Source organism: Cetorhinus maximus, chromosome 20 (genome assembly GCF_964194155.1).
Source record: "Cetorhinus maximus chromosome 20, sCetMax3.hap1.1, whole genome shotgun sequence".
NCBI classification, from domain to species: Eukaryota; Metazoa; Chordata; class Chondrichthyes; order Lamniformes; family Cetorhinidae; genus Cetorhinus; species Cetorhinus maximus.
In genome coordinates this window covers 10912036-11056214 of record NC_135898.1, presented here as the reverse complement: position 1 = coordinate 11056214, position 144179 = coordinate 10912036, and the positions used below count along the sequence as shown (strand labels likewise).

At 45.1% G+C, this 144179-nt stretch overlaps 1 protein-coding gene across 2 annotated transcripts; it reads left to right on the top strand.

Annotated features, from left to right (window-relative positions):
• Positions 1 to 103663: 103663 nt before the first annotated feature.
• On the top strand, positions 103664 to 143760 carry LOC144694844 (receptor expression-enhancing protein 1-like). Of its 2 annotated transcripts, none has more exons than XM_078565481.1 (8): positions 103664 to 104363; positions 123102 to 123174; positions 130528 to 130604; positions 131322 to 131442; positions 136700 to 136813; positions 138093 to 138246; positions 139795 to 139985; positions 141328 to 143760. In XM_078565481.1, exons 1-8 carry the CDS (start codon positions 104332 to 104334, stop codon positions 141394 to 141396), a joined length of 831 nt encoding a protein of 276 aa, XP_078421607.1. In that variant the 5' UTR covers positions 103664 to 104331; the 3' UTR covers positions 141397 to 143760. The 2 variants fall into 2 exon arrangements, with proteins under 2 accessions (XP_078421607.1, XP_078421606.1); XM_078565480.1 differs by lacking the exon at positions 103664 to 104363 and adding an exon at positions 105669 to 105768.
• The last annotated feature ends 419 nt before the right edge of the window (positions 143761 to 144179 follow it).

Below are 144179 nucleotides of genomic sequence, written 5' to 3'. Positions count from 1 at the left end.
AGCGCCGAGCGGGATCGGACCTGGTCAGGAGTTTGGGAATTCTCCCCGGAGTCACCATACCTCCTGCTTGCCAGGATTCAGCGAAAGTTGGTCCACGTCGCGGTCGAACTCTGTCCTGACGTCGTCCAGGTAGCCATCGTCTCCAAACGCTCCCCACTCCATGTTAGTGCACATCCGTCCCTCATCGCCTTCCACCATCTCCACATTCTTCATCTCTTCCATGTAACAGGCATTGCTGCCAGTTCCCGCAGACAGGAAGCCACTCAAGGTGAAGCAGCTTCTTGAAACCACAAAAGGGGCAACAGCAGCAAATCGTTGCAAAGCGCCATTAACATGGTAACACATCCCAAGGCTCCTCACAGGCGTGTTATCAGTTATCAACAACATTTGACACTGGTATCACACGAGGAGATTCTAAGACAGCGGCACAAAGCCTCGGTGGAAGAGGTAGTTTACAGGAGTTAAAGTGGGGAAGTGGGGAGGTTTAGGGAAGGGCTTCTAAAGCTTAGGGACTCCGCCACAAATGGTGGGGAGTGATTAAAAATCAGAGATGCTCAAGAGGCCCCCGATTCCGGGCATTTCCCAAGATTGTGAGGCTGGAGTTAGACGGGAGCGGGACGAGGCCATGGAGGGATTTGAAAACAAGGGAGGGATTTTATTTTTTTTCTTTAAAAATCGTGCCGGAGAGTCACGGTGAGACGAGGCTGATGTTGGGAGGAGGGGAGTCAGTTTAAAACATGGACAGAGTGTTGTCCAGGTGGATCGGCAGCGAGGGCCAGTGAGCTTAGAAGGGTAGAGTATGGATGGACACACTTGCAGGAAGGGCTCCCATGGCAACGGAGACACAAGAGATGTGCAGGATTGATTACAGGACAGGAAAATGGCGGCACAGGAAGCAGAGGTGGTGGAGAAATGGGCTTCAGCCCGGGACAATTAATTCCTGATCAGCAGTCATCTGTCAGGCAGCCATTAGCTCAGTGGACAACAGCAGCAGTGGTGACGAACTGAAGGCTAGACAAAGTTACTTCAAACTGTAGGCAACGGAGTAGCAGGTCAGAGACACAGCAGCGTGTAAGTCAATGGAGGGGTGGGGGCTCGACAGGAGTTGGAAGCCAAATTCAAGCAAAGATCCAGCATTCGCTGATGAAGACAAACAACAGGAATAGCCAGGGTGCCCAGGTAACTCTAAACTCGGTGTCAACCCGTAGTTAGGTTAAAACGCACCCCCTATTAGAATCAGGAGAATTTAAATAGGAACCTGGGGTGGGAGGAGAAAGACCACAAGATGGCAGCTGATGGCCAAGGTTCAAGTTGCAGGGGAAAGAAACTCCTAAGGGAGCTGCCAGTGAAGTGAAAGGAATAGCGATCTTAATACTGGATCCAGAAGAAGCCAGGGGAACATTGATTATTGCAGAAAAAAAAGAGACATACTGTCCAAGCCCTTCATCCTGCACTCACCAGGACAGACTCAAGAATACCACACCTCACAGTGAATAACAACCTACACTGCACGAGAAAAGGGCGCTGATTGGTTGGCAACTGGGCGCTAATTGGTTGAGGTGTTACCATGGAAAAATGCACCAGAAAACAATTGCCCCCATCCCTTCACTCAATTGAAAAAGGCGCAATGCCTGGACATGCTCCCTCAGCCCGCAGAGGACAAGGCCTCGCCCATGAACACATGCAGCCCCCAGCAAGTGTAAGCGAGCCAATGTTTCAAGCCTGACTGATAATCTCAACTTGGGTTGTTTGTGTAATTCTTAGCGCATTCAGAACTGCTCATTAAGCGCTGCCCAATCGCGGAATCACACTTAACGCTAGACACTGTGTTCTGAGTTCGTGAGCGCTGGCTGGCTGAGCACTTGTCCTTGATGCCATAGGACTGCAAAATGGTTGAGGAGCTGGAATAGACCTGATTTGTCCTTGGTGACGTCTCACCAATGCACCTTTGCATGTAATGACTTCACGGGACCTTAATTCTGAACAAATCCTTGTCACCTCAGCTGGTTGCCATGTACCTTCTTTGGGATCCTGGAACTCTTTGTCCCAACTGTAAACCTGGCAATTCTGTACCTGCATTTTTATCGTGTAACATTAGTCATCTTCTCTTCCAGCTTGAAAGGCTGCTCTCTAGCTTCTGAGAGTAGATGGGGTAAGAGTAGGTAATTTGGTATGCACCGGTCTGTCAAACATGGGGCAAAATTTTTAGCTCAGCGGACGGGCATGCGCCCGGCCTGCTTGAGCGTAAAATGACGCGCGTTGACATCAGGCAAGCGTCCCGATGTCAACGCATAGTCGCGCGATAATTCGGTTGGTGGGAACGCGCTGGAGTTGGCAGCATGCCCGCCGACAATTAAAAGGCCTGTTAAGGCCATGAAAGAATCAATTAAGTTAAATTTTGCACTGCCCGTCCTACCTTACAGTCGACGGGCAGGCGTGAAGGCCAAGCGGCCTTTGCATTTTTCTGCAAACCTCATCCACGGGCGGGATGAAGTTTCCAAAAGCAAATAAAAATCAAGTAAAGGTTTTAAAATTTAATTGATAACATGTCCCTGCTCTTGGGACAGAGCCACATGAGGGGACATGTTCCATTACATTTTTCAATTGTTCATTTTGTTTTTTGAACTCATCATTTCCCCGAGGCCGCTCTGTGCCTCAGGGGGATTCTGAAACGCGCACATGCGCGAAGTTCGAGCTCTCCCCGCTCGCACTCCTCCTCCCGCCCACACAGGCAGAGCTGAGCCTAAATTGGGCCGTCAGCATGAGGTCACCTTCCGGCCTCAATCGTGGGTGGCGGTCTGCTTCCCGACCACCCTCACCCTCCCTCGCTCGACATGGGCTCAATTCTGCCCATGATCTCTGCCGGTGATGGATTAGTGCCTCATAAAGGCACCGCTCTCAGGTGTAACATTGCAAGGTGTAGCTCTTGCTTGGTCTGTCTACTCCTTGGCCTGGATGATGGCAGGAAAAGGGGACGTTGTAATATCCCTTTAAGAGATAGTAGCATGCCATTGTTCATAAAGGATTGTGTAAACACATTATGGGTTCATTTATCTAGACTAGGCACATGAGAATATTTATACCTGAATAGAAAGCTTGAAGACACCAGCAGCAGGGCAGCGTGTGCTGTGTTCTGCTCACAGGCCAAAGTGAAGATTGGATCCCATGACACACTTCCTTCCTATTATGGTATGCTGCTATCTCTTAAAGGCATATTGCAATACCCATCATCAGGAAGTGGGGGGTGGGGGGGGCCCTGCTGACAGCAACCCCACTGCCCTTCTTCCTACTTCCCTGCCCCCTCCCCAGCCAGCAGCCAGCTCCCCGCGATCCACATCCCGTCCTCGCTCACTAGTGGCCTTGGCCTCTCGCTGATCCTGGGTGCATTGCGGACAGCTACCGCCGCTCCCTCAAGGGGTGCTGACAGCAATGAGGAGCTGCCGGTCTCTGATTGGCCAGTAGCCCTTGGTGGATGGCAGGGGTGGGGTGGGGGAGGAGATTTCAGCCCCTGGGGTTCTTGATCCTGAGGAAGAGCCTGAGGCACTTGATATGCCAGGCCTCCCCAAAAGGAGGTAATGCAGGATTCTCACTGGCTCTCTTGCCCCTATCACTTGGATTAAATTCCACCCTTAGCATCAAGCCTGTCAGGCCCCTTCATGTTTCACTGAGTGACTAAATTGCTTCATTGGTTACAATGTGTTTTGGGATGACTTGAGATGATGCAAGGTTTTCTTCCTACTCATCACCCACAGTGTCACCTCTCCTGCACTGTCTCAGCCAATGGCCGATTCTCCACTCTTGCATTTTCTAGCATGGGTTACTGGATCACAGGAAGGAGCAGAGACCCCGGTCACCTGCTCTGTATAACTCGCATGATGTGCTCAGGCATCACAGAGAGGGATTCAAGTGTATTGTAAATATTACTTTTGTTCCAGCTCAGAATGGCTGCAACGGTCTTGGATGAGGGAGATACAAAGATGTATCCACATTGACAGCATAACAGGAATAGAGTGCGGTGTTAGGACAATCCGTGTCCTTTTAGTTCCTTGCAGCCTGGTGGACTCAAGAGACCAGGGAGTCAGTCATCTGATCAATAATTTTATGAAATCAATACAAATTCTACATTTGCAGTGCTTGTGAGATGGCACTTTGCTGCTCACAAGTAACAGAAGCATCGGGGATTTGATCACTAAACTCTCTGACCATTCTTGGGAGCCTCTTCAAGACATGTTAGAGACCCTGCAGGTTCCCTGTGTCTTCTAACTTTATGCAGTTCCGTATGTAAGATTAGTAAGATTACTGACATCGTATCCAAGGTTAATACATAAGGACAGCAACAGTCTCAAACACTTCCCCTCCTCTTGTGCACATATGCACTGTGATTCCATCTGTTCTTTGTTGTCAATGTGAGGTTGTTCAGGTCGGTCAGTGCTTTCTTATCTCTTAGGACACTCAAGCATTTGTTCATCCTTGAGGCTTTATCACCTCTTGTTGGCAAATTAGCACAGTGCCCTCACTTAACGTTCTATATTCAGCTTTCTCAGCTCACAGTGTTCCCAGTTTTATACCTTTTCACTCTGTGTTTGGATTTGAGCTTACGAACCCGCAATCACAATCTCCTTTTAATGTCACTTCTGTTCCTGCCTTACCCTCTTTGCTGTTCCTTGTACATTTTCAGTTCTTTCTACAACTCAGGCTTTTCAAAATGCCATTGAAAGCCAGCCAGATATAATTATCTCTGGGCAACAGTGCAAGGCTTCCTACCTGGCTGAGGAAAGGCAACATATTCTGGTGTATGATGACTAGATCCCAAACAAAGAAGCCATTCACCTTTTCCCCAATGATGAGACAAAGTCTTTAAAGTCTGAAATATAGGAGAACACAAGAACCCTGAACAGGAGTTGGGTCTATGGTCCAAGGATGCTATATCATTCAAGAAGATCACCGCAGATCTTGGACCTCAACTCCAAATTCCCGCCCCATCTCCAACTGAATCGCTTACAGTCCAAAAATCTATTGACCTTAGTTTTTTTAATTTATTATTTTATGGGATATGGACATCACTGGCAAGGCAAGCATTTGTTGACCATCCCCAATCGTCCTTGAACTGAGTGGCTGGGCCACACCATTTTCGAAGGCAGTTAAGAGTCAACCACATTACTGTGAATCTGGAGTTACGTGTAGACCAGACCAGGTAAAGACGGCAGAATTCCTTCCATAAAGGACACTAGTGAATCAGATGAGCTTTTACAACAATTGATGATGGTGTCATGGTCACCACTGGTGAAACTAGCTTTTCAATTCCAGATTATCAGTTGAATTTAAATTCTACAGCTGCCGTGGTGGGATATGAACCGGTGTTCCCAGAACATGAACCTGCTCCTCTGAATTACTAGTCCAGTGACATCCACTATGCCACCGTCTCTCTCTCTCTCTCGTCTTGCTGTGAATAGACTCAACAACTGAGCATTCATAGCTCTCTGGGGTGAAGAATTCCAAAGATTTGCAACTACCTGAGTGAATGAATTTCTCCTCAACCCAAACTTAAATGCCAACCCTTTTGTCCCGAGACTGTGACCCCCTAGTTCTAGGCCATCCAACCAGGGGAAACCTCATCTCAGTATCTACCCCTTCAAGCCCTTTCATAATCTTACATGTTTCAATGAGGTTCACTTTCATTCTTCTAACCTCTAGGGAGGATTGGCAAATTCTCCTCAATCTCCCTTCCGGGACAGCCGTCTCATCCGAGGGATCAATGGACCTTTGTTGGCTCCCCGCCTCCCAACCCCTCCCCTCAGAGCAGGTAGATCCTTCCTTTGGTGAAGAGACCAAAAACTGTGCACAGCATTCCAGATATGGTCTCACCAAAACCCAATTCAATTGCATCAACTACTCATCATCATTTTTAAGAGGGGAGGGTGTGCAGAATTCCACTAACCTTTGTGTGAGGAAGTGCTTCCTGACATCACCAATGAATGACCTAGCTCCACTTTTAGGAACTACTCAGCAGAACTGCTGGGGAAACTGACAGCTCTGTTGATCTATCAGAATAAAAGCAGGAAGTTGTTCATGTTGGAGTCATAGTTCTGACAATTGCTATTCCCTTGTCATTTAAGAAGCCTAAATTATTGGAAAAACTTTGGTTGGCAATTACTGTTGCTGATGGAAAGATTAATCGCTTGAGTAGAGTTGCCAGCAATGTTTTCATCTCAAAAAGCATTAGAGCATTGAACAATTTTTTCTGTATCATGATTAGATGCTTGCAATCTGGATGGTTTTTAATGCAGTTATAAACTTCCTGGAATTCACTTCAGTGCATAAGTTGAGATTTTCAGTTCACTGCATTGCAACCAATCAGAAATACCCTGGAAGGGGAGGCCCAGAGCAAGGGGACATATTCCAGAAATTGGAGCCAGGTCATTCATTGGTGATGTGAGGAAGCACATTCTCACACAAAGACCTAGTGAAATTCTGCACACCCTCCCCCCTTAAAAATGATGATGAGAGTCGAGGTGGGGAGAAGGTAGGGTGAAGGCAAATGAAAATTCACAACTGAGATTGATAGAGAAAAGGGAGGTGGAACCAAGACATATTGGTGAAGTTAAGGTGCAGCTAAACCATGACCTAACTGAATGGCATAACAGGCTCGAGGGGTTGAATGGCTGAACCTTGTTCCATGATGGCATAGCACTGCTTTCTATTAGGTAGCTGACAGTGTCTTTCAGGCATTCGGACAAGAGTATATCGGATTTTGAAACTGGTCCCTGGCTAGTCTTAACTTTTGCAGGTGATAACTTCGCACGCAAGTGAAATCACTGCTGGAGTGAATCATTTCAGAGCCTGGTCCTTTTCCTCAAATTATTTTGCCCAGTGCTCTTGGAAGATTGACAGTTTTCATAAGCAGACCAGGTCTCTTCTGAACTGAAAGGTGTGTTTTTGTTAAGGCTGTGTGTGTGCTGGCATGTCTCAGGACAATGTGTCACTGCGGAGTACAATACATTGGAGATCTAAGTGGGCTGTCCTTCCCATGTTCTCCTATCTTGACAGAAAAGCAGTCAATCCCATGCTGTAAATGTGTTAAACTCGGGTTAAAATTAATGGATGTATTTGTAGCTGAGTTGCTTAGACAGATATAGATACAGCGAATTATTGCGGGGGGGAGGGGGTGCAGGTTGTGGGTGGGGGGGGGGGTGTAGGTTGGGTGGTGGGGGGGATAAACCTCTCCTGCACTCATTCTAAGCCATTGACATCCTTCCTAAAGTGTGCTGCCCAAAACTGTCAACATTACTTCAGTTGAAACCGAACCCGTGACTTGTGAAGTTTTTTGTTTATCTATTTAATACTCCCATTTGAAAAGCCCGGGATCCCATACACTTTGCTAACTGCCTTATCAGCCTGCCCTGCTGCCTTCCAAGATTGGTGATTAGATAAAATTTAATTTAGCTTCACCAATCTGTAAACTACTCGCGCACAAACCTCCCAAGTATGGCAACAAGAGCTATGAATCTTTGGAATTCTTGACCCCAAAGTAGCCAATGGATGCTTATTCATTGAGTATATTCAAGACTGAGATCAATAGACTTCTGTATATCAAGGGATGTGGGATAGTGCACAATAAGTTGAGGTAGAAGATCAACCATGATCTTGTTGAATGGTCGAGAAGGCTTGAAGGGCTCAATGGCCCTCTCCTGCTCCAATTTATGTTCTTCTGTCCGAATTGACAATGAATTGGGAATATCCCAGTCAGTCGATGCTTTCCATTGCACAACAACGGGGAAGTCCTCATTTGGATGTTTAAAGGAGACCCTACCCCCTTGCTGAGCCTTCCATTGTTGGGTCTGGGGTAAGATTCTGCAGGCTGCAGCAATCCCAGGACTGAGGCCACGGGTTATTTTCCAGGGCTGCAAATCAAGATCTTCCCCACCCCACCCGCATCCGCCCCACTTAATTTTACGAGATTTTAATGTAATCCAGCAGCGGAGAGTTCCAAATGCACCTTTCACTCTGTGACCAGGGTCAGACAGCTGATTGCCAAACGGAGTGAATACTGCCTGCTGCAAAGGGCCCCTCCCTATAAGTCAAAAGCTCAGGCAGGAGGGTTTGCCTGCTGGTTGTTCACAAAAAGGGGCTAGCTGTCCAGCTGCACAGAACGAACGAGCGCATGGGCCCACGTGAACGCGAATGCCTCCTGACACATGCTCAAACTTGAAACACCTGCCAACAACCTTAAGGCAGCCAGTGAAAACCATCGGCTTTATTGCATTCGCAACCTGCCCAGGGCGCAGTTGGCCACCTCGCTGCTGCCAAGCCGGGAAGATGTACAGCCAAGATGTTTAAATTCAGCACGTTGCATCACCGCCGAACGCTCCAGCAAAGGAATGTAATTGCAGTCAGACATTTGTAGATCAAACAGAGCCTCCAGGGATGGCCTGACTCTCTTACAATTTAACCTCTGTCTACCTAGCATGTGTGGTACAATAACCTATTGATAACTAGTCAGTGATGCAGGAGATTACAAATTCATTCAACTGTGTCATCCTGCTGTTTCTTAGAAAATATTTTATTGATGGTTTGGAGGTATTTTAGTTTTCTTCTGTTGATTGAGCAGATATTGACTTTAGTGACAGGAAAGTGTTATCCTAAGCTCATCATGTTTTGTTTCCCTTGTGAATGAAATTTCCTGTCCCTGCTTTATCATAACGGGTGTTTTCCAGTGAGGATTAAGTGACAAGACATCTGTTCAACTTCAATGGAAATTTGTGGGAGGAGGCCCATCCGAGCACGTTCCACAGGGACCAGTTCTCCGTTCCTGCAGATCCCACCACACCAAACGAAGAATTACAGGAGTGCTTTACAGAGCGGAGGGTTAAAAACGGAATGCAAGCAGGATAGATGGAGTGGTTCATCGCAGGTTGTGAGGACTAAGACAGGGAGTGCTAGGAAGGAAGGCGGGAAGCGGTGAGGCAGAGGTGCTTAGAAAGGGAGTTTGTGTGTGGACTGAAACAGTCACCATTGGTGGTAGAATGGAGGGAAACGAGAGCCAATTTAGCAGGATAGAAACAAAGAGTTTACATCTCTATCTCTCCTTGAACCCTGTACTTTGGATATTGGCTTTCAGAAGAGAGAGAGAGAGAGGTAAACACAAGATAGTACTTAACATAGAATTTATCGCACAAAAACAGGTTATTCACCCAACTAACCTGTACTAGTGTCTATGCTCACCTGAACCTTCTCCCACTCCCTCTCCCACCACATCAACATAACCCTTCCATCCCATTCCTCCTCGTACTTCTCCAGCTTTCCCTCCAATGCTATTGGCCTCGACCACTCCCTGTGGGAGTAAGTTCAACATTCTAAAATCTCTCTGGATAAATAAGTTCCTCCTGAATTCCCTATGAGATTTATAAGCTGTTGTCTGAGATTTACGGCCCCGAGTTCTAGTGTCCCCTGAAAGTGGAAACATCTTCTCCATGTCTACCCTAGCAAATCCTTTCATGATCATAAACTTTAATTTCCCTCAATGTTCCAGGATGCCCTCATGAACCAAGGTGGCAACAGTTGTAGCCTTAAACTGCAGGTGAAGGAAGCCCACCTTCCATCCTAGACCTTGAAAGTGTAGATCTATGGACACTTGGGGTGGAGAGGGGGCTGAATTTTGTCCCAAGGTCTCCAGTTAGCTGCCATTCCTTCGGGACCCTTTCCCCCACTGAGAGATCCCCCGCCTCAGGACCGGCAGATTGCACTTGGGAGTTGGGGATGGGGGCGGGATGCTCTCCTCTCTTGGCAATGAGAATTGCATTGATGGAAGTGGGAGGGAGAGGCATGATAAATTAATCATGAATGATCTCCTGAGCCAGGGAAATAGACTGTGGTGGAGTTGGAAGATTGGGGCAGAGAATCCCTTCCTGCTGTGACACTGCCTCCCCCCACCACCAGTGGTAATCTGATGTGTAATGTACGGTGGTAAAGTGAGGTACCCTGTCCCTTTAAGAGAATGCAACTGTACTGATCATGTGACAGCACTGACGAATCACTGTACAGCACGGGCAACTGGGAACTATGTCTAGTTCTGGAGGTTTCTGAATGAGCACATATGATCTGATGCTCTCCCCTATGTCTCAATAAACCACCACCATTTATTCTTACATCAGTCTCTCCCCGTTATTGATTGCAAGCAGAGTTCGGTTGGCCAACGAACTAATTTACCCAAGACATTAAATACACCTTTAAAAATGTTATAATGGAAGATCTCATGATCTCAGTATCCAATAGCAGAGTAGCGCGGGCTACCTTTGTAGTTAGTATTCAGTAGTTAGTAGCAGAGGAGTGTAGAGATAGAGTTTGAAGTGTAAGCACATGTTTAGTTGCTGTTGAGTATCTATGGAAATAAACACAGAGTTTCTATCTATGAAGTGTTTGCTACTCAACTCTATCATTAGTATTAACTTGACCACCCCTCACAACAAGCACGTGAACAGGATCCAACAAACTGGTGACTAGGATCCAACACCACCCCCGCCCGAAAAGGAAACTGCGACCTGTGTGTGTGTGGACAGACTGACCTGCGGTGCACCACATGGTTGAATTGTGTGCCAACGCATTGTCTAACCTGGCACTTGAATAATGCAGAGATGTGCCTGACGGAGGTGACATCCTTGGGTTATCTTCCAGCTAGGAGTTAGCACCTCCACCAGAGAAAACTCAAGAGCAAGGGCAACTGATATTGTCCAAGATTCATGTTGCACCTTGTTGTCTGCATTCATAAAGACAAGCAGGGCTGAGGAAGGCCATTTTTACCAATCAATGTTCGCATCCACGCTACCCAGCTGTCACATCACAGCCTTTCACCAACAACAGGAACTTTATACAGCGCTTTAGCTTCTTGTCCATCGCTGATTTTAATCACTCCAACACTGGTGGCCAAAGCCCTGAGCTCTGGAATTCCTTCCCTAAACCTCTAGGCCCTTCTCCCTCACTTTCCTCCTTTAGGAGGCAGCTTAAAACCTACCTCTCCAATTAAGCAGCTGCCCTTATACCATTCCAGTGAATCACGACTCCTTCCAGAATTCCTGGCTCCACTCTTTACACAGAAAATGCCTGCAGGTATTAATCAGACTGCTTGCAATGGCTGCTTTCTGGCCTTAGCCCTGAACTTGGCCTTTTTCTGATTCCTACCTGTGCCTGCTTGTCCTACACTCATAGGTTAACTTAAAAAAAGGGTGCCCCGAATCACCTTTCCTCTTCCATTTTCGCATCTTCGGTGTATCGTGCCTTCACCTCACCGCTGGAAGTGTTAGCCCTGGGGAGCAGCCTGAGGGTCTTATCATGTTCTATCCCTTCATACTCAATCTGTCAAAAGACATTAAAGAAAAGTACACGAACAACCTTAAATTACCTTGTTGGATGAAGTGGCATCAAACAGTCTGCTGCGATGCCACATCAACAGCGTTTCTCAGTTCCCTACAGCAGTGTTTAACTAGTCATAATAATTAGCATCAATAATGCAAAGTAAAAATTCACATGAATAAGTAATGGTGTGCTGAACAGCGCATAATTACCCTGGACACCACCAGAGCACAAGGCAATTACATCTTAGAATATGACATGAGTTCAAACAATACACAATGCCTTAGCTTTCTAGGTGCGTGGAGGCTTATTGTGAATTGGAAGAATTGAATTCCTGGAACCTAGACTGAAATTCAGCCCAGGCTGTTGGTGTGGAAAGTGCTGGTTGTGAACTTCTCTCGAGCTCCAGCTGTTCCTGATCCTGCCTCTGACTGGGATCCCGATTGTCATCCTGATCCTGTTCCTCTTCCACCCCCCCGCCGGCTCCTCTTGTCCCTCCCTGTGTTCCTGCTCCTCCTGCTCCTGCTACCCAGGATCCGGATTCTGATTCAATCCCTTCTGCTCCTGCTCCCCTTGTCCCTGCATCTCCTGCTCCTGCTCTTCCTCCTGCTCCTGATCCCAGTGCCTGATCCTGATGCCAGCTCTGATTCAGATCTTCGTTCAAATTCTGTCCTTCCCGGTTCTGTCCGAATTTCCTCTGCGCCTGTTCGAATTTCTGCTCTGGTTCCTGATCCAGATCGTATATCTGATTCTGATTCAGATCCTCCTCCAGATCCTGTTCCACCTGCACCTGATCCAGCCCCAGATCCTGATCCTGCTCCTGATCCTTATCCGGGTCCCTCTCCTAATTCTGTCTGTCATGACCCAGCCTCTCCACCTGTTCCTGCTTCCTCTGCTCCTGCTCTTGCTAATGATCGAGATCCTGCAACTGATTCTGGTTCAGATCCTCGTCCTGATCCTGTTCCACCTGCTCCTGTTGTGCCTCCTGCTCCTGCTCCACTGTTTTATTCCTGAAACATAGTTGTCATTCCCCATGACCTGAATACCAACACAGGTTGTGCATGCAGCCCTCCTGCCATGGAATGTGCCATACTTGCACCAGTTTTGTGGCCGACCATATCAGATATTCTCATGGACCACCCTGCCCAATGCACCACCCTGCCCCATGCCCCATGCCCACCACCGCCCCCCCGACACCCGACAGAGTCCCTCACTCTTCGAGTACCCCATTTGAAATTCGCTCCCAAGGACTACGATCCAATAATGATGGAAACAAATTTCATTTAAATAGCACCTTTAACATTGTGACAAAGACTTCAAATATTAGGCCACAGCACTGGAGTTGCCAACCCTCCAGGATTGACCTGGAGTCTCCAAGAACTGAAGGTCAATCTCCAGGACCTTGCTGTGTGCAACCCTGGAGAAAAATCGTCGGGACATTCGAAAAGATTTTTTCATATGTTCTTTGAACATTTTTCTTTACCTGATATAAAAATATTGAAAATGGGGAGGGAGAAAAAGGCTGTTTGGCTGACAGTCAAGCATCAGCCAATTGGGTAATGAGTCTTTTTGCTTTACAATTGGGTAAGGAAGGCAGTGCGTCGAAAGGATGGATGTGTTGACCAATAATGGCTGGAGCGTGGGAGCAATTCATGGGATGAAACCTCCAGGGATACATTTAATTACAGTTGGCAACCCCGTCCACAACAGCAAGTACAATAGATTAAGATCATGGTAAACCTAGGTATTTTCTACTCGAGTAGGCTTAAGAGTGGGTAGGTTGGCTGCAGGTCTCAATATTCCCCTGGGTGCTTGCATAGATCCACATATTTCCTCATGTTCATCACTGTCTGTTATTGAATCAGTCTGATCTGGCTAGGCTCAGTAAATTCCTGTACAAGATGGGTCTTGTTCTCAAGGGTCATTTCCCTTTGAGGGGAGTGGAAGGGGTGGGTTATGTGTACTTATTGTGACGAGGGATATTAATGCCCTAAATTTCATTTTCAAGCACCCCCAGGACAGCTGCTGCAACCCTGAGATCGCAATGTACTGAGACTGCAATCTACCCACTTCTGCCCCGTAATCACAGATATGTACGGACTGTGCCATGATTTGACTGGCAATGGGGGGGAGTTCTAGCCCAACATTCACAACTGCAATGTATGCCCTCTCTTAAAAGTGTAGACTGTTACCACTCTGGATGCTGGGCAAAGCACACCTTGCTCCCAACTCCTCCGCCCTAGAAGGACTGAAATAAGGGACAGAAACATTCTGCAAAAAAGTGGGAGAGCAAAGAGGAAGAAAGGTAAGGATATGATATTGAGGAATGTACATTTCAATAGCGCCTTTCACAACTTCCTAAAGTGCTTTACAGCCATTGACTTACTTTTGAAGTGCAATCACTGTTGGAATGTAGGAAACACAGCCTCCAATTTGCGCACAGCAAGCTCCCACAAACAGCAATGTGATAATGGCCAGATAATCTCACCCTTTGCGATGATGGATGAGGGACAAATATTTGCCAGGACACCAGGGATAACTCCCACGCTCTTCTTCAAAAGTGTGCTGTGTGTGCGCTCTTTGATGTCCACCTGTGAGGGTAGATAAGCCTTGGCTTTAAGTCTCACCTGAAAGACAGTGCCGCTGACAGCGTAGCACTCACTCAGGTCTGCACTGGAGTGTCAGTAAAGATCTGTTAAAGCCATTTGGCCATTACCTTGAAACCAGGCAGCAGATCCAACTTGCTGCTCTTCACCATTCTCATGGTTCAAACACAAGGGGACTGTAAGCCTCAAACCATGGACTGTCTGCTCAGAACACTTTAAAGTGCACTTGCATAGCTCTGGACGTTCCATTGCATTTTCTGACAGGCTAAACCTTTAAACATGTTCTATAACTCTAAGCACAGCACAATTCATATCGATCTGTGGATCTCCCACAGCCACTCCAACCTTTTAACCCACCAGCGACTTGCTTTTAAAGTAAAACCTGGAAAAAAGTTCTTAAATAAAACCAAAGTACATTCTATCCTGTAGCGCCTTCATTACACTCCATTCCGATGTTTAACCGGTAACAGGGAGATTTAAGGTAACAGAGATTTATTGGAAAGGAGTTTCACCACTAGTGCAGATTTTGGGTATGTGCTGGATCATCCCTTAGGCTCACGATTACCCACCTCCTCTGTAAATGGATCACATGTCCCTTACCATTGGGAGTGTAACCTTTATTGTCCATTAGCGGGATACGGTAAGGTGACCTGTGGACCATAACGATGAAACGCCCTTTGTTGTGTGCTCGTCGTTACCCTCCCTGTTTTCTATAAAGTGGACAGATACACAATGTTGTCAAACAAGGCTATTAGGAAGCATTGGGTTGATTTATTTGCCATGTAATCTGGAAACAAACTGAAAGATGTTCACTGAATCGCTCCCTTGCACAGCTGCCACCTTGTACTCTGTCCGTGCTCTAAATCAGCTCGTCTGACTTAGAATTCTCTGAAAGTAGTCAGCATGAATTGAAGAACAGACTTCTCCCCCTCTGTGTCTGACCTGACTCCCATTCCAGATTCGTGAAGGTTTGAGTGTCAGTCTGGACTCCCGATGTCCAGGGATTGTCCACATGACAATCAAACTGGCAACTGCTGTCCTTGGTGTGGATCATCCCAGTAACTGTCTCCTTCCCCACCCCAACCCAACACCCACCACCACCCCCCCACCCCCTCCCATCCCAACAACCCATCCAAACTCCCTGACCCCCACCACCTCTCCTACTGTCTGGTATTAATGAATTCCATTCAGCTTCCTGGAATGTGTGAATATCCCTCTTTGTCTCAAATTGATGTGGAGTGCAATTTTCAGAGAAGCATTACCTGATTTTTTAAAAATTCATTCATGGGGTGTGAGTGTCACTGGCAAGGCCTAATTTATTACCCACCTCTAATTGCCCTTGAGTAGGTGATGATGAGCTGCCTTTTTAAGAACATAAGAACAAAAGAACTAGGAGCAGGAGTAGGCAATTCAGCCCCTCGAGCCTTCCCCGCCATTCAATGCGATCATGGCTGATCTCATTTCGGCCTCAACTCCAATTTCCCGCCCTCTCCCCATAACCTTTCAACTCATTACTAATTTAAAATCTGTCTATCTCCTCCTTAACTTTATTCAGTGTCCCGGCATCCACTACACTCTGAGGTAGTGAATTCCACAGATTCACAACCCTTTGAGAAAAGTAATTCCTCCTCATCTCTGATTTAAATCTACCACCCCTTAGCCTAAAACTATGGCCTCTCGTTCTAGAATGCCCCACAAGGGGAAACATCTACTTCACGTCTACCTTGTCTATCCCCTTTAGCATCTTATATACCTCAATTAAATCTCCTCTCATCTAAACTCTAGTGAGTATTGGCCTAAACTGCTCAATCTCTCCTCATAAGACAAGCCCCGCATCTCTGGAATCAATCTAGTGAACCTCCTCTGAACCGCCTCCAGTGCAACTACATCCTTCCTCAAGTAAGGGGACCAAAACTGTGCACAGTACTCCGGGTGCGGTCTCACCAATGCCTTGTACAGTTGCAACAACACTTCCCTATTTTTATTCTCTATTCCTTTAGCAATAAATGCTAAAATTATATTTGCCTTCCTTATTACCTGCTGTTCCTACATACTAGCTTTCAGCGATTCATGCACTAGGACACCCAGATCCCTCTGCACTGAAGCATTCTGAAGCTTCTCTCCATTTAAATAATAAGCCGCCTTTTTATTCTTCCGACCAAAATAGTTAACCTCACACTTATCCACATTAAACTCCATCTGCCAAGTTTTGGCCCATTCAACTAACCTGTCCATATCCATTTGTAAATTTCTTATTTTGAACCACTGCAGTCCATCTGGTGCTGTTGGGAAGGGAGTTCCAGGATTTTGACCCAGTGACACAGGAATGGATGGTGATATAGTTCCAAGTCAGGATGGTGTGTGACTTGGAGAGGAACTTGCAGGTAGTGGCGTTCCCATGAGCCTGCTGTCCTTGCCCTTCAATGCTGTAAAGGTTGCAGGTTTGGAAGGTGATGTTGAAGCAGACTTGATGAGTTGCTCCAGTGCATCTTGTTGGTGGTACACACGGCTGCCACTGTGCATCAGTGCTGGAGGGAGTTAATGTTTAAGATGGTGGATGGGGTGCCAATCAAGCAGACTGCTTTGTCCTGGATGGCGTTGCGCTTTATGAGTGTTGTTGGAGCCGCACTCATCCAGGCAAGTGGAAAGTATTCCATCACACCCCCAAGTGGGTTAAAATTTCTGCCAAAATGGAGCACAAAATATCAAAAAGCACATGTAGATTTCACAAATTCTAAGCCTATATTTCTCTCTCCCCCACTTTGGCCTTCTATGATGCTAACTCACCAAAGAAACAGAGCAAAAGTAAAACCAAGATTTGAGCTCTTGAAGCCAGACAAAGGTGGTCAGAAAAATGTCCCCTCAACATCTGCCGAGCTCATTAGCCCTGGGGTGCTTCACCAGTGAACCAGCCATTCTTCCAGCACATCAGTGGTGACCCTGTTATATCTCCATCCTGCCTGAATCTATACATTTGATGCAATGATTCAGCAAACATTGGGATGTGTGCGTTTATGTTCCACTGGAGAATTCCATGAGAAATGAAAGTTCAGTTCTGCTTTGGCCTAATGCTTCATTTTTTTCCTGCTTGAGGATATTAGTGTTGAGGAGTAGATCACTTTTAATTTCAGTCATCCACTGTGAGTGTCAAATACTCTCAGATCAAGTACCGCATGGGTTACATACAGAGTAAAGCTCCCTTTACACCATTCCATGAACCATTGCAGGACAAGTGCAGCACAGAGTTAGATACAGAGTGAAGCACCCTCTACACTGTCCCCATCAAACACTCCCAGGCCAGATACAGCACGGGGTTAGATACGGAGTAAAGTTCCCTCTACACTGTCCCCATCAAACACTCCCAGGCCAGATACAGCACGGGGCTAGATACAGAGTAAAGCTCCCTCTACACTGTACCCATCAAACACTCCCAGGACAGGTACAGCACGGGGTTAGATACAGAGTAAAGCTCCCTCTACACTGTCCCCATCAAACACTCCGAGGGCAGGTACAGCACGTGGCTAGATACAGAGTAAAGCTCCCTCTACACTGTCCCCATCAAACACTCCCAGGGCAGGTACAGCATGGGGTTAGATACAGAGTAAAGCTCCCTCTCCACTGTCCTCATGAAACACTCCCAGAACAGGTACAGCACGGGGTTAGATATAGAGTAAAGCTCCCTCTACATTGTCCCCATCAAACACTCCCAGGGCAGGTACAGCATGGGGTTAGATACAGAGTGAAGCTCCCTCTACACTGTCCCCATCAAACACTCCCAGGACAGGTACAGCACGGGGTTAGATACAGAGTAAAGCTCCCTCTACACTGTACCCATCAAACACTCCCAGGACAGGTACAGCACGGGGTTAGATACAGAGTAAAGCTCCCTCTACACTGTACCCATCAAACACTCCCAGGATAGGTACAGCACGGGGTTAGATACAGAGTAAAGCTCCCTCTACACTGTCCCCATCAAACACTCCCAGGACAGGTACAGCACGGGGTTAGATACAGAGTAAAGCTCCCTCTACACTGTCCCCATCAAACACTCCCAGGACAGGTACAGCACGGGGTTAGATACAGAGTAAAGCTCCCTCTACACCGTCCCCATCAAACACTCGCAGGACAGGTACATTATGAATTCGAAGTTGGGAGCTGCTATCACTGCACTGTCCCAACAACGTGCTTCAGCCTGACTTCAAACTTACGCAAGTAACCCCCTCCAGACAGGGCTGACATTTCTGACTGTACATTTTGTGGTCTCTGACGAAGGCAAGATTAGCCCTGATTGCCACTGCAGCGGCAGTTCCCACCCACAAGAACTGGTAACGGGATGGCTGCCAAACCCTTTTCACAGGAGAGGCAGCTTTCGTCTCTCGTTTTGGCAGCCTGGGCTGGATTGGAACACATGAAGATGTGAAAGTTCAGTGGTCAAAACAGCAAGATAAATGTGTTTAATTAAAAAGTCCTTCCTGCTATAGGGCAGCTCCTGCTCACCAGGGCTCCAGGTAGGCTATAAGAAACTGAATTCAACAGAAATGACACTTTTCATGTGCCTGAGTGAGAACAAACAATATATTCACTGCCCTGATGAAGTGATAATTCACCCAACCCTGATTATCCACTGCATTGAATTATCACCTGAGTGTTGTCAGATCTGAACTTCCTGGGATTTATTGGAATGCTGAGTTAAGATTCCTGGGAACATTCACTCCCATAGAATAAACAGAATACCTTGCCAGCGACAGTGAGTTACAGAGCACCTCTCACAAGGCTTAAAGGCTGTCATAAGTCACTTGTGGCTGAATTACGGTACTTCCACTCCCATGAAAGGATGCCAATTGCTCAAAGTCAGCATCGAGACAGGCAATATACATCTTTCTTTTTCCTTCAAAAGATTGCAGTCATAACTTTCTGGAAATGTGCTTCACAGCAAAAGTGCCAAATCCTGTCAAGTTTTTCTCCATACCTCCAAGACCCAGGGTGCTCCTGCCCCTGCACGGCGCTTTTCACCTCTTCCGGGTATTCCAAGGCGCTTCACAGGCAGTGAAGTACATTTTGAGGCGTAGCCCCTGTTGTGATCCTGGAAACGCACGAGTCGATTTGCCCGTGGAAAAAGCTCCCGCAAGCAGCCATGTGATAAAGCAAAACCCTGTGGATGCTGGAAGTCTGAAATGAAAACAGAAAATGCTGGGAAAGCTCAGCGGGTCTGTGGAAGAGACACGGAGCTAACGTCTCGAGTGCAATCTGGCTCGTCTTCGGAACGTGATCAGGAGGGTGATGCTGAGCAGGTCATCTTTTATCAGGGGTGTTGGCTGAGGGGCACCAACAGAGAATTCCCCTGCTCTTATTCCGAATAGTGGCCGCGTGAACTTTTACGTCCGCCTGAGAGTGCAGAAGGGGCCTCGGTTAATGACTCAACCAGCAGAAGGCACCTCCTGACTGTGCTGCACTCCGTTAGTACTGCAAGGGGAGGATTGCACAGCATCGAATTGAAAGGGGGGGTACCCACTCAACCCCTTACCCGCTGTTCTGAGTGCTTCAGTTTGCAATGGCAGTGGGGAGCCAAACAGACCAGATGATTCCAGGCTTGATGCCCTTGTCTATATTAAGAGAACCCTTATCGACCAGGGTGGCATTTAGAGGTGCTATTATTGTCCTCAGTAGTTTGGGCAAAAGGGGTGTGGATTCTTGAGCTAATCGTATGTGAATTCACATTGCTGCTTTCAAATAAATTCATGTCAATGTGCTGAACCAGGTCTCAATTCAACCGTGAGAAGACAGCAATAGTGCAGGCTATGAATGGGCAGAGACTACTGATCCAACTAGATGTGAGGAATTGGAGGTGGAAATGACACGTTGGAGAGCTCTCTGCTGTGATGAAGTAGGCCAATTAACAGGCACTAACGTGCTTTGTTAGTGCAGGAGAGGATTAATTGGTGTGTAAAAGGCACTGTTGACAAGGAGCGAAAATGAGCAAATGTCAACGATTGCACAAGTTCTGATGACTGCAAATGAACATAGAGGGAGGAGGATGTTGCATAAAACATGGGAGCGCAAACCAATGTTCTTTTGGTTGATAATTTGGCAGCTTGTGAGGTCAGGTCCTGTGTGTTAGTGTGCAAATACAGCATCGCTTGTAACTGAGCCCATTCTAGAATCGCTGATGATTCGACACAGAAAGAATCCATTCAGCCCATTGTACTGTGCCAGCACTTTGGAACAGCTATCCTATTAATCCCACCCCGGCCTGCTCCTACCCAATGGCCCTATAAAAAGAGGTACAGAAAAGAGGTATACAAGATAATGAAGGGTCTGGACAGAGTAGATCAGGAACAATCTGTTGCTATTGGAGCGCAGATCGAAAACAGGAAGGCACAGGTTTAAGGCAAATGATGAAAGAAGCAGTAGAAGCATGAGGGAAAGCTTTTTCACACAGCAAGTAGTTAAGATCTGGAATGCGCTGCCTGAGCGTATGTGGTTGTTATGGCAGGCGGATGAGTCGTGGAGTCATACAGGTCTACAGCACAGAAAAAGGCCCTTCGGCCCATCATGTCTGTGCTGATCAAACAAGTACCTAACTATTCTAATCCCATTTTCCAGCACTAGGCCCATAGCCTTGTGTGCCATGGCATCGCAAGTGCACATCCATATACTACTTAAATGTTATGAGGGTTTCTGCCTCTATCACCCTTTCAGGCAGTGAGTTCCAGATTCCCACCACCCTCTGAAAAAATTCTTCCTCACATCCCCTCTAAACCTCCTGCCCCTTACCTTAAACCTATGCCCCCTGGTTATTGATCCCTCCACCAAGGGGAAGAGTTCCTTCCTGTCTATCCTATCTATGCCCCATATAATGAGTTTTTCAACGCAAACTGGAGGAATAGCACCTCATCTTCCGACTAGGCACTTTACAGCCTTCCGGACTGAATATTGAATTCAACAACTTTAGATCTTGAACTCCCTCCTCCATCCCCACCCCCTTCCCATTTCTTCCCCCTCCCTTTTGTTTTTTCCAATAATTTATATAGATTTTTCTTTTCCCAACTATTTCCATTATTTTTAAATTTATACCTTTTATGCCCTGTTAGTCTTATTTCACCCCACCCCCACTAGAGCTGTACCTTGAGTGTCCTGCCATCCATTCTTAATTAGCACATTCTCTTAGATAATATCACCACCTTCAACACCTCTTTGTTCTTTTGTCTGTGACATCTTTTGATTATCTGCTCCTATCACTGCTTGCTTGTCCCTACAACCACCCCCACCCCCAACTTCTCTCCCCCCCACCCCCCACCCCCCCCACCTTAAACCAGCTTATATTTCACCCATCACCTAATTTTACTCAGTTCTGTTGAAGGGTCATGAGGACTCGAAACTTCAACTTTATTCTTCTCCGCCGATGCTGCCAGGCCTGTTGAGTTTTTCCAGGTAATTCTGTTTTTGTCCAACATGACCTTCCTACTTTTGTAATCTCTGCCTCGATTGATAATTGATATTGAGTCAATGCACAGTGAGGCTCAGCTGCTGGCACCCAGCAGTTCCAGAGAAAGGATTGAATTTATATAGCACTCTTCATGAGTCAGGACATCCTTAAGTGCTTCACAACTAAATACTTTTGAAACGTAGTCACTGCTACAACGTAGCAAACACGGCAGCCAATTTGCACACAGCAAACTCCCAGCGGCAACAGTGTGATAATGACCAGGTAACCTGCTTCAGTGATTGTGGTAATCTGAGGTGCAATGCACCTTGAAGAGAATGTGAGCAGATTGACCACGTAACAGTATGACGTGTCACGCGGATGTTAGTCTAGACTAGGGTCTGGTTGGAGAAGCACACATCATGCTCATGCTCTCTTTTCTGTGTAAATAAAAAGCATGTGCTTCACCCCATACTGGTCTCTGCGTCTGCAGTGTATAGTAATCGACTCATCCACCGACAGATAAAGCTTGCAACCAGTTCGTAAGCAAAGCGACCCCACAGTAGAATATAACAGTGATGTTCGTTGTGGGCTAAGTATTGGCCAGGACAGTGTCTTCGAAATAGTACCATCAAGTTTTGGCAAGGATTCTACACACTTCTCCCTCCGTCAGATCCCAATGACAAACTGCAAGTGGGGACTGGGAACAGTCGTATAACTGCAGCACACAGGTTTATTTAAAGAGCAATGAGATGCCTGTATTATCTGAACCTAGCTTAGTCTGAGCCAGTCTGTGGCAATTGGAGCGAGACCTTAACCTAGTTTCAATTGCAATGGGGTGGGGGAGCGGCAGTGAGCGGGGTGGGGTGGGAGGGGGTGCGGGGGGCACGCAGGAGGGGACTGCCAGGGGACAGAGGGAGAGGTGGTGGGCAAGGGAGCAGAGGTAGGAGCAGAGGGGGGAAGCGGGGGGAGGGGGCGGAGGGGGGGGTTAGTGGGGGGGTGGACAGGGCTGAGCGAGTGGAGGGGAGGGTGCAGAACTTCCCTGTCCATCCATCAGGAAGGCACTGTTACCTGCTCTTTATCAAGGTGCTGGTGACCATGTTGTGACAGCCCCCTTGGTATCTCGCCATTGTTGAAACCTGCGAGCGCTGAATGTCGGGCAAGGACGCAAGTTCCATAAGGCCAGAGATTTCACTGAAGCACAAGGGTGGAAGTTTGCCTTGGGGGTGGGTTGTGGGGTGGGGGGGAGGTGGGGGTGGAGGGCAGCACACAATGGGGGTGGTCTTACATTGGTTACATACCCTGCCCAAGATTTATTTCCAGCAAAGGAATATATCGTCCAGGTATGTAACAGGTTGACAGGTTGCCAATGTAGTATTGTCCCTTTCTTCATTGCTGTCCAGCATATATTTCTACCCCATACGACCCATGTTCAGGGTCCCTGGGCTGTCACAGAGAACCATGGGCCGGTTGCACTGAAGGAGGCCATTCGGGTCGTCCTGTCCCTGCCGGCTCTCAGGAAGGGCAGCACAGCTCATCCCAAGGCCCACTCGGTGAGTCTGCGGTGTGATGGCCTGAGAATAAGAATCAAAGTCAATTACAAGGTAACTTGCACCAACAGAACTACCCCCAATGGAATTGGTCAGAACTGGGAGGTTTTCTTTACACAGCCAAAGATTGAAACAAAAAAATGGATAAAAATATAAACTTAGTCTTGTGAACCGTTGACTCGCATTCATTTTTCTTTTAGTAATTGTTTTATCCTCCTTTCTTATATCTTCTCCATCCTTCCCTTCCTCCTTCCCTCCTTTCTTCCTCCCCTCCCCTTCCTTCCATCCTTCCCTCCACCTCCATCCTTCCTTCCCTCCCACCCCTCCCTCCTTCTCCCCCTCCCTCCTTCCCTCCTTCTCTCCCTCCCTCCTTCCCTCCCTTCCTCCCTCCTTCTCTTCCACCCTTCTACTTTCCCTCCTTCTTTTCCTCCTTCTTTCCCTCCTTCTCTCCATCCCTCTCTCCCTCCTCCTCTCCCTCCTCTCCATCGTTCTCTCTCCCCCTCCATCCCTCCCTCCTTCTCTCCTTCCTCCCTCCTTCTCTCCCTCACCCCCTCCTTCTCTCCTCCCCTCCCTCTGTCCCTCCTTCTCTCCCTCCGGCTTCCTCTCCTTCCGTCCTTCTATCCCTCCTTTCCTCCTTCTCTCCCTCCCTCCTTCTCTCCCTCCGTCATTCTCTCCCTCCCTCCCTCCATCCACCCCTCCTCTCCCTCTGTCCTTCTCTCCCACCCTTCCTCCCCTCCTTCCTTCCCTCCCTCCTTCTCTCCCTCCCTCCCTCCTTCTCTTCCACCCTCCCTCCTCTCTCTCCCTCCCACCCTCCTTCCCTCCCTCCTTCTCTCCTTCTCTCCCTCCCTCCTTCTCTCTCTCCCTCCCTCCCTCCTTCCTTCTCTTCCACCCTCCCTCTTTCTATCCCCCCTCCCTCCTTCTCTCCCTCCCTCCTTCCTTCCCTCCCTCCCACCCTCCTAGTTCCCTCCTTCTCTCCCTCCCTCCCTCCTTCTCTCTCACCCTCCCTTCCTCCTTCTCTCCCTCCCTCCTTCCCTCCTTCTCTCCCCCCTCCTTTCCTACTTCTCCCCTTCCATCTCTCCCTCCCTCCCTCGCTCCCTCCCACCCTCCTTCCTTCCCTCCCTCCCACCCTCCTAGTTCCCTCCTTCTCTCCCTCCCTCCTTCGCTCCCTCCCTCCCTCCTTTTCTCTCACCCTCCCTCCTTCTCTCTCACCCTCTCTCCCTCCTTCTCTCTCACACTCCCTCCCTCCCTCCCCCTCCCTCCCACCTCCTCCCCCTCCCTCCCTCCCTCTCCCCCTCCCTCCCTCCCTCCTTCTTTCCCTCCCTCCTTCTCTCCCTCCCTCCTCCTCCCCCCCTTCCTCCCTCCTTCTCTCCCCCTCCCTCCCTCCTTCTCCCTCCCTCCTTCTCTCCCTCCCTCCTTCTCCCTCCCTCCTTCTCCCTCCCTCCTTCTCCCTCCCTCCTTCTCTCCCTTCCTTCCTCCTGCAAGAGTAACAGATTTATTTGAGTTGTGTTTTTGTCTTTGGATCTGATTGAACATTCTTAAGTTGTCCAAAACAAACGAACTCAATTAAAAGGATTCAGACACAGCTTGGGTACCAGCAGGAGATGAGCATAGCACTGATTAAACACAATTAACTCATGACACACCAAGACACAAATTGATGTATGACCAGTAACTGCTTAATTACATTATCTCAGCACTAGATGCGGAAAAGACTGGTACAAGGGATGAGGGGCTCAATGATGTGGAGAAACTGAAAAAGTTGGGATTGTTCACCTCAGAGCAAAGAAGCTTAGGAGGAGATTTGATAGAGTTCTTCAAAATCAGAACACAAGCACACGAGAAATAGGAGCATGAGTAGACCACATGGCCCCTCGAGCCTGCTCCGCCATTCAATATGTTCTGGCTGATCTTGGGCTTCAACTCACTTTTGCAGCCCTCTCCCCATATCCATCCATTTCCTAGAGAGACCAAAGATCTATCTATCCCAGCCTTAAATGCACTCCACGATGGAGCATCCACAACCTTCTGGGGTAGAGAATTCCAAAGATTCGCAATCCTTTTATTGAAGTAATTTCTCCTCATCTCAGTCCTAAATGATTGGCCCCATATCCTGAGACTGGGCCTCCGTGTTTTAGATTCCCCGACCGGCGGGAACAATCTCTCAGCATCTACCCTGTCAAACCCGTTCAGAGTCTTGTAGGTTTCAGTGAGGAAGGGTTTTGATAGAGTCAATGAAGAGAAACTGTTGCCAGTGGAATAAGAGTCAGTAACCAGAGGACACAGATTTAAGGCTATTGGCAAAAGGAGCAGAGGAGACTTATATTGACAAGGTGAGTTTTTGTGATCTACAGTGCATTGCGTGAAAGGATGGCAGAAGGAAATTTAAAAATTACACTCAAAGGAGATTTGGATAAATATTTGAACAGGGCAATGAGAATAGAGCAAGGGATTGGAACCAATTGGATCACTCAATCAACAACACAGGTCCAATGGACCAAATAGCCTCTTTCTGCGCTATATCATTCAATGATAGTTCGGTGGGTGATATGATCATCAGTGTGTCACCCACATTAACCAAGACAACCTTCGTTGCATTCAGAACAATAGGAGGCATTTGATCCATCCAAGTTACTGCTATTGTTTTCCAACCCTCCCAGCTCTTCATGTCTTTACAATCCTGCATGATGGACTGTTCCAAATGTTTATCATTCTGAGTTAGCAAGTTTCTTTCATTAGCCGGCCAAATTTACTGTTCCAAAAAAAAATGCCGGAAATACTCAGCAGCCCAGGCAGCACCTGTGGAGACTGGAGAGGAAGAAACATAGTTATCGTTTCAGGTCCGTGATATTTTGGCAGGAAAGGTCCATTTCTCTTGTGCCATTTTAGTGACAGGCCATTAACCTGAAATGTTCACCCTGTTGTCATAAGGTCCCACTGGTACCAACCATGTTGTGGTCAGCGTTCTTGCTGCTGCAGTAGGAGGGTGGCTCACTGATGAGATCCTGCTGGATTGTATGTCTTCTTTTTCACACAGTGAGTGACTTGAGTCTAGAATGCACTGCCTGGAAGGGTGGGAGAGGCAGGTTCAATTGAGGCATTCAGGAGAGCATTGGATGATTATTTGAACAGAAACAATGTGCAAGGGTACTGGAAAAAGGCAAGAGAATGGCACTAAGTCATAATGCTCAGTCGGAGAGCCGGTGTGGACACAATGGGCCGAATGGCCTCCTCCTGGCGTCGTAACATTCTGTGATAACATCGACTCTTTATTGATGGTCTTTAGCTATTTACAGTTCCCAGGTTAGTATCTTGCATGGAGCTGTTACTGCCTTGCAGGTCGGCTGCTTGCAGAGTGTTGTTCTAGAGAGTTCTGTGAGAGTGTGACTCTATACATCATACCCTGGGCGGGCTATTCTCCAGTCCCACGTTACCCCTTGCTCTGCTGAGCACCTTCACATGACAGTGCATGCAGGCACACATCACAACAAACCCTGCCTGTCACTCTCTCTCTCTCTCTCTCTCTCCGCAGATTCCTCCAGACATTCTGAATATTTCTAGCACTTTCTCTTCTTATTCTGAGTTTCCAGCAGGCGCTTCTAACGCATTTCAATTTATGTCCTCTGGCCTGGCTTAACTTTAAAGTATTATTCTGGATTTAATTGATCAGAACCATTTAATATTTTACATACTTCAGTGAAATGCGTGCCCCCGGAAACCAATTCTATCAGCTCTCAAACCTAACTTTTTTTTTTTTGCAAAAATATACTTTATTCATAAAATATCTTCAACCACATTCCAAACCATTTCAAAATCACCATTACAAAGGTACAATCCGGTTCAACTTTTACAAAATGTATCACCAGGTGCTCTCCATCCACAACGACGAGGAGTTCAACCGGCTGCTGGGAGCGGTCCCCATAGCCCAGGGTGGGATCCTACCCAACATCCAGGCTGTGCTGCTGCCCAGTAAAACTGGCCACTCCAGCACGGCTTATGCCTGAAGGGGCAAGATCAGAAAAAGATCAATACCCTTCAGGGAAGGAAACTTGCTGTCCTTACCCGGTCTGGGCCTATAGGTGACTCCAGTCCCGCACCAACATGATTGCCCACCTGAAGCAGCCTAACAAAGCCACTCCGTCGTTTTGAGCAGAAGACCCAGTACAAACTTCTCAGGCTAGGCAGAGTGCAGGGGGGCAGTACTTTAGCTCGCTGTCTTGTGAAACAATGGTTTGCCCCATGGTCGTCAACTCTGTGTTAAACATCGCCAGGTGTGGCTCAGGAGTCCCACTCTGACATGGTGCTTTCTGCCACATTTGCTGCAGGGGCCAAGAAGGTGCACAATTTGCTGGACTCTGTTCTTTCTGGGCCCACTTGCTGGCCAGCTCAGCTTTCTGTTTCTCCTCGCCTCTTCCACCGCTCCTCCGAAAAGTTAGTCTCCAGACTGTCAATGACTGTCTCCCAATTTGCCTGCATCGGTATCCGCCAACTTCATAGCTTGTTCACAAGTAGCAAGTGGCGGAGGTTGTGCACTTACATACGAACATACGAACAAGGAGCAGGAATAGGCCATTCAGCCCCTCACGCCTGCTCCGCCATTTAATAAAGATCATGGCTGATCTGATAGTAACCTCAAATCTGCATCCCGCCTACCACGCGTTAACCTACCACGCCAGCTAAACTAATGAATTGACAGTGCCAAGTAAATTTGGTTCATAAATTGGAAACTGAACAAAACAATTGATAAAATGAATTGAGAGAAGAGGGTATCATTATCCTAAACCAATTTTGCTAAAAGCAGCCTTGTTGAAATAAAAAAATAATAAAAGCTCAAACTGCTGAGGAACAAGCAAGAGTAAATAGAAGATTGACAAGGTAATATTTCAATTCATTTTTAGATTCGCAATTCATTAATAATTAAGCTTGATTCTCTGTAATGAATCATGAGAAGCCTGCACTGCTAACCAAATACAATATTGAAGAAATCTCAGCAGGTATGCTTCATATACCCTTCACAGACCATGTACTGTTTTGCCTCAGAGATTACAATGTGATGTTGTTCAATTCCTTTGCATTTAGTCTCGAGATTAGCTTTAATGGAGCTGTCCAGTGCTCTCTTTTCGTATTTCCTTTGAGCCCTGGTTTTATAATATTGCAGAGTTCTAGTTCATGTAGAGTCAGCATCCTGGATATTTTGAGAGCTCTTACTGTCCCACTTTTCACTCTATCTCTTCTGAAGACGCTAATCTGTGGTTACCGCGCTGTAGACACTATTTATTACGCCAAGTACTTGTTGTTCATGTATCAGCAGTTTGTTGAGCATTAAGGTTCGACACAGCTGAACTTGTTTCCGTCTTCGCTGGATTTCTGCGCCACAGGCATACTTCATTGGGAGTCGCTGAGTATTGAGCAGGAGCGGTGTGTATCTCTGCAGGGAGAGATTGGGAATTCTGAAGATTGATCAAACTCATTACAGGTGCAACATCTAAAAGGCCTCAAAGAGAGGAGGCTGGCCATGCTCTGTACCACGGGAAGCCCACCAGGTCCATAGAGGGACATAGGAGCAGGAGTAGGCCATTCAGCCCATTGAGCTTGCTCTGCCATTCAATATGATCATGGCTGATCATCCACTTCAATGCCTTTTTCACACACTGTCCCCATATCCCTTTACGTCATCGGTGTTTCGACATCTGTCAATCTCTGATGTAAGCATACTCAATGACTGAGCTTCCACAGCCCTCTGGGGTAGAGAATTCCTAAAATTCACAACCCCCTGAGTCAAAAAATTTCTAATCTTGGTCCTAATTTTGAAATTGGTCCCCTGGTTCTACTCTCCCCAACCAGGGGAAACATATTGCCTGCCTCTTTCCTGTCTATCCCCTTAAGTATTTTGTAGGTTTCAATGAGATCACCTCTCATTCTTCAAATCACTAGAGAATACAGGCCCTATTTCCCCAAGCTCTCTTCATAGGACAGTCCTTCCATCCTGGAAACAAGTCTGGTGAACCTTTGTTGCACTCCCTCTGTGGCAATATCATATTTCCTAATGTCAGGGGACCAAAACTGCACACAGGACTCCAGGTGCAATGCAACCAAGGTCCCACACAATTGAAGCAAATCCTCTTGCAATTAAGTCTAACATACTATTAGTCTTCCTAATTGTTTGCTGCACCTGCATGTTACCTTTCAGTGACTTACTGATGATGACACCCAGGTCCCTTTGTACATCTGAGGTGTCAGCTGTGGCTCAGTTCATAGCACCCTCGCCTTTGAATCAGAAGGTTGTGGGTTCATGTCCCGCTCCCGGAAAACCAAGAACTGTGAATGTACTCGAAAGAGTTACAATCTGTGACTGTTGATAACTCGAAAGAGTTACACTTTCTAATCTCTTGCCATTTAAGAAATACTCTGCACATTTGTTCCTCCTACCAAAGTGGATCACCTCACATTTTTCCACATTATATTCCACCTTCCATGTTTCTTGCCCACTCACTACGTCTGACCAAATCACCTTGAAACTGTTTTACATCTTCCTCACGACACACATTCCCACATAGCTTTGTGACATCCACAAATTTGGAAATATTTTATTTTGTTCCCACATCCAAATCATTTATATATCCTGCGAACAGCTAGTGCCCAAGTACTGATCCCTACGGTACCCCACTGGTCACAGCCTGCCAACGTGACAATGACCTGTTTATTCCTCCTACTCTCAGTTTTCTGTCTGTTAGCCAATCCTTAATCCATGCCAATATATTACCTCTTATCCCATGTGCTTTAATTTTGCTAACCAACCTCCTGAAAATCCAAGTACAATACGTCCACCAACTCCCCTTTATCAATTCTGTTGGTAACATTTTCAAAAAAAATTCAAACAGGTTTGTCAAACATGATTCGCCACTCATAAATCCAAATTGACTATGCCCAGTCCGGTCATTATTATCCACGTGTCCACCTATCACATCCGTTATAATAGATTCCAGCATTTTCCTTTTTACTGATGTAAAGCTAACAGATCTGTCATTCCCCATTTTCTCTATCCCTCCCTTTTGAAATAGTGACCTTCCAATCTGCAGGAACTGCCTGAGAATCCACGGTATTTTGGAAGATGATCACCGATGCATCCAATATCTCCACAGCTACGTCTTCCAACACTCTGAGATGCAGAATATCAGGTCCCTAGGACCTATCAACCTTCAGTCATGTTAATTTCTCCAATGCATCGTCTTACTAATACTAATTTCCTTCAATTCTTCATTCTTTTTTTAAATTCATTCACAGGATCTGGGCTTCGCTGGCTGGGCCAGCATTTATTGCCCATCCCTAGTTGCCCTTGAGAAGATGGTGGTGAGCTGCCTTCTCGAACCCCTGCGGTCCATGTGGTCTAGGTACACCCACAGGGCATATTAGGAAGGAGTTCCAGGATTTTGACCCAGCGACAGTGAAGGAACGGCGATATAGTTCCAAGTCAGGATGGCGAGTGACTTGGAGGGGAACTTCTAGGCGGTGGTGTTCCCATCTATCTTCTGCCCTTGTCCTTCTAGATGGTAGTGGTCATGGGTTTGGAAGGTTCCGAGTCCCTCTACCGAGTCCCTTGGATCTCTAATTCTGGAAGATTTCTTGAATCCTCCTGAGTGAAGACAGACACAGAGTGATCATTTATCTTCTCTGCCATTTCAATATTCCCCATTATTAATTCTCCTGAATCTGCCTGTAATGACCCACATTTGTCTTAGCCAAACGTTTTCTTTTCACAGACCTACAGAAGCTTTTGCATTCCGTTTTTATGTTTTTGCTGGTTTACATTCATCTTCTGTTATTATATGCGCTTGCTCTATTTCCAGCTGAATTCATTTCCAAGCCCCATCCTTCCTTCCTCCCCGACCCTCGCAACTATCTTGCCTAAACCCCCAGAGAGAGGATGACCAATAAGGAGAGCAGTAATAGCCAATTCAGGACACTGCTGTGAAAAACTGCCCTCCAAAAGTGACCAGGCAAGCTGCAAGAGTCCCTGAGCTCACTAATTATTACCCAAACCTTACCCTCTTTTCACCCCTGTCCAAAAACACATCCAAGGCCTTTTTAAAGATCTGTGCAAAGCCAGTCGTCACTATTTCACTTACTGTGAAAAATCAAACCCCTCCCATTCTCTCCCATCATCCTGAGCTCCCATCACTTCTGGCTTTTATGCTATATATGCCCTGGATAACTTGCAAGACCTGAAACCCATCTGTCTGATAAAATCATTTCGTTACATCAGCCCAAACTGAATTTGAACACAGGAACCAAAGGTGCCACTCTTCACCTCTGATCTTCTCCAATATAGTTTATTTTGACTAAGCAAATTAAACCAGTTGCTAATTTTCCTGAAGTCTAATTTTCAAGGTCTTTAGAGAGCATGGTAATGAATGGTGGAAGGGAAGAACTGCCACAGTGGGCTCTTGATGAGAACTAATTAATTCCTACATGACCTGAGATTATAAAATCTATTCAATCTCTGCCATGAACACCTATTGCCACTTACAGTACTACTTGCAGAGTTTTCTAAATGTCATCCTTTCTCTAAATGGGACATTGTGTTCTGCGAAATTAGGGAGCCTTGAATTTCCTGCGTCTTTGTGCATGTCTCCGAGTGCAATTGAGATGCAAGTCTAAAAGTGCAATGAAATTTGGGCTTAAGTATGAGATGGGCGAGAAAATCTCTACCTCCAAAAGCAGTGAAGGCGAGGTTATTGAGTATATTCAAGGCTGAGTTAGACAGATTTTTGATCGACAATGGAGTCAAGAGGTACAGGCAGGGAAGTGGAGTTAAAGCCACAACCAGATCAGCCATGACCTTATTGAATGGTGGAGAGAGTCCAAAAGGCCGAATGGCCTACTCCTGCTTCTATTTCTTACTTTCCCATGTTCTTAAATGCGCAAAAACAGCACTCCTATTTCTTCTCCATCTTTGACGAGCACCTATCAATCCCTCTGCTCAATGCACCTCCACCCTTCATAATGGCCTCGTTTCCAATTTACATGTGAGATTCCTGCATACAGATTTGCCCCAAAGCTCTCTCTGAAAGTACAACCAGTTTTTATCCATTACAGAATGGAATGAAGGTTTTTTTTCTGGTGTGTATTGCATTCTTGGTTTGAATATTTGTTGAAAAATATTAATCCTCATTGAGACCTGCTCTTTATTTGCTGTTCCCTTGAGAATATTTTTTTGGTGCCAGAATAAAGTCAGATTAAAAATTGAGAGACCCCCCGCCAATTGCAGGTTTTGCAACACGCTATGCCTGATCTGAATTAATGATGGCCAAATGAGGAGAAACTACAATTTTCAAGATGGAATATACAGTGCGAGTGTAACATTGGCCTTGGGTCCCAATTGTTGATGCTGACTTCTACCCATTTTACATATTCTAATGAGACACGCAGGAAACCTTAGCCTAATTTGACAGAATCAGCAAGATACTAGGCGCATTTTTGAGTCAAGCCTCCAGGTTTGCCCCAACAGCACACAAGTTCCAGGTCATTGTCTTGAACATAACGAAGGGAGATTTCTGAGCATTGATGGAAGAGAAAGCATTTATATCATGGCTTATCACACAGAATCTAATAGCGACACCGCACAGAAGGGAGCATTTGTCCCATTGTGCATGACTCTTGGTAAAGCTAACCAAGTAATCTCATTCCCTCATCCATCCATTCCTCTGTTACGTCTAGACTTGACTATTCCAACCCTCCCCTGACTGACTTCTCACCGTCCATCCTCCATAAATCTGAGATTATCCAAAATTCTGTTACCCATATCCTAACTCCCACCCAAATCCCATTCACCCCCATCACTCCTCTTCTCACTGACCTATACCAGCTCACTATCTGGCAACGCCTCAGTTTTCATCTTACCATGCTGAGAAGGCATGAAGAAAAAAAGTCTAAAAGGGATTTGTTTCTCTTGCATATTCTCTCATTTAAATTCTGCTTTTTAAAAGAAGGACAAATTGCTGGACGCAGCTGGTCACATGCCATTGGTTCTAGAAGATTCTGAACAGCTCCAGTCGACAAAGGTGAACTCATCATCCTCCTGAAATGAGACAACTCTTTACATTGTATGAACATTCCAACCAAGCCAACACAAAGGACTAGTAGACGAGATGTCTGCACCAGCCAGCGCTGAACAAAGACAGAGCTCTTTGCGACTCCTCGTTTCCAACGTTGTGCTAATGGTTCCACAGTTAGCAGCTCAAAATACAATGGGTTTTAACCGCCCTCCATAAAGTCCAACATGAGCGAAATGGCTTGACCCAAAACCATCCTGTCACATGACTGAGGCTTGAGCTGTTTGAATTGATTCGATTATACAGCTTTTGAACTCTGTTTTCAGTTGCGGTTTAACCTCAGAAGAGGAAACTGGACTCCAGGCGAGTAGCCTGCCTTTGACTTCCATCTCTCTCCAAGTTGGATCTCCAGAAAGAATCCTGTATTCCACCTACAGAGAAAACTCATTCCCAGGATACAGGAATACGCTGCTGAATCTTCAACCTGCAACCAGGAATTCAGCCAGACAAAGCCACCTGAAAGAACCTTCACTGGACATTGACTTACGGGACTATACTCACGTCAATTAATGCCAATACCCTTCATTGTTTTTTTTTAAAGCAACTCGCAATTTGTAACTTCTTTCCCCTTTCTTTCTCTGCCTCTCGACCTTGTATGCTTGTGAGCGTGACTGTGTGTCACGATCCGGTCCTCGGGTTTTCAATGTTGTTAATAAATCCTAGTTTAGTTTCACCTCAAAGAATTTGCTGTGGGGATACTTTCAACATTGGACCTCATAAACTGGGGTCTGGGAAACAATCCACGGCCCATTTCAACAAGGGAAAGGATACTAAGGGAAACAAATTACATTAGAAATTAAAATTACAGCTGTCATGGTCAGAAAAGGAGAACAATAATAATAATTCAATTCACCTTCACCTTAGGCCCGTAACAAAATTCTCATCCTTGTTTCCACATTCCTACATAGTTTCGCCTTTATTGCAAGGAGCATGGAGTACAACAGTTGGGAAGTCTTGCTACAGCTGCACAGGACATTGGTGAGACCACATCTGGAGTACTTCAGACAGTTTTGATCTCCTTATTTAAGGAGGGATATGCATGCATTGGAAGAGATACAGAGAAGGTTCACCAAGCTGATTCCTGGGATGAAGGGCTTGTCTCATGAGGAAAGGTTGAGCAGATTGGATCAACATTCAGATAAAAGCGAAATACTGCAGGATGCTGGAAATCTGAAACAAAAACAGAAAATGCTGGAAAAACTCAGCAGGTCTGACAGCATCTGTGGAGAGAGAAAAACAAAGTTAACGTTTCGAGTCTGCATGACCTCTGAAGAAGGATCTTACGGACTCGAAACGTTAACTTTGTTTTTCTCTCTCCACAGATCCTCTCAGACCTGCTGAGCATTTCCAGCATTTTCTGTTTTTGTTTTGGATCAATGCTCATTGGATTTAAGGAGGGTTGTAGAGATAATCCACAGAACTACAGTCCAGTGAGTCTCACGTCAGTGGTAGGGAAACTATTGGAGAGAATTCTGAAGGAGAGAATCTATCCACTTGGAGAGGCAAGGTTTGATCAGGGGTAGTCAGCATGGCTTTCTCAGAGGGAGGTCATGCCTAACAAATTTATTTGAATTTTTTGAGGAGGTGACCAGGTCTGTAGATGAGGGTAGTGTAGTTGATGTAGTTTATATGGATTTCAGCAAAGCCTTTGACAAGGTCCCACATGGGAGACTTATAAAGAAGGCAAATGCACATGGGATACAGGGTAATTTGATAAGGTGGATTCAAAATTGGCTGAGTTGTAGGAGACAGAGGGTGATGACAGAAGGGTGCTTTAGTGACTGGAAGCCAGTGTCCAGTGGCATACCACAGGGATCTGTGCTCGGTCCCCTATTATTCGTCATTTATATAAATGACACAGATGACTATGTTGGGGGTAGAATTAGTAAATTTGCGGATGACACAAAGATTGGTGGGTTGGTTAACAGTGAGGTTGAGTGTCTTGGGCTACAGGAAGATATAGTCGGGATGGTCAAATGGGCAGATAAGTGGCAGATGGAATTTAACCCTGTAAAGTGTGAGGTGATACACTTTGGAAGGAGTAATTTGACAAGGAAGTATTCAATGAACGGCATGACATTAGGAAGTTCTGAGGAACAAAGGGACCTTGACGTGTGTGTCCATAGATCTCTGAAGGCAGAAGGTCATGTTAGTGGGGTGGTGAAAAAGGCATATGGGACACTTGCCTTTGTCAATCGAGGCATAGATTACAAAAGTAGGGAGGTCATGTTGGAGTTGTATAGAACCTTGGTGAGGCCACAGCTGGAGTACTGTGTGCAGTTCTGGTCACCACATTATAGGAAGGATGTGATTGCACTGGAGAGGTTGCAGAGGAGATTCACCAGGATGTTGCCTGGGATGAAACATTTAAGTTATGAAGAGAGGTTGGATAGACTTGGGTTGTTTTCATTGGAGCAGAGAAGACTGAGGGGCGACCTGATCGAGGTGTGCAAGATTATGAGGAGCATGGACAGGGTGGATAGGGGGCAGCTGTTCCCCTTAGTTGAAGGGTCAGTCACAAGGGGGCATAAGTTCAAAGTGAGGGACAGGAGGTTTAGGGGGGATGTGAGGGAAAACTTTTTTACCCAGAGGGTGGTGACGGTCTGGAATGCGCTGCCTGGGAGGGTGGTGGAGGCGGGTTGCCTCACATCCTTTAAAAAGTACCTGGATGAGCACTTGGCACATCATAACATTCAAGGATATGGGCAAAGTGCTGGTTAATGGGATTAGGTAGGTCAGGTCAGGTGTTTCTCACGTGTTGGTGCAGACTCGATGGGCCGAAGGGCCTCTTCTGCACTGTGTGATTCTGTGATTTGAGAAGAATAAGGGATGATCTTATGGAAACAAATAAGGTACTGAGGGGGCTTGACAGGGTAGATGCTGGGAGGATGTTTCCTCTCCTTGGGGCTGGAATCTAGAACAAGGGAGCACAAATTCAAAGTAAGGGATCTCCCATTTAGGGCAGAGATGAGGGCGAATTTCCTCTCTCGAGGATGGTAATCTTGGAATGCTCTATCCCAGAAAGCAATGGAGGTTGGGTCATTGAATATATTCAGGGCTGCGTTGGATACGTTTTTAATCTACAAGGCAGTCAAGGGTTATGCAGGACAGGCAGGAATGTGGAGTTCAGGCTACAATCAGATCAGCCATGATCTTACTGAATGATGGAGCAGGCTTAAGGGAGCCTTCTCCTGCTCCTATTTTTTATGTTCGTACATTCTCTCCCTCTCTCTGTAAACTCCTACAGTCCTACAACACTCTGGGACCTCTGCACTCCCCCAATTCTGGCCTCTAGCACATGCCCAATTTTAATCGTTCTCTCATTGATGGCCATACCTTCACCAAGCTGCTTCAGGAGAAATTCGGACAAGAGAGAGAGGTTTAAAGGGATGTTGTAGAGGAGGAGTAAGAGGAAAGCATTTTGAGAAAGTGGGAGTTGGAGGCAGGGGTTGTATTTCTAGTGTTTAGAGCCTCGGCAACTGAAGGCATAGCTGCCAACGGAGCAATTAAAATTAGGGCTATGCAACAGGCCAGAATTGAAGGAGCGCAGGGATCTCAGAGGGCTGTGGGCTGAAGGTGCTTACAGAGATATGAGAGAGGCAAGACCATGAAGAAATTTGCAAACAAGGGTGAGATATTTATGTAAACATGCCTCTAACTTAACCCATCAGGTATCTCTGCATAAAGTGGGTCATAAAACATTCCTGCCCACGAAAGCACTCAGAATAATCATCGCCACCATGAGAAGAATTGATGAAATTAAGTTATGATGGATTAAGCGACGGTTGGGGTGGGGGGGGAGTGCGGTGTACAGGAAGCATGAGCTTGCCATGGAGGTCAGGCGATCCCATCCCAGCATTCCAAATGATCGTATAAGTCATCCATCCAGGAAGCAGGCCCGTCATTTCAACGGAAACCTTTCACTACCCATCCCATGTAGTTTAACGTAATGGCCTCCGCCCCTATAGTGTTCGCCCGCTGGCTGGATGGGAAAAGGCTTGCGTGGAGCATAAACTTGGACAAACCTGTTGATGGGCCTGTTCCTGTGTTTGTAAAACAATTGTGTGATTCTCGGATTCATGTGTTACAGTTCCCTCCCTAAATGCGTTGCTGAGAAGCAGTTAAACTGGTTGTTGCCCTCGGGACCAGTTAACAAGGAATTAAGTCACACCAAAGAACATGAATCAGTGATTGAGGCAGTCTTCTGGGGAAAGGGGAAATTGCTTAGCCTCTTAGGATGATCAATTACAGCAGCCAGTACTGCTCATTCCTTGTCAAACCACTGGACTTAGAGAATTATGTGTGCTTAAATAGCCGAGTTTGGAATCTGAGGTGATCGGAAGTGTCATTATTCGTTTTATAAATTTTGAAAGAACTTTGTCCTCAAGCTCATTAATTATTTTTTATTTTCATTGCGAAATCACAATTTTGTTGTTAAGGCACAGGGCAAGGCATACCCTCCAGGAGTAGGAGAGAAAGTAAGGTAAATCAAGAACTCAGAGATGCAACACTCAGATGTTAAAAGCGTGTAGGTTCATGTTGGAAGGGAATATGGAGTCTCACGGTTTCCAAGCCCAGGGAAAGAATGAGTTGGAGGAGGACAGGGTGCGATGTGAGGATAGACAAGATAGGGAGCAGAACATGAACTATGTGTGCGTTTCTTAATGGCCTGCTTTCTACCAAGCAGTGATATTTATACAGCTCCAGGTGTCCCTGTGGAGCTTGTTATAAGCCTGTGCCTAATAATCACAGCATTGGGTGCTGTGATAACGGTGACAACTGTAGATGGGCATTAAGTGCTTCAGAATGTCATTAGGGGAATGGAAGTTAGAAGGAAGCTGAAGATTCCACCTCCTCGTCTAATCGTGCTGCACTAAATTTGACAGATTCATTTTCCTAGAGGAGTGATTTACGTTCCTGATACAGCAGCAGCTCCCAGGGACTGCTGTCACCTGTAACATTATTCACCAGCCACGAGTTGTTGTCGTAACTCAGTAAGGGTGTTCTCTGATCTTCTCTTTCCTTGCGCCTTTACCACTGTTGGGCTGCATTTTCACAGGCACTGGCTTCCCTTCAGTCCCCCAGCCAAGTTAGCTTCATTGCTCCATACCAGCTGAAACTAACTCTGCAGGCTCAGTGGGTAGCATTCTAGCCTCTTACACGTTATTATAATGATATAACACCTCGGGCTTATTTGCTGCACAAGACACATGTGACACGTGTGTGAGTGATGAAGTTGTTGAAGAATGTCGGGTCGCAAAAATTCCGGTATGGCGACCTGCCTTGCCTTGCGATGTCTGACTGGTTCCAAGGTTTGTTACCAGTGTGAGGTCACGACCGGCCAGTAGACCTGTAATTGCTGGGCCTTCAGCTTCCACGATATAGAGCATCTGTGACACCCAGGAGATTGATTGTACTCCTGGACTCCAAGACTATGGATCCTGCACCTGGAATTAATGAGCCATTGTAGCCTGCAAGTTTCACAGCAGGAGGTTTCACCATGACCTTCCACATCTCTGGGTACATGTCTCTTAGAATTCACGGAGGTAGTGGGTTGGCACTTGCCTCTGTATCAATCTTAGCAAATAATGAATAGTTACCAACTTTCTCACCAGGGCAGATAATTTGAATCTTGGCAAACATTTAGGACGGTGAGATGGTATCTATGTTTTCCATGGGATTGACAGTATGAAACATGTGTTCACCGCTCTTTGTTTCATCGTGCACATCACGGTCGTTTTCTGGTTTATCAGTCACGTCATATATTTGTTTCTGAGGGGATGCCAGGTGATCATTCTCATTGTTTGAAGATGTGTATGGTCTGTTTGGATCAGTGGACAGCTCTTTGTAGCTGCATCAGCCTTTGCTCTAGTGCACTGCCACTACCAATGGCCTTTTTGCCACATGCCTTGCAGAATTTATGAAAAGCTGGCCATTTCCTTGGTGCATTCAGGAGACCACACCTTTCACGTGTCTTGCTAGGTTTGGGTGTTTCAGTAAGTGCCTGAACAATCCAACGACCTACGAGCATCGCTCTGTACTTACGTCCATCCTTGAGTAGCTCTTCGATACGATGCATTTTGGGTTTGTGGAGCAGATCTCTCTAAAATACTTCCATGGGAGAGATGTGATCACCAACTCAACAATTCTGTCTGCTCGCTCTGCATTTGAAACATCACAGTACGTACCCTTTTCTCTACATCTGCTGACAGAGTGGTCTGTGGGTTCTGTAGGCTATTGTCCAAATGAAATGAACTCTAGTCTGAACTGGTCTTCCAAAGTAGTCCATATATTTTGGGGATCCTTTCGCTCTTTTTCTCTTAATCCTGACAGTGTCAGCCTGTGTAGGCCTTCATTCCTAATTGCTAGATGAATTTTCATGGCTTATTTATCTGGTTCAGACAAACCTGAATCAAGAAACCACAGCTCTGTACGGTGTTTAAATATTTTGAAGTCGGATAGTAGACCAGCTGCATCCCAATTCAAACTGGGGAATGTTGCGGACATTCTGAGCTTCCCTTTGATCCCCTTCGACCTTCCTTTCTGGGATGAGTATCGCTATAGTTGCTTTCACATACTTTTCCGAAGCTGCGCCCATGAAGACGAGTTGTGGTGTGAGTGCACCATGTGGGCAATGGGGTCTTGCTTTTTATTCAATTTATTGTTCAACAACTCCAACAGCGACTCATTATAATCGCGACCTTCTCTGGCCCAATTTTTATGACTTTTTTAGTTTTCTTTTTCTTTTACTTTGACTCTCCCTTGCTCGTTATCGACCTGGTCCACACACTGGTCACTCACCTTCCCCGACTGTGCTAACCTGTGTACCAGTGCTGGTACACTGTCCTACTCACAGAACTGTTACGACTGGGATGGGAGGAGTGCGCAGTTTATCTAGCCCCACTACTGCACAGGTCATACCATTCATGTAAATGTTCAATTCACTTACCAAAATGGCCAATTATTTACCTTCACTTCTGTTAGACGCAGAATAAAAGAGACTTGATCCAGGCTTCTTTCAATAAACTCAAACAAAACTTTTTTTAAAAACAGGTTTCAAGAACTGGTAAACACACGATTTGTAATCTGGAAGTATAACTAAATATTCCTTTTAAAATCCCACATCGCCCCACACCCGCACAAGGCAAACAACAAACCAATAAGGTCTCTGCAGAAATGGGTGGTTGCAGAAAAAACCTTGTAAAAAGGATAAAGTTCTTCGGGTTTTGACGCTATCAATCTGGTGCTCCCTCAGGTGAGGGCTGGTTGCTGGGGTCTGGAGGTTCTCACCAATGGAGCTTCAGTGTGGAGGAAAATAGAGCCAGATCAATCCTTCTCCTCTCAGCCTCTTGGGTTTCCAAGTACAGACAAGTTCTGCTGAAATGAAGGTTCCTAGCTGGATACTGACAATCACATTATATTTCAAGCAAGGCAAGGAGAGCGTGAGCAGGGCAGCCTCTTCTCTTCTGGGCTCATTCACAACTGAGTTCAAAACAAGAAGTTCAGAACAAAAAGCTCCTCCATCAGGTGATTTCCAAGTAAATCACCAGGCCTTTGCCTTGAAAACAGTTTTTCTTTAAAAACCATCAATTAAAGCGATTGTAGTTCAAATAAATGAATAGCTGACCTTCATAATTGCCTTGCTGGTCATTTGGCCGATGTCATGTTACTTCTCAGAAAAGGCATGCTTTCTCCAGTCCGAGATGAACTTATGACTTTTTATGTAAAAAGAAATCCAGGTCAGCTCTCAAATGTAATGTCCTTCCAATTTTTAAAAGAAAATATGGTTCATGTAGATATGGTTCCAACAGAAATGACAGGGTTTGCGCTGCAACCTCACCACGTGAGATCTGTCTGCTTACCAGCTCTTCATTTGAGCACAAGCTCGGCTCTTACCAGCTCTTCATTTGAGCACTGCATCTCCGGAACTTTTCTTCAGTCAGCATGCCGCCTTTTCACAACTCTCCAACGCTGCAACTCCGCTGCAGCCTGACCCAAACACCGAGGGTTTTCTCATGCCATGTAGCATGCTCTGAGGCTGTTCACCATGTTATACCTGTACTTACCATTGGTGCCACCTCTCTCACCACCGCTGATCACCATTATGTTAATATAATGATATAATAGCTTGAGTTTATTTGCTGTACAAGACACAAGGCACCAATCACTCATAAGGGATTGGGTAAACACGCCATGGGTCCATTTATCGAGACTAGTCAAATGAGAATGGTTACACATCGGCATAAAGCTTGAAGGCATCAGAGCGGTGTGTCTGTGTTCTGCTCAAAGCCAAAGTGGGACTAAGACTGAATCACATGACACATTTCCCTTCAGGCTTGTCCAACCTTTATGTGTGGCGGGGGGGGGGACCACATTTCAATTTCTCTCACACTTGGCCAGCCAGTGAGCAAATTTTGAGAAGATGATTAGTGAGCCTCTCAGCAGCAAACGCGGGAAAGAAACAGAGTGTCACTGAAGGAGCAGTCCCCTGCATAATCTTCAAACTCACTGACCCGTCTTACCTGCATTGTTAACAATCACTCTTGGGGGGGCAGGGGGCACAAGGTGGAAAAGCCTGAGATAGATAATGAGGAGAGATTGCTACAACTCTTGCAGAATCTTGGTAACCAAGTGAGAAGAGAAAAGTCCCATCTCACTATTTAAGACTAGATCCAAACCCAAACACTTGGCACCAACAGATCCCTATATCAGTTTTACATGTGATTCTGAGCCTTAAATCCGTTAACATGGATTTGCGGTATTATTACGCTATTATGTATGAGAGCCCACCTCCCCGCTTTGGCACATCTTTGTCACAAGCCCGTGGAACTGAACAGGCTGCTGTTCACCTTTTGAGAGCTTGTCGAGAATAGGATAAGAGAGAACAGGCCAAAAACTAAAGAAAGTCTCACACAAAGAGAGAAACAGCAAGAGATGGCAAGGCAGGGAAATAGATGGAACAGAGGAAGAAGATTTTTTAAAATCCCTTTCCATTGTCCCTCCTCTAGGCGTTCCCCTTGTGGCACTACTTTACTTGTGTTGTGAAACGGTTAAGCATGTGGAATTATTTTTCAATGTGTTGCAGTAAGCTCTCAAGGGTGGTAGAGTTGCTGTACAGAGCTGCAGCCCTTGACAAAGCCTGGTGTCTATCCCTGAATAATATGGTGGAAGAGGACAGTTTTCTTAAGAAAAGCAAACTTGATGATAGCGTCGCTAAATTACTTGAAGCTTGCAGTATTTTCCCCACAGAGACATGGCAGCCATGTTGAAAATCACAGCATGGAGAAGGATTACAACAAGTCATTAACAGCCATTTGTGGTGTTTCAGTTAAGCTCAGACACCCCTGTTCTTCATAACAGCTGTTCCATTGCCTTCATAAATCTGATTGGGATTCCAAGTGCTTTTATTTTGCTAAATGAGCAGCAGGCAACACCTTTGCTTGCATCGAACACAGGAAATATGTTTTTCTGGCACTGGCCAATTCCAGGATTCAACACAAACATCAAGTTTTGAGTTTGACTCAAAAGGTGTCATCATCGCACAGTTGTCAATCACAAAGCTTTTGACATTGTTGCTATGCAACGGCTGACACTTGGAACCACAAATATTTGCAATTTGACAATGGTTGCATTGCTCCTTCTCTCTGCTCCAAGAATGCTTTGAATCCATAACGAAATGTAATATCTTGAATCGCAGGACCTGAATTGTGATGGACTCTGAATGTTTATACAGGCACATGTATGAAGGGTTACAACATTAGCACCAATGTCGCTTGTTGTATGATGTTGTATGTGCCTGCATGCCATTGTAACGTCAAGTGCTCGGCAGAGCAAGGGTCAATGTGGGACTGGAGAACAGCACCGCTTAGGGTATGATGCATAGAGTCACATGGTAATAGACTGAGAGAACAGTCTAGAAAGAACACTCTGGAACCAGCCTGCACCATGCACCATGCATGACAGTAACCTGAGATCTGTAAATAGTTAAAGATGAACAATAAAGGGTTCATGTTTAAATACACAAGTCTCAAGATCTTATCGTTGAGACATCTAAAGAACCCATATGACAACATGGCTGGCAGTATATTCTGTTTAAGAAGGAAGCACTTGCTTTTCATTGCACTGCTGTGACAGATTGCAATGCAAAGCAACTTTAGAACATAAAAAAATAGGAGGAGGAGTTGGCCATTTGGCCCCCTGAGCCTGCTCAGTCATGCAAAAGTATGATACCTGGTCAGAGGAAGCATGTAGACTATTTAGAAGAAGTTTCCAGCACTGTTATGTTTTAACTTATGAAGTACAGGGGTATTAGCAGATCAAGTGGTTCAACGAGAACCATTTGCATTGACGTAGCGCCTTTAACGTGGCAAGGAGTCCCAAGGAGCTTCACAAGAGCATTATCAGTCAAAATTGGCACCAAGCTGCCAAAGGAGATAGCAGAGCGGGTGACTAAAAGCTTGATCAAAGAGGCAGGTTAGGAGCATCTTAAAGGAGGAGACAAAGAGAGAAAAATAGGGAGGCAGAGAAGTTTAGGGAGGGAATTCCAGAGCTTCAGGTCAAGGCAGCCAAAAGCAGCAATAAAAAAAGCAGAGAAACACTTAAACGGAGAACGACTGCAGAATTCAGAGGTGAGGATGGATCTAGGTGTTCTCGTGTATGAGTCACAAAAAGTTAGTTTGCAGGTACAGCAAGTAATCAAGAAGGCTAATGGAATGTTAACTTTTATTACGAGAGGAATTGAACATAAAAGTAGGGATGTTATGGTTCAGTTGTACAGGGCATTGGTGAGACTGCACCTCGAATACTATGTGCAGTTTTGGTCTCCTTATATAAGGAAGGATGTAAATGCATTGGAAGCGGTTCAGAGGAGGTTTACTAGATTGATACCTGGAATAAGTGGGTTGTCTTAGGAGGAAAGGTTAGACAGACTGGGCTCGTTCCTACCAGAGTTTAGAAGAGTGAGAGGTGACTTGTTTGAAGCACATAAGATCCTGAATGGTCTTGACAAGATGGACATGGAAAGGATGTTTCCTCTTGTGGGTGAGTCCAGAACTAGGGGGCACTGGTTTAAAATTAGGGGCTGCCCTTACAGGACAGAGATGAGGAGAATTTTTTTTTCTGACGGCTGTGTGACTTTGGAATTAGCTCATTAACTTCACAGAGAATATTCATTAAGCCAAACCAGATGAATCCCTAAACCCCTTAATAACTCCACAGTGAAGAACCATTTACCGATCGAGTTGAGGATTGTGGTAGGCACCTGACTTTCACTCCCTTAGACCGTGTTACATCTACCAGTCCAAATTATACCACTGATGCTCCCAACTCCCTATTACAACAACAACTTTTACTTATACACCATCTTTAACATAGCAAAACATCCCAAGGTGCTTAACAGGAACATTATCAGATAAAATTTGACACCGACCCATTGGATAGCCATTAGGACCTGTACTTGGTTGGTAGGTTTGAAGGAATGACTTGAAAGATCAGAGAGAAGTAGAGAGGTTTAGGGGCAAGAATTCCAGAACTTAGATTCTTGTAGGGTTGCCAACTGTGATTAAACGTATTCCTGGAGGTTTCATCGCGTGACTTGTCCCCATGCTCCAACCATGAGTCGGCTAGCACATCCATCCTTGTGACACACGCTGCCTTCCTACACCAATGGGGAAGCAAAAAGACTCATGACCCAATTGGATCATGCTTGACTGTCAGCCAAACAGCCTTTCTTTTTACCATTTTCATTACCTTTATATCTAGTAAAGACAAATGTTCAAAGAAAATTCAAAAAGTAACCAATCTTTTCTAATGTCCCGGTGATTTTTCTCCAGGATTTCACACAGCAGTGTCCTGGAGGTTGGTCGTCAATCCTGGAGGGTTGGAAGCCCAAGGTTCTAGGCAGGTGAAGGCATGGCCACCACTGGTGTGGTGAAGTAAGTAGGAGATGTACAAGAGGCCAGAATTTGAGGAGCACAGAGTTTTCAGAGAGTTGTATGGCTGGAAGAGGTTATAGAGATCGGTAGAGACCATTGAGGGGGATTTGATCGCGAAGATGAGAATTCTAAAGGCAAGATGTTGCCAGACTGGAAGCCAGTGCAAGTCAGTAAGCTGGATGAACGGGACTTAATGTACTTTAAGGTACAGGCAGAAGAATTTTAGAAAATCTGACATTGATAGAAGACAGAAGATAGGAGGCCAGCCAGGAGAGCATTGGAATAGCCAAGTCTGAAGGTGACAGTGCGTAGGTGACATGAATGTAAGCTACTGAGTGAGCAGGGTCAGACCATAGTGAACTAATATTTCTTTATGAACACACTTACAATTCACTTAACAATAGTTTAATACCTAACAAGGGTACACAAGATACTAAGCATGACTGACTAATGGAATCTGAGATTTTAAAGGCAATTCAGGAATAATCACAGTAATTCAGTGCAGTCAATTCATTAAAAATGATATTATACTCAATGTCCAAGCTTGACATAATGTTTACAGGATTTGTTTCCAAGGACAGCTTCATATGACATGTCTGTCAGCCATAATGAAGCTAAGTTAGGACATTTATTGCTGATTAACTCACAACTTCAGCAATGATTATGATTTTCTCCTTGAGGCAGTAGAGTTGATTGTCTCACATTGTATTACACAGTATTTACTGGACCAAAGCAAACCATTCAACTCAACATGTTAATGCTCCACATTTATCTCCTTCCACCCTTCTTCCTCTAACTTATCAGCATCACCTTCGATTCCTTTCTTCCTCATGGTGTTTATCTAACTTCCTCTTAAATGCGCCTGCACTATTTGCCTTAATTACTCCTTGTAGTAGTGAGTTCCACATTCTAACCACTCTCTGATTGAAGAAATTTCTCGTGAATTTCTGATGGTCTCACTTCCCTTTGAGAATTTGGGCTTCTTTCTGGGGTTAGACAGATTTTTGGCTTTCCAGGGAATCAAGGGATACGGGAAGTGGGCGGGAAAATGGGAGTTGAAGCCCAAGATCAGCCATGATCATGTTGAATGCCAGAGCAGGCTCACGTGGGTCACGTGATCTTCTCCTGCTCCTATTTCTAATGTTCTTATGCATTTGTCCAGTCTGGTATTGTCACCTTTCTCCCTCCTTCTAAGGTCTGGTCTCTCATTATAATTCATCTTGCTCCTGTTCTCAGAATCTTAATGCCTGGGTGCACTGAATCGTTTGCCTGTTTCTGAACAACAGAATTCTTGAGGTGTCCCTGAAATTCTGCAATCTCTCTCACTCTACCTTTCTTAAAGCCCTTCAATTTTCCTTCTTTCTTTGATGTTCGTGTCGAAAAGGATGTCTTCGATTCTCAAAGTCAAACCGCTTTTCATTTCAACCAAAGTGTCTGATACCTTTTGTGTGCGGGATCTCCTTATTTGTCAGCAAGATCTCGGGTATGCATCTGCCTTGCACTTGTAATGAGAAAATTCTTAATTACTTGAGAAAAAGCCAGTTCTGCTCATTAGCCGCAAGAAGCTTTACTTCAACGGGGTTTAAGTAACTATGGCAAGACAATTTAGATAAGAATTAGGTTACTTCTATGAAGACTTTATTCACACTTACTGGGCTTAATTTATTGCCCAAGGCAGTGCGTGATAAGATGGCTTCTTATTTAGGTCAACTCAAGCACTTATTATCTTCGGCAGCAGACATGACCTGACATTCAATCTTGAAATGCTTGAGTGCACCTAGTTCTTCCCCCTGATGGTCAGAAACTACAAAATGTAGAAGATCGTTTTACCCGTACTTGGTGTAATATCAAAGCACCCATCGTTTTTAAGTTAACATAAGACTCAGGAGAATGGGAGGAGGCAACATGATCTTCAAGCTTGCTCCCCTATTCAATAAGATCATGGCTGATTTTTCAACCTCATCTCCACTTTCCTGCCTGATCCCCACATTCCACGATTCCCTTAGAGTCCGGAAATGCTTGACAGGATTGCAGAAAACTCCAATATGTAGACATGTTGCCTGCAGAACTGGAGCATTAAGTAGTCCACGCCTCCAGATGATCTTTGAAATTTAAAGGGAGGAATTTTATTTGGTTGAATTGTTTCAGTCCCCCACACTCGCGGCTGCATGTAGTGGTACCGCTGTTTCCAAACAGAATGAACGTGATTGGATATTTCCCTCTGTCAGTCATGCCCAGAGAACATACTGCTGGAAATGACCATGTAATCTGGATCATGTAACTATCCTCCACGCATTGCATTGTTCTGGAGAAGTCATGCTGCTGTTATGGGGAAAAGTTGTTGCAGTTCTGTTTGCTGCTGCACATAAAGACTTTTCATAAATAGACTCTGTAAGCAGGCTGTACAATTTGAGATATAATCTCATGTTTGTATGGTGTAATATAATCATGACGATGATATTACCGATTGTCATAAAAACCTACCTGGTTCACTGAAGTGGTGGAGGGAAGGACATCTGCCTGCCTTACCTGGGTCTGCCCTATATTTAACTCCATACTCACAAGAAGGTGGTTGACTGTTAACTGTCCTCAAGGGCAATCAGGAAGGGCAGTAAATGCTGGCCTTGCCAATAAGCATACTAAAGGGAGGACAAGGCAACCATGGCTGACAAGGGAAGTCAGGGACAGCATAAAAGCTAAAGAGAAAGCATACAATGCGGCGAAGAGCAATGGGAAACCAGGGGATTGGGAAGCCTACAAAGACCAACAGAGGACAACTAAAAAAGAAATAAGGAGGGAGAAGATTAAATATGAGGGTAAACTAGCCAGTAATATAAAAGAAGATTGCAAGAGTTTTTTAAGATATATAAAGGGTAAGAGAGACGCAAAAGTGGACATTGGGCCACTGGAAAATGACGCTGCAGAAGTAGTAGTGGGGAACAAAGAAATGGCGGAGGAACTGAATAAGTACTTTGCATCAGTCTTCATGGTGGAAGACACGAGTAACATCCCCAAAGTTCAAGCGAGTCGGTGGGGCAGAGGTGAGTATGGTGGCCATTACCAAGGAGAAGGTGCTAGAAAAACTGAAAGGTCTGAAGGTGGAGAAATCACCTGGACCAGATGGATTACACCCCAGAGTTCTGAAGGAGATAGCTGAAGAGATAGTGGAGGTGTTAGTGGTGATCTTTCAGGAATCACTAGAGTCAGGGAGGGTCCCAGAGGACTGGAAAATCGCTAATGTAACCCCCGTGTTTAAGAAGGGAGTGAGGCAAAAGACGGGAAATTACAGGCCGATAAGCCTGACCTTGGTCATTGGTAAGATTTTAGAGTCCATTATTAAGGATGAGATTTCAGAATACTTGGAAGTGCATGGTAAAATCGGGCAAAGTCAGCATGGTTTCATCAAGGGGAGGTCATGCCTGACAAACCTGTTAGAATTCTTTGAGGAGGTAACGAGCAGGTTAGACAAAGGAGAGCCAATGGATGTTATCTACTTGGACTTCCAGAAGGCCTTTGACAAGGTGCCGCACAGGAGGCTGCTCAGTAAGATAAGAGCCCATGGTGTTAGAGGCAAGGTACTAGCATGGATAGAAGATTGGCTGTCTGGCAGGAGGCAGAGAGTGGGGATAAAGAGTCCTTCTCAGGATGGCGGCTGGTGACTAGTGGAGTTCCACAAGGGTCAGTGTTGGGACCACAACTTTTCACTTTATACATTAATGATCTAGATGAAGGAACTGAGGGCATCCTGGCTAAGTTTGCAGATGATACAAAGATAGGTGGAGGGACAGGTAGTATTGAGGAGGCGGGGAGGCTGCAGAAGGATTTGGACAGGTTAGGAGAATGGGCAAAGAAGTGGCAGATGGAATACAACATGGGGAAGTGTGAGGTCATGCACTTTGGTAGGAAGAATAGAGGCATAGACTATTTTCTAAATGGGGAGAGAATTCAGAAATCTGGAGTGCAAAGGGACTTGGGAGTCCTAGTCCAGGATTTTCTTAAGGTTAACTTGCAGATTGAGTCAGTAGTTAGGAAGGCAAATGCAATGTTGGCATTTATTTCGAGAGGACTAGAATATAAAAGCAGGGATGTGCTGCTGAGGCTTTATAAGGCTCTGGTCAGACCACATTTAGAATATTGTGAGCAATTTTGGGCCCCATATCTCAGGAAGGATGTTCTGGCGTTGGAGAGGGTCCAGAGGAGGTTCACGAGAACGATCCCAGAAATGAAAGGCTTAACATATGAGGAATGTTTGAGGACTCTGGGTCTATACTCGATGGAGTTTAGAAGGATGAGGGGGGATCTGATTGAAACTTACAGAATACTGAAAGGCCCGGATAGAGTGGATGTGGGGAAGATGTAGTAGGAGAGACTAGGACCCGAGGGCACAGCCTCAGAGTAAAGGGAAGACCTTTTAGAACAGAAATGAGGAGAAACTTCTTTAGCCAGAGAGTGGTGAATCTATGGAATTCATTGTCACAGAAGGCTGTGGAGGCCAGGTCATTGAGTGTATTTAAGACCGAGATAGATAGGTTCTTGATTGGTAAGGGGAGCAAAGGTTACGGGGAGAAGGCGGGAGAATGGGGTTGAGAAACTTATCAGCCATGATTGAATGGTGGAGCAGACTCGATGGGCCGAATGGCCTAATTTCTGCTCCTATGTCTTATGGTTTATGATGCTCACATCCTGCCAATGAATAAAAATTAAGGATTAGGATCAGGACCCTGGCTGATTTTCCTCCTCTCAAATTCCAGGACACTAGAGTCTAATGTATCAGGGGGATACAGCGGTGTAGTGGTAATGTTACTGGCCCAGGCTAATGCTGTTGGGACATGGTTCAAATCCATCCACGGCAGCTGGTGGAATTTAAATTTGATTAATAAATCTGGAATAGACAGCTAGTCACAGTAATGGTGACCACAGAACTACCCTCAATCGTTGTAAAAAGCCATCTAGTTCGCGAATGTTCTTGAGGGAAGGATATCTGCCATCCTTACCTGTTCTGGTCCACTTGTGACTCCAGACCCACAGCAATGTGGTTGACTCACACCTGTCCTCTGAAACGGCCTAGCAAGCCACTCTGCTCAAGGGCAATTAAGGGTGGGCAACAAATGCTGGCCTTGCTGGTGATGCCCACATTCCACAAAAGAATAAATTAAAAGAGAAGCTGGGAAAAACTGCCCTGATTGAGATCAGAATTGAATGCTGTTCATTTTTTGGTGGGAATGGCTGAGTACCACATGAGATGGTCTATTTAAAATTAACTAATTAAAAACATTAATTAAGATTGCCTTGTTTAAGAAATAACTGCACTACAATTGACTTTATCTGGATTACTAGTCCAGTAACATAGCCACTATGCTGCTGTACCCGCAGAGATAGCCAAATCTGCGACTGAATTCAAACTCATGAGGAACGCCCAATTTTGTGAGGCACTCAAAGACTGCAAATATGTGTGTGTGCCTTCAGAAGAGGGGAATATTAGCGTGTTTTCAAAAAGGCTGCTGTGTCTTGTACGACTCTAAGTGAAATGGGCTGACGTTGCCTTGGCATGGTGAAGGAATGAGCCTCATTCACCTTGGAGTTCCAAAATATAAATCTCCCATTCGTTTCCATTGTAATATTAAATGCTTGCAATAACTTGCTTCAATTTTCAAGCCATCTGGCATTGATATTCTGTTCCTTCCTCTTACCCTTTTTCCTTGAAATGTTCCCTCCAGGATATCCATTCCCTCTTAAGATGTACCCAACCCAGTCTCTCTTGCTTTTCCTAATTTTCCCATCCCCAATTGCCCTCAAACTGAGTGGCTTGCTCGACCATTTTAGAGGGCAATTGAGAGTCAACCACATGACGATGGGTCTGGAGTCACACATAAGCCAGACCTTTTAAGGATAGCAGATTCCCTTCCCTAAAGGACATGAGTGAACCAGATGGCTTTTTACAACAATCAATGATAGTTTCATGGTCACCATTACTGTGACTAGCTTTCTATAACAGATTTCAGCAAATTGAAAGAGGTTTATGGAAAGTTAAGAGACTGACACAGAACAGGGAGACATGAGCCAAGGACCTGCCTTCAGGCAGAGCACACATGATGATGATGATGATTAAATGCTTGTGGCACTTTAACAACTCTTCTTTTTCCCTCAATAAAAGGCATTTTAGAGAGCTGCTGAAATTAGCATCCACTGATCATACACATCTCTAAATGTACAGGTTTCCCTCTTTTCAACTTGGAGTTGTATTTTCATGGTATCTCTGCAGCCGCAGGGCAAAGGGTATTCAGATAGAAATGGGTTAATGGCAGTCTCTACCCTGATGTCAGAAGACACAGCTCCCTACAATCTGTTCTCCAGGCAAGATAAACAAAAAGACCGAAATCTTGAAATCCTGCAAGAGGCAGTTAGACACCATGATGGTGGAGTCAGCTTTTTACGTGGCAGAATGAAGTAGACGGGCTGAACGTCCTCTCTCTAACCTGCGTGACCGTGCAGTGGAGCTGCAACAGGATTGGTTGAGAAGATTACAATATAGGAATTTCTAGGTGATCTGATAACATCTAGATGCGGAAGGTACGCTCTAGATTATCTCTGGACCTCGATCTGAAACTGCCCAAATGTGACATAAAGTGGCAAACGTATGTCTTTGCTCATTATCGGGCAAGGCCAGCGTTTATTGCCCATCCTTGCGGTCCTTGAGAAGGTGGCGGTGAGCCGCTTTCTTGAACCGCTGCAATTCGTGTGGTGTAGGTAGGGCTGTAGGATTGGAAATTCTGAGAATTTGACCCAGCCAAAATGAGGATACAGCTTACGCATATCCAGTTGAGGTGATATATGATTTGATATGATTGTGTTCCATGTGTCAGCTTGCCTTTGTCCTTCTTGATCATAAAGGTTGGGATTTGGAAGGTGCTGCCGAAGAAGCCTTGGTAAGTGGCGACAGTGTATCTTGAAGAAGGTACAAACCACGGTAACTGTGTGCCAGTAATTAAGATGCTTTCATTGAGATGGTGCTGGTGTTACCAGGTTGGTGGAATCCAAAAGATCATGGAACCCGCTGGCTGCTGGGAAGACCACTTTGGAGTGAGTCATTTGTGCCTCTGGTCAAATGTGCATTACATATTGTCTATGTCATGAATTTGAGTATGGCAATTCTACAGGGCTGCACAACTTATCCTCTTGTCTCAGTCTGGTCCATGTTTAATCGTTTGAGTGACTCTTTAAAAAAAACAATCGTTTGCACCCACACCACTACCACATCAAAATCATCATTATAATTAAGCCGAAGTGGCAGCTATGCAGAAAATATGCTTTACCATAGTTAGCAGTGGTAGGGGTGGGGGTGGGGGTGGGGGTGGGGGTGCGGAGCATTAGGAATTATTTCCAAATCACTTCAAGCTTGAGGCAAAGGTCACAGGAAAATATGTAGCGTTGTAAGTGAATAGGTTTGTCAACTGTGATTAAATGTATTCCTGGAGGTTTCATCGATGACTTCTAACCCCCCCACCCCGGTATGCTCCAGCCAATACATGTCAACAGATCCGTCCTTGTGACATTCTGCCTTCCTACGCCAACCAGATCAGACTGATTCAAAAACAGACAGTGATGGACATGAGAAGATATGCAGGTCTGTGCAAGCACCCAGGGGAATATTGTGACCTGCAGCCAACCTAACCACTCTTAAGCCTACTCGAGTAGAAAATACCTTGGTTTACCATGATTCTTAATCTATTGTACTTGCTGTTGTGCACCAGGTTGCCAACTGTAATTAAATGTATCTTGCAGGTTTCATCGCACGAATTGCCCACACGCTCCAGCCATTATTGGTCAACACATCCATCCTTGTGACGCACTGTCTTCCTTCGCCAATTGTAAAGCAAAAAAAGACTCATTACCCAATTGGCTGATGCTTGACTGTCGGCCAAGCAGCCTTTTTTTCCTCATTTTCAACATTTTTATATCTGGTAAAGAGAGATGTTCTTTTTTTAATGTGCCAATGATTTTTTTCTCAAAGATTGCCCACAGCCGTGTCCTGAAGATTGAGATTCAATTCCTGGAGTCTCCCGGGCCAATCCTGGCAGGTTGGCAACCCCAAGTCACTCACTCCGTCATTTTGCGTTGCTTCAGCTCCCTCCCAGGGCGATGTACGATTGCCGTGACAAAGGTGCAGATTTGCTGGGCCAGCCATCTTTCAGGCAGAACCAATGCTCGACCTGCGGTAGGGCAGATTTCCGCTAAGATTCAATTAAGCAGCACAGTCCAATGAGATAAATGAGGAAACAGTAATCTGCTGAAACTCGGTGTGGGTTCAAACAGCTCACAGATTGCTGGTGCCTATTGCGGGAACCCAGCTGTGCTCTCTCTCGTGATAACATCTGAGTGTCGCAGCGTGTGGTAGCACTACTTAGTGAAATATCCAACTTGTGAATTTCTTGTTAATTAATTTTTTGATTTTAATTTTATTATTTATATCCAGACTGAACACACAAAAGATGATTGTATGGCATTACAAGCTGGGCTGAAAAGATAACAAACCCAGATCACACAGTGCTGAAATCGTGGAATGATGAATCTATGCTGAACTTTAATATTCTCTGCTTCCAATAATTGATCTAATTAAAATAGAGCTTTTAAGGATCACAATATATTTTACAATTGTTAATTAACCATTTTGATAAAAATCTACAGTACAAAATGGCTGAAGGAAATGAACTGTGAAGTACTGGGGCGAGGTTGCTACAATTAACAATCAAGTGTGTTTTTGATGAGACAATGAGCTCTATTCGTATCTTAACACATGCTGAACCTGCCCTGGAATGTTTGATGGGACATTGCAGAGGGAGCTTTACTCGTTATCTAACCACCTGTTATATCTGCCCAGGAGTGTTTGATGAGATAGTGTGGAGAGACCTAACCTCTGTACCTAACCTGTGTTACACCTGCCCTGAATCTTTTGGATGAGATGTTAAAGCAAAGCTCTGTGTGCCCTCTCGGGTGGATGTAAAATATCCCGTGTCCCTTTTCAAAGAAGAGCAGGGGATTTCTCTGGTTGGGGTAAGGTTTCACATCATCCATGATCGAACTGAATGGTGGAACAGGCTTGAAGGGCTATCTCCTATTCCTTTGTTCAATGTACTCTTCAGGGTGATGGGTTACAGTTCACTCAGGGAGCCTGAGTTGCTGTGGCAACATGCAAGATGCATGTTGTTCTTTGGAGCTATGGCTAGTGTTGGTAGATGCTCCAATGCTTTTTGCATCATGTGGCTGACCCAGAATCTCTTCCGCTCTTAGAGTCTGCCATTGACATGTGTTGGAAGGATTTATAGGTTGATATTCAACCCATTTGGTTGCGTTAGGAACACACCTCCCTTGGCCATCAAGTTCTGGGGTGGGACTCGAACCCGGAACTTCTGACTTCGGCTGGGATTTTCCGGCCCCGCCATGTTGGGACCTGCCGTGGGAGATGGGGCAGGCCAGCCAAAAATCCACTGACTTTCGGCAGGACCGGACGATCTCGGCGGCGGGTGGGGCTGAAAAATCCCGCTCCTGGAGGCAGAGACACTACCCACTGCACCACAAGACCCCCACTCTTCAGGGAATGGGGTGATAGTAAGGCCTTTCCACTGGGATAGTCTCAATAAACATGGAGCGTTGTTTGTAGTTTGATCAGAAGGATGTACTTATAAATCCTGGGGTAACGTCATCATGTGGGTAGATTTTATTCCTCACTGTCTTCATTCACCCTTTATAGAACCTATCGATTTTCCAAAGGAATCAAGTAATACAAATTCACAAGTCACTAGAATTAGTGGCACAGATTAGGGTGGGCGGGTGATGGTGGAGACGGTGATGTTGTGGTAATGTCACTGGACTAGTAATGTGGAGGCCAGGCTTATCCCCTCTGTTTAAATCCCATGATGGCAATTTCAATTCAATTCCGAAAATCTGAACTTGAAAGTTCATGTATCGTGAATTTAAGTACATGCAGGTTCCTTTATTCCACTGGTACCAAAACTGTATAAACCTTCGAGTGAAAGTGTAACTTCAAGAGCAAACTATTTACAGAGAATATTAACCGCTGGTGCTCCAGATCACTGTCCTATTCGGGACCTCGGTGCCTCAATCAAGTGACTCACCAGGTTTGATCTGGTTCTCCGACTCCTGGCTGCAGTCCTGTTCCCCTCTCTCTCTGCACAAGGCATCTGGTGCCTCCTTCTCCTCCGGTCGACACTCCTGGCTCAGTCCCCACCTCCAGCTTTCTTCAGGGCTTAGGCTCCTGTTCCAAGGGGGGCCTCCAGGACAACTGAATCCCCTGCCTGACATCCTTCCAGGCCAACGACCTCCGCTGGTGGGAACCTCGGGCCCTGCAGTGAATGTGCCGCAGGCTTCCGGCTCCACTCTGAAGTCGGAAGTCGGGTGGCCAAGGGCTCTCTCACCTCACCTGCTACACTAGGCTCAGTAATGGCAACCATGAAACCAGCATTGATTGTTGTAAGAGCCCATCTGGTTCACTCTTGTCCTTTTAGGGAGGGAAATCTGCCATCCTTAGCTGGTCTGGCCTACATGTGACTCCAAACCCACAGCAATGTGGTTGATTCTTAATTGCCCTCTAAAATGGCCTAGCAAGCCATTCAGTTCAAAGGCAGTTAGGGATGGGCGAAAAATGCTGGCCTTGCAAGCGACACCCACATCCCAAAAACAGAATAAATTTCTTTTAAAAATTCCAGAGGGTTGGAATTGAAAAAGCAGAGAAATTATGTTCAACTTCAATTGAACCTCGGTTGGACCACACTTGGGCTAAAATTTCGCACTCCCCCGCCGACGAGTTTTTAAGCGTGGGAAGGGGGCAAAGTGAAATTGAAGGAGTGTGATTCCCTCCGGGTTCCCGCCTGTCCCGACCATGCAGCAATTTTACACTGGGGCAGGCAAGGCCTTGGATGGAAGCCCACTCTTGCCCCGACTGAGGCCCCAATTTTTGGCCATTTATGGGCTGTTTCCCGCCCAGCCTCAATTTTGAGGCTGGCGGGAGGATTGAACTGGCATTAGGGGAAGCTCGAAAAAGACTGGGATCTAGATCTTGGGCGGGAAGTTGGGAATGCTATCAGAAGCCACCTTCTGACTATGGGTGCCCCCCACCGCTTAAGGTCCGGTGTTCGCTGGACCCCCACCTCTCCCGGCCCCAGCTTTTCCCCTGACACCCCAATCGTCGGCTTTCCACCCCCGATGTCTTCCCTTCCCTCCCACCCCTGGGACCCCTGAAACTTACCTTGTCCTCCGGTTCCAGGACTCGGGGTCAGGCGTGTTGGTGCACTTCCTCTTCAATCCGCTGCAGCTCTTGTCACCGCAGGGACTGGAGTGCTGCCGGCCAATCTGGCAGCTCTCTAAGGTGGGATTTTCTCCGGAGTCAGGGGCGGACATCCCGCCTGCAGCCACTTGTTGCTCATTCCAGTGTGAAACGCCTACAGGGCACTTGGAGTTGGCGAGGGACTCTGTGGGTGGTGGGAAGGGACACTCCCGCCATTCGAAAAATTCAGGCCTTGCACTGTGCACACACCTGGGCTCCATATGATAGAAAGGATGTCCAGGCACTGGAGAGGGTGCAAAAGAATTTCGCAAGAGTGATACCAGCCCTGGGCGGTTATACCTATTGGGATAACCCCACACTTTGGGACATGGAACTTAGGTTTCTGAGCACAATGAAGACGATTGTTCTTGATCTGCCTCAACTGGACCTATCCTAACTTTCAAGTGGATCCATGACCTTGTGGCTTAAATGAACGTTTAGTTACCTGCCGTAGTTAGCTGAAGATAATGGGTGAAAAAATGGTCTTGGACACTTGGCTTTTTGATGAGGTTTCCCAAGTTGTGAATTAATAATTTGGTTTAGAAGTCACGGAACAAAATGGTGAAGCCCGGCGCTGGTTAGAGGAAAAAGGGAAATGACTCAAACCTGTAAGTGTTCCATTGATAACTTTAGAAAGTTGACTCTTTTCATGGAATCAGCCTCAGTTGGCTGGACTCGTCAAATTAGGAGTTCAGCTGACTTGAAGTTATACCAAGCAATTTTTAATAGGCGGGTTAAAAGCCACAAGGTCACACGTGAATGAAAATAACCTATCGATTATTGTTTTTCCCGTATTGTAAACAGTATCACTCAGGTAGAGTCGCCGGGGATGTTGGTCAGACGCTTCCTGCCTGAATCGAAGCAGCAACAACTTGGATGCCTGCGGTGCTCCAGGCGGACAGAGAGCTCTTTTTGAGCGAGGGGCAAATGATGAATGCTGAGCAAAACAGGGCAAACGTAGCTGAAACAAAGGCTTAGGAAAGCCAGCAGGGAAGTGGCCAAGTCAGAGCTGCTCGGGTAGGGGATGAAGCATTGGAGAATGGGAGGGGCGCCTTGGTGTGTGAGAATCGGAGGGTACACACAGGGACACACAGCTATGTTTAATCGCAAAAGCAAATACATCCTTATGTGTTCACAGAGCCTGGCCTGGTCAGGTTAAATAACAATCAGAGCTGACGTGATTGCTATATTAAGGTGACTCTATTGATTCAGGTTGTTTGGAGATACATTTGCTTTGAATACAGCCACCATGAATTATATGTCAACTCTATCCTGGGGCTGCAGTCAGACCCAGATCACGATGAAATATTTATAAGCCTGTGGTCATAGATTATAGCTTTTACTTGCTCTCTCCCCTACCACTAATTTTTCTAGTTTTGGATTCTTGATAAAAAATTCATGTGTTGAAAGAGTCATGGATTTAATGATAATTTAGTTTAATACCCACCCTCTGTCCTGTGTATGTTTAAGCATGAGATGGAATTTATACTGTCCATTAATAATGAAGCGGCAAGAGAAAAGACAGTGAAATTAAGGGCGCGTTTTCAGTGGGTTTGCCTTGTCTGCCAAAGGCAAGTGATTAAAAAATGAGAGCGACTGAGCGTTGCTAAAATACCGCTAAGGTCTGTTTTTTTGAGTTGGAGATTTGGTCGCCACTTGCACAGATAGAACGGAGTAAGGAATCTCAGATCTATTCTTATTTGATGTAAATGCACCTACCCCGATCTCATGGCAAGTCAGGTCACAAGCTGCAATGTGGTGTTGCTCTGCACTCTTGAGATGCATTGCACCTCAACCACACTTAGCAATTGCGTTTGGCTCATGAGCAGATGCCGAGATTGGCATGTGCAATGCACACAGCCACAAGGGGCTTCCAGGTGTGGAGCACGGGTTCTCTCTATCTCCTCCAGGGTCATAGAATGATACATACAACACAAGGAGGCTATTTGATCCATCTAGCCTGTGCTAATTTTTTTAAAAGAACTATCCAATTCGTCCTTTTCCCCACAGCTCTACAAACCTTTACTCATCAAGTCTTTATCTCATTCATTTTTGAAAGTTATGACTGCACCTCCCTCCAGCACCCTTTTCATTTCAGATTATAAACTGTGCCTGACAAAGATTTTCTTTGTCTCTCCCTCTGCTCTAAGGAGAACAACCCCCAGATTCCCCACTCTCTCATGTAACCAAAGCCCTGAACCCCTGGTGCCATTCTGGTAAAGCTCCTCTGCACTCCTCCTTGGGACGGGATTTCCCGGCCCCGCTGTGGTGGAACCTGCCGCGGGGGTGCGGGGGTGCGGCGGCCCAGCCAAAGGTCCATTGACTCTCGGCGGGACCAGAAGATCCTGGGGGCAGGCGAGGCTGGAAAATCCCGGCCTTAGACTCTGACGTCCTTCCTTCATTGTTGCATTGCAACAGACATCTGTTCCTTTATTCTTTTGTTGAATCTAGATAAGTGTATTTTTTTGACAATAATTAGATTTATGCATTTTTTATATTATCATTATTTGCTTGGAATCGGGAAAAATATAACATGATTGCTGATAAGACTTACAAAGAACGTTGTGAGTTGTACTCGGCGACAGTCCCTTTGTGCTCTTGGTTGGATTCTGGGAAATTAGAGGCATTCTCAATCCAATAAATGGTCCAGAGCATAACATCGCCCTTAACATGGTGATCTGACTCGGAGAGACAGCTGTGGGAAATGAGTATTGTCACATTGCTTCTAGACGTTATGCGATTGCAATCGAGGTGAATTGGAGGGGCAGTGCAGAGGTCTTGATACATCAGATGGCGAGAGAGAGAGTGTTAAAGGTCAGCTAACATATTTAAGGTTGACCAAGGATGTGGCAACAGAAAAGTGACTAAGCTGTGCCACACCAGTAACCAGAGGGACCTTGACTCTGTAACGTGTTGGACCTTCGCTTGAAATGCTTGGTGGAACAATGGAGAGAAAGAGGTTTACTTTATTTCTAAAATATGCTATACCTGATGTGAGAGTGCGATGGAATAATGTAGTGTGAGCTCTGTGTCTAACCTGTATTGGTCCTGGGAGTGCTTGATGTGATAGTATAGAGGGACCTGTACTCTTATCTAAAACGCAAAGGTATGTGCCTTAGAGCTCGTTACTGAGGGAGCACTGAAGGAGACTCACTTTATCAGTTCTAACCGGTTCTGTACCTAATCTCATTTGATAACACCTGCCACCCTCTTCACATGCTCCTATCTACCACAGTGCCACAAGCACAAGCTGGGAATCATTTGATTGATAACTTCACATGTCTGAAGATATAAACCGCAGGGCTTGTGAATGGCTTGAAGACTTGGCAATGGCAATCTCAAACAGATGTTACCATCTCCGTGGAGACCCCTAATTTTTTTTTTTAAAGTTTGAACTTCCAGTTAATAGATGAAAAGATGACACCTCAAGGTTTTACATTTTCAGACTTTTTTTTACTGTAACAAAGGGCTAAAAGCCTCCTTGACTAAACACCATCTTTGTGGACAACTTATACATAGACCATAAATCAGAACATCCCCCTTTTCCTTTTAGCATTCCCAAAAATACACTTCACAAGTATACTTTTAAGTAAATATTCAATTCTCTCAGAATCAGTTCCTGGTGAATCTTCGCTCCTGAGGGTTTAATTCTGTTCTTTGCCTTCCCCGGACTGCAAATGTTTAATCTCAGAACTGTCTTTCACAGTGAGGTTTTCACTCCCACCACCCCTGGGGATCCTTCCTCTCGACCAAGCTAGGCAAATCTTCTAGTCTCGTTTTAACTCCTCACGATTCCGGTATTTTCAATCTGAAAAGGCATCTTGCTGCCTTTCGCTGCTCTCCCTCTTCCAGGCCACGGCAGACTAACCTTGTCTGTGATTTCTCAAAGGTATCTTAGACTCTCCCCCTCTCAAAACCCATCTCCTTGGCAGCGTCAATCACAAGGGCCTTGTATTCAGATAGAGATGCTGATTATCTATCCTTGAGACCCCAACTTTCTTTTATCTTGGAAGTAAATGGACAGTTTAAAGCATAGCGGTTTACAACACAACATTCTCAACGCTCTTTTGGGACTTTGGAGACTCACAGTCTATCCACTGTTAGCATACAGGGTGCTGCCAATGTCTACAAGTGTAAACTCCTTGCACCTTATTCCCAGTAAAACAATCTTCCCACCCCCCGCCTTTCATCTGTAACAATCCAACCCAGTCTTGTTGTCATGCAGACTTCAGAACAGGTTACATGACCCCCTTCATTTTACCTTAAATGCAAGACACCATCCCAAAACATCTGATCAATGTCAGAATTGTAACACAGGAAATGCTTAGCAAACACAGCCGGTCAGGGCAGCTCTATGGATGTAACAGGTACTGCCCCTCTTCAAAAGTCACAAGTTAGTTTGAGTACTGTTTCTGTTGTTGGGGCTAGATCCAGGGACTGATCCAGGGACTAGCGGTGAAGCCACTTTTATAAAAGGCAAATCGTTGTGACTGCGATCCTCAGCAGGAAGCCAAACCCCACTCAAATTCCTGCCCTACCCCCACCCCACACCCCACCCTTATGAACTGGAACTCGGAGACCATCAGAGAACACTGAAAAGTGAGGGAAGGAATTTCACATTGGAAGCACATTCCATGCAGCATGAAGATTGCTCCTACTGTGGTCGCTCGGCACTGTTCTTGTGTCAACTGCTTATTGATGAGGGGCAAAATCATGAACAAGTTCCAGGCGGTGTTTGCGACTGAGGGAAAGAATACATGAACACCAGGAATAGAAGCAGGAATAGACCACATGGCCCGTCGACCCTGCTCCGCTATTCAGTACAATTATGGTTATCTTGGCTTCAACTCCACCTTCCCGCCCGCTCCCCATATCCCTTGATTCCCTAAGGGACCAAAAGCCTGACCATCTCAGCCTTAAATAAACTCAATGATGGAGTATCCACAGCCCTCTGAGTAGAGAGTTCCAAAGTTCACAGCCCTTTGAGTGACGTAATTTCCCCTCACCTCACCTCAGCTTGCATCCCATTCGACCAACCGTGGATTCTGTTGATAATTGCAAACTTAAAGCAAAGGGATGGAGGTGTTTTTATTAAAGGTGACCCACAGTGATGCTGTCATCGCGCAGCAGTTCCTATTCCTTGACTCGGTTTTCAGTTGTGACGTCATCTCCCTGAAATCCATGAAAATTTCTTGGAGACACCGAGGCCACCAATGCTCAGTAGCACAGAACCCCTAGTGGAACTGGAGTATGAGGGTTTTTGAAGGGCTGGAGGCTGATGTTTCAGCCCGGGACTCTGGGTTCAAATTTAGCCCTGACAAAAGGGATGAAAGCCTCTCCGGGGACGCATGTGAAATGAGTTTGGAGCGATCTCAGTGCAGTTCCTCTATGGCTGGCAGCTGAGACTTGTTGTTGGGACAGAGTAGAGGAAACCTATCCCCAGTATCTAAATCATGGTGGTAGACCCATTTTGGACCAGTCACGTGCTGCCAGCTGGAGCCTGAAATGGAAGGTGATCTACTGCCCCAGCGTTAGCAACTCCTAATAAATACAAATTCACAGATAAAAGGAAACCACATATTTCTTATCAAGCAGTGATATTTATATAGCTCTCAGGCATCCCTGTGGGACTAGTTCTAAGCCTGTATCTAATAATCACAGCATTGGGCGCTGTGATAACTGTGACAACAGTAGATGGGCATGAAATGTTTCAGAATGTCATTAGGGGAATGGAAGTTAGAGGAGAACTGAAGTGCCCAGCTCCTCGCCTGATCGTGCCGCGCTAAATTCATTTTCCCCTGGGAATAATTTATCAATCCTGATACAGCAGCAGCTCCCAGGGATTCCTGTCAGCTGCAACATTACTCAACAGCCACAAGTTGTTGTTGCAGCACGGCAAGGGCTGTTTCCTGATCCGAGGAGATCACTTCTCTTGCCTCTGGCTGCCTTTCAATACCTGGTCCAACTGCCCTCTCTTTACATGTCAGCCTTGATGGTAAGTATTTCCAAGTAGGAACCTGTCCTCATCAAATCTGCTTAGACCCATATACTCTGGTTAACTGAGACCCCAGTAAAATGCTCCCAATCTGAGCCTTGATCGCACTGTCTCCCTCTCAGTCAGAAGGTTCAAATCCCACTCCAGGGACTTGAGCACAAAGCCAAGGCTGATGCTCCAGTGCAATACTGAGGGAGTGCTGTAGTGAGGGAGGTGCCGTCTTTCAAAGAGGATATTTGCTTTCGCCCGCTTGGCTGGACATAAGAGATCCCATGGCACTATTTTGAAAAAGGGCAGGGGGTTATCCCCAGTGTCCTGGCCAACATTTATCCCTCAACCAGCGTCATGGAAAACCACGTGATCCAGCCATTATTTGTGAAGCTTGCTACGCATAAATTGTGACCAGGTTTCCTGCACAGCAACAACGGGTTCACTTTCAAAAATGCTCCATGAGCTATAAAGTGCTATTGGACATCCTGAGGTCTTGAAAAGCACTGTAGAAATGCAAGTTGTTCTTTTTTAACTGCAGCTCCAGTTGGGATAATACAAGTGAGGACAAAGGCTGGGACCTTTCTGGGCTGAGTGACATGATCACAACTCCTGGTGATGTATTTGGTTTCTGAGCTGAGGCTGGGCCATGCACATTCAGAAATGTCCATGATAATCAGCAGTTGTCTTTGAAATGGTCAGAGCAATCAAACTTAAATCACTGCACCAACAAATTGGAACCAACTCGTCAGGAATACTAAACCAAAACTTAGAGGTGTGACAGTCAAGGCCAGTGATTCCTTCCTAAAGGAGCTGGCATGTCTTCAGAAAGGGCAAATAACCAAGACAACTGAAAAGCAACGTGTCTTCCTCTGTGATAAAAGTCCTGATAAAAGTTGCTTCTATTAACATGCAGCAAAACTAGGAACACTAACTTTCAACTCTCTGAACCCCTGCCAGCCTCTGCCATTTAATCATCTCCTCCCTCCGCCATCAACACACAATGGCAGCAATGTGTACCATCAGCGTGTACCACCTACATGATACGCTGCAGAAATTTGCCACGGCTCCTTCAGCAGTTCCCCTCCAAACCTGCAACTTCTATCACCGAGAAAAGCGAGAGCAGCAGAAACGTGGGGACACCAACCACCTGCAAGTTCCCCCTCCAAGTCACACACTATCCTGGCTTGGAACTGCATTGCCTCTCCTTCACTGTCACTAGGCTATAAGCCTGAAAGTCTCTCCCGGTCAGCAGGATGGATGTACCTCCACATCGACTGCAGCAGTTCAAGAAGGTGGCTCACCAACACCTTCTCAAGGGCATTTAGGGATGGGCAATTCATGTTGGCATTGCCAGTGACACTCACATGTCATAAACAAAGAAAGAAAAATGACTTTAGCGCAGTTCTCAATCCAATTACAAACGGATATGTGTGCAGAACACAGAAATTCCTGAAGCTCAGCAGTACACTGGCCATTTCATTCAGAAAGGTGCAAAGATAGCTGTTGTGGGAAACAAGGTCACACTGCTGAAATACATGAAACTAATCTAGAGAATGAGATTGACACTTATTCTTAGATCAGAACAAAGATACTTTGACTCTGCATCTAACCCATGCTTTACCTGACCTTGAAATACTTGGTGGAACATTACAGAGCTGGATTTGCTCTACATGTCATCTGAACTCCAGATGATCCGGGAATGCTCAAGGGAGTAATGTAGAGGGAGTTTTACTCTATCTAGGAGCAGACTTAGAGTGTTGGATGGGGACAATGTAGAGAGAGCTTTACTCTGATCTGACCCTGTGCTGTACCTGCCCTGGGAGTGTTTGGTGAGGCAGTGTAGAGGGAGCTTTATCCTGTGTCTAACCCATGCCATATCAGACCTGGAGTGCTTGATGAGGCCATGCAGAGGGAGCTTTACTTTGCATTGAACCCATGCTGTGCCTGTCCTGGGAGTGTTTAGGTCAGTGTTGAGGAAGCATTACTCTTTATCTAATCTCTGCTGAGCCTGCCTTGGGTGTGTTTGATAGGTCAGTATAGAACGGGCTTTATTCTGAATCTGACCTGTGCTTTAACTGCCCTCAGAGTATTTGTGGGACAATTAGCTACAGTTCCAGATGAGCCATAGTGCAAGTTAAACGCAGAGTAAAGCTGTTTCTCCTGCAAAATGTCCCTGTCCCAACTCCCAAGTGTTCCTTTCAGCAAATGTAAGATTCCACTTTGCGCACCAGTCAGTTCTTGGTCTTTCTGTGTGAGGTTACTGATTACAGTTTATTTCATGTCAATTAAAGTTAACTATGAGACCGAGGGCCACTTGGAGCGAGGCTGAAATTACTCCAAATAGCTCCTCCACGTGAAACTCTTGAAGCCCATAGCTAGAAGAAACCTGCCTCCCCTCAAGGTGGAGGGAATTTGAGACCAAGTCCCTGAGGTGTGCCATCAGCCTCAGTATTTGAAACCTCCGCCAGAGCACCGGGACCTCGGTTTAACATCTCACCCGAAGGACAGCACCTCCAACAGTGCAGGTGTACCCTCATTACCGAACTGGAAGAATCAGCCTTGCTTTTTGTGCTCAAGTCCTGGATAGGTCTTGAACCCGGAACGGACCGAGAGACTGAGCGCCGTACAGAAACTGCTGACACTCACTGGGCTGGCAAATTTCATTCGATTCGCAGACAGGGGCTCACAGGAAGCTCAGTATGAAACATTCAACAAACTGAGCACACTTTCTGCCATTGAGCTTTGGGAGTTTGAACAAGATTCTTGCTTTTGTTTGAAGCTTGACAAGTGAATTGTATAAAAACCCATGGCAGCGTATTGCTCGTAGTTCTAAACGTATCCGTTTTATTTTCATGGAGACCGTGCATTATCCCTCTATGATGTCATGGATATCTGTGGGATCTTGCTGTGTGCCAGCTAAACTGCCTGCCACATTTCCCTGCATTATAACTTCATTGGCGGCGCATCACTTTTGGAGTGTATTGAGATGTAAGAGCCACTGTGTGAATGTCTTTCTCTTCTCTTTCTAATTCCCCTCCCCTCCTGAAGATGCTGACTCTTGCTCTGGTACTGCTGCTTGGGTACCCGGAGCAAGTAGTCGGGCTAGAGTGCGGGCAGGCATTTCCCCCGTGGAAGCCATTAAAGCTGAGCCAGTTGGACCATGGAAGCCATCATTTCGCTGTCAATATACCCCTCGTTCTGATCATTTCACTCAGAGCTGCCTGTAAGAGCCCTGAGGCCTGTCCCTTTGTTATAACACTTCCCTGCCTATCGTGGTTGAGAAATTCCATGCTTTTCCCACAGAATTTTAAGCCATTGAGTTCAGCTGGGGGAGAGTTGACACCAGTCCATCGGCGTCTTCACTTCAGTTTGCCTTTCCCATGCCATGCCGTTAAAACTGTCTTATAATTCAATCATGCTATCCCTCAGCCTTATTTTATTCACTGTGTCCCCTGCCAAGGCAAGATGGCCGCCCATACCTGTCTGGGCATGTGCACTTGTCCACACATGTGCAGCAATCCAGTGATGTCACTCCCAGCCTGTCAGAAAGCTTCTTTATGACAAAGGACAAAATGCTATAGCGACGGCTTCATTGACAGGCACGCTGACCAATGGGCAGGCTGCGGGGGAGCGGCAGTGGTGCTGTGGAGCCAATGGGTGGGAAGCGGGGGCAGGGCCCAAACTCCAAAGTTCAGCCTCATCCATTAAGTTGTCCCAAACCAAGATTCTTTTTGTTTTGAAAAAGCGCTGAGGCAGGCAGCCTCATACGCAGCTCACGGGGCATGTGGGCAGGGATGTGTTTGTGTGTGTGTAGTGCAGCCTTCCCCCCCGCCCGCCCCAATATACAGGTTAGTTTGAGGCTCTCAGGTGAACTCACTCTCACTCCAGGACGGACAGCTTGAAGGCCAGCCTGGGAGTGGAGGGAGGGAGGCAGAGGCTTCTCCACAAAAAGGATGAAGAGAGGAGAATCATTCCAAACCTCGGTTTCCCTAAATAAATCGAGTAAAAGTGCCACGATGTTGCTCCTGTTTATTTACAGTCACGGCCTACTCCGTCGCTCACAATGAGGTAATGGAGTAAAACGCTAAAACTGCGCGTTGGCAACAAATGCAACCTTTTTTTAAATTCCTTCATGGGATCTGGTTGCCACTGGCTGGGCCAGCATTTATTGCCCATTGCTAACGACCCTTGAAAAGGGTGAGCTGCCTTCTTGAGCCGCTGCAGTCCATGTGGTGTAGGTATACCCACAGTGCTGTTAGGGAGGGAGTTCCAAGATCTTAACCCAGCGGCAGTGAAGGAACGGCGATATATTTCCAAGTCAGGATGGTTTGTGATTTGGAGGGGAACTTGAGGTGGTGGTGTCCCCATGCATCTGCTGCCCTTGTCCTCCTAGATGATAGAGGTCACGGATTTGGGAGATGCTGTTAAAAGATCCATGGCCTAGATTTTCGTCCCCAGAGATTTCCCGGCTTGGCGAATCCAACCTTTAAGAATGGTCACCTACAGCTTGGATTGTTGGTCATGGGGGAGGAGGGGGTGGGTGCAGGTTGAAATAGGAGTCAGGGTGGGTGACCCTGGAACGAATGTGCAGGCTATCTGGTGCGGAGGAGGGCTGGGTGCAATGCCTGCCTTGAGCTCCGGCACTGTGTTTAAATAAATAAAAAATAATAAAACCAGAAACATTCCTCCAGCTCTCACCCATCACCCCCTCATTCCCCCACACCCTCCCTATGCCCCATCCAAGCCAATCTATGCCAACACATGCCTCCCATGCCACACCCTTTGCCGTGATCACCTCCATGTCAACTCACCTTGTAGCCTTGGACAGTTCCTTGACTACTTTGACACTTCATGGACAGTTTTGACAGCTTTGATACTTCCGGTTCAGCTTTGACAGCTGGACAGTTCTTTAACAACTTGCCAGCTCCAATAAGTTTGTGCAAGTGCATGGTCATGTTCACTTTTAACAATCCCAAATGGTGCCTTACCTTTGCCAAAGGGTGTCTTACCTCTCCAAAAGGTGTCCCGGGACCCTATCCAAAGCGATACTTTACCTCTCCATAAGGGTACACTGGCTATACAAACACATCCACCAAGTTCAGACCTCCTGTTACTTGTTTTAATCTGCGTACTATGGATTTCACACTCCTGTTCTTCCGAAATCCCACTTCAGTGGAGGAAGATTGTGATTTAAATCCCAGCTGCCCTTGTGTATCGTGTATGCGTGAACCTCAACCCGACTCCAGCCACCCCACCCCCACCCCGCCCCGGACAAAGATGGGAAATTCCGGGTTCGGGGGTGGAACTTAGAATTTTTGGCCATTTCTGGGATTTTTGACATGACAGAGAGCCTCTCCGTTGTGGCAAAAAATCGGGCCTATGTTTCACATAACATCACCAGCGGGGGAGTCACAGAAAGAAACACATCAGCTGAACTTGTGCCTGTGGCATTTGTAGAGCCCAAAACCCATTTCCAAGTTTGTTGCTCACTCACTTTCTCCCTCGTTCTCCCTGTCTTGATCAACATCACTTCCTAGTTTGATGTCCTCCTTTGCTTCTTTTTCTCTCAGTCTTGGCTAGACTCCATCTCTCGTTCTTTTTTGAATTTTCTGTCTCTGTCTTTCTTGCTATGTCCCTCTGTCTGTTTCCTTCTCTCTTTCTCTAGCTGTTTCTTTGTCTGCCTCTGTCATTTTGTTCTTTCTTTGTCTCTCTCTCTCTCTCTATCGCTGTCAACTTCTTTTCCTCTCCCTCTGTGCTGCTTATAAATGCTGAAGCTGTAGAAATTGGCAGTCAGAAGGACAAGTATACATCTTCATCCCTGATCTTGAGTCTCTTTGGTTTCTATTTCACAGTGTAGAATATGGGTTACATTTCTCTCTATAATAGTGGGCTGACAGTGAATACTGAGGTGATGAATGAGTTACACCACCTCCACTTTCAGCTTGACTTAGTGTGTCGATAGCATTTGATGAAAATAAAAGTCACTGTTAGATGCACAGAGCAATGAGTCAGGCATAATATACTCTCGTGCTGTATAAACCCTCAAAGTGAGTTGGCCAATATACTTCCCAGTGCTAAACTATTAGATTAACCAGGCCAAAAGATTAACTTTGCACTTCGACCAGTTACACCTAAGTTACCAGCGGGCATGAGCTCAGTTCGTCTAGGCTAGGCTTATTTGTGCCATAAATTGGTTGGACCAAATTTTTAATCCAGAGGAGAAGACATACTTAACAGTTTGTTTGGAATGTGTAATTTGAACCAAGTCACAGGTAGGCAACAGATCTCTCAATGCTAACACCATTGTTTTCAGGACAAACAGAGTTACTTGATTCGGAGCTCACAGCGCTCACACTACCGAAACAAAAACAGAAATATCTGGAAAAACTCAGCAGGTCAGGCAGCATCGGCGGAGAAGAATAAAGTTGACGTTTCGAGTCCTCATGACCCTTCAACAGAACTAAGTAGAAATAGGAAAGGGGTGAAATATAAGCTGGTTTACGGGGGAGAGGTGGGGGAAGAAGTGGGGGTGGGGGGGTTGTAGGGACAAGCAAGCAGTGATAGGTGGAGATAACCAAACGATGTCACAGACAAAAGAACAAAGAAGTGTTGAAGGTGGTGATATTATCTAAAAGAATGTGCTAATTAAGATTGGAGAGCAGGACGAGCAAGGTAGCTCTAGTTGGGGGTGGGGTGAAATAAACCATGGGTGGAATACATTTAAAAATAATGGAAATAGGTGGGAAAAGAAAAATCTATATAAATTATTGGAAAAAACAAAAGGGAGAGGGAAGAAACGGAAAGTGGGGGGGGGGGGAAAGGAGGAGGGAGTTCAAGATCTAAAATTGTTGAATTCAATATTCAGCCCGGAAGGCTGTAAAGTGCCTAGTCGGAAGATGGGGTGCTGTTCCTCCAGTTTGCGTTGAGCTTCACTGGAACAATGCAGCAAGCCAAGGACAGACATGTGGGCAAGAGAGCAGGGTGGAGTGTTAAAATGGCAAGCGACAGAGAGGTCTGGGTCATTCTTGCGGACAGACCGAAGGTGTTCTGCAAAGCGGTCGCCCAGTCTGCGTTTGGTCTCTCCAATGTAGAGGAAACAGCATTGGGAGCAACGAATGCAGTAGACTAAGTTGGGGGAAATGCAAGTGAAATGCTGCTTCACTTGAAAGGAGTGTTTGGGCCCTTGGACGGTGAGGAGAGAGGAAGTGAAGGAGCAGGTGTTGCATATTTTGCGTTTGCATGGGGAGGTGCCGTAGGTGGGGGTTGAGGAGTAGGGGGTGATGGAGGAGTGGACCAGGGTGTCACGGAGGGAACGATCCCTACGGAATGCCGCCGGGGGGGTGAAGGGAAGATGTGTTTGGTGGTGGCATCATGCTGGAGTTGGCGGAAATGGCGGAGGATGATCCTTTGAATGCGGATTTCCGATGCTGCCAGACCTGCTGAGTTTTTCCAGGTATTTCTGTTTTTGTTTTGGATTTCCAGCATCCGCAGTTCTTTGTTTTTAGCTCACACTACCGAGTTTGGAGAGCACACAGTACTCACGTGGTGTGTTCCAGTGGGGGCCGGGACTGAACAGTGTTTAGGTCCGACTCCCAGAGACCTCAACTCTTCCCCTGTACGGATACACGCTCACAGAATGACCCCGATTTCATGCCAGCAATCACTGCCCCTTCGTCCTGAGTGTGAACTAAACTGAACCGTAGAAATGTTTCTGAGCTTATGGTTTGAGGTTTCCATTTCAGCCATCAATGGATAATACCATACATGCCTCAGAGTGAGAAGGGTGTGGTTCAGGTCCCACTATGATGAAATAATGAAGAGGTGTTGCACTGGCAGAGGAGAGGTGCCGTCTTTCAGATGAGATGTTCGGCTCAGGTCCCAGCTGTCTGCCCTCCCCTGCAGATATAATAGATCCCGTGGCATATTTTGAAGAAGAAAAGGGGAGTTCTCCATCATGTTCTGGCCAATATTGATCCTGCACCAATACTAAAATAGGTGCTCTGGTCAATACCATATGCTGTTTGAGGAAGCTTGCTGTGTGCAAATTGGTTGCTGCATTTTGTACATTACACCAGCGATCATGCTTAAAAAGTATTCCATTGGTTGAAAAAGCACTTTGAAATGTGCTAAGCTCATGAAAGGCAAAATATAACTCCATTTTCTTCTTTTTCTTTCATCATATTGCTAGATAGAGTAATTGGAGTTACAGTCTGACTCACATTGTATCGTATCTGGGAGCACCTGATGTCTGAACTGGAAAATATACCATTCCCTAGCAAAAACAGTCTTAAGCTTAGTCAGCGTAAAAATTCACAAGCAGTTTTTAAAAGCGGGTAAAACGTCTGAGTGCATCTAAGTAAAATGTAGCCTGAATTCAGGAAGATCACAGCTATGGCTTAGAGTCCCTTTGCTTTAGATTCTTACCAGGTCATGAATATGGACTGAATTTGAATCCAGGTCCCAGAGGGTGAAATGACAGCTTATAACCTGCTGCAGTGACCAATCCACTCAATTCTTAATCTTTCACTGCTTTATCAGTTACTGGAGTAGAAGGTTCTGGCATGTACAGGGTTAATGTGGGACTGAGTACCAGTACTGCCCACGCAGTGATGTAATAAGGCACATAACCTAGACCTAGAGTCAGTGTGGTATTAACCGAGACGCTTTAACATGTAGGATGGAGATAGCTGCATGCCTGTACCCTTTATGGTATATTTGTACATTGTTACAAGTTATAATACTGAAGACTTCAAAGTTTTTTTTTAACAGACACGTACTGCGAACAACACCATCCCAACTGTTACTCGTGCAAGATTAATGACTGCTGAGTTCTCAAAATAACGATGTGGGATAAAGATATTTTATATATATATATATCTTTCATTTGTACACTTGAGTTGTGCTAAGTGCACTGAGAGTCAACCCCGACTCGTGTACAATAATCTTCAATCCTTGTATAACATGATTACATCAGTGTTTTTTTTTAACCAATAGGGAGACATACTCAACAAATAATCTTCCTAATTGTTGCACTGGCCTGATAGAAATAAGCGTTTCAGAAGCAGTTCTTCAGAGGCTCCTCGGTTTTACTAACATGAAGAAGATTTGGCAGTGCACAGTCAGATCATTCTTCAGCCTATCCAAAAAGGAAAAAACAGTTCAGACCAGTACTGTTATTTCCCAGCTTTTACTGCTTTTTTCCCTTCTGGGTAGCCACTTCCTCATAATCAGGACCCCTTCAAGCAAAATAAAGCAGGATGCTTTTGAAACAGGAAAAGGACGTTCAACCCAACAAGCCATCCCCGTTTTGGTAAGACTTGGATAAGGACTTGAAGGGAAGCAAAATTACCAGGCTGGGGGGAAAGAGCAGGGGAGTAGGACGAACGGATAGCTCTCCCATACGGATAGGACCGGCACAAAATGGCTGCCCCCCCTCGTGCTGTATCATTCCGTGGGTGGGATCTTCCGGTCGTGGGCCGGACAGGGAAATTTGGAGAGCGGCCAAATTTTCATGTCCCGTCTACAACGGTGCCCGCCACTGGCAGGACCGGAAAGTCTAGGGGCATATGATTCTGTGACCTCGACCACACTGACTTACCTTCGTCTCTGTGGAATCAAAATCCAGTTATCTTTTGAGTCAGCTGACACCAGCTCCTTCAAAGGTCTTACAGCATGAATCATTCCACAGCTCTTGTACAAATTAGGAGCGGAATTGCACTCATCTTGCTAATATTCGTGACCCCCACCCCCCCCAACCCCCACCGCCATCCCCGCCCACCCCAGCCGCCAGGTATATGTAACTACCATCCCAGTCAACATTTACTGTGATCAATTTTCTTTATTACTTGCATAACCTTAAAGATTTTAACTAGGTCCCCTTGAAGCCTTTTCTTATCACAACGAGTGTAATTTCCTTAACCTTTCCAAGTAAGTTAAATTTATGAAACCTTATTGCTTGTCTTTGAAAGGCCGTGGGCGTTGTTTTCTTTCAGTTTGAACTCTGTCAAAGCGGAGAATGTTATGGAAGGGTATAATTGTAGAATATTTTGATCCATGTTCTGTTCATACTGAATTCCCAGTCAGGGCGCGGCAGCAAATGACCAGCAGGATCAGCCTGGGCTATGCTGCCTTATGTAGTCAAATAGCCTCCTAACTCTCAGTCTGGACCTGAACATGAAGAACAAGTGAGTGCCTGTGAAACTGAATTGCAGAAAGGCTCAGGGGAGCAGGGAACAAGATTGAGGAATAAAAAGAAGCTAATGTCTTCATTTGTCAGCGGGGTTCTTGTGACTGATGCCTGGGCTTTGAAATTATATGCATCATTACAGAACCGAACTTTGACCATCTCTGCTCAGAGTGAAGTATTCCTCTTGCATCCGTCCTTTTGGACAATGTGCTTGTGATTGTCTTGTGTCCCACTGGAGCTGACCTGAATCATTTCTGTAAGGTGTCAGTTTCTTTATAAATCATCTGAGCCACTCAGCGTTTTGTATTCCGCTGCCTGATCAAACATTGGCCCTCTGCTGTGCAAACTGTGTGCGTTTCCCCAAGGAAAGCAAATGACCACAGCTGAGAACAGAGGGGCAGGCCGATGCTGCAGATACCGCCGGCTTTGTGTTGCTGTGAAAGACGAACGTCCACCTTGAAGAGCTGCTGCCCTCCCCCTCCTATCCCTGTCGCAGTGGGGTAAACAGAGCCAGCGCATGTCGCAATCCCTGAGATACGCACGTACGCCTTTGATCCTGTGCTGTTCTCGGCCTGGATGATAACGCCGGTCCCACGGGCGCCATCAGCGGTTTGTGTGTGTGTGTGTGTGTGGGGAACCCGGGTCTCTTGCAGATAATGGAACCTCTTCCCCCAGCACCAGGAAAATGTTGGCACATTGCCAAGCGCCCGTGTAAATATTGACACACTCAGCTCTGTCATGTGATACAGCAGTAGAAATGATGGGCTGCCGCCTTGCACTCTCTGTCGACATGAAGCCATCCAAATTCCTGCAGCCCACACTCCAATCTCACACCGATCCCCATCCATCTCTCTACCTTGTGTTTGCTGCCCTATATTGGATCCCGGGTGAGCCAGAGCTCGATCTTCGAATTCTCATTCTTATTTTCAAATCTCTCCATGGCCTCGCCCCTCCCGATCTGTGTAATCTCCTGCAACCCTCCAAAGATCTCTGAGCTCCTCTAATTCTAGCCTCTTGCGCTTCCCCAGCTTTAAGTTTTTTTCATTCTTTCATGGGATGTGAGTGTCGCTGGCAAAGCCAGAATTTGTTGCCCATCCCAAATTGCCCTTGAGAAGGTGGTGGTGAGCCACTTTGTTGAACCACTGCAGTCCATCTGATGCAATTAAACCCACAGTGCTATTACAAAGTAAGTTTCAGGATTTTGATCCTGCCACAGTGAAGGAATAGTGATATCATTTCAAGTCAGGGTGATGTTTGGCTCGGAGGGGATCTTGCAGGTGGTGGTGTTCTCATGTATCTTCTGCCCTTGCCCTTCTTGTGGCCGCGTGTTTGGAAGGTACTGTCGAAGAAGGCTGACGAGTTGCTGCAGTGCATCTCGTAGATGCTGCACACTGCTGCCACTCTTGATGGTCGTGCCTCCAGCTGTCTAGACCCTAACCTTGTAAGTTACCTCCCGAAACCTCTCTGACCCTATTTACCTCTTTTTCTCTCTTTGTTTAATGTTTCCAAAAGCCAATCCCTGGATCTAGCTTTTTAGTCCGATTATCACCATATGTGGCTCAGTGCCAACTTCCGCTTGTTAAAGCTCCTGTAAAGCACCTTAGAACACTGCACTAGGTTAAAGGTACTATATAAAGGCAAGTTATTGTTGCAGGATTCAAAGTTGTATTCCAAAGATAACAGAGTAGAAATAAGAGCAAGAAGTGACTTGATTGAAACATAGAAGATCCTGAGGGGTCTTGACAAGGTGGATGTGGAAAGGATGTTCCATCTTGTGGGAGAATCTAGAACTAGGGGTCACAATTGAGAAATGAGGGATCGATCATTTAAGATTCATTTAAGGTTCATTAAAGATGTTACAGCAGGGCACTTAGAAAAATTCAAGGCAATCAGGCAGAGTCAACATGGTTTTGTGAAAGGGAAATCATGTTTAACCAATTTATTGGAATTCTTTGAAGGAGTCACATGTGCTGTGGATAAAGGAGAACCGGTGGGTGGATGTACTGTACTTAGATTTCCAGAAGGCATTTGATAAAGTGCCACATCAAAGGTTATTCAGAAAATAAAAGCTTATGGCATAGTGGGTAACATATTTGCTTGGATAGAAGATTGGTTAGCTAACAGGAAGCAGAGAGTTGGCATATATGGGTCTTTTTCTGGAGGGCAGGATGTGATGAGTGGTGTGCCACAGGGATCAGTGCTGGGGCCTCAACTTTTTACAATTTATATAAATGACTTGGATTAAGGGACCGAAGGAATGGTGGCTAAATTTGCTGACAGCGTAAAGATAGGTAGGGAAGTAAATTGTGAAGAGGACACAAGGAGGCTACAAAGTGACATAGGTAGGTTAAGTGAGTGGGAAAAGATCTGGAAAACAGAGTATAATGTTGGCAAATGTGAAATTGTTCATTTTGACAGCAAGAATAAAAAAGCTTATTACCTAATTTGTGAGAGACTGCAGAACTCTGAGATTCAGAGGGATCTGGGTGTCCTAGTGCATGAATTATAAAAGGCTGGTTTGCAGGTACAGCAAGTAATTAGGAAAGCTAATAGAATGTTATCGTTTACTGAGAGGGGAATGAATACAAAAGTAGGGAGGTTATGCTCCAGTTGTACAGAGCCCTGCTGGGGCCACATCTGGAGTATTGTGTATAGTTCTAGTCTCCCTATTTAAGGGAAGATGTAAATGCGTGAAAGGCAGTTCAGAGAAGGTTTACCAGACTAATACCAAGAATGGGCAGGTTGTCTTATGAGGAAAGGCTGGACAGGTTAGGCTTGTATCCACTGGAATTTAGAAGAGTAAGAGGCAACTTGATTGAAACGTTTAAGATCCTGAGGGGTCTTGACAGGGCGGATGTGGAGAGGATGTTTCCTCTAGTGGGAGAATCCAGAACTAGGGGTCACTATTTAAAAATAAGAGGTCACTCATTTAAGACAGAGATGAGGAGGATTTTTTTCTCTAAGGGCTGTGAGTCTTTGGAACTCTCTTCCTCAAAAGGTGGTGGGAGCAGAGCTGAGCTAGATAGATTCTTGCTAAGCAAGGGGGTGAAAGGTTATCAGGGGTAGGCAGGAATGTGGGGTTGAGGTTACAATTAGATCAGCCATGATCTTATTGAATGATGTAGCAGGCTCGAGGGACCAAGTGGCCTATTCCTGCTCCTAATTTGCATGTCCATCTACTGAGATCTGATACTGAGTCATGTAGGACCACGGTGTTAATTGGATCTCGGGATAGATGGTGAAGGAGGAAACTAGACAGAAATCCTTTTCTTGATAGTTGGTTTATTTACAGAATGCAGCATTACATATGTCTGCCTCTTACCTAACAACCCCCTAGTGTCCCAGCAATCCCTCTTCATACTCTTTTGATAAATTAATTAAGCAAATAAAAAATCAAGCCCATAAAAAGCTTATTGTAACAAAAACAAAAATCATGAATGGAAACCTATCAAGTTAAAATGAAACTATCAGGAGTGACAATGCATTCAGAGTCCATTTTTACACTCCTTTAAACAAACAAACTAATGAACAACCCCTTGGAAAGGGGTACTGTAATTTGACTGTAACCGAAGCAAAAACTTGAGTGGAAACAGTCCCTCTTTATAATCTTTTGAGCAGCAATTAAAACAAATGAACAAATAATCCAATGGTCAGCCCCTTAAAGGGCCACAAGAATCAAAAACTCTAATAGAAACTTATCAAATTAAATTAAAATAATGTTTCCGGAGCTGATGATGCACTCCAGACCCTGCAGCACCCACCAGCTGCAGAGGGCCTCAAGCAGACTGGCAGACACCACGTGCTCCTTCTCTGGGGGCACCTGGGTGCTAAGGTAGCCGTGGAATAGGGACAGATAGCCGGGTCTAACGACCCCCTCCATGGCCCCAGAGTCCCTCTTTATATAGGCTCAAGATAATCAATCAATACCTTTGACCTGTTTATCTTTATCCTTAACTATACAATTAACGTAAACATTAGCACCCAGCAGTTTGAAAACCTATGCGAGGGACAAAAGAATCAGCCAGGGTTTCTTCTTCTCATTGTAAACCTGTGGTTGTTAGTGAGGAAGTGTGCAATCTGTAGGAGGACAGGGTTGAACTGGCACACAATGGCCTATTAGCCTGGCAACAGCCACCATCCTGATTAACACGTGAAGGGGGTGGTGAGAAAATCTTGGCCGTGGTTTTCGCACCTGCTGCCTAAATGATGCATCTAGTTGAATTACCTGCCTCTCCCGCGGCCCACAATTCAGTGCAGACTTGGGCAAGAGGCAATAACACCCAGAAATTAATTTACAAAACTCGGAGAGAGTCTTTAAATATTAAAATAATTCCAGTGTTTCAACGCATTACCTTGTATCAATCATTGTCGAGTCATCAAATATTAAAAGCCCAATCATAAAATATTCTGCTTGTTATTATATTTAAAGGCAAACCAATTTTATGAGTGTTTGTCAAGTCATTTTCAGATCTGCACATTTTCTAAACTGCCGCTGTGATACATAAGTTGCATTAGGACACGTCACGGTGTTATATAATTCAGGCGAAAGTGAAACACAGCTTTTCTGCCTCCCCTTCAACAAATAAATATTTTAGGAATAAAAAAGGCAATCATCCCAACAAAGGCTTTACTTTCTGAAAGATCGATTTTGTGCACCTTCTCTTTCACCCTATTCAATCACTTCTCCAGAAGTCCATCAAATTAACTCCTGGACCTACCATAATGTTGTCTTCAGTGATCTTCCCTGGAAATGTATTCCACAACTCTATTATCCTTCAGCTGGAAATATTTCAGCTGGTGTCCTTCCCAACTTCCAACCCCAAATTCTTAGCTTGCGTCCTATGATGTTTAACTCCTTCACAACCGTGAACAATGTGCCTGATCTGCATTCTGAAATCCTTTCATCAAGGTTTCAAGGTTTCAATTAATGCTCCGTTTATCAAATGAAATAAGCCCAACTGCCTTCACCTTCTTCCCCACCGCTGTATCAGAGTTTGAGGCCGAGTCTAGAGGCTCAAGCATGGAATTTAGGCTGATGCTCCAGTGTAGTATGAAGGAAGTGCTGCACAGTCAGAGGAGCCTTTTGTTAAACCGAGGGCACCCCTGCTTTCTCAGGTGAATATGAAACGCGCGACGGCACTATTTTGAAGAAAGGAAATGGAGTTGTCCTCAGTGTCCTGGTCAATACTTATCCCCCTAACCAACATCACTAAAACAGATTACCTCACCATTTGTCTCCTGACAAATGTGAGACCTTCCTGTGCACAAATTGGGTGCCTCGTTTCCGATATTACAACAGTGACTACACTTCAAAAGTACTTCTTAATTGGAAATAAAACGTTTTTGGACATCCTGAGATTGTGAAAGGCGCCATATAAATGCAACTTTTCTAATATCCCTCATAAGCTCTATTCCTGATACAAGAAACAGTTTTGTTGCTTCCCTTAGTGTCCCCCTTGAGGGTAAAATCCTCAATTTTATTTCCTTTCCCACCCTCCCAGAGAAATAGTTCTCGAATACTCCATAAAGGTGGGGTTCCCTTAAGTGGTCAAACCTGAAGGTGAGATTAGTTGAGCAATTCCAAGGTTTACAATTATTCCTGGACCTTTGGTAGCAATGAGGTTCATACCTCAACAACTGACAGTCAATGGTGGGCGTTCATCTTGATTTCTTAACCTCTCAGTAACTCAGCTAGGTGCCCAACTCACAGCTCGGGTTTTTGCTGAGCTTTCTGTTAAGAGGAGGGAAATGTTTATTTTTTTTCTTCCGTGACCAGAAATTAATTTTCATTTCAGGGAATTCTCCTGCAGGAGGTTCAGGCCTTCAGCATACTGAAAGGGAATCCAGCAAGAATTGTCTCATAAAACATGTCGTCATTGTGAAGTCGGTGGTTCAGCCTCAGCATGGTTTCTCAACTTAGTACAATTGGTAACAATTTCCATTGTGTTTATCTAACAAGGCCAAGGTGTCAGCTCGCCCATGGTGACACTCTGGCCTCTAGCTCAGGAGGTTGTGCGTTCATAGTCATAGAGGTCTACGGCACAGAAAAAGGCCCTTCGGCCCATCGAGTCTGCGCCGGTCAAACAAGTACCTAACTATTCTAATCCCATTTTCCAGCACTAGGCCCATAGCCTTGTATCCCATGGCATCGCAAGTGCATGTCCAATTACTTCTTAAATGTTATGAGGGTATCTACCTCTTTCATGCTTTCAGGCAGAGAGTTCCAGATTCCCACCACCCTCTGGGTGAAAAAATTCTTCCTCACATCCCCTCTAAACCTCCTGCCCCTTACCTTAAATCCATGCCCCCTGGTTATTGATCCCTCCACCAAGGGGAAAAGTTCCTACCTGTCTGCCCTATCTATGCCCCTCATAATTTTATACACCTCAGTCATGTCCCCCCTCAATCTCCAGGGAAAATAACCCCAGTCTATCCAATCTCTCCTCATAACTAAAACTCTCCAGCCCTAGGCAACTGGTAAATCTCCTCTGCACTCTCTCTAGTGCAATCACATCCTTCATATAATGCGGATTCCAGAACTGCATGCAATACTCTAGCTGTGCCCTAACCAGTTCCAGCATAACCTCCCTGCTCTTATATTCTCTGCTTCAGCTAATAATGATATGTATCCCATATGCCTTCTTAACCACCTTATCTACTTGTCCCGCTACCTTAAGGGTAGCTTAAGGGTACCTTAAGGGTAGCTTAAGGTTCCACTCTGGAACCTGTGTGCATGATCGCAGCTGACACTAGGGTGCAGCGCTGAGAGAGTGCTGTGTTGTCAGCGATGCTCTCTGCCTATTCTGGTTCCATAGAATTACAAGCACTGCAGCAGACCATTCAGCCCAAGAAGTGTATGGTGGTCTTTACACTCCACAAATGCCTCCTCTATTTCATTTCACCTTGTCAGCAAATCATTCTATTTATTTCTCTCTTGTGTTTACCTGGCTTCCCCTTAAAGGTGCCTATGCTATTCAATTTAACTGCTCCAAGTTCCACATTCTCACCACTCTCTGAATAAAGAAGTTTTTCCTGACTTTCTTATTGGATTTATGACTGATTCATACTCATGGCTCTTGGTCTTGGACACCCTACAAGGGGAAACGTCTTGTCTACATTTACCCTTTCTTATTCTAAAGACTATCAATCTTCTCTTTCCCAGAGAAAGAAGACCCAGCCTGTTGAGTCCTGCCTGGTAGCTATAGCCTTGCAGCGCTGGTAACATTCTTGCAAACCTAGTTTGCACATTCTTTAGTGCCTCTGTATCTGTTTTTTAATGTAATATGGAGACCAAGACTGTGTGCAGTATTCCAAATGTGCGGGATCAGGAACCACTCCAGAGATCTGAGCATATAATCTAGGTAAACACGGAAGGAGTGCTGCATTCTCTGTGGAACTTTTAGAAGAAGTGAATGATATTCTCATGGTATTATGACCAAAATCTCACTCTCAACCTATACCGTCGAGAATGAAAAAATTGTCATTTGTCGCATTCTGCTCTTTGTGGGATCTTTCTGTGCACAATTTGGCCATGGCACATGTCTGCTCAATGCCAGTGACTCCATTGTGTGCATAAAATCTGGAAGTAAATTTAGCTGGTCAGATCCTCAGATTTCAACTTGATTGAATAATTAATCTTTTTCCTTCTAAGTTTCAGGCAAGCCATGAAGCAGGTGTGATGCGATTTACTTAAAGGGCCATTGCATTATCTGCAATGCTTTGGAGAAAATGAAAAATGCTCCATAAATCCTTTTGTTATCTGACCCGCCCTTACTTCTGAATAGGACCAGCTGGTACGCATGGATCTCCAATGTCATTGCTCTCCGGAACTCAACAGAAGGCTGCCCTCGAGGCTTAGTAGATCAGTGTACCATCTTATGTCTGCTGAGCCATCCCGGGTCCCATCACTGGTCAGTGTTGGGTTTGGTGACCCCTCCACTATTGTTAGACATAGGTTGGAAAAATTGACCTCGGTGTATGGAATATTTCAGTCAGGGCTCCTGGTCCTGGCTGCCGTTAAGCGATCCCAGTGAAGGGTGGTGAGTGAGGGCAGTCATGACGCAATAGCTTGTTGACTCTCACTGAGTGCAAACACACATGAAGTGTTTCTATTCCTCTCTGCAGATGCTGTCAGACCTGCTGAGTTTTTCCAGGTGTTTTTGTTTTTGTGTCACATGACGTGTTTGGTCATGTAGAAAAAGTCCATCGTGTGTGAAAATGAGCAACAGTTAGCACCTTGAGAATTTGGCTCATATCTTGATGTAGGCTCATACTTGAGCTTTCTTGTTGGCTCGGCGTTTCTGATTGGCTAGCAAAATATAGTTTTGTCTGAGACACGGCTGTCATTGCATTCTGTTTCCTTCTGTTTTGCTTTCCCCCTGGAAGACACTTCTTAGAACCTACCTCTTTGAGCATGCTTTTTGTTGTCTGACCTAAATATCTCATTCTGTGGCACGGTGTGATACTTGGTTTTATAATGCTCCTGTCAAGCGCCTTGGGATGTTGTTATGTAAATATAAACTTTGTTGTCACAATAAAAAGACAAAAGCAAGAGGCCAGCGCTTGTTCCCAAAATGTCGATCAGCAGGTTTCCTTTCCACACAATCCGTGGATCTGCAACCACCCTTATCCTTTCCAAATCCTCACTGTCTACAATACCCATTGTCTGGTGGGTCCTTGTAGTGTGGAGGATGAACATCAGGAGCACCTGGTATTAACGTAACTGCTGATGTAACTATAATGCAATGTCACATGGTTAAGTCACTGAGATCTGAAGAGAAGTGGAAGTACAACCTCGTGTAGAGCTCTGAGATGTACTTAGATCTGTAAATGAACAAGGGTGGCTTTTTACGAATTGCAGATTATTGTAGCTTTCCTTGGGAAACAGTCAAACCCTAAAGAGGCCACATCAAGACCCTGAACACAAGATGAAACAGTCATCGTCATTGGCACCCACCACAGTTTGTCTGCCTTCATTACCACTGTGACAGGGACTCATTCTGATATTTCATGTCCTTGTCCCTCACTGTTTCTGTTATGTCCCACCCTCCCACTTCCCCACCAAACTCAGTGCTTCTGCGAGTCCACCCTCCTGTGCATCCACACTTTCTTTCACCCACCGTTGGAACCTATGCCTTCAGCCATGGGGGTGCCACCATCTGGAATCCCTTCGCAAAGCTTTGTGCCAAGTCCTTTGAGACCATCATTTAATAATGTTATTAACCTTTTAACTGTCTCCTCCAATACCTCAATCCTAATTTGCAACATGACTTGCCTGTCTCTCTCTCCCCTCCTTTCTCTCTGTCACCCTCAGAACTCTCCTCATTGACAGAGTGACAGCCAATATGGAGACCATTCAACAACAACTTGCATTTGGATAGCACCATCAACATCAAAAAATGCTTCATAGTGCTTCAAAGAGACTGATCAAAAAACATGTTTAGCATTTGCACCCCATCTTCAGCCAGAAGTGCCAAGTGAATGATCCATCCTGGCCTCCTCCGGAGGTCCCCAACATCATAGATGCCAGTCTTTGGCCGATTTGATTCACTGCCATGATATCAAGAAATGGCTGAAGGCACTGGATATTGCAAAGGCTATGGGACCTGACAATATTCCAACAATAGTACTGAAGACTTGTGCTCCAGAACTAGCTAAGCCCTGAGCCAAGCTGTTCCAGTACAGCTACAACACTGGCATTTACCCAGCAATGTGGAAAATTCCCCAGCTACGTCCTGTACACAAAAAGCAGGACAAATCCAACCCGGCCAATTACTGCCCATTGTCTACCCTCAATCATCAGCAAAGTGATGGAAGGTGTCACCAACAATGCTATCAAGTAGCACTTACTCAGCAATAACCTGCTCATTAATGCTCAGTTTGGGTTCTGCCAGGGTCACTCAGCTCCTGACCTCATTACAGCCTTAGCCCAAACATGGACAAAAGAGCTGAACTCCCGAGGTGAGGTGGGAATGGCTGTCCTTGACATGAAGGCAGCATTTGACCGAGTGTGGCATCAAGGAGCCCGAGCAAAGCTGGAGTCAATGGGAATCAGGGGGAAAACTCTCTGCTGATTGGAGTCATACCTAGCACAAAGGAAGATGGCTGTGGTTGTTGGAGGTCAGTCATCTCAGTCCCAGGACATCACTGCAGGAGTTTCTCAGGGTAGTGTCCTAGGCCCAACCATCTTCAGCTGCTTCATCAATGACATTCCCTCCATCACAAGGTCAGAAGTGGGGATGTTCGCTGATGATTGCACAATGTTCAGCACCATTCGTGACTCCTCAAATACTGAAGCAGTCTGTGCCCATATACAGCAAGACCTGGACAACATTCAAGCTTGAGCTGCTAAGTGGCAAGTTACATTTGTGCCACACAAGTGCCAGGCAATGACTATCTGCAACAAGAGAGAATCTAACCACATTCAATGGCATTACAATCGCTGAATCCCCAACTATCAACATCCTAGCGGCAAGGAGCAGGTCAGAGGTTGGGAATTCTTCAGCAAGTAACTCGCCTCCTGACTCCACAAAGCCTGTCCACCATCTACAAGGCACAGGTCAGGAGTGTGATGAAATACTCTCCACTTGCCTGAATGAGTACAACTCCAACAGCACTCAAGAAGCTCGCCACCATCCAGGACAAAGCAGCCCGCTTGATTGGCACCCCATCCACAACTTTCAACATTCACTCTCTCCAGTGTTGATGCACAGTAGCAGCAGTGTGTACCATCTACAAGATGCACTTCAGTAACTCACCAATGCTTCTTCTGCAGCATTTTTCAAACCCGCAATCTCTACCACCAAGAAGGACAAGGGCAGCAGATGCATGGAAACGCCACTACCTGCAAGTTCCCCTCCAAGTCACTCACCATCCTGACTTGGAAATATATCGCCATTCCTTCACTGTCGTTGGGTCAAAATCCTAAGACTCCCTTCCTAACAGCACTGCGGGTGTACCTACACCACATGGATTGCAGCGGTTCAAGAAGGCAGCTCACCACCACCTTCTCAAGGGCAGTTAGGGATGGGTAATAAAAAGGCTGACCTTGCCAGTGACACCCACCTCCCCCGAAAGGGTTAAAAAAAATGGATGCCAAGTGAGGCATTCTCTGTTTTGGCTGTTCCACTGGACCCATCTGCTGTAATCCCAATTCTTGGCTCTTAGGAACATAGGACTTAGAAGCAGGTGTAGGCCATTCGGCCCTTCGAGCCTGTTCCATCTGCAGGCCTGCAATGTTGGAGACTGAGGAGCCTTTCTTTGTGACAGATCTTCAGAGGGCTCTTCAAACCCTTGGCTGAAACAGAGAGAGTCTGAGAGGAATGTCTTGGGCTGAAAGTGAGATACAGTCTGCCACATTTCAGTGCCTTTTGGGGGCATTTGAGAGCCTTTTAATTGCTGTGACAAAGGGAGTAGAAGTTTCTGTAAAATGATGCGCTGATGCCTCCCTCCGCCGTGTTTATCTTTGTGGTCTGCCTGCCTTTTTATCACACTCTGGGTGATCCATTTAGTTGCTGAGGCACTGGGGACTCCCCTCTGAGTGCTTTACAATGAATTATGAAGATTTATTACCTTACATTTGTAAATCTATTAGGTTGAAAATGTCCCATTGTGTTTTTCCTCAGCAGAGTATTCATAACTGAGCAAATATTTATTGTCTGGAAGTAAATGCAAATATTTGGTGTCTGATTGCGACTCTGCGTTTAAACACCAGGCCGATTTATTTGTTGTTGTAGCGACTCCCTGGCAAGTGTAAACATTATCATTTCTAAAATTCAGGTGACCAAGGCAACTTGAAAGCTTCAAAGGGATTACATTGCTTTCATGGGAAGGTCTTCGTCGAAGGTTGGTCTTCATTCGGCATGGGCTAGTCCTGCATCTCTCTTGCCAGGCTTGGGAGGCTGATGGTTGGTGACCCCCTCCACCTTCCGCCACCCCCCCGCCCACCCCACCGCTCCCCCCCCACCCAACCCCTCCCCCTCCACTAATTTTGCACCTTTGAGTTTGAACTGAGACCGACAGAATTGATTGCAAATAGGAACCTGGCCGCAGATTTGCCCTCAAGGTCCACTGCGGGGGTGGGGTGGTCACCAACTCTGTCACATGACCACCAACCCTGCCTCCTCCCCTCCAACCCCACCCCGCAATCCCACAACCTCTGACTCATCAAGCAGCCTCTTTTTCACCCTCATCTCCACTGTGCTAAGAAGAGTAAAACATTCCATTAAAAAATGCTATTTTTTTCCCCCCGCAGAGTTGCTAGTCGAAGTGTTGAGGAGATTAATCTTCAGTTCCTGGCAACCTAGAGGTTTGACTGCTCTCCAGACGTGATTGTGCACTGCAGTCCTGGAACAAAGGGAGACCACTCACCCTTATTCTGCTTGCTGCCTGACCCCTTCAGATCTCAGCAGCCCTCCAGTAGCAAGGCCCAGCACCAGCCTCTTGGTGCAATCCCGGGAATTAGCACCCCCCGGACGTGAATGGGCCACTCCCACCACATTACCATAGCAATACTGGGCCGAGGCTGGCAATTGATGTGGGCCCACTGCAGCAACTCACCAAGGCTCCTTCAACAGCACCTAACAAACCTGTGACCTCTACCATCTAGAAGGACAAGAGCAGCAGGTGCATGGGGACACCACCACCTGCAAGTTCCACTCCAAGTCACTCACCATCCTGGCTTGGAAATATATCACTGTTCCTTCAGTGTCGCTGGGTCAAAATCCTGGAACACCCTCCCAAACAGCACTGTGGGCCAGCATTTGAAGGGAGCCCTGGGAATCTCTGAGTGCCAGAAAGATGGGGCAGTTGGGCGAGTGGTAGGGGGAGGAATCTGAATGACAGGCTCCACCCTTCTTTTTCTCATCTTGACTTTGAGGTAACTAGCATTCATGGCATTAAAATTAAAGAAATTTGGTACACACACACACACACACACACACCATCCTGACTTGGAACTGTACTGCCATTCCTTCACTGTCACACGGTGGGGCAAAGTCCTGGACCTCCCTTCCCAACAGCACAATGGGTGCACCTACACCACGTGGACTGCAGCGTGGTTCAAGAAGGCAGCTCACCACCACCTTTTCAAGGGCAACTAGGGATGGGCAATAAATGCTGGCCCAGCCAGCGACACCTTTATGCCATGAACCAAATACTAAAACAAATATTATTTGACAGCAATCTGGTTTGCTGCAGGTGCTGCATGTGGGAAGCCTGGGCTCAGGAGTAAGGTTGCATTGTTTGGCTGCTCTCCTGGACTGTCCCCAAAAGATCACTACTCTAAATCAAAAACAACAACAACTGCCTCTTTACATAGTGACTTTAACAGAATGAAACATCCCAGGGTGCACGACAGGGGCACTTTCAAACATTATTTAACATTGAGCCACAAAAGGAGGTATTAGGACAAGTGATCAAAAACTTTGTCAAAGAGCTGGGTTTTACACAGAGTGTCAGAGGAGGAGAGATTTAAGGGGTGGGGAGGTTTAAGAAAGGAATTCTCAGAGCTAAGGTTTCGGCAGCTGAAGGCATGTCTGGCAACAGCAGAGCAATTTTAAAATCAACGATGTGCAAGTCAGCAGAAATGCCTAACCCCCGCCTCAAGCAATGCGTTGATTTTAAAAATCCTCTTTGTTTTCAAATCCCTCCATGGCCTCATCCCTCCTCATCCCTGTCATCTCTAGCCCTCCAACTTCCTGAGATATCTGCATTCCTCCAATTCTGGTTTCTTGAGAATTCCCGATCCCCTACCTAAACCTCCACGCCTCCAAGATGCTCCTCAAAACCTACCTCTTTGACCAAGTCTTTTTGGTCAATTGTTCTGATATCTTCTTCAGTGGCTCAGTGTCAAAATTTGTTCAACGATCCTGTGAAGCACCTTAGGGATGTCTTACTATGTTAAAGATGCTACATAAATGTTGTAGTGGTTGAATAACCTCCTGACTCTCACCACCAGGCTCACACTTGGATAACGTGGTTAAGAGATCAGAAGCTAGCTGCCAACTAGGAACCACACTACAGTCTCAAGTCAGCACCCTCAGCGTCAAAAGTCAGGGTGGTGGAACACCATGACATTGAAGTGTCATGGCTGGTGCACGTTTTCTCACGTCAGCCAGAAGAAGCCAGGCCGTAGGAGTTGTTATCGTTTTTTAAAAGGCATGTTCCAATCAGTCTCTAATCCTCTGACTCCAGGCTTGCATCCATCTCCTTTCTTTACCCCGTCATTAGCAGACATGCCATAACTGTCCAGGTTCCACGATCCGAAATTTCCTCCCGGCAACCTCTCTCTTTCACCACGTTTGGTCATCTGTCCTGATATCTTCTTTTAGCTCAAAAGTTATTTTTTTTACCTGATGATTCATCTACAAAACTTCCCAGAGCTTAAATCTTTATAATGTATCGGTGTTTTACAGTCATTCTAGGAAGAATGTTCCTGCTTTTGAGGGAACCCAAGACTAGGGTTCATTAATATAACTCAGTCGCTCATAAATCCAATTGGCAGGTCAGGACAAACTTCTTTACCCAGGGAGTGGTTGGAAGATAGGATTTTCTTTCCCCCTTATTCTCTCATGAGATGTGGGCATCAGGGGCATTTGTTGCCCATTCTTAATTGCCCCTTGCTAGGTTATTTCACAAGGCAGTTCAGAGTCAACCACATTGCTATGGGTCTGGAGTCACATGTAGGCCAGACCAGGATGGCAGGTTTGCTTCCCTAAAGGACATTGGTGAACCAGGTGGGTTTTTACGACAATGAATGATTGGTTTCACGGTCACCATCCTGGTCCGGCCTACATGTGACTCCAGACCCACAGCAATGCGGTTGATTCTGAACTGCCCTGTGAAATAACCTAGCAAGGGCAGTTAGGGATGGGCAACAAATGCCGACCTTGCCAGTGATGCCCATATCCCATGAGAGAATGTTCCAGATTTATGGACGGAATTCAAATTCCACCGGCTTCCATGGCGGGATTTGAACCTATATCCCCAGAGCATGAGCAGGGAGGGGTCTCTGGATCACACGTCCACCAACATGACCCCTAGGCCACCATCTCCCCATTTACCACAGCTTGTGACCACAAAGAGTCATTGAGGTGAATATCTTCGATACATTAAAGGGAATTAGATAAGAACGTGAGGGAGAAAGGAATAGAAGGATGTGCCGATAGGGTGCGATGAACTTTGTGTGCGAGGAGTGTTGTGTGGAGCATAGCATAGACCTCTTGGGCCACATTGCTTGCTTCTGTGTTGCAGGGTCTGTCTAAAATTCAGCACAGATGCAGACAGGACTTTCCTTGTATTATCAGTAGATGGCAGTGGAGAAGACTTTAACATCCAGTACATGTACATGTGGCTCCTTCACAGAATTGCAGACCAGTGAATGCTTTACACTGTAGCATCACCTACTGGTTGTTAGTGCACTGCACCCTTTATTTTCACTGAAAAAGATACGTGTCCGGCATGATCAGTATCACTTCTGGTTCAAACCCAGTCTCAAATCCCTAGGTATTGTCTAGACTCACAGGCCTGGATGACCCTATCAGGAGCCTGCCAGAAATCCTTCAGCCAGGACTCATGCCCGTCTTCATCCAAGGCTCAGTTGGTCACACTTTTCCATCTGAGTCAGGTTATGAGTTTAACTCACATTCCAGAAGCCTGGGCATAAACATCTCGGCCGGCAGTCCAGTGCAGCACTGAGCAAGTACCGCGCTGTCAGAAGTGCCATCTTTCGGGTGAAACATTCATTTGAGGTCGCCATCTGCTCTCTCAGGTGGATGGGAAAGATCCCATGGTCCCATTTCAAAGAAGAGTCGGGGAAGATCTCCCCAGCGCTGTGACCAATATTTATCCCTCAATCAACATCACTGAAGCAGATGGCCTTACCGTTACCACAATGCTGTTTGTTGGAACGTGCTGTGCACAAATTAGCTGCCGCATTGCAACACCGGCTGCAGTTCAAAAGTACTTGATTGGCTGCAAAGGGAGGGGACATCCTGAGCTTGCGAAAGGCGCAATATAAATACAAGTCTTTTCTTTGCCGACTCGTAACCTCCTCCTCATGTCATCAGATCAGACAAATGGAAGTCACAAGCCCAGTTTAGTTGCCGAGTGAGGTTATCTCGTTAACTCAAGCGAGAGCTGATAACAAGAAAACTTCTTGTTATCTGGAGACACTCAGCTGGTCCAGTCACATGTGGAGAGAGCAGAGGCAGGTTAATCTGTGGAGCTGCAACCTTTCATCAGCACTGTGGTGAAAACAAAGGAAAAATAAACAAATGTTGCTGGAATCAAAACAAAGGGAAGGTAACGTAAGAGTGCTAGGTTCAGAGGGGCAAGTGGAACGAACTGTCATCTTCGGAAAAGAGAAACAAGAGCTTGTTTGCTCACTTAGAGGATGCTTAGCTTAGGGAAAGGAATTAAGAAGCATTGAACTGGTTTTTGGTCTCTTTCTTTAAGAAAGGATACACTTGCATTGGAAGCAGTTCAGAGGAGGTTCACTGGGTTGATTCGTGGGATGAAGGGGTTGTCTGGGTGTGGTTCAAAGGGTTAACAGATGGGACATCCTAAGGGATGACATAGGTGATGATGTTACCACTGACATCATGGGGAGAATTTTCTCCCCGTCGGGCAGGCCGGTCAGGAGTGGGCGCAGGCGGGTCCGGAGGCGATTGCCGCCCGCAATTGGCTCCGCGCCGTCACTTTACGCGAGCCGGCCAATTAAGGCCTGCCCAGCGTGAAACGCGGCTCCCGAGGACAGCGGGAGTGAGCAGGCAGGCAGCGGGACTGTAATGACCTCCGGGTCCAATGGCGACCCGGCAGCCTGTTTAAAGAGCGCTCAGGCAGCCTTCCAAAGGCTGGGAACCATGGCTAGCTGAAGGGATCCCGAGTGCGCTGCTGGTGAACAGGCCAGGCAGGAGGGCAGGTCGAGTGGGGCACTGTGCCCCCCACTTCTCAAACCAGTGCCTTGCTGCCCTCTTCGAGGAGGTTGCAACACGGCGAGAAATCCTTGTGCTGAGGGACGGGAGGAGGAGGGGCAGGACGGGGTGGGGAGGAGGGGGAGGGGAGGAAGGGGAGGGGGGGAAGAGGGGGAGAGGAGGAGGATGAGGAGGCGGGGAGGAGGGGGAGGAGGAGGAAGAGCAGGGGAGGAGGGGAAGAGGGGGAGGGGAGGAGGAGGAGGGGGAGGAGGAGGAAGAGGAGGAGGGGAAGGAGGGGGAGGGGAGGATGGGAGGAGGAGGGGGAGGTGGGGGAAGAGGGGGAGGGGAGGAGAAGGAGGAAGGAGAGGTGGGGGAAGAGGGGGAGGGGGAGGGGGAGGAGAAGGAGGAGGAGGAGGGGGAGGAGGGGGGGGAGGTGGAGGAGGAGGAGGAGGAGGGAGAGGAGGGGAAGGAGGGGGGAGGGGGAGGAGGAGGAAGAGGAGAGGAGGAGGGGAAGAGGGAGAGGAGGAAGAGGGGAGGAGGGGGAGGAGGAGGAGGGGGAGGAGGAGAGGAGGAGGAGGGGAGGAGGGGGAAGAGGGGGAGGTGGGGAAGAGGGGGAGGGGAGGGGGGAGAAGGAGGAGGAGGAGGAGGAGGAGGGGGAGGTGGGGAAGAGGGGGGAGGTGGAGGTGGGGGAAGAGGGGGGAGGGGAAGGGGGGGAAGAGGGGAGGGAGGAGGGGGAATGAGGGGAAGGAGGAGGGGAGGAGGGGAGGGAGGAAGGGGAGGAGGGGGATGAGGGGGAAGGAGGAGGGGGAGGAGGGGAAGGGGAGGAGGGGGAGGTGGGGGAAGAGAGTGAGGGGGAGGGGGAGGAGAAGGAGGGAGGAGGGGGAGGTGGGGAAGAGGGGGGAGGGGGAGGGGAAGAGGGGAGGGGAGGGAGGGGGAGGAGGAGGGGAGGAGGGGGAGGAGGGAAGGGGGAGGAAGGGGAGGTGGGAGAGGAGGGGAGGGGGAGGGGGAGGAGGGGGAGGGGGGGAGGAGGGGGAGGGGAGGAGGCCCCCACATGGCCAAACGTGCCTGGGAGGAGGTGGCAGAAACTGTCAGCTTGCACGATGTGGTGCGACGCTCCTGGATTCAGTGCCACAAGCGGTTCAACGACCTCTTGCACTCGGGAAGGGTGAGTACTGTGTTGGCATTGATCACTTAACACAACAGGTAGGTTTTACCCCTGGCCCACCACCCCCGCTAACTCTGAATGTAGTTACTGCATTGAATCCTTCACAGCACATGGCCTTCACTGGGTGGGCCAGCAATCATTGCCCATGCCTAGTTCACTCTGAGAGGGTTGTGCTGAGCTGGGTTCTGTACCCACTGCTAGTGGTTGACTTACATCCACACTGTTACTGTTACTGTTTTGTGGGCGACCTCAAGGATCTGTACCTAGGCGCAGTGCTGGAACTCCCAAACAGGTCAAAGTCAGGCTGCTGACTGACTGGGAGGGCAACTTCCAGGTGGTGAGACACCCACCCATCTGCTGCCCTTGGCGTTCTATGAGGTAGTGCTTCCTTGCTTTGGAAGGTCATACAGTGTGGGTGGCAAATGTCATGGAGGCAGCATCTGGGCAAGGGGGTCAGTCCTGGCTGCTGGTGTGAGTGTACGGCTGCTCCAGGGTCACGATTCACATGAGCCCTGCAATGTTTCACTCTGGCTGGAGTGGCAGGGATGAGATGGGAATCCAGGTACAGGGTGGATTATTCAATGCCCCTCTCTCCTTTTCAGGAGAAGACTGCACACAATGTGCCACCGAGCGGATGCGGACTGGCGGAGGCCAGGCCCAGTTGGCCATCGTCACCAGATACGAGCAGGAGGCGATGGAGCTGGAGAGGCGCCATGTGCCCAGATCCACTGGTGGCAGTGAGGCTGGGGTGCCACAGGGAGGTAGGCTTGGCGAGCACTGAGGTCACCATGTGTGTCCCAGCAGCCATGGCACTGTTGACTGTTTAGTGTTTTAAGTTTCCAACATGGGTTTCCCATTGATTATGGAAGGATGAGCGCATACTGAGCCGGGGGACAGGCATGTACATTGATATTGTCTCAACTTCAACTAATCAAATGTCCTTGTTCTTCCTTTCAGCCTCACTGGAGCAGGGCCAGAAGGATGAGGCAGAGGGGCTGCCTCTAACAGCTGAGAGCCCAGACAAATTACAAGCACCAGCGTCACACCATCTCTGCCAGACAGGCACCAGCGCAGATACTAGCACCTTGGTGGGGATTAGATCGTTGGCTAGTGAAGGCACCTCACACTCGCTTGAGGTGCAGGTGGCGATGGAGAGTGCTCATGGCGTCAGCAGTCCGAGGACTGCTGGGGACTAGGAACATGCTCAGTCAGTGGATGTTGATGGGCCTCTGGAGTTGTCCCTGAGGCAGCAGATGCTGGAAGTCCAGCAGGATGTGTGGGAGGATCTGGTGGAGATACATGGGGCTATGCATGGCATGGTCTCCATGCTGGAGGAGTCCATGCAGAGCATCACTGATGCATTGACCCTCATGGACGTGTGCGATGCTTCCTCCATGAAGAAAGTGGCAACTCTCATGCGCAGGCTCCTCCAGGAGAACAATTAGTGCTTCCTGGGGTTGCACTCAGACCTACAAGCCCTTATAGTGGCATTGACCTCAGCTGGTCAGTGTCAGTGTGGGAGATGGATTGGGCACCCAGTATCCCAGCTAGGTACCCATTCATCAATGGTGAGCAGGGAGGTCCGAAGCAACCTCACGTCGGCGCACGAGCTGCCTGTCGTCTCTGCGGGCTCCTCTTAGGGCGCTCCGGATGAGGGCAGCAGCTCCTCCACCCCTCTGCCAGTGACCATGGGATCCGATGAGGCTGCGGTGACTTGGGAGATGCCAGCCGTGGCACTGGCCGCTCCCTCCCAGACGGGGCCATCAAAAGCTCCACGGGCCAGAGGACACCCGCCAAGGTCATCAAGGCCAACAGGACAGCAGAGTGAGCAGGCTGGCTCAGATGCCAGTGTCAGCGAGGGGGGAGCACCTAGACGTAGCACCCGGAAACATAAACTTAAGGCACCTAAGGCACACCACGGGTTTCTCACTGATGGTTTTATGTTGCCCTGCTATTAATTGATTATAACTTGGTGTGATGCTCAACACCTTTGAATTAAGTATCTTTTCTGTTTTATTTGTTACATTCATGAAATGCTTTATTTGTGAACAAGGCTCAGGGTGACTCCTCACTTCTACAGGTGGATGGGAACCAATGATGTTATGAGTGACTTGTTTGTCATTGAGCTTTATTGACAAGGCACATAGTTAATGTTCCTAACCAGGCAGATGTTGCTCTCAGGTATCGAGTATAGACTCTGCAGCCCTGACATGTGTTTGAGGTCCATCTGTGGTGTGCTAGCTGAAGGTTCATTGGATTAAAGCCTCCCGGGTGTCCCTGCCTCCCTGGAGGTTGCCCGGGTTGCCATCTATCCCCTCAGCGTTCTCCTGTGCATGCTCGTCCTCGGACTCACTACTGGACTCGTTGTTTGCAGCAAGAGCATCTGCGTCAACATCTTCTTCCTCCACTGCATCCCCCCTTGCCAGCTGCAGATTGTGGAGAGTGCAGCATGCAACCACTATCAGCGACACATGATCTAGGGGGGTATTGCAGTGCACCCTCTGAATGGTCCAGGCACCGGAAGCGCATCTTGAGAAGACCGATGGTTCTCTCCTCCACAGCCCTTGTGGAGGCGTGGCTCCTATTGTAGTGCTGCTCGGCCTCTGTTCTTGGATGGCGGAGAGGCGTCATGAGCCACCTTCTGAGGGGACAGCCCTTGTCACCCAGCAGCCATCCATCCAGCCAGGCCGGAGCACTGAAGAGCCCCGGCACCTGGGAGTGTCTGAGGATGTCGGCGTCATGGGAGCTCTTCTGGGTACCTTGCACAGACTTGTAGAATCTGCATCCTGTGATCACACACTGTCTGCAAGTTCATGGAGTGGAAGCCCTTCCTGTTGACAAAGGCACCGGGCTCACCTGCTGGTGCCTTGATGGCCACATGCGTACAGTCTATAGCACCCTGGATGCGGGGAAAGCCAGCAATGACCGTAAAGCCTCTGGCTCGCTGTGTCTGACTGGCCTCGTCCCAGCGGTAGTGAATGAAAGTTAATGCCCGTCTGAACAGAGCGTCTATCACCTGCTTGACACAAGTGTGGACAGCTGACTGGGAGACCTCACGAAGATCACACACCGACCCCTAGAAAGAGCCAGAGGCATAGAAGTTGAGGGCAGCTGTGACCTTCAACGACAGTGGCATGGGGTGTCCACCCATACAGGTGGCGCAGATCTCAGGGCCTATCACCTGACAGATGGAGGTGACTGTCTCCCTTGAGAGACGGAGCCTCCTTTGGCACTGCACTTAAGGCTGCTTCACCGTCTGTGTACCCTGGCAGCAGGATAGTGGCGTCTTCTGCAGCCCCTTCTGCCTTGCACTTCCTGTTGGCCCTGCGCCCCTTATGCCTGTGCCTGTCCTCACAAAGATGGCTCCCCTGGAGGCTGAATATGGACTCCTGGCCTCCTCCCCCTTCTGGCCCTCCCTTCCTCCTCAGAGAAGGTGCCTCCAGTGGAGAGCATAACTCCCATTCCCAGGCTAATTTTCATTTTCATGAACTTTAGATCTCTCCTCCATCCCCACCCCCTTTCCTATCCCCCTTTTTACCAATAATTTATATAGATTTTTCTTTTCCCACCTATTTCCATTATTTTTAAATGTGTTTCCATTCCTTGTTTTATCTCTACCTTTTAGCCTATTTCGATCCCGTTCCCCCCACCCCACCCCCACTAGGGCGATCTGTACCTTGCTCGTCCTGCTTTCTACCCTTAATGTCACCTATTAGCACATTTCTTAGCTAATATCACCACCGTCAACACCTCTTTGTCTTTTTGTCTGTGACATCTTTTGGCAATCTCCACCTATCATTGGCCCTCTATCCAGCTCTGCTTGTCCCACCCCCCTTAAACCAGCTTATATTTCACTTCTCTTCTATTTATCATTAGTTCTGTTGAAGAGTCAAACGGACTCGAAACGTTAACTGTGTTCCTCTCCGCAGATGCTGTCAGACCTGCTGAGTTTTTCCAGGTATTTTTATTTTTGTTTTTGTTTTGGATTTCCAGCATCCGCAGTTTTTTGCTTTTATCCTTACTTTTATGTTGGATTCCTCTCGTAATAAAGGATAACATTCCATTAGCCTTCTTAATTACTTGCTGTACCTGCATACTAAATTTTTGTGACTCATGTACGAGAACACCTCGAACCCCCTGCAGTCGTTCTCCATTTAAGTAATACGCTGCTTTTTTATTCTTCCTGGCAAAGTGGACAACTTCACATTTTCCCACGTTATACTCCATCGGCCAGATTTTTGCCCACTCACTTTCCCACACTGTGGATCATCTTGGGGTGTTTTATAAGTGCCATATAAATGCAAGCTGTCATTGTTGTTAACAGCTTAGGCTTTGGCAGACGTTGGTTGTTACTGGACTAGGACAATTCAGAAATTTGGATTGATAATCCAGAGAATGCAAGTTCAAGTTCACCATGGCAGTCTGACAATTTGAACTCAGTTAAGAAATGTAGAATTAAAAAGCTGGTCAGAAGAGTGATGAAGAAAAATATTGTCGTAAAAACTCCAGTTGTTGCACAAATAAAGAAGGAAAGCTGTCATCCTTACCCGGTCTGGCGTATCTGTGACTCTGGACTGATAGCCTAACCAGCCACTCAATCACCGCCACCTTCTCTGAGGGCGACTAGAGGTGGGTGAATAAATGCCAGCCTTGTTAGCAATGCTCACATTTTTTTTTATTCTTTCACGGGGTGTGGGTGTCGCTGGCTGGGCCAGCATTTATTGCCCATCCCTAATTTCCCTTGAGAAGGTGGTGGTGAGTTGCCTTCTGGAATCGCTGCAGTCCATGTGGTGTAGGTACATCCACAATGCTGTTAGGAAGGGAGTTCCAGGATTTTGACCCAGCGACAGTGAAGGAACGGCGATATATTTCCAAATCAGGATGGTGAGTTACTGGGAGAAGAACTTCCAGGTGGTGGTGTCCCATCTGTCTGCTGCCCTTGTCCTTCTAGGTGGTAGTGGTCATGGGTTTGGAAGGTGCTGTCTAAGGAGCCTTGGTGTATTCCTGCAGTGCATCTTGCAGATGGTACATACTGCTGCTACTGTGCGTCGGTGGTGGAGGGAGGGAATGTTTGTGGATGGGGTGCCAATCAAGCGGACTGCATTGTCCTGGATGGTGTCAAGCTTCTTCAGTGTTGTAGGAGCTGCACTCATCCAGACAAGCGGGGAGTATTGCTTCACATTCCTGAGTTGTGCCTTGTAAACGGTGGACAGGCTTTGGGGAGTCAGGAAATGAGTTTCTCATTGCACAATTCCAAGCCTCTCACCTGCTCTTGTAACCACAGTATTGATATGGCTAGACCAGTTCAGTTTCTGGTCAATGGTAACCCCCAGGATGTTGATAGTGGGGGATTCAATGATGGTAATTCCATTGAACATCAAGGGGCAATGGTTGGATTCTCTCTTGTTGGAGATGGTCATTGCCTGACACTTGTGTGGCGCGAATGTTACTTGGCACTTGTCAGCCCAAGCCTGGTCATGCTGCATTTGGGCATGGACTGCTTCAGTATCTGAGGAGTCGCAAATGGTGCTGAACATTGTGCCATCATCAGCAAACATCCCCAGTTCTGACCTTATGATGGGAGGAAGGTCATTGATGAAGCAGCTGAAGATGGTTGGGCCTAGGACACGACCCTGAGGAACTCCTGCAGTGATGTCCTGGAACTGACATGAGTGACCTCCAACAACCACAGCCATCTTCCTTTGTGCTAGGTATGACTCCAACCAACAGAGAGTTTTCCCCCTGATTCCCATTGACTCTAGTTTTGCTCGGGCTCCTTGACATTCGGTCAAATACTCACCTCGGGAGCTCAGCTCTTTTGTTCATGGTTGAACCAAGGCTGTAATGTGGTCAGGAGCTGAGTGGCCCTGGCGGAACGCAAACTGGGCATCAGTGAGCAGATTATTGTTAAGCAAGTGCCACTTGATAGCACTGTTGCTGACCCTTTCCATCACTTTACTGATAATGGAGAGTCTACTGATGGGGCGGTAATTGGCCAGGTTGGATTTGTCTTGCTTTTTGTGTACAGGACATACCTGGGCAATTTTCCACATAGCTGGGTAGATGCCAGTGTTGTAGCAGTAATGTAACAGCTTGACTAGGGGCGCGGCAAGTTCTGGAGCACAAGTCTTCAGTACTATTGCCGGAATATTGTCAGGGCCCGTAGCCTTTGCAGTATCCAGTGCCTTCAGCTGTTTCTTGATATCACATGGAGTGAAACGAACTGGCTGAAGACTGGCATCTGTGATGCTGGGGACCTCCGGAGGAGGCCGAGATGGATCATCCACTCAGCACTTCTGCCTGAAGATTGTTGCAAATGCTTCAGCCTTACCTTTTGCACTGCTGTGCTGGGCTCCTCCATCATTGAGGATGGGGATATTTGTGGAGCCTCCTCCTCCAGTGAGTTGTTTAATTGTCCACCACTATTCACGGCTGGATGTGGCAGGACTGCAGAGCTTAGATCTGATCCATTGGTTGTGGGATCGCTTAGCTCTGTCTATCACTTATGCTGTTTGGCACACAAGTAGCCCTGTGTTGTAGCTTCACCAGGTTGACACCTCATTTTTGGGTATGTCTGGTGCTGCTCCTGGCATGCCCTCCTGCACTCTTCATTGAACCAGGGTTGATCCCCTGGCTTGATGGTAATGGTAGAGTGGGGGATATGCCGGGCCATGAGGTTACAGATTGTGTTCGAGTACAATTCTGCTGCTGATGGCCCACACCGCCTCATGGATGCCCCTCTTGAGTTGCTAGATCTGCTTGAAATCTATCCCATTTAGCACGGTGGTAGTGCCACACAACACGATGGAGGGTATCCTCAATGTGCAGGTGGGACTTCGTCTCCACAATGACTGTGCGGTGATCACTCCTACCGATACTGTCATGGACAGATGCATCTGTGACAGGTAGGTTAGTGAGGATGAGGTCAAGTATGTTTTTCCCTCTTGTTGGTTCCCTCACCACCTACTGCAGACCCAGTCTAGCAGCTACGTCCTTTAGGACTGGGCCCACTCGAAAATCAACTTTAAAAAAGGGGGGCAGATAATGTGATAGGCGGGTGATGTGGTTCAATAAAACCAGCTGGTTCAGGCATCCTTCCATCTACGAAAGATGATGGACATGCAGCAAACAAATCCATTTCAGATCAGGGGGGTAAATGAGGGGGGGGTCTTCATATGGAGTACATCTGCTGATAGCTGAAGAGGCCAACCCTTGAGAGGCAGGTTCCATCACAAGTGCCACACATGAAGCTGCCAAGTGTCCTTGCGGGCTGTTGTTTTCGGTGCTGGCGTCTGTCACCAAGCCACCGTAGCCACTGGTCATGGTGGTGGTGCACCTCCAGCCCACAGGAGGTGTTGCCATTTTTCTCTGTTGTCAGCTCCTGACTCCCAGGTGTGATAATCGGAAGTCTCGCGCCTTCATGTCACACTTGCAAGCATCCTTGAAGCAGAGCTTCGAGCAACCTGCTGGTCATCTGGGTCCGGCTACCTCATCATACAGAAAGTCTTTTAGTATGGGACCGTTCAAGGCAACAGGCAGCAACGCCCAAACTTACAGTGCGAAGCCGACAGTGCACGTAAATAATCAAGGCTCCAAAATTGCAGGCAGTGGGTACAAAGAGAGGTGAAAGCTGGGTGCTGGTTGTCAGCTTGACTCCTTTGGCCCCCAATTTAAATGTAAATTAAGCGGCCACCACATAATGTAGCTGGCACGGTCCAGTCCATTTTGGAAGCTGAAGAGGTCACCACCTAGTTTAGGTGTTGCCTCAACATTTATGGACCTTATCCAGTGCCCCTTGAATATTGCCACCTCTGCCTGGCGCCCAACCCTCAAGGCTGGAAGGTTGACTTCAGGCATATTGAGCAAGAAGCAGCCTTTCACTCATTGTTGGTGGCTGATTTTGTGGTTCTGGTCAAGGATGTAATCTGCTCAGAGCATTGGTTTAACCCCAATTACTGGGATCTGGTAGTGCGCAAAATGTCTCCAGTGCTATCAACAAGAATGACTACAATTCACAAGTACTTTACTGGTTGTAAGGTACTTTGCCATATTCTAAAGAGATGTGTAAATGCAACTTACTTCTTAGAGTACTGCGTGCCACTGGGCACCTCATCATACAAGGAGACAGTGGCAAAGTGATAACATCAATGGGAGTACTCCAGAGGCCCAGGCTAATGTTCTGGGACATGGGTTCAGTCCCATGTCCCATGGTGGTGGGATTCAGTTGAAAATAGGGAAAATAAATTATCAATTGTAAAAACCAACCTGTTTCACTGGTGTCCTTTAGAAAAGGAAGACTCCTGCCCCAGAGCCATGTGGGTGACTCTGGAATGGCCGAGCAAGCCATTCAAGGGCAGTTAGGGATGGGCAATAAATGCTGGCCTTGCCAGTGACTCCATGAAAGAATGAAAAAAAAATACAAAGGACATTAATGCCACAGGGAGAGAAGGACATAAGTGTTGAGAAACTATTCTTAACTTCACAAAGTGGAAGTATTTCTACAACAGTAAAGAAGGCTAAAAGGAGATTTAACAGGTTTTTTTTTTTAAATGCAACAAGTGAATCACAATAGGGTAAAGAGAGAAAGATTATTTCTTCTGTTTGGCGAGTTTTTTTATGAGGCTTTCAATTTAAAGTTGTCATCAATAGCTGAGTTATTCTTGCAGAGAGCTGGCACAGACATGACGGGCCGAATGGCATCCTTCTGTGCTGTAACCATTCAATGATTTTACGACCAAGAAGCTGAAAAGGGCAGTGGGGAGAAATGCCATTGCAGAGAAAATGCAGGGGAGAGTCTGAGGCAGACACCATTGCAAAATGGAAGGGAAGATAAAGATATGAAATAGAGAATAACAGAACTGTTACAGCGCAGAAGGAGGCCATCATGTCTGTGCTATCTCTCCAAATGAGCAGCTCACCTAGTACCATTCCCCTGCCTTCTCTCCGTAATCCTGCAAATTCTTCCTTTTTAGATAACAGTCTTACTCCCTTTTGAACCTGCCTCCACCACACTCTCAGGAAATGCATTCCAGACACTATCCATTCGCTGTGTGAAGAAGTTCTTTCTCATATCGCTTTTGCTTCTTTTGCCAATTACTTTAAATCTGTGCCTTCTCGTTCTTGATCCTTTCATGAGTGGGAACAGTTTCTCCCTACCTACTCTGTTCAGACATCTCATGATTTTGAATACCTCTGTCAGATCTCCCCTCAACTTTCTTTTCTCCAAAAAAATAGTTCCAACTTCTCCATTCTATCTTTATAACTGGTTCCAGGGTGTGGAGCTTCATTATCGTGAATCTTTTCTGGACTCTCTCCAATGCTTTCACACCCATCCTAAAGTGCGGTGCCAAGAACTGGATGCAATACTCCAGATTAGGCCAAACTACTGACTTATACATGTTCATAACCTCATTGCTCCTGTACTCTATGCCCCATTAATTAAGCCTTGGATGCTGTATGCTTTAGCAGCCATGCTCTCAACCTTCAATGACTTATGTACATATAAAACCAGGTCCCTCTGCTCCTGCACCCCATTTCGAGTTGTACCCTTCATCTTACATCGTCTCTCCAAGTCCTGCGTACCAAAATGAAACACATCACATTTCTCTGCATTGAACTTCATCTGCCACCTCTCTGCCCATTCGACCTGTGTGCTTTTGAAATTCTACACTATCTCTGTCACAATTCACAATGCTTCCAAGTTTTACATTATCCTCAAACTTTGAAATTGTGCCCTATAGACCTAGATCAAGGTCATTAATATATATCAGGAGGAGCAAGGGTCCCAACACTGAGCTTCAATACAAACATTCCTCCAGCCTGAGAAACATCCACTATTCTCTGTTTTCTGTCACTCAGCTAATTTTGTATCCACGTTACTACTGTCCATTTTATTCTATGAGCCATAACTTTGCTCAGAAGTCTGTTGTGTGGCATTGTATCAAATGTCTTTTGGGAATCCATGTACACCACATGACCAGCAACGCCCTCATCAACGCTCTCTGTTGCTTCCTCAAAAAAACTTCAGCGTTAGCCAAACACAATTTTCCCTCAACAAATATGTGTTGGCTTTTCTTAATTAACCCACATTTGTCCATTTGGCTGTTAATTTTGCCTCTGATTACTGTTTCTAGAAGTTTCCCCACCACCTGTCGTTGCTGGGCTTATCTCTACGCACATTTTTTGAACAAGGGTGTAATATTTGCAATTCTCCAGTCCTCTGGCACTGCCCCTAAGTCTAAGGAAGACTGGAACATAATGGCCAGTGTCTTTGCAATTTCCACTCTCACTTCCCTCAGTATTCCTGGATGCATCTCAACAAGTCCTGGTGCCTTATCAACTTTATGTACAGACAGCCTATCCAATGTCTCCTTATCAATTTTAAATTCTTCAAGTGTCCAAATTGCCTCCTCTTTCACCATGACCTGCACAGTATCTTCTGCCTTTGTAAAGACAGATACAAAGTAATTAATACCTCAGCCATGCCCCCTGCCTCCATGTGTAAACCCCCTTTTTGGTCCCGAATCAGCCTGACTCCTCCTTTTACCACCCTTTTACTATTTATATGCCTATAGAAGACTTTGGGATTCCCTTTTATGTGAGCTGCCAGCCTCTTTTCATACTCTCTCTTTGCTTCTCTTATTAGCTTTTTCACTTCCCCTTGTGAACTTCCGATATTCAGCCTGGCTCTCAATTCCAGTTTCTACCTGATATCTGCTGTCAGCACAGAAAATGCTGGAAAAACTCAACAGGTCTGGCAGCATCTGTGCAGAAAAACAGTTTCTCTCTCCACAAACGCTGCCAGACCTGCTGAGTTTTTACAGCATATTCTGCTTTTATTTCAGATTTCCAGCATCCACGGTATTTTGCTTTTATCTGTTGTCAGCACACTTTTTCTTCTTCATCATAATCTCTATCTCTTTTGTCATCCAGGGTTCTCTGGAGTTTTTTGCCCTACCTTTCCCCTTCATAGGAATATACCTTGACTGTGCCCAAACTATCTCTTCTTTGGAGGTAGCCCATTGATCAATTACAGTTTTTACATTTGATTCGGTCCAGATCCATTCTTATTGAAACTGGCTTTCCCCCAGTTATTTATTATCACACTGGATTGTCCTTTACCTTGGCCAGCCTAAACGTTATGATGCACTGATCACTGTCCCCCAATTGTCCTCCTGCTGATGCTTTGATCTACTTGGCCACCTCATTCCCAAGAGCCAGGTCTAGTCGCGCCTCCTCTGTCGTTGAGACTGGAAACACACTGCTGTACAAAATTTTCCTGAACACGCTCTTGGACCTCTTGCCCCTCTCTGCCCTTTACACTACCACTATCCCAGTGTATATTAGGATATTGAAAGTCCCTCATTATAACCACTCTATAATCCTTGCACCTCCCTGTAATTTCCTTACAAATGTTTTCCTGCACAGTTTTCCCACTAGTAGGTGGCCTATGGACTACACCAAGCAATGCAGTTGTGCCTTTTTTGTTCCTTAGCTCTAGCCAAGTAGGTTCTGTCCTTGATCCCTCTGGGACATCCTCTTTCTCCAGCACTGGAATGCTCTTCTTAATACTGACACTCTTCCCACCCAAGAGGGATACAGGAGAGAACAGGGCAGTGGGATTAATATTTAATCGTTCTAGCAAATCAGCACACACACAGTGCAGTGACTATAAACTAATAACATGGACAGGAAATGTTGGAAATACTCAATGGGTCAGGCAGCATTGGCAGAGAAACCTTTCAGGTCAATGATCTTCCGTCATCATTGGAAAATGTCACAGCACCAGTGGAAGAGGGTGAAGTTGATGAAAGGACAAAATGTACGTGAATGAATGGAAGGCGGGAGAGATTAAATGACGAAAGAGATGATGGTGCAAGGCAAAAGGTGGAAATGGGACAAGTAAAGAAAAAAATATGGCGCCTGGAGGAGGGGTATATGGCAGTCACAGAACCATTACAAATAGCTTCTGCCTGAAAGATGAGGAGCCGTGGCTCTCATCTGAAAGTTGATGTTGAGTCTGGAAAGCCATGAAGTTCAGATCCTTTTCTAATTAATTCGTGGGATGTGGGCATTGCTGGTCAGGTCAGTATTTATTGCCCAACACTAATTGCCCTTGAGGAGGTAATAATGTTTCTGTTTGAACAGCCTGAGGTAACTTAGCTGAAAGAAGGGAAAGAGAAGAGAGGTTGAGAGATATGATGGAGGTGGTACAAAATCATGAGGCGTCTGGGGCAGAAGAGACAGGGCAGGGGGTGGGGCGGGTGGAACCGTTCGCATTGTAGGAAGCTTGCACCGATCAAGATCGACCAAACAAGATTGAGAACAAGAGGCTGTGGGCTTCAGGTAATTGGTAAAAGAAGCAATGGAGGCAGGAGGAAAAGCTTTTTTTATGCAGCGACTGGCTAGGATCTGGAATGCGCTGCCTGAGAGCAAGATGGAAGCAGGTTCATTCAAGACATTCAAGAGGGCAGTGGATTATTATCTGAAAAGGCAGAATGCGCTGGGCTAAGGGGAGAAAGCCGGGGAGAGGCACAACTTCTTGAGGAGAGCCGGCACAAGACACGGCGGCTCGAACGATCTCCTTCTGCGCTGTAACAATTCTGGGATTCTGTGAAGATCCACTGGAGATTTTAAAGAAAAACAATTCTGAGATTCTGTGAAGATCCACTGGAGATTTAAAAAAAAACAATTCTGTGATTCTGTGAAGATCCACTTGAGGTATAAAAAAACAATTCTGGGATTCTGTGAAGATCCACTTGAGATATAAAAAAAACAATTCTGGGATTCTGTGAAGATCCACTGGAGATTTTTTTTTAAATATTGTTCTTCCTTTCCCTTTTCATTTTCCGGCAAAACGAAAGTCAGTTCTGGTGCCGAGATCAAGTGCAGTGTTTTTGGGGGGGGGGGGGGGGGGGGGGAGGGGGAGGGGTCAACACAACCAGAACTAGCCTGAAAAGTAAACTTTTAGCCAATCACATCACTCCTCCTCTGGTAGACAAGACAAAGAAAGGCAGCTGATGACCAGCGCGCAGGCGCAGTGGGAGGCGGTCCCCGAGAAGTTTTAAACTGGACGCAGAGCGCGGACCTCGGAGGAAGCAGCCCCGGGACAGATGCGGACCGTTTAGAGACGAGGGGGAAAGAGTTCGTCGAGCTCGTGCGGACCGGGTAGAGGCGATCAAGGGACGTCGCTCACACCTGTCCCGACCCCCACTTTCGGACTGAAGAAAGCGGACTCAGTAGGGGCAGTTGCAGGGAAAGGCGGGGGGGGGGGTGAAACACAGGAAAACAAAACAGAGGGGGTGAGGAGAGGCGACACCATCGGGTTCACCGCACCACACACGCTAAAGCGACACCCCGTTTCCCTCTACCCCCACCGAGAACAAGTAGGAGGACGTTAGAATATTTCACCCTTCCTCAGAAATCTGTCCGAGAGTGAGAGCGGCCAGCGACATCTGTCAAGGGAAGGCGACCGATCAACGGACAGAGAAAAAAAAAATTTCCACCCCAGATGCGGACCCGATAGAACCAACCTATCCCCCTCCCGCTCTGGTCGGTAAAAGAGGACCGGGTAGGAGCAACCCAGCCTGAGGTAAACTTTTCGCCAGCCGGCCCGATGCGGACCGAGTAGAGAGGAGTTGAGTTTTGTCGGTTAGAGAGAGAGAGAGAGTGTCCGACCCGCCCCCCACTCCCCGGGAGCAGCGCGTGCCGCTGTCGGCACTTTCCAACGGCCGGAATTGGTTTGAAATTTTGAATCGGCGGCGGTTTTGCAACATGGTGTCGTGGCTGATATCCAGGCTGGTGGTGTAAGTAGGCAACTTCTATACCTTAATATACCGTGTGTGCGTCTCTTTTAACAGTGCAACCAGCACCTTCATTCCTATTCATTTAACAATTATTATTTATTTTTTTTTTGCAAAAAAAAAAGTCTTAAAAGCTTGTTCTGGGTGGGTGGCTGTCGGTTTGCAATATTTGAAGAAATTTGAGAATTTTGCAATAAATAAATAAATATTTCGATTTGCTCGATTTTCCCCCCCCCCCCAAAAAAAAAGTTGAATCAATTTTGACAGCTGTTTTCCCCCTGACCTTTTTTTAAATTCCCCCCCTCTCCAGTTGACCCCCTTCCAGCCCTCAGCTGTTCAAACACCGTCAAAAACTTTTCTTTTTGTTGTTGTTATTGGTTTTGCCCCTTTTTATTTTAAACACCAGGCTCGGGGGGGGGGGGGACTAAAGTTTGCCTCAGCCTCAGGAGTTTAGTGACACTTCCTTTGAATGCTTGTTCATTTTCATTCGCTTAAAGTTTCTCCCAATGCAAGTTTTTAATCCATTTTAAATAAATCTGTTTTCCTTCATTCTTTTTTTTTTGAACGTTTGTTTTTTTCTTCTTTCTGCAGCAGAAGTCGTGTGTTCTTTTTTAAAAAATAAATCTGTTTTCCCTCATTCTTTTTTGTTTTGAACGCTTGTTTTTTTTTTTCTTTTTCTTTCTGCAGCAGCAGAAGTCGTGTGTTGTTGTCCAGCTTTTGCAATCAGAAAGTTTGCCTTGGCTTTAGATAACACACACACACACTTAGACCGCATTGGTGTAGCCGGGTTGGATTAAAAACGTGGAGATGGCAGGGCCTGGCTCTGAACTTCTTGTGTCTTTAGAAGTCTGGACTTCTGGAGTCCTGAAGCCTAGAATCAGAACTAATCGGTGTTAAACTGCCCCTTTTTCTGTGCACAAATGGGTCTGTGCACTTTGCAGCTTGTTGTTTTTTTCCCCCTATATAAAAGAGAGTTTGATTTTTCACATTTGATCCGATGGACATGAGCGAATCAGGTGGGTATGTTTTTCGCCGGTCTCGCCATTCCCGGTAGCAGCCGTTTGATATTCGGACTTGATGAGCCAGTTGTTCTCCACAGCTGGGATTCCGAGCCCCACCCACCCACCCACCCACCACCCCCGGGTGTTTCGGATTGTTCGTCCAGCCTTCTGGGCCAGCGGTCCCACCGGACGTGAGCGAGAAGTCACCGCGCTGATGATCGAAGACGTGTTCAGCTGCATTTCCCTGTTCCGCTCCGTTGCACGAACCTTACGGCGTCGAGGGTACCTGCCGGGACCGAGCACCCAGTACCGTCGTCGCATCGTGACCGCTCTCGAAATGGAGAGCTTTTCAGGACTGGGTGAATGACCTGGTTTTGGTTACAAACCGAAGCTGCGGACAAGATTGGGTGAGATCACGGCTGATCTGTAACTCAATTCGACCCACTTGCTTAGGCTCCATAGCCTTTCCGACCCTTGAGTAGCAAAAATCTATCCGTCTCCAGTTTAAAATGATGATAGATTGAGCTCGCGTCTGCTGTTTATTTTTTCTTGGGCGGAGGGTGGGGGGGGAGGAGAGATCCACACTTGTACCATCACTTGCACGAATAAGTATTTCCTAATTTCACTTCTGAATGTCCTGGCTTTAATTTTGAAATTAGTCCCCTTGGTTTACACTCTCACCAAATAAGATTCTCTCTCTAATCTATTATTTGCATTTAAAAGCCTAAAAATCTTTAACAAATCATCTGTTAGCCTCCTGTGGAATGCAAGCCTCGTTTATGTACTTTGCTTATAAACTTAGCCATGGGGCCTTGGAACCATTCTGGCGAATCTGCACTGCACTTTCTTCAAGGCTTATCATATCCTTCCAGAGGTGCAGTGCCCTGAACTGTACACAATTCTCGAGGTATGGTCGAGCCAGGGCTTGGTGTACTCCTTTTATACTCTCAGCCTCTATTTAGAAAGACTAACAGTCTCTAAGCTCAAATAAAAGCAAAATACTGTGGATGCTGGAAATCTGAAACAAAAACAAAAATTGCTGGAAAAGCTCAGCGGATTTGATAGCATCTGTGGAAAGGAGGACAGAATTTAACATTTCAAGCCTGCATGACTCTTCATCAGAACACAGTCTCTAAGCTCTTTAAATTAGTATCTCGTGCCTGGAAATGTCAGAGAAAATCACAAGATAAGTCTGGAAGTTGGGTGACAGAGTTTATGTTTTAAAAGCCTGAAGAGGAAGCAAGCAGAGTTGGTTTGAATCAGAATGAGGCATGTCTATCTTATTCTTTTCAAAACCCAAGTTTAATATTGCCTCGGTGCTGTTTTGGCAATCTCCACCTATCACTGGCCCTCTATCCAGCTCTACGTATCCCACACCCCCTTAAACCAGCTTACTTTTCACCTCTTTCCTATTTTTCCTTCGTTCTGGTGAAGAGTCATATGGACTCGAAACGTTAACTGTATTCCTCTCTGCAGATGCTGTCAGACCTGCTGAGTTTTTCCAGGTATTTTTGTTTTTGTTTAGTATTGCCTCACTTGCAGCTTGATCTTGTCCACACATTTTCTTGGATTATTGGAGGTGATATCCACTGTGGTCTCATCGGCCATTTGAATAGTAATCTTGCACTTAGTCCAACAGACTGACATCAATGAGCCCGCACTGTATCATGAGTGGACCAATGAATGGATTACTAAAGCCAGCGTTCATTGTGCAGGCTCCTTAAGCTGTGTCTCTCCAAACATTTGGTTTTATAAGGTCCCAGTAAAGCAAGTTAGCTCATTTTGAGTAACAGCACCTTTTATGCCATGAGTGACATTTGTAAGGTTACTCCTTCTGTATTTTTCTGGCATTCTGACCCCTGGAGTATGAATTTTAAACTTGGAAATCAATCCCTTTTACACACCAAGGCAAATGAACATTGCTTGATTATTAACGTCTGTTTTCTGAACTTTCTGCTGATTTTTGAGTCATAGATTATTTAGTTCAGATGAAATTATACAACGTCCATGCTTCAAAAAGAAGGCATGAAATGTCAGCTGATAGGTTTCTTTATTGTAAAAGCTCTGTGATCCAAATTGTGTTGTTTGTCATTCTTTTTGTGAAATACTGCCTCATTCCACAGCTTTGGTTATTTGTGTAGTATTGTTTTCATTCCAATCCTTACACTATTGATATACAATATTTAGGGAATCATTGATAATCTACCAAATTACATTATTCCCCTTTAAATCAACAGTGTATGGGGAATGTTTCATTTGTTGGCACTGTGTAACAGATGTTCCACCAAACTGTGGATGAGTTTAATCTGATAGGAACTATTTGTATAAATGAAACCTGGTATATTGCACCATTTAACATTGAAGGACGTTGCAGTACCTTTTACAGTGCAGAAGGAGGCTATTCGGCCCATCAAGTCCGCACTGGTTCTCCATAAGAGCACTGCACTTAGTCCCACTCCCCTGCCTTATCCCCATAACCTTGCACGTTCTCTCTTGTCCCATCATATACTCAATCATTAACAGGTGAGTGTTGAAAAGAGACATAGCCTGATGACAGTTAGAAGGAAAGACACTTTGTATTTATACAATAAGATAAAAGCAAAATACTGCGGATGCTGGAAATCTGAAACAAAAACAGAAAATACTGGAAAAACTCAGGTCTGACAGCATCTGCGGAGAGAAACAGAGTTACGCTTCAAGTCCGTATGACGTTTGAAGAAGTCTGAAGAAAAGTCATGCAGACTCAACATCAACTCTGTTTCTCTCTCCACAGATGCTGTCAGACCTGCTGAGTTTATCCACCATTTCCTGTTTTTGTTTGTATTTATACAACACCTTTCATAACTTAAAAATGTCCCAAAGTGCTTTACAGTCATGGAAGTATTTTTCTCTTTAGAGCCTGAAGAGATTATACAAAGGGAGAGTTGAGTTCATCAAGCTAACAAAATACAGTGAGCACTCACAAATAACAGATGTTGAAGGACTGGAAACAAATGTACTTCATACAGGGGTGATAGCTTGAGATTCTTTTATATCTTGCTGCAAATCCACAAACTTGTAATACTTGGTGGAGGTGAGGTTGGAACCAGCAGTAGAAAGGAGTTTAAGGAAAAAGTGGGGGCAAGAAATATTACCCGAGCTCTCCAGGATGATCCTTAACAGTATATAGGGTCTTGCAGAGGAGAGCAAGCCCTTTTGAATTTGATGATTGATCTGGCCAGACTAGGCCACCAAGCTGGTTGTGTGCCACATGCATTTGAATCTGTATCTCTTGAACTTGAGGGAGCAAAATGAGGGTCATAACACTTGGATAAGCAGTGAAGACTTTGTAGAAGTTGATGCTGTTAAAAGTGAAAGTAGCAGATGGGCTGAGCGAAGAAATGGCCAGTAGGTGTCATGGTGAAAGGAAGATCAAAGACTGGACAGTTGCAAGTTTGCATGTGGTGCTGTAAATCATTTGGAGGGTGAGGTTTTTTTCCCTGGAGGTGGTCACAGAAGGAAGAGGGATTGGAAGAGGTCAGTGTGGGGTGTGAGTATGCTGAGGGATACAAGGGGATAGGGGGAAATAAATAGCATTTTAAAAGTAATTATATGTGCTCCATTTAACTCTGCAGTGTTTGCTAGCCAGTTTGCTTGGTTGCAAACTAAGGTTACAGGTTCAATGTTTAGGATCTTAAAATGTGGTAGGATTTGTGTGGAAAAAGCAGTTAAGATGCAAAATATATAGTTGTTGCATTTTATTGGCACAGCCTGTTGGTCGATCTGTGCTCTTTGGCAGGACTTCAATGCTTCCCTTCCTTGCTGATGTCGGCTCTGGTCTGGATAATATTTGATGTAGCATACTTTGGAGGAGTTAGAAAAGTAGCCCATTTGTTGGCTCAAGTGGCATTGACAGAGGCCTTGAAGTCAGTTCTTTACTCACTTTCTTGCTTCAGATTGTGTGCGCTTCAGGTAACAGGGGAAATGAAGATTTGGTGTCACTAACAAATCTTGAATTGTATATCTGTGAATTGACTTTGAAGCATGTGGAGGCTTGTTTAATTCAGAACCCCATTCCCACTGTTGGAAGTTTTTTTGTAGAAAAAAAAGTAATTCTAAGTTTGCAAGTTGTTGGATGTAATGATAATTGGGACCAGATTTGAGGGTGTAAAATTGCTGACGCTATTAGTAAACTGAATAGAGTGGATCTTCAGGTAACTTTTTTGCCAAGAAGCCTTTTCTACTTCCAATTGACATTTCTCCCATGCTATTGCAAAAGTGCTGAGTTTTGCTGGTATATTGTCCTGGAGGTAATAGTCTGGCACCTTTCCCAATTAGGCATTTGTTCATGTTTCAACAGACAATTTTGATGGGCGAACATTACAACAGTGCTAGATCCAGCAACGTCGCTTTCCAGCCATAGAAAAAAATAATTTATCTTTTACTCTGGGAGTTTCCATTAAATAGCTTTGTGATATGAAGGTTGAGTGGAAAGACTGGAGATGGAACAGCCTTTTTGAATGGAAAATAAATGTTTTCATCTTGGAGCCTTATTTCACAAAATATATGGCCTGGACTTTGCAAATCCTGTAATTGCTATAGATTACAGTGTAGTTTGAATTGATATAGTTATACATGAACCTTGCCATTGCATTTAGCCAGCCAATGGAAAATCTACTTAGATTCAAAGTATTCAATCGAGCACCAAGTTTGTTGACAGGACATCCAAATCTAAATTAAACTGTCCTGTTAGCCCATTAAGTTTCCCCTCGTGTTTAATTTGAGAGATCAGTTGTTAACAATTAAAATGCTTGACAGCATTGCATTCAGAGGTGGCTGAGTTAATTGCATTCAAAAAGCTTACTTTGCACTGAAGACAATTGTACGCAATTCAGCCCCCATATTCCAATGACATTTTATTTTGTTTGTGTATTGTGGACTTGAAAATGAAGACTAGATTTAAATGCAAGAGATTTCTGACATTATTTTAAATTTGGATTTTGAATGTTGCCTTTTTGTTTTCTGTGTCAAACCTCAATATGGACCGATGAAAACATTAGTGATAACGTTGGCTCCCAGCCTGACAAGATCCTGCTTTTAAAATTCTCATATTTGTTATGGCAAAACCTCCCAGTCTCTGCAACCTCCTGCATCTCCACAACACTTGGCTCTCTGCACTCTTTCAATTCTGGCCTTTTTGCATTTGGCTGATTGTCTTTGACCAAGCCTTTGGTTGCCTGTTTTAATATCTCCTTATGTGGCTTGATATTATTTTATCTGGTGACTCTTTTGTGAAGTGCTTTGGAATTTGAAAGCACTGTGTAAATGTATGTTGTTTTTGTTTTACTTGTGTCCAGTGAGGTATATCCTATTCATAACTTTAAATAAAAACAAAAAGTGCTGGAAAAACTCAACAGATCTGACAGCAAATGTGGAGAGAAAGGCAGTTAACTTTTCAAGTCCGTATGACTCTCCTTCGGAACTAGGAAGTAAAAATATGTTGAAATATATACTGTTTAAGGTGGGGTGGGACCGGTGAAGCTGGATAGAAGGCCAGCGATAGCTGGAGGCAGAGGAGAGATTGCAAAAGTTTAAACATAACTTTAAATGCATTGCATATTTAATTTTCTGGAACTGTCTTTACTTTCAAAAATGTAAATTAAACAGGCTATTTAAATTGGCTGGGAAGGGTCAGGTGACTTTTTGCAAATTCAGCACACATGACCTCAAGCCTTTGCAAAGCTCCTGAATTGAATAACCTTGGGTGTGGTCCTCCCCCTTGAATGGACATACCCAGATGGAACCCATTGGTGCGATTTACATCTATTGTTTGTGGTTTAGCAAATCTCAAAAGTCAATACCTCCAGGTTTCATGTCTCCAAATTCTAAATTTACCAAAAGAGAGCTGGAGGAACCAGTTAACCACCATCATTGATCTTCTGTTGTGTAGCAATGACTTCAGACTTTAAAAGCATTATGCATGGCCAATAGTCATTGATGGATGGTCATTGACTAAAACTGTCTTCAGATTATTTTTATTATCCCAAGGACAAGGGAGAAACAATGCAGCCTGCAAAGAACACCCATGAGAGAATATGAGCTGCAGAACAGGGCAGCCTCATCTACGCCTTTTTAAACCTGGAGACAGCTACATTTTAAGTCTCCCAACCTGATTCCTATTCCAAGTTCACCTGTAAAGAAATTTGACGACCTAGTAAGAAAAACTACAAGTGACTAACTCTTATGACCTGATGATCTTCCATCTCTTTGAGGGAATCTTGCTAAAATTCTGATCTATGACTCCAGCTATTGATCCCACCTAAACTATCCTTTTGGAGTGAAAACACTGTTTGCAACAGGCCTGCAATGTCTATTCTTCCTATGAGGAGCTAAACATGTGAACTAGGAACTCTTCCTTTGTTTTGAACTTGTCAAGAGAATAGTGCACTTTTACCATGTATCGTGTGTGTGTGTGTGACGTCATGTTTAGACTTAGTGAGTGCATCAATAAATAATCATGTTGATAGCTTGCTGATGTTTAAGTTGAACGCACACACCCTGGGACTAAGAAACGCATATTCCTTTTCAAAAAACACCCTGGTGGGCACTCAGGGAAAGGGTACAAGGGTCTGCAACACTTGCCAATTATTTCTTCTTCCTTTATTGAAAGATGATTTTTTTTTTTCTCTTCTGTCCCATTTGAAGTAACCGTCTTCTTTCATCTACTAATGTAGTTCTGCAAGTTTCTGCCATAGCTCAGAATAAACATATTATTAGCAACATGATTTTTGGATAAGTGATCAAACAGGAACTTGGATTTTAAGAAAAATTACCTGAGTTTTTGTGACATTTCAGAGGCTAGTTTTTAATTGATTAGATCATCACCCTGCTCCTATCAGAAAGTTCAGAAAGAGGGGAAATGCAGAGGTTGGGGATGGTGGTGGTCACCAGAGAAGCATGGATTCCACTAGTCACGAATAACTGAAATTGCACCAATTATTAATCATAACACTGAGATGGTGGTATAGTAGTAATGTAGTAATTCAGTCACGAGTAATTTCAGTAGGTTAGGCTAATGCTTTGGGGACATGGGTTCAAACCCTACCATCACAGCTGATGGAATTTAAATTCAATTATTAAACCTGGAACATGAAGCTAATCTCAGAAATGGTGACCATGACAACTATCATTGATTGTTGTAAATCTAGTAACTAATGTCCTTTAGGGAACAAAATCTGCTTTTCTTAGCTGGTCTGTTAGCATGCCACTCCAGGCTCTCAACAGTGTGGTTGACTCAATGGGCAACAAATGCTGGCCTTGGTAGCAACACCCACATCCCATTTAAGGAGCAGGTCAATGGCTGGAAATTCTGTGGCAAGTAACTGAGCTTTTGACTCCCCGGAGCCTGTCCGCCATCCAGAAAGCACAAGTCATGATGTGATGGAATACTTTCCTTTGGCTGGATAAGTGCAGCTCCACAACTGAGGAAGCTAGACACCATCCACAGCAAAGCAGCTCACTTGATCGGCACTCCCAGCACAGTGGCAGCAGTGTACCATCTAAGTGATAGACTGCAGCAGTTCTGCAAGGCTCCTTTGCTATCACTTTTTAAAGCTGAGACATTTGCCACCTTGAAGGACAAGGGCAACAGATGCAGCACAACACCACCACCTGCAAATTCCCCTCCAAGTTTCACGCCATCCTGACTTTGAACGAGATCACCGCTCCTTCACTGTCAATAGGTCAAAATCCTGGAACTCCTTCCCTAAGAGCACTGGGCTCACCACCATCTTCTCGAGGGCAATTAGGGATGGGCAATAAATTCTGGCCTAGCCAACGACACCCACATCCCATAAAACAATGAGAAAAAATAATTAAATCAACAGTAATGCAATAACTCTCTAACTGGTGATAATAGCTGTTATAACCTTACCACATCTGTGACATGCAGTAATCCTGTAATTTGTGCATATTCACCTGAAAGCTACAACCAGAATCCCTGTGCGGGGCACAAGATGCAGCTATGCTCTCTAGTCAATCCCATTTTTAACCACTTCAATCTCTTTCACTGTCTGTTCAGACACTTGAGGAAAGAGGAAGAAAGGAATGCAGCAAAGGCAGTTGAACATGTGGCCTTGGTAACAAGCCCATGAGCTCTTCTCACTTATTGGAAGCAAGGATGAAAGGAAGAGGGATCTAGAGACAGTTGACAGCAGAGAAAAGAAACCAGCGATTGTTTGTATTCCAAGATCATGATAGCAGCTTCGGCAGGGACTGAGGGTGCTGGATGCAGTGGATATCTACCAATTAATGACTAAACTAGTTGTGCACAGTTAACCTTTGAGTCTGTCATCTTTCAACTTAAGGGAACACTCTGGGGTTGGGGTCCGTACGAAGGGAAATTAACAGGTTTGGACAGGTAGTTGGTTTTACTAGGGACAAGTGCACCAAAGTTAATAGTGAGGATTTGATTGAGTAGATTGGTACCTGCTGGTGTACAGCGATGAATGGAAGGTCATAGACTAGACTGCTGGGTTTGTTGAGGGATATCTGGAAAAGGTCAGAGCTGATGAAGGGTGGAACTGTTTTCTCTGCACCTAATATGAATGATTATTGCTTCCTCAAACTTAGGACTTAAAACGCAATGGCAGGTCTTAAAATAGTTGTTACCCAAGTGTTTCCTTAATCTTGAAATGACCACCGCTGGAGAGTCAGCTTTGGTTCTACAGTGGTCACCATTTTAAAATTAACTTGCAGCCCTCCGTCTAACAGCTGTTGTGGAGAAAAAACAGCCACTCTAGGGCCTGAGGTTCAAGTAAGTAAAACGCTTTTATTTGAGCATGCACGGGCGAAGCTTCTGAGTCAGCCAAGGGAAGTTTCTCCAAAATTTACCATCTACAACACCCTTTTATAATTCTCAGTTGCTAACATTACTGCCAGGTCCCTTGTTACCAGCTGCTAACGACTGATTATTCTAATACATAGATCACCTTGTTTCTTTGACCTAATCGGTGAACTAAACAATACATGAAAAGCAGATGTTATCTCGTCTTTCAGCTTGGTCCTTTCAGCTATGGCACCTCCCCATGCCCACACAAAAGATGCAACACCTGCCCCTTCACTTCCTCTCTCCTCACCGTCCAAGGGCCCAAACACTCCTTTCAAGTGAAGCAGCATTTCACTTGCATTTCCCCTAACTTAGTCTACTGCATTCGTTGCTCACAATGCGGTCTCCTCTACATTGGAGAAACCAAACGCAAACTGGGCGACCACTTTGCAGAACACCTGCGGTCTGTCTGCAAGAAAGACCCAAACCTCCCTGTCGCTTGCCATTTTAACACTCCATCCTGCTCTCTTGCCCACATGTCTGTCCTTGGCTTGCTGCATTCCTCCAGTGAAGCCCAACGCAAACTGGAGGAATAGCACCTCATCTTCTGACTAGGCACTTTACAGCCTTCCGGACAGAATATTGAATTCAACAACTTTAGATCTTGAACTCCCTCCTCCATCCCCACCCCCTTTCCGTCTCTTCCCCCTTCCTTTTGTTTTTTCCAATAATTTATATGGATTTTTCTTTTCTCACCTATTTCCATTATTTTTAAATCTATACCTTTTATGCCCTGTTAGTCTTTCCACTCCACCCCCACTAGAGCAGTACCTTGAGTGTCCTGCCATCCATTTTTAATTAGCACATTCGTTTAGATAATATCACCACCTTCAACACCTCTTTATACCTTTGTCTGTGACATCTTTTGATTATCTGCTCCTATCACTGCTTTCTTGTCCCTACAACCACACCCCCCACCCCCACTTCTCTCCCCCCCCAAACCCCCCACCTTAAACCAGCTTATATTTCACCCCTCTCCTAATATAACTCAGTTCTGTTGAAGGGTCATGAGGACTCGAAACTTCAACTCTTTTCTTCTCTGCCGATGCTGCCAGACCTGCTGAGTTTTTCCAGGTAATTCTGTTTTTGTTTTGGTCCTTCCTGTCCTGTTTGGAATTGAATTTCCTTTATCTCCTTCATGTTTACACAGGCTTTGAGCAGCTCCAGAATGTCAAGTACCCTTTCATGCCCCTTGAGTCTTCTCTGAACTTATTAATGAATACACTTTGTGTGTGTGTGTGTTTTTATATATTTAATACTAATCCTAACTATCCCACTTCAAAGCTAATATAAGAACAATATACAGAGAAATCAAGAACTACCTTAATAGTGCAATATGTCCAAAGGTGCTGAACAAGAGCCTTAGCAATGAGTATGTTGTTACCAAGCCACAGGAGGAGATGTGAAGACAGATGACCAAAAGCTTGGTCCTTGAGATAGGACTATCTTAACTAAGAGGGTGAGGTTGTGAGGGAGTTCTTGATTAAGTGTTTTAGGGTCCAGACCTCCAGGTCTTAGACAGCTGAAGGCATTGCTGCCAACAGTGAAATAATTATAATCAGGGTAACGCACGATAACAGAATTGGAGGATTACTGATGATATCTTAAAAGATGGATGTGGTCTTGAGAGGGGAGGGCTATCCCATTGGAAAACAAGGATATAAGGGTTTTAAAATTGAGAGCAAGGCAGGAGTGATGGGTAAATAGTATTTGCTGCAAGTTAAGATATGGGAATTGATTTTGGATGAGGACAAGTTTCTGTCGGGTGGAAGATGGGAGACTGACCAGGAGAGCATTGGCTTAGTGAGTCTAGAGGTAACAGTTATGAATGAGACAAGGGTGGAGTCGGATGACCAAGGACCACCAAGGTTGTGAATTGTTTGGCCTGGCTTCAGCCACTTACATAGTTAGTGGGATGGAAGCAATCGATCAGGAACAGAATTTGTTTTGAAGACCAAAGGCAATATTTGGTTGGAGGAAATTTCTACTGGAAGTGAGTAACCAATCAGACAATGGAGGGGCCAAGAGATGTGATGGTGAGATAGCGTTGACAGTCTATATATGGAACTTGCTGTATTCTTGGATAACATTGCAAAGATGAGACGTGGAGGGGGTTGAGGATAGATCATGGAGCGAGAGAGAGACTCCAGCGATAACTAATATAATGTTAGTAGACTTGAGGACAGTCTGATGAATGTAAGGAAAATCATTCTCTGTCATCCTTGGAGCATGCTCAAGAACCCTTTCCAATCAAAAACAAAAATAAAAATACCTGGAAAAACTCAGCAGGTCTGACAGCATCTGCGGAGAGGAACACAGTTAACGTTTCGAGTCCGTATGATTCTTCAACAGAACTAAGGAAAAATAGAAGAGAGGTGAAATATAAGCTGGTTTAAGGCGGGGTGGGACAAGTAGAGCTGGATAGAGGGCCAGTGATAGGTGGAGGCAAAGAAGAGATTGCCAAAGATGTCATAGACAAAAGGACAAAGAGGTGTTGACGGTGGTGACATTAGCTAAGATATGTGCTAATAGGTGACATTAAGGGTAGAAAGCAGGACAAGCAAGGTACAGATAGCCCTAGTGGGGATGGGGTGGGGGGAAGGGATCGAAATAGGCTAAAAAACAATGAATGGAAATTATTGGGAAAAGAAAAATCTATATAAATTATTGGAAAAAAGGGGGATCGGAAAGGGGGTGGGGGATGGAGGAGAGAGTTCATGATCTAAAGTTGTTGAACTCAATATTCAGTCCGGAAGGCTGCAAAGTGCCTAGTCAGAAGATGAGGTGCTGTTCCTCCAGTTTGCATTGAGCTTCACTGGAACATTGCAGCAGGCCAAGGACGGACATGTGGGCAAGAGAGCAGGGTGGAGTGTTGAAATGGCAAGCGACAGGGAGGTCTGGGTCATGCTTGCGGACAGACCGAAGGTGTTCCGCAAAGCGGTCACCCAGTCTGCGTTTGGTCTCTCCAATGTAAAGGAAACCGCATTGGGAGCAGCGAATGCAGTAGACTAAATTGAGGGAAGTGCAAGTGAAATGCTGCTTCACTTGAAAGGAATGTTTGGGCCTTTGGACGGTGAGGAGAGGGGAAGTAAAGGGGCAGGTGTTGCACCTTCTGCGGTTGCATGGGAAGGTGCCATGGGAGGGGGTTGGGGTGCAGGGGGTGATGGAGGAGTGGACTAGGGTGTCCTGGAGGGAATGATCCCTGCGGAATGCTGCCGGGGCGGGTGAAGGGAAGATATGTTTGGTAGTGCTGGAGTTGGCGGAATGGTGGAGGATGATCCTTTGAATGCGGAGGCTGGTGGGGTGATAAGTGAGGACAAGGGGGACCCTATCGTGGTTCTGGGAGGGAGGAGAAGACGTGAGGGCGGATGCGCGGGAGATGGGCCGGACACGGTTGAGGGCCCTGTCAACCACCATGGGTGGAAAACCCTTTCCAATCCTCTTGCTTTAATCTTGTTATCTTGGGTAATTTGCAATAAAATGGGCGTTATAATATTGTTAATTGGTCTTGTCATTTGAAGCTCTCTCCTCTCACCACACTTCAAAAGTAAGGATTTTTTTCTCAGATGCTTTCTGTCCTGTGCTTAATCTTGATGTTAGATTGTAGGAAAATTAGTGCATAACCTTAATGTGAGAATCCATTGCCTGCAATTTCTGCAATCATTACTACCACCAGTTCAGCCTTTTAACACTCTGGCATTGAAAAATGCTTGCTGCGTGCACAACCGCAGTATGGGACAAAACATACAATTATCCTGCTGGGTGATGTTTCACATTTGACATGTTCATAAATGCAAGGTATGTAAACTGCACCTCCCAAGATCTCTCACAACACTCCCCTGAGTTTCCTTGCCTTGATGTGTTTGAAGTTTAGAGCTGGTGTGTGTCGACTGCAGCAGAAACTCAAATAGCAACAATGTATATACACTGCCTTTTACGAAATAACAAGTCCCAACGCACTTCACAGGAACATTGTAAAACAAAGTGTGGCAGCAAGCCACGTGAGATAATTAGACTGCCCAAAGCTTGGGCAGAGAGGTTTTAAGTAGCGTCTTAAAGGGGGGGGGGTGGTGAGGCAGAGAGGAGTTGGGAATGTATTCCAGAACTTGGGGTGTAGACAAATGAAGGTTCATGCACTGATGGTTGAGCAATTGAAATTGGCAATGCACAACAGACCAGAGTTAGAGGAGCACAGATATCTTCAAGGGTTGTTGGGCTATAATAAATTAGAAATTGGGAGGGCTAGGTCATGGAGGGATCTGAAAACAAGGAAGAGAATTTTGAAATCAAGACGTTGGTTTACTGGGAGCAAATGTAGGTCAGTGAGCACAGGGCTGATAGGGGAATGGGACTTGATACAAGTTAAGACAGACAGGCAGCAAAGTGTTAGATGACTTTGTTTACAGAGGGTATAGAATATGGGAGACCAGTCATGACTGCATTGAAATAATCAAGTCTCGGGGTAACAAAGGTATGAATGAGGGTCTCAGCAGCAGATGAGATGGGATGCAAGTTGGGTCATGTTAAAGAGGTGACAATAGCCGGGATAAGTTACAGTCAGGATCTTGGGTCAGGCTCAAATATGACAACAAGATTGTCAACAGTCTGGTTTAGTCTCACCGTTGCAAGTGAGAGGGATGGAGCTGGTAGTTGGCAAATGGAGCTTGGAGTGGGGACCTAAGACAATGGCTTCAGTCTTCCCACTGTTTAATTGGGGGAAATGTCTGCTTGTCCACTATACTGAAAGTCACAGAAGCAGTCTGATAATTTAGCAACAGTGGAGGATTAGAGAGAGGTGGTGGTGAGCTCAAGCTGTGTTTAGTGAACGTCATGTGAAAAATAACCATGTTTTTGGGTTATGTCGTTGAAGGGCAGCAAGCAGATGAGAAATAGGAGAGTGTGAAGGATAGATAATGGTGCAGGAACAGGAGAGAAGCTGTTGCAAGTGAGACGGCTCTTTTGAGCAGAGGGGTAGAGAAGGAGAGGGGGATAACAAGTGAAGAGAGAGAACTAACAATATCAGCTGAGGGCAAGTTACTGGTTAGCAGTTTCGTGGACATAGAGTTGAGGGAGCAGTGGATGGTCCCATGCATCAGGTGAGCTTGAAGAGGGCATGAGGGCAGACATGAGAGAAAGACACAAGTTTATTGTACCTCAGCCACTGGGAAAATTTGAAGTTTGATTAACATGAAAAAATCTCCCTCAATTCTTAAAATCGTTTGAACTGTAGCTGAGTAATTAGCAGATTGTGAGCTGTAGAAAGTGAATCAGTTGTCTGAATATGGCTGAGGCAGTACTTCGAGTACTTGAATTAGCTACAATCTTTGAACAGGAAGAGGAAATCTCATAGCCAGCATTTTTGCTTATGATGAGCATTGCCATCACTAGCTGATAACTGAAGATGAATATTGGTTCAGGACAAAACCCAGATTGGCTGTCATGTCCTCTGCATAAGTGTGAATAACTTGTTCACACTTGAAGATCTGTTGCTTGGTTGAGGAATTGGGAGAGCAGTCACTATAGTGTTCATGGGATTATATGATGCACATAAAGTTGCCAATATTAGAGGAAATTCGGAGTAAGAAATCAGATTTTAAGGATAAAATTGAATGGTAAAACACCAGAGCTTCCAGGTTTTATCTCCTGAGTGATACAGTTGGATATTGTTTTACAAGTTGGCCAAAAATTGACTTGTGGCAGCTGCGTCATTGCTCATTTTAGTCAACAGTTACATTGGTGTTCTCTTTTTTTTGGAGGTGACCTCGTTGCAGCAAATTTGAGCCGATGGAATGGTTTGTTTAAGTTAAGGTTGGAACTATCTTGCCCAAACCATTGACAACAAAAACTGATGAATGCATCATAAAAGAGGAAGGTCTCCAGTATGTTGTTGCTGACCACTCCAGTGGTCCATTTAAGTTGAAAACTAATTAGTGTTAAATACTTTTGTTTGCTGTAGTGGTGAACTGTCAGCTGGTCTGTGCGGCACAGATTGAATCCTTTTATTCCAGTGAATCTTGAAGCTCGTTGCATGCAGGAGAAGCTGCTATCTGTCAATACTTTGTGATAATATTCAACTTTTGTCTTGGGTTGATTTTCACTGCTAATGATTGTAGACTGCAAGTTTTTGCTTCAGATAACTGGAAAGTTGCAGTATGGGGATTTAGATAAATTGATTTGAGTTCATAATTGTGATACAAAATGATGAGAAATGTTAAATGTATTCTGTAAGCAAGAGAAATGCTTTTTTAAAAATGGGTTTTAGCAGTATTTGCCTGAACCTGTAAATTGAACTTAGTTGTTGACACACTTGACTGAAACCCATATGTCGAGCTATGATTCATGATATCACATTTTGTTTTACATTTAATACTTTTCCTAGCTAAGGATATTAAGCACATGAAGCCAAGTAAGATGAATGCATCCAGATCAGCTCATGGAATGGTGGAACAGACTTAAGGATCTGAACAGCCTACCCCTTTTCCCCATATGCGCTATTTTCATGCTTTCGGCAATGTCTAAAACAGCACCCAATAATATGTGTAGCTTCTTGTCTGTTTCAGATATGGGAAATTTTCAGTGCTGTGACAAGGGAGAAAACCAAATTAGAGAGGTTCATACATAGAGTTGTGGGAGAGATGGATTTGGGAGTTGACGCATTCAAGGACTCTGGAGAGCAAGAGGTTAGAGATAGGGTATTAGTTCCCAAGCACAGAGGTGTCATGGATGTTTATTTGATTCTGAGGAATGGGGTAATGGTTGATTGGAAAGGGTGAACAGTACTGGAGGAGCTGGAATCTTCCAACAATATGAACTAATAAGGGAGCAAAGAAGGGCTGTGGCCAGTTCAGTGAGAGTAAGCTGATTAGAGCAGGAAGTAGATCTTGTGGGTAAAATGAACTTCTAAGAGCATGAGGAATACTAAGAAAGAAATGAGAGAAATATGAGAATTAAGGGTGTGGGCAGGCTGAGAAGTTAGATTTGGCAGGCAAGGGGAATGAACAGGCAGCTGAACAGATATTCTTAATCCTGCAGATAAAGGTCCATTTTATATGGGCCCGTTAATAGTATCAACTGTATTTTTGTAGTTTTATGGTTCCCTTCCTGTCAGAAAAAAAACCTGGCCTCTACTTGACAACATCTCTGAGTAGCATGATTTAAATTGAGAGTTCAAATGAGGAAATGGCAGACTTGAACCCTTCACTCCATATTACACCATTGTTAAAGATGGGTTTCAGTGGCCTTGAATATTGGTGAACTCTCTTTCAAACTGAAGTCTTGATTTCATGCCATATATAGTGCTCCCTGAACACATGAAGCAGCAGTGAGTTGATGCATCACTTGTTCAAAGAGTCTCTTTCAGACAGCTGTAAAAGTAAAAATGAACATGCCTGTGCCATGTTTTTGGCATAACTGGCCAACTGTTGCATGCTTGTGAGTTGCATGTGTGTGAAAGGTAACTTGAGAGATTCTGGAAGTGAGGAGAATGCCGCTGAGCTGTATTTGTGCAACATGTTGCTGGCTAGTGTGAAACAGTGTATGACAGTTGTCTGAATTGCTGAGTTTCTGTAATGTTTAGACTTATATAAAGAACAGTTAGTTTTTCTAAAAGGAAGTTGGAGTTAAATAAATTTGTAGCTCTCGGGAGTCTTAACATGAAAATTATAGGAAAACCGTTTTTTGTATCTGATGGGTAAACAATTGACCATGTTTGTTAAAATGGAGATGTACAGATAATTAACAGCTAACCAGAGAGCCATCAGAGGGCAATAAGTGATAAGTATGCTGCTGCAGCTGCTGTTCAGCTAATTGCATATTTCAACAACTACCTGTTTTGTGTGTACTGTCTTTTTTGTATTTTGGACTGCTGTAATAAGCTGTTTGTTCATTCTCCACCTATGTATCCCCTGTTGGCAACTCATATTGGATTTCTTTGACAAGTATGCAGTACTGAAACTTTAACAGAAACTTTTCTGTTGAATGCTCTTTGAGTTATATTAGCATACCTGTCCAGTAATTGTTTTTGGTGACACAAGTTAAGGAAACCTAAACAGGGAGAGATGGTGTAGTGGTAATGTCACTGCAGTTGTAATCCAAAGGCTCAGGCTAATGCTCTGGGGACATGGTTCAAATCCCACTACAGCAGCTAGTGGCATTTCAATTCAATTAAAATATCTGGAATATAAAGATAGTCTCAGTAATGGTGACCACGACAGCTATCATCACTTGTTGCAAAAATCCGTCTGGCTCACGAATGTCCTTGACGGAAGGAAATGTGCCATCATTACCTGGTCTGATCTACACGTGACTCCAGACCCACAGCAGTGTAGTTGACTCTTAACTGCCCTCTAAAATGGCCGAGCAAGCCACACAGTTCAAGTGCAATTCGGGATGGGCAACAAATGCTGACCTTGCCAGTGAAACCCATGACAGGATAAATAAAAAAATCCATGTGCCTTGCTCTGAACTCCCTAACCAGTCACCATTTTTCATAGAAAGTCAACATTTGAGATTCAATCATGTTTGGTTAAACTTCGCTGTGAGTATTATATTATTACTTCTGCCACAGTGTGAAGCTGAAGTCTGCGTGTATGCTTTTTAAAAAAAACAACTTTTTTAAGCCAAACACTGCAGTATTGTTTATCAGTGCAAGTGTAAATGGCACAAGTCTATATATGTTCCAGGACACAGTATAGCTGTGTATGTGTGTTATTGTACATAGTGGTAAGAAGGCAATGAATCAATCCCACATGCTAACGTTTTCAGCTATTGTCTTGCTGAACATTTTTTTTGCTGTGGCAACTAACTGACAATTGATATGCTGTGAATTTGCTATCTTTTATGTGCTTTATAACTTTTTTATTTTTTTTAAAACAGGCTTACATTTGGCACATTGTATCCTGCCTACACATCATATAAAGCTGTCAAGACAAAAAATGTGAAGGAATATGTGAGTACTGTATATTTAACAATAAAGTTTTTAATCATTCTGTTGCAATTGGCATACAACCATTTGCTCAACACCACCTTGGCGGTTCAAACTAGAAGCATGATAGCTGAGTCGTAAAGAACAGGGTGGCCCACATTCCTTCACTGGTCTCAGCTGACTTTGAGGGTTTCAGTCGATGCAGCGCAGCATGTCTTAAAACCCAGGGAAGGACAAAATATGCCAGGTTTCTTAGTTCAAATGGGTAATTGGCAGCTCTTCCTGAAGATCCATCAGTGCAGAAATTGGGACGTTACTTGTTCTAGTTGGCCAGTTGGTTGAGGTACCTATTGACTAATCCCAGCAAGGAACAGCACCTTCAGATTGGCTGCCATTTTGCTCTGTTTATGAAATTATGATTGAATAACAAATATGGTGTTTACAGCTATGGCTGCATAGTTTGTAAAATGTGAACTCTTAAGACTCCCATTTGAACCATTATCCCTGATTTCTGTATAAGTATTCAGCTTTTAGTGAAGCCATACATATTATCAGCTGCAATACTCGTCACTGGTAACTTATTCCATAAGTGTATTTGCCTTTGGATGAAGAGCTGCTAGCTGATGCTCCTTGCTTAAAACATCTGTTCAAACAAAAAGAGCTATTTACATTGCTCAATGATGGACCAACTGTTTTGTCTATTTTTTAACCCCAAAGGGAAGAATTGTAACTTATTATGTAACCATGTAATTTCAACAATTGGACACCAATTTGGAACCAAGGAACAAAATGGGTGGAGTTTGAAACACTGGCCCAAAAATTGCTGTCAAATTGGCGGAGACCCTAATGGCACTCTCAGTTTGTTTGTGAAAATGCCAAAGCAGCTTCAGGTGAAGGCATGCCCCATTAAACACAAATTGAGCAATTGCGGGTGATGTGCCAGTCCACCATTAGCTTTGCAAAAAGAATAACTTGCTGGCTGGCTCCCCATTCGGATGAATTATGTGACATGCAGTTTCTGATCTTGCCCTGTAGATCCCAAGTAAGCAGGCCATAGAATTGCAGTTGAAGCTTGATTATCTCCTGACTTTTTTTCTCTTTTTTTTCCCCTTCTTCCCACGTGTACCTGATTGGGCATTGGCTTCACCATTCTTGTTTTATCATTCCGATCTTGTGTTGTTCCTTTCACCCTGATTTGTTAAGGAAGTACCTAGTTACCTTAAATAAAAGCAAAATACTGCAGATGCTGGAAATCTGAAATTAAATAAAGTTGCTGGGAAAACTCAGCAGGCCTGGCAGCATCTGCGGAGAGAAAAACAGTTGACCTTGAGTCAATATGACTCTTCACAGCTGAAGAAGAGTCATATGGTCACAGCTGAAGAAGAGTCACATGGACTCAACATGAACTCTGTTTCCCTCTCCACACACATAGCTAAACCTGCTGAGTTTTTCCAACATTTTTGTATTTTTATTTACCCAGTTACCTTAGCTGTTCACTGACATCCAATATGGATTGTAGAAGCAATTGTGTTCCTTCCATCTCTCGCTTCAAGCAACTGGCCTAACAGTGGGTGCTCTTTGTTGGCTTGGGCTATTGTGTTGTAGCTCCTTTGGTTCAGAATCTGTTCTAAGAGGTTTAGGGCCTTTGAACAGCAGTGTGTTTCAGATCTATATCTGCAAGTTTGAGCATGTAATTGACTCTGCAGTTGAAGCACTTTGTTCTACAATTCGTCATGTTCGTGTACTATTTAAAAGGGTATGTTGCAACTGGGATGAGAGGACTGCGCAGTTTATCTAGCTCCACTACTCCACAGGTCGCACCATTAGTTTAAAAGTTTAATTCTCTCACAAATGGTCAATTATTTACCTTTGCTACTATTAGACCCAGAACAAAAGAGACTTTTAACCATGTTTGTTTCATGATTGATTTATTTTAAAACAATTTTTTATCCAAAACAAGTTGCAAGAATTGGTTAACACAATTTGTATTCTGGTAGCGTAACTATCACTTTGAAAATTCCTGAGCGCGTGCACAGACAAACAAATAGGGTCTTTCCCGTCAGAATCATATCTCTTAAAGCTGAATTTTTCTTCTAAAAAATTGGAAGGACATGGCATTATCTGTTCAATTGGATGGGATTTTTTGTCTTAAAAACAAGTCACAAGTTCACGTTGGAACTGTGAACAAGCAGGCTTCTTCCAAGAAATCAGCTGACCTTTATGGTACTTGAAGACCTGGTTGTTTGTTTTTGAACAGCAATCACTTTAATTGAGGGTGGGAGCAAACTGAAAAGGCAAAGCTTGGTAATTTGCTGGAAATCACTTGGGAGAGAGAAAGAAACTAAAGTTTGAACCTGCTGGTTTTGAAGGCAGTCTTGTTGGGGAAGAAACGGAGGAAGGAAGGCTGCTGTAATTCCCTTTCTCTCTCTTGCCTGAAATTGTGTGGGGCTATCAAACTGTAACCGGAGAACCCTCATCTGAGTGAAACTAGACTGCATTTGGGCCTGCAAAGCTGAGAAAAGTTGGTGAGAACTTCCAGACGTCTTCACATGAGGGAACTCCAGGTCCACAGCATTGAGACCTTGCAAACTTTGTCCTTTATTTTATAACACCCATCCTTTAAAGCTCATCTCTACAGAGACTCTCTCTGTTTGCTGTGTGTGTCCTGGGGGCAGTTCTTTAGGAAGAGATAGATACTTCCCGATTACAATTGCATGTTAACCAGTATTTGCAACTTGTTAAATGCAATCGTTCTGAGTTGATTGAAAGAAGCCTGGTTGAAGACTCTTTTATTCTGAGCAACAGTAGGGGAAATGGATGATTGGCTGTTTTGGTGAGAAAATTAAACTTTCAAATTCATGGTACCTTTGGATTAGTGGACTAGATCATACGCGCACTTCTCCCATCCTGGCCATAACACTGCAGAGATGGGCAGTTGAAGAAAAGACTTTAGAGGAAAAAAGGTTAAAGGTAGCAGGGTTTCAATGCTGTCAATCTGGAGCTCCCTTGTGTGAAGACTGATTGCCAGCCCCAGTAGATGCCTGGAGGTTCTCATCAATGGAGCTTTGGTGTCTCAGAGAGTATTCAGATCAATCCTCTTTGTCTCAGTCTCTCGGGTTTCGAAATACAGACAAGCTCATCTCCCTCAGATGATTTCCAATAAATCTTTCGAGTCTTTGCCCTTAAAACAGTTTCGTTCCCCATAAATTGAAGAAATTGCAGTTCAACTAAGCAAAAAACTTTTTCCCCCACCTCAAAGACCATGCTGGTCAGTGAGCTGAAGTCATGTGCTTTTATTAGAAAAAGCAATCTAGTTATCAGTCCAAGGTGAACTCAAGACCCTTTTTTTAAAAAAAAAGATACAGGTCTGCTTCCAAGTGTCCAAATAATGCAATGTCCTTCCAAATTTTAAAAGAAAATGTAGTTCTTGAAGATGTGGTTCTAACAAAGTATATTGTAAACTGTCTTGTTGCCTACTTTCCCAATCATTTACTTAACAGTTCACCTGACATTTGTTGGTGTGATGCCATTTGTAGCGAACGGATACTGAAACAAAAGGCATCTGCTAGTGATTCTATGATGCTCTCATTCCCCAGTTTGCAATGAAGCTCTCTCATAAGCTACAGCAGGTAGCCTGTTGCCAGATGATCCTGTTATCGACTTACTAAGGAATGTTATACTGAATCTGTTGTAACATTTTTAAAAGGATGGTGAAACGATTAAATTCTCTACCCCAGAGGGTTGTGGATGTTCCATCGTTGAATACATTTAAGGCTGGCAAAACAGATTTTGGTTTCAGGGAATTAAGGGATATGGGGGGTTGGCAGGAAAATGGAGTTGAAGCCCAAAGTATGCCATGATTATATTGAAGAGCGGAGCAGGATTGACAGGCTTTATGGTCTTCTCCTATTTCTTGTGTTGAAGTATCTTAGAAGAAGAAAAAGCTAATTTAGGGAAACTTATTTATTTCTTATACTCAATTCTTTGTCCATGTATGAATCTGGGTGACAATATACGGCAACATTCCACGAGTTTAAAAAAAGAGATGGCATAATTTTGTAAGAAAGGAGACTTGGGATACTGGGCATAGGAGGAGCCGAAGTCCACTGTGCTTGATGGGAGGGGCTACGACTTCAGACTGTCTGAGAGTTGATTTAACTCTAAATGAATTGTTCTGATACTCAAACTATCTCCACGTTCTGAGACTGAAGATTTAGCACAACAGGCAGTCTGAACCCCAATTTTTCATCCCTCCTCAAGTCGAAGTATATAGGAAAGCTTAGTTTCTTTAAGCACCCCCCCTTCAAATAGTTTGAGCTTTCATTATCAAGTATGTGCTTTACAAGTTGCCTGCTTGAGATGTAAACTTGCATTAGGAATCTGAGAACTCAGCTGGTTGAAAGCCTTGGGTTCCTCCCTACTGTAGGACCTCTGGACAGACCTTAAGGCACACCTGCATGAGACATCTCCGAGAAGCCTCCCTCAAAAGTTCCTGTTTAACAAGATGGGCAACTCAAATAAATGTGCTGCAGAACAGAATGATGTTAGGTTTTGATGTGTCAATGTACAATTTTGGATCGATGCATAGGGCATGGGAAAACTCAAGTTCAGAATTGCTTTCTTGGGAGGGGGTGAGAAACCAAAAAGAAACCTTTTTGTTAAATTGCATTTTATCATCTATTTCTTCCTCTCCCCCCCCCCACCGCCCACCCAGTCTGTGATGGGGCCTTTATTGTGGCTAGACAGGCTTAAAAGCAGGAAGTGCTCCAGCAAGACAAATGTGAAACAAGTGACAGTCATGCATTTGACCTGAACAACCCAAATCAAATTGAATCAGAAATGCGAGCAACTTAGTGAATTGCTGTTAATTATCTGTTTGACAAACTGTAATGGCAGAATGTGAAAATGAAGGCTGTTTCTCGGGCTTTATTTGCAAAATATGATCCCTCAGATTTTCCCAGCCCTTAAGCTACAGTAAACTTTTTGGTTTTCAGTCTTTACTCTTTTTACCAAGCAGCTTTTCCACTGCTCTTGAATCCCAGACATCAGTTGTTTGAAAGTACTGTAACTGAGGTGGCTAAGCTGCCTCCAATGGCCTTGTTTTTCTTGCACCAATACAGTTAACAGAGCTTGAGAAGGTTGAGGAATCAGGAAATGGGAAGTGTGAAATCATGAGGTTTAGCAGTTGTTTTATATACACACCTTCTGTACTGTGAAATCTGTCACAAAATGTAAACAGGTTGAACTCTTAAGCTTAGATAAAACTTATTTGTTTTATTTGCATCTGTGTGCCATGTAAATAGACTACACAATAGCTTCAGTTGGAGAAGTTTTCCTTAAGAAATTCATAACATCTGAATATCATTGAAGCTTGAATTTGAATTTGTTGAGCATGATCTTTTAAAAATGAACCTGAATTTTTATGTTATACTCATTGACTGTTTGCAGCATGTTTGAAAATGACAAAAATGAGCATTCTTCACACTGACAACCTTTATGTGGCAGTTTGTAGATCATTACCAGTACTTTTGGTCTGTGGAAAATGAGTAATGGAGTTTCAAAATATTTTTCACTGGCTAGCCTAGCATTTATTGCCCATCCCTAATTGCCTTTGAGGTGGTGAGCCGCCGTCTTGAACCACGACAGATCTTGTCGTGTAGGTACACCCATGGTGGCGTTAGGAGTTCCATCATTGTGACCTAGAGACAGTGAAAGAATGACGATACAGTTCCAAGTTAAGATGGTGTGGGGCTTGGAGGGGAGCTTGCAGGTGCTGGCGCTCCGGTGCACCTGCTACCCTTGCTTTAAGGTGGTAGAGGTTGCGCGTTTGAAGTGACTTCCCTAAAGGTTTTGCAATACTGGGTAGAGTACAACAATGGCCTTCCTTTGTGATTTTGAAGGGTGAACAATATATAGATTACCCGGACATTTTGAGTTGGCCACTGTTTGCCACTCTATTAGCATATTGCAGTCAATATTGTCTTGGTGTTGAAAGTTTTGATTTCTTGTCTTTTGTGCTTGCATTAACACGACAATAACAATGTCAATAAGTCTCAAGGTTGGTTAAAAGGCTGCTCACAACATTTCCTGATAGGTGTCTATTATCAGGTGTCTTCCATGTTATTCCCCTGAGTGGACAGTGAGTGCAGTCACTGTTCAATTTCAGGTGGCTCGGTGAAGTCTGATATCATCCTCATCCCACCTCTACAGGCTTTGGGTTCAGTGAATAGCTAGGTCCTTTTCTCACTCACCCCAGTTAGCAATGGGTTCTGAACTTAGCTGCAAAGTCTTAATTGCTGCCTAGGGTGAAATGCACAAAAATCTATGTCTGTTTTGGTCTGTCTGACCGAGTCTTTTTGGGTGGTGAATTAATCAATTATGCATGTGAGCAACTTTGCTGTGGTGTTGCTGCAGATTTATATTTAAGGTGCAATAGTTTTGTGAGTATAGGAAACTTGCGGGGTGGGGGGGAATAATTAACTGTCGAAGAAAACAATCTACAACGATTGCAGCTTTTGGTTGACTACTTCAGAAAAGTTGCTGGGCTTGAATTGTATTAATTGTCTCCTAATATCTAATGCAAGGTCTTTTTTCATCCAAGTTGAAATAATGGCCCTTGGTGAAAAATTTCACTTAAGTTTGGTTAACATTTTTTGGGGGGGTGCCTATTAATCTTAGTCCAGCAGTGAATTATAATATGCATTTATTTTAAATGGGAGATGGAGCATCATGGATTGGCGCATAACTTCCTATCTCCAGACAGGCATTGCTGTCCCATCCCACATAAGGATTGCATGGCAGTTGCCCAGTAAGTTCAAACTTAGGTTGGGCAATACCCTGCACTAGAAACCATTTGATACTGCAATTTTAAATGGCAGACTTAAGATGGTTCTGACTGTCTTGAAGCAATAGTTACCCAGGAAAAGTTAGAATTAAAATTGCTACTCACTACTGTGCTCTACTATAACAGTAGCTGCACCCCCGTGCCCTCCCGGGAAGCCCTGACTGACCTCCCAACCCCGGATCACCCACTTAACTTGGACATTTAACTTTTCAATGTGGCTGGACCTTTAAAACTACCGGCTTTACTGCAGCTAGGAGATGTGGCCCTTACCTTCGACTCAGTTGTCCTTGACTCAAGGCTTCGGGAGCTCACTGCTCAGCCCAAGCTTCCAACTTAGGGGAGAAAGGTGCAGCTGCATTTCAGGGGTAAGTAACTAGGAGCGGGGGTGGGGCAATCCAACTGTGATTGTCACTCGGCAGAAGTTTTCATTTCCATGTAAGACAGTAGGAGCTTGGACTCTGGACTGCTTAGAGAGCAATCTTGTGTTCTGTTGATAGTGCAGCTAAGTCAACGGGCATCTGATTTCTCCTTAGGTCCGATGGATGATGTATTGGATTGTGTTTGCAATCTTCACAACTGTAGAAACCTTCATGGACATATTCATTTCCTGGTAAGTTGTAAACTACCTCTAACATATTAAAGGTGGCTGAGCGATTACTGCACCTTTTTACACTAATTGTTGGGAGAGTGAGGGATTCAAGAAATTTGATCATTGGGGGTGAAGAGGGGTAAAGCTGTCCAACTGCTTCATTTGAATTGGGCATCTTGACTTCATGTTAACATGAATTTTGTGCTGGGTAATACATAAAGCTGCTTCAACAGCATGGTGGGAGTTGAACAGTAGATCTGCACATGGGATTAGTTAAATGAAGTAGACTGACACCAAGCAAATTAGCATTGCTTGCTTAAAGTGGATTTAACTCTGATCTTGGCAAAACCCTGCTGCCACTGAAGCAAATGGTCAATGCCATTGCTACCTGATTTTTTGGCTGCCCAGGCAGAAGGCCAGCCATATGAATTTTGACATGACTTCCATATCCTTCCTTTGTTTACATCTATTATGATATGTAACCCAGTGCACTTTTCCAAAGCCTGTTGGCCAAAGGTATTGCATTGTAGCTGCCATAAATAGGTGAATGTGGAGCACAGAAATGAGATTTTATTTATTAACTTGAACTAGGTATCAAATTGTGTTTTGTAACAGATCTTAAATATGGTAATCTTCTCCCAGTTGGTGAATGAATCTGAATCAGACCATTGCCGATTATTTTATACAAGGGTGTGTAGTTGTTACTTGATAACTAGCCTGAAATTCTCTCACCCGCAGGTTCCCTTTCTATTATGAAATCAAGGTTGCATTTATTGTCTGGCTTTTATCCCCGTACACCAAGGGTGCCAGCATGATTTACAGGAAGTTTATTCATCCTACACTCTCTTCAAAAGAGAAGGTAAATAAAAGCAATTAACTCCATCTCTTCAATGGTGTTAGGCTGCAGTATTAAATAACTGTGCTTTTATGGAAAGTTGGTGCTGAAGCTTTTTAAAAAGCTGATCAGTTATTAAAAATGAAGTAATTTGATAGTCCAATGGTTTTTAGTGTTCAGTTACAACTGAAAAGAACTGAATTTTTGTTTTCATAACACATGTTCATGCAGTTATTGGACTGGACAGAACAGAGTGCTCCACCGTACCAGATCTGGGACAGCTTGAAATTAACATTAAAGCTTATATTCTGTTTTGTTGCAACAAGCAGGCTTCTTGGGGCACTATCTCCACGAAACATGGTTGAGCACTTAGCTTGCCAAGTGCATCTGGTGCATTGCAAAAGATTTCCTTTCGCATTGTTGCATGTCAAATATTACGACTTTTCCTCTTCAGACTTGAGGGTGGCTACCAGAGAGTTGAAACACCTTGTTCGCCTTGTCAGATATTTAGCTGCTATTCTGTGACCTCTCTTTTCCCACCTCTTTTAATTTGGCCTAAACTGAAATTTTCCAACCTTGTCACCATATCCCTCACTGCAGGAGCTTTGAAGGATGAGCGTGGGTAACCATGCAACCTGGTATGGATTAGCACACTATGTACTTGAACTATTTCCTCGTCACTTAAGACTAAATTACAATGATGCTGATCTTCGGAGGCTTGAGTTGCTGACCTACAAAAGTGTTCCATTGCCCAATCCTGAGGTCCATCACCTTGCTCACTAAATAGCCCATAAAATGGAAAATAATAGTTGCAGTACGCTACTTAGGAACTCAAATTTATACAAGCACCTTTAACATAATGAAATGTCCCAAGGCTCTTTGTTATAAAACAAAATATACCACAGAGCCATATACGAGATATTAAGTCAGATGACCAAAAGCTTGGTTAGGGTTAGATGGTAAGTAATTGGGTATAGGGGAAGAGGTGTTTGGAAGAAAGTGCAGAGCTTGCAGCCTAGGCAGCTCAAGGCACAGCCACCAATGGCAGAGCAATTAAAATCAGGGATGCTCAAGGCTAGAATTGCAGGAACTCCGACATCATGAAGGGTTGTGAGGCTGGAGGGGCTTAAGGAACTCAGGGGGCAAGACCATGGAGGGATTTAAAAACAAGGATGAGAACTTGAAAATGCAGACATTACCTGACTCAGAGCCAGTGTAGGTCAGGGAGCACGGGTGAAGGGGGAAAGAGACTTGCTGCAAGTTAAGACATGAGCAGCAGAGTTTTGGATGAGTTTGCATTGGGTAGAATGTAGGAGACAAACCAGGAATGCAAGGGAATAGTTGAGTCCAGAGATAATTAAGGCATGAATGAGGATTTCAGCAGCACATGAGTTGAGGTGAGCTAAATATTAAGCCCTATGTGGGAATTTTGACAAGTGGGAAAGCATTTATTTTTACACGTGTTTGAAACTTCAGAAGTAGTATAATTCCTGCGGTTAGATAACCTGAACCACATCAATTAATCGAACTGAATTCTGATCAACATAGCAATTAAATTTTGACTTGTAGTCCATCCATCAGCTCATGTAAGCCATGTTGTTGCCTGGCCTGTCAGTGATATTCTTGAAATGCGAGCAGTGTTTTTTTTAATAGTGGGAGCTTAGTATCAGAAATTTTACCTTCTATTGATATTTTGGTGTTGTACACACCCAACTCATCATCTGGTGAAGAAAAACAGATTATTACCAAGTGAATATTGATGTATTTCATTTCCAATTGAAGTAGCAACTAAGGAGATACATCATTGCCCAAATTGGACAATTCATGATCTCAGTTTAGGCCAAATTAAAAGAGGCGAGAAAAGAGAGATCACGGAATAGCAGCTAAAAATATCTGACCTGGCGAACAAGGCATTTCAACTCCCTGATAGCCGCCCTCAAGTGTGAAGAGGAAAAGTGGTAATATTTGACATGCAACAATGCGAAAGGAAACCTTTTGTGATGTACCAGGTGCACTTGGCAAGCTAAATGCCCAACCATGTTTCGTGGACATAGTGCCCCACAAAGACAGCTTGTTGCAACCAAACAGAATACAAGCTTTAATGTTAATTTCAAGCTGCCCCAGATCTGGCATGTAACTGATTCTTTTTCATGACCATAAAAATAACGAGAGATAGTGGAGTTTTATGAGTTTGACATGAAATGGTAGATGTCAGTATTGCTAAAAGATCACCAAAAAGATCAAGAGATTTTTCTTGTCATGGATCTACCTAACTGCGACTAAAAATGTAACATATTAGTTAAAATAAAGACTTGCAGTTTATTCATTGCCTTTCAGAACCTCAGGGTGCCCAAAAGCACTGGACAGCCAGTGAACTACTTTAGTAGTCTAGTTACTGTTTGTAATGTAGGAAATATGGCAGCTAATTTGTGCACAGTAAGCTCCCACGTTAAGGTAATATGATAATGATCAGATGATCTGTTTTTGAGGGATAAATATTGGTCAGAACACTGGGATTAGTTATTCTTGCCTGTTCTGATTCAGTATAGTGCCAAGGGATCTTTTACATGGACCTGAGCAGGCAGATGGGGCCTCTGTTTTATGTCTCATCTGAAAGATGGGACCTACGACGGTGTAGAACTCGCTCAGTTCTATGTTGGACTGGTGGCCAAGATTTTTTGTTCATTTTTACTTCATCTCTTAACATCAATTTTTACGTGCTTCAGTTTTCCCTCTTCTGATACAACAGTCGTTTTGCTCAGGTATTTTTGCATGAGCAAGTGCTTAGCTCCAATATTTTGAGTTTGTGACCTCACTTGAATTGTGATCAAAGCTGCCTGATGGCAGTTTACTCAATGCCAGGCAGCACTAGTGAGCACAATCCTGTCTGCACCTTCTGTTGATGCATACATGTTTCTGACTATGAAGTCAGAAGCTAACAACCAGGAACTCTGGTGCAATTTTTCGTCAATTACAACAGAATTGCAATCTTGTTTGGAAATCCTATTATCAGACATTTAGTCTAACACAGGCAGGTAGCACCATGACCCACAGTCATTTCTATAATGAGTCTGATGATTCATTTCCGCTTGCTAGTGTTATGGAAAAAAAATAGCTTTATATTGCATCTTTTGTGTTCTCTGGACATGTTAAAAGTGCAGTCACTATTGTTATATAGGCTAATACACCAGCCAATCTCAAATAGCAAATTGATGGCCAAATAAATTTGTTTTTTTAATATTCGTTCATGAGATTTGGGCATTGCTGGCTTGGCCAGCATTTATTGCCCATCCTTAATTGCCCTTCAGAAGATGGTGGTGAGCTGCTTTCTTGGATCGCTGCAGTCCATGTGGTTAAGGTTCCGGGCATTTACGAGTCAACTGGGGTCATATGTAGGCCAGACCAGCTAAGGACAGCAAACATTAGTAAACCAATTCGATTCACTCCACGTGATATCAAGAAACGGCTGAAGGCACTGGATACTGTAAAGGCTATGGGCCCTGACAATATTCTGGCAATAGTACTGAAGACTTGTGCTCCAGAACTTGCCATGCCCCCAGCCAGCTGTTCGAGTACAGCTACAACACTGGCATCTACCCAGCTATGTGGAAAATTGCCCAGGTATGCCCTGTACACAAAAAGCAGGACAGATCCAACCTGGGCCAATTACCTCCCCATCAGTCTACCCTCGATCATCACTAAAGCAATGGAAAGGGTCATCAACAGTGCAGTCAAGCGGCACTCGCTTAGCAATAACCTGCTTACTGACACCCAGTTTGGGTTCCGCCAGGGTCACTCGGCTCATGACCTCATTACAGCCTTAGTTCAAACATGGACAAAAGAGCTGAACTCACGAGGTGAGGTGAGATGCCCTTGACATCAAGGCAGCATTCGACAGAGTGTGGCATCAAGGAGCCCTAGCAAAACTAAAGTCATTGGGAATCAGGGGGAAAGCTCTCCACTGGTTGGAGTCATACCTAACACAAATGAAGATGGTTGTGGTTGTTGGAGGTCAGTCATCTTAGCTCCAGGAGTTCCTCAGGGTAGTGTCCTAGGCCCAACCATCTTCAGCTGCTTCATCAATGACCTTCCTTCCATCATAAGGCTAGAAGTGGGGATGTTCACCGAGGATTTCACAATGTTCACCATTCGAGACTCCTCAGATACTGAAGCAGTCCATGTCCAAATGCAACAAGACCTGGACAATATCCAGGCTTGGGCTGACTAGTGGGAAGTAGCATTCGAGCCACACAAGTGTCAGACAATGACTATCTCCAACAAGAGAGAATCCACCCATCGCCCCATGATGTTCAATGGCATTGAATTCCCCCACTATCAACATCCTGGGGGTGATTGACCAGAAACTGAACTGGACTAGCCATATAAATACTGTGGCTACAAGAGCAGGTCAGAGGCTAGGAATCCTGTATGAGTAACTCCCCTCCTGACTCCCCAAAGCCTGTCCACCATCTACAAGGCACAAGTCAGGAGAGTGATGGAATACTCATCACTTGCATGGATATGTGCAGCTCTCCCAACACTGACAGCATCCAGGACAAAGCAGCCTGCTTGATTGGCACCACATCCACAAACATTGACTCCCCCCACCACTGACGCACAGTAGCAGCAGTGTGTACCATCTACAAGATGCACTGCAGTAATTCATCAAGGCTCCTTAGACAGCACCTTCCAAACCCACGACCCCTACCACCTAGAAGGACAAGGGCAGCAGATAAATGGGAATGCCACCACCTGGAAGCTCCCCTCCAAGTAACTCACCATCCTGACTTGGAAATATATCGCTGTTCTTTCACTGTCAAAATCCTGGAACTCCCTTCATAACAGCACTGTGGGTGTACATGAACTGCTGCAGTCCATGTGGTTTAAGAAGGCAGCTCATCACCACCTTCTCAAGGGCATTTAGGGATGGACAATAAATGTAGGGACAAAAAATGCAGGCCCAGCCAGTAAAGCCCACATCCCATCAATTAATTTTTAAAAAGATGGGTTTTTACAACAATCGACAACGGTTTCATGGTGGCCATTAGATGATCAATCTAATGAGTCATTAGACTTGGAATTCCAGATTTTTATTGAATTCAAATTCCACCATCTGCCGTAGTGGGATTTGAACCTGGGTCCCCAGAACATTACCTCCGGATTACTAGTCCGGTGACAATAGTACTCTGCCACCGTCTCCCCCGAATGGATCTATACTGCCAGGATAATAGGATATGAAAGAGTGGCTGCTTTGTACTTGATTTTCTGTCTTTCCTCTTAGGAAATTGATTGCTACATCAGTCAAGCCAAGGAGCGTGGCTATGAAACCATGGTGAACTTTGGCAGGAAGGGATTAAACATGGCAGCAACTGCTGCTGTGAGTGCTGCTGCAAAGGTAATTATTAGTAACCGTGGACTATCCTTTAATCATTACATACTGATTTTTGTGACTTTTCAAAGTAATCTTTTCCAGACCGTGATAACTGTGCTGCAGATAGTTTATTGCATTGTTCAGGCTGTCTTACTAAGAGTTACTGAGCAAGATAGGACCTTGTAGCAGAGCATGAAGGAAACACCATACCAACTTTGCTAGGTCACCCTGCACAGTTTTTGTCTCAATGCAGGACACTTGGCATTTGAATTTGCAGCTTCTCTGTAGCATAACCAGTATGTATATTTGCATCCTTGTGAAGCTGGGCTTCATTATTAACAATGGCTGATTTTTTCAAATGTTAATTTCTGGGGTGGAGGGTTTGTCCTTTGAGCAAAGGTTAAATAGACGAGACTTTTATTCTCTGGAGTTTAGAAGAATGAGAGGTGATGTCATTCCATAACGTTCCAGATTCTTAGAGGGCTTGCCAGGGTAGATTCAGTCAGGATGATTCCCCTGGCTGGGCTGCGGTGGGAAAGGTTGCAGTGGTTCTGGAACCAGGGGACACAGTCTAAGACTAAGCAGCGAGTCATTAAGGACTGAAATGAGGAGGAATTTCTTCACTCGGAGAGGTTGGCGAATTATTGGAATTCACTGCCCCAGAGGGCAGGGGAAGCTCAGTTGTTGAGTATGTTAAAGAGTGAGATGAATAGACTTCTAAGACCAAAAAAATCGAGGGATAATGGGGATAGTTTAGGAAAATGGTGTTAAATTTGAAGATCAGCCATGATATAATTGGCAGAGCGAGCTTTAAAGGCTGAATGGTCTACGCCTATTTCTTGTGGTGTTATGTAAGTTTTCAATACTGGCTGATTGTCTACTACCTTGGGGATTACTGCTCCACCCTTTTTAACTGGAGTGTACGTTTAATTTGTTTACCAGCTTGGCAACACTTCATGCTGCCTCATTAAACAAGTTTCAAAAGAGAATGCATAAAAACAACTTGCTGAACAATGAAAATGTTCCCCTTCAGGGTGATATTCAATACTACATAATGAAAGGAGAAAAAGCATTGGAGATTCACAACATGTTTGACAAGTCATTTATTTTCTTATTGATTTACTTACCATTTGGGTTAAGATTTAATTTTTTTTTAGGGTCGTCCTTGGAAATGTGGCTGTCCTTTACATGCTGACCACCTGTGCGTTTTGCTCAATTATTTTTATTTCACTTTCAGGTACCTTAGTGTGAACAGTACTTGCTGTTTGAGTGAAATGTCTGTCTTGTTTTCCTGATACTGCAGAGCCAGGGAGCTATTGCTGGACGCCTGCGTAGTTTCAGCATGCAGGATTTAACGAACATTCCGGGCGATGAGCCAGTACACTACAGAGACCCTCTTTATCCTGAGGAGGAGCTAATGGGAAGGGAACCCATCTCTGCTGCACGAGTAGAGTACTGTGAGTCTATCAATTTTGTAGACAAGGTATTGAGGAAATGGACACTAGAGACTCACTTTGGAGACCAGTTAGTTTCATTTCCTGTTCAGAAGTTTAAAGAGAAATGGGTTAAATGATCGTTATAACTGAATACACCAATGTGCTCTGCAATCAATGCAATTTTCAAAGCAGCCTTCAGTTGGGCAATGCGTCATTTTCCTGTATCGAATTATGGGGTTTTAAATTACTTCGCTTTAAAATTGACTGTTCTTGCTTTGGAGGTAACTAATACATAGATAAATATTTTATGGGCCTTCAGTCAGTCAATCATTTCATCTATACATGTATATGGATATGAAAATCTGGACTTGCAGATTGGGAAGCTGATGTTTATTGCATATGCTGTAGCTATTCTCTGGATTTGATGTGTGTTTAGTTTCCTTCCTTGGCGCTCTAAAAGCGAATTGAGTACTGAACTGTCAATGATGTTCCTAGTTTTATGGGTAAAGAGTGAGCGAATCACAACCACAATATTACAATTAGAGGTAACCACTTTGACTGTTCAACCTATGTCCGAAGTACTGAGGGACAGTTGAAAATGAAGTAAAACTCGAGCACAAACCTATTTGAATGGCATTCTGACATGCACATTAAAGCACGATTACCTCTGGATGTCATGAAAATTCCAAGTTTGAATTATTTGGTATCATGTCAGCCTTACTTTATCAGATTGAAATTTCTTCCCAACTATATTTGGTCTTAAGATAATTGAGTCCACCAATCCAATAGAGGAAAAGACAGGAAAAAAATGGTCTATAGCGGTGGCTTCTACTTGGCTTGCCCCATCAGGGCAGTTGGCATTCATAATCTGGGTGGGTCATCTGTGTTTTGTCCTGTGTTGCTGATTGGACTGGAAATTTGGAGTTTTGCAGACTAGTTATCAAGTCTGTGCCCATGTAGCAAATCAAACTGTTAGGGTCACAGCCTAAAAAATTATTGTAATTCTGACATGTATGAGATAACAAGTTAAAATGCTAATGAGTGGCATCTTGTTGGGGTCAGAAGCTACAGGAGACTAAAGGCTGAAGGACAGTTTGAGAGTTATCATCGGTTCAAGTCTCTCACTTTTGAATGGCATTGGTAGAAGCGAGTCCCAGTGAAAACTCAAGGAGATGACTGTCCTGAGCTGTACAGATCAAGAAGGTTGCAAGTTCATCTCAGCACTAACAGCTGAGCAGTGGTCCTCAGTGCTCCTATTTAAAGAGAAGATGAGAGGTTCCTTCTGATTATCCAGTGACGCCCACAGCAAAGTGCTTGTTTCTGGGAAACTGATGGGGGCTGTACTGTGGAGCTTAGTGGCTTGCTAAATCACTAGAGCCTTGCATCATGTAGAATAGCTGCTCAGTGAAAAACCCAACAGTACTTCGCATATATATTCTAGCTAAGGTCAGGGTCTACAGGAGAGGAAAAGAGGAAATGCCAACTACTGTTTGCGTTAAACTATAATTTGGGAGGTGAAACCAGTGTTTCTGTTCTGATCTCATTTTTGAGTAATGCTTTGTTCTTCAGCTCCAAGACTCCCAGTGACTGCATTAAATGATCGATACGTGGATGAGAGTGACTCTCCGGCTGAGTACAAGTCTGATGGGGAAGCTGAAAACCCGAGAAGTCCATTGCATCGTCATGAAGTACAAAACATCAAACGGACCAGACGAGTCCAGACCCATCAAGTGTCCAGAAAAAAGCCGCAGGGCAAAGAGGTACAAGTCTTCTGTATCACCAAAGAAATACTTTCAAGGTTATTTGACCCATTGAAATGATGTGTGCCATCTTCTGTATGGGCCAAATGGCCACCCTGCTCTGCACTTGCCTTGCACAGAAAATTGAGGTTATTTTCAAACGCGCAAGAGCGTTAGTCACCAAGGAAAAATTGACATGTCTAATGGGCATCCTGACCTGGCTGTTGCAAATTACTGGAGGAAGCAGTGTCTTGACTGAAGCACGCTGTGCTTCTACAATTCCAAACTGTTTGTGGTAGTTCTATCATCCTGTTGCTGAAAAACAGAACTGGTTATAAACACAATTTTACTGTTTATACCTAATAGCTTACAGGCTATCTTCATCAATTTTATGATGCTAACTTGTCTGGTCTTCTATCAGATCATTTTTTAACTGGGCTTGATGTTTGTATTTGCTTTGTATGTTTGATTTCTTTTGATCTCCTGATCTTGCAATTTACTGGAGGCCATGCTCCATGTGATTGAGTTAAAATAATCTCAATTTTAAGATGTAAAAATGGTCATGCTTGGTGTGAGCTAAATTGTCAACCTGTGTTTAATCAACAGTCTCCTCTGCTTGAATTGCATTCTGCTTTTTATTGGAACTTATTACTGAATGCATTTTACTGCAGCGTCTGTTTGCAGACCTCCAAACATGGTTCTTGGTGAAATGGCAATGCAGCTGGTTGCTTTCTGTGATGCTTTGAGGGCCTCCAGTGGATGACAATGAGAACTGCATCCAGTTTGACTTGACAGTCTGTGCTGGTGGAGTGAGGTCTCCTGCAATCCTTGACCAAAGATTTTTTTGTATGTTAAACAGAGGATTACTTTCTCACAGAAAATTAAACCTTATCCAAATATGCAAAATCCTGAAACCACCATCCCTCCCTTTTTGACTTCTGTCCGTTGCCTGAAGCAGTAACTCGACCAACCCTGTCTCTCCCACTTCGCAATGCTTTGAGTGTGAATCTCGATAGTGTTGGTAGGCCATTCCACTGTGGAGACATCACAACAAAGCCTAATCTTGGCCCTCCTGCACTCAGCAGGATTCACTCGGAGGAAGAATTATGCTGAATGTTTGTTTGTTTTCAGTCAGTCTGCATTTTCCTCCCCTGCGCAAAGCTTGGGATACAGAAGCCAGATGGAATTATTTGCCAGCTAAGTTAACTTGGTTTTAAGAACCCAGATGCTGCTTCAACTTCCTTCACCAGCATGGCATGTTCACTGAAAGTTGCTCCCATAAGCAGCCAATACACTAGTGATGAGTAAATGCAGGGGCATGTTATATTTTAATAAATCTCATTTATATGTTGTCTATTCCTAGGGTGTGATAAAATCAGCCAAAATTAGATCAAAGAAGAAGACTGTGCGTTCGAATTTTGACACTTTATGAACTCCAGCAGAGAGCATTGCACCACTCGTCAGAAGCACTGAGCTCGTGGGTAAAAATTACCGCTGCTATTTTTAATCACTGGCAATTTTCAAATGGCTGAATGTTGTAATCTTGTAAAACTGGGGCAAATATTTTGCCATGTTGTTGCATGCCCCTTTTTAAAAAGTAACTCTGCTGTAGACAACGGTGCCACAGGCTGGACCAACATTAAAGACAAAAATCTTCTTAAGCCAAAGAGTGTTGAGCCCTAGTCTGTAATTGAATTAACAAATTAGTATCAAGGGGCACCTTACATGTGTTTCTTTTAATAAATCTATTTTGTCCCCTGTCAAGGAATGCTTGCTTGGTGTGGGTGGTTCTGAGGGAGTCTGGAACTCCCTTTTGTTGTATTCCAAATATAAACGTGCCCATGTTTGTGGCTTACTCTCAAGTTTACCATGGAACAGCAAAATGATGATAATGAGCTTGCACTGACTGCTTTCACAAATGTTGAGGTTTGTTTTCTGCCTTTTATCCATACTTTTGAGTTTAATGACATCAGAATATCCCTGTATCATCACTACTTCAATGATTTTAGAGTTAAAGCTCCTCTTAATGGTTCACATTTTAGTGGATATATCGCTGCCTTGTGGGATAAATGTAACCCATGGAAAAGTGTGGATCTTTTTCTCTCTGGCAAATATGTATTTATTTGAAATGCAAACACTGCTCTGTCAAAATGAAGGGCCTCCTGCCATTTGAATTTTCATGTTTGTGCAGCAGAACATAATGTGTCATATGCTTGTGCTGAAATGTATGACAATGCCAGGAGTGAAGCTTCAAGTGGTAGAAAACTCAAAGATCATTGTGATACGTTGTCATCCACCCACATGGTCATTGCAAATATCATCCATTAACGGAGCATATTTGTTTACATCAGCAATTTCAATGTCATCAGCAATTCGGTATTGCAAGGAGCAGTTCTTGGGTGTTGGAACTATCTGGGTGGTCCTGTAGTTTGTTAGAGCTAAATTTTGACATGTTTTTAAGTTGCTTAAAACGTCTAAATATTTGCATTCTTCTCTGCTCCATGGATCTCCTTCTAGGGTACTCCCCATTTCAAAAGTAAGCTAAGTGTGATGGACTACACGTACATCTTGCTTGTCCTTCAGGCAGTAGAATTTACCAGTATGGTGAGAATCTCTGCCTCAAAGTACCAAAGAATTTCCTTGATCTCCACCTTATTTCAGTCATGATTGGTATTAGTATGAATATCAATGCACTGGGTCATTGAGCTCATCAGCAATTTCCTAAAATAATGGCAACTGTTCACACACGCATATCCATGAATCTAGGTGGAAATGTCACCTTAACTGGAACATCTTCAATTTCCACTACCTACTAATGACCAAAAGGAGCATATGCTTGCTTTTCCAGTTTAAAATGAGCACTAAAACTCCCTTAAGTTTTTTTTTGCCAGGTCTTTTGAAGTCTCAATTCCAACCAAATGACTTATATTTGGATAGTTCAAGATGTCTTAAATAGTTACATTTTATATTTAATGAATGTTGCCACTGAAAAAAGGAAAGTGGCATTTCTGTGATAGCAAGTTGCTACCTTTTCCACTATTCTTCTCTGACTTGCAGAATGGGGACACAAGAATGAGCCTGTAACAGAAAAGGACATACCTCATAATTTTGGTTATGGCAGAAACTGTCCTGTTCACCTGGACATAAGTTCTGCATCACATTTTGCCAGGTGAGACAATTGCAGCTCTTGAATGTCAAGGCTTTGTAATAAGCCAATGACAGCTGAGGACCATGTGATAAATGAGCAGGTTCAGCAGCAGCAGATCCCCAACAGGCATTGCAGTTGGCAGATATCACCACTGATGTATATAATTTGAAGTGAGGATAATCCCTGTTAAAGTACGTCAAGTTTGCTCTCATTACTGCATGTTCCTCTGGCTCTTTTTTTTGGTATTGTCCTAAGTTGAACAGAGGAACATGCAACTGTTCATATGATATCCAACTTCTGGCTTGAAGTATATTAGGCAGATCTCTGATGGCAGATTGGGTTTAGCTGCTTTGGGCTGTCAACGCTTGAAGATTTTTTTAAAAAGAGCAGGATTTATTGAAAGAACAAGTTTTGTGAAGCCTGGCAAAGTTCGTTGTCAGCTAAATGAGAAGCTCCTCTTAATTGAATCTTAAGCTGACAAACTGCAGGGAACCCAACTGGTCACTCGGAGTCCTCCTGTCAGTACCTCTTCATATCCACATCTCTCCTTGCTATTCATGTATGGTATCAATTGTTTCTTAATCCTTTACAAGTGAGTCATTTTTAAAGTCAATATTGTTTTCACAATAAAGTTGTTGGATAATTGTTGTTTGGTGTTTTTAGTTTGTCTCATTTCTTTTCAGTCATTGATCTCTTCAGCAATCATAGATATAATTTCGGCAGCTGTCACCTCCATTTTCATTTTAGGAAAGGAAATCTCCTTTCCATACATGGTAAGTCCAAGATACAACTCCAGACCCAAAGCTATGTAGTTTTCTCAACTGCCTTATGAAATGGCCTAGCAAGCAGTTTTGCCAAACCACTTGGAGAAAAGTGAAAAAGCAAAGAAACCGAAAGGGCAACCTGGCATCAACCCAAGTGCTGGAAATGACAATGGCGTACCCAGCCCTTTCAACCCTCCAAAGTCTTCCTTACAAACATCTGGGTGCAAAAATTGAGCTGTCCCATAGTCTAGCCAAGCAATGGGCTGACAGAGTAAAACTCTCAATGATACCTTAGACAATATC

Excerpts from the sequence above, each read along its gene's own strand:
- LOC144694844 (XM_078565480.1), top strand. The coding sequence starts at position 105,725 with ATGACCTGGTTTTGGTTACAAACCGAAGCTGCGGACAAGATTGG. Across the intron at positions 131,443-136,699 it reads CACTCTCTTCAAAAGAGAAG|GAAATTGATTGCTACATCAG; the intron begins GTAAATAAAAGC and ends CTTTCCTCTTAG. Across the intron at positions 139,986-141,327 it reads AAAAGCCGCAGGGCAAAGAG|GGTGTGATAAAATCAGCCAA; the intron begins GTACAAGTCTTC and ends GTCTATTCCTAG.